Source organism: Oncorhynchus mykiss, chromosome 13, assembly GCF_057628025.1.
Source record: "Oncorhynchus mykiss isolate SJ-2025 chromosome 13, ASM5762802v1, whole genome shotgun sequence".
NCBI classification, from domain to species: Eukaryota; Metazoa; Chordata; class Actinopteri; order Salmoniformes; family Salmonidae; genus Oncorhynchus; species Oncorhynchus mykiss.
Genome location: NC_143034.1, coordinates 2,804,397 through 2,948,575, shown reverse-complemented (window position 1 = coordinate 2,948,575; position 144,179 = coordinate 2,804,397). Strand labels below are relative to the sequence as shown.

The following is a 144,179-nucleotide window of genomic DNA, read 5'->3' as shown; positions in this document are numbered from 1 at the left end:
GGATTCTCAGAAGCAAACCTTCGCCCTGTCCGTTACGTAGCCCTTCACCATCACACAATTTTCGGCGTAAGTCCAAATAACCGCATACCCAAGAATATTTAGATAGTTAAAAAACGAAAAGTGTGCACTCTGAACGACTTCGGAAGAGCCGATGAAACAGATGCTATTCTACGTTTTTGTACTGACGGCCTTACCCTAACTCCAAACACCAGGCAGCAGTCCCAGGACAGATAAAATGATAATCGGGGAATCCTTCCTTCCTCATGGCCTTACCCTAACTCCAAACACCAGGCAGCAGTCCCAGGACAGATAAAACGATAATCGGGGAATCCTTCCTTCCTCATGGCCTTACCCTAACTCCAAACACCAGGCAGCAGTCCCAGGACAGATAAAACGATAATCGGGGAATCCTTCCTTCCTCATGGCCTTACCCTAACTCCAAACACCAGGCAGCAGTCCCAGGACAGATAAAACGATAATCGGGGAATCCTTCCTTCCTCATGGCCTTACCCTAACTCCAAACACCAGGCAGCAGTCCCAGGACAGATAAAACGATAATCGGGGAATCCTTCCTTCCTCATGGCCTTACCCTAACTCCAAACACCAGGCAGCAGTCCCAGGACAGATAAAATGATAATCGGGGAATCCTTCCTTCCTCATGGAACTTTTTTGAAGGGGAGCTGAATATTCAAGGTGATGTGTGTGTATAGATATATATATTATTTAAAGAATGATAGGTATTAATTATAGGCATTTACATGTGTGTTTTTAAAAATGAAGACTATTTATACAATGAAACAATGTTTTTTATTCATACTGTCTGTAAACAATAGCTTCTGCCCTCTTAGGGTCAACTTGACCCACTTATTGATTAGAAAGTATGATTAGAAACCAAGGCCAACTATATTCAATCTGTGATTAGAAACGATAATTAGAAGCAAAACTATGATAATAAACTATAATAAACTATAAACAACTATGAAGACAGGGCTGTGTGTGCGTGAACGATGACCTATTATTTAAGTGTGGAATATATTCTCTCTCTCTCAGGCTATGAAAAAGACAAAAGATAGGCCATTGACTCCTGAGTGTTGATGCCCACTCTACAACAACCCAGGTTGTTATATGCCCCTGAGGGTCATCTACGAACGTTGGAACATCTACAACTATTGAAGATGCAAAAAGGGGTTTTCAGAAATACATTTGGTTTGCAGATATGTATTATTATAAAAATAATATAACATTATTATCATAATCTTTAGTATTATTATGTTACATTGTGAGACAAAACCAGAAATGTCAATGTAGACAACTTACAAGAACGTGTTTACCAGGCTGTGATGACTGTGAACACTTTAAAGGAGCTCTAATTCAAACATGCAAGGGTATATATTTGATACAATTACCCCCTTTAAAACTGTTGCTGCAATATCACTTCTCAATGTGTGTACATTTCAAGCTTTTCAACAACAATAAACCAACCATCTCAATAATGTTTCTCGGACTAACACACTGTTGAGTTTCCTATTTACTAAAGAAACAACCACTAAGACAAAACACAAAGAGTTGTAATATGATCTGTATACATGTCATTCTATTCGGAAAACAGGTACATTCTGAAAGATTATGATGTTGATGTGATTTTTAATTCATCTCTCAATTTAGGATAATACTGTTTATTTTATACTTTACTTCAATTGTATTAATTATCATGTCTCATACCCGGCTAATACACTACCAAGCCATGCAAACAGCTATGGAATTAACCCAGAACAGGTGTGTGTCTTTTTTGGATCAATAATTGATCAAGAATTCCCAATAGGCTTGTGTCACGTCTTGACCATAGTTTGCTTTGTATGTTTCTAGGTTTTGTTTGGTCAGGGTGTGATCTGAGTGGTCATTGCCAACAAAGGGTATATAACAAAGTATTGAGATAAACTTTTGTTATTGACCAAATACTTATTTTCCACCATAATTTGCAAATAAATTCATTAAAAATCCTACAATGTCTTTTTCTGGATTTTTCCCACTCATTTTGTCTGTCATAGTTGAAGTGTACCTATCATGAAAATTACAGGCCTCTCTCATCTTTTTAAGTGGGAGAACTTGCACAATTGGTGGCTGACTAAATACTTTTTTGCCCCACTGTATGTCACAACAATAGAACTCAGGTTCTTGTCAAGGTGTTCAAATTGCCATCAATAAAATGCAATTGTCTTTGTAGCTTATGCCTGCCCGTACCACAACCCCAAACGACACCATTGGACGTACTGCCAAATTCTCTAAAACTACGTTGGAGGTGGCTTATGGTAGAGAAATTAACATTCAATTTTCTGACAACAGCTCTGGTGGATATCCCATGCCAATTGTACACTCCCTCAAAATATGAGACATCTATGGCATTGTGTTGTGTGGCAAAACTGCACATTTTAGAGTGGCCTTATATTGTCCCCAGCACAAGGTACACCTGTGTAATGATAATGCTGTTTAATCAGATTCTTGAAATGCCACAACTGTCAGATGGATTGATTACCTTGGCAAATGAGAAATGCTCACTAACAGGGATGTAAAAAAATTTGAGGCCAAATTTTGAGAGAAATAAGCTCTTTCTACATATGGAACATTTCTGGGTCTTTTATATTTTGTTCAGTATAATATGACTAAATGTGTTCCTGTGTGTCAGGGGCAGTCAAGAAATAGAACAGCAAGGCCACAGAACGTAAGCAGAGCTGTGGGAGACCACCTCAAGCCCCTGGTAGAGCCGGGGGTGGTGTTCACCTCTCCACCACGTCTTCAGCAGGATGGAAAAGTGGGATTGATTTGTTTGTTTCAGTTTTCAGTAGTTGAATCCTTTGACGTAATATAGATTATTATTTTTTCAACAAGAAATGTACCGGATTGGTTGAAAATAGATAGTAAACATACATATCATGCACTATTTTACCAGTGACTGCATTTATACTGTTATTCACACTAAGATACTATTCATGGACCAAGATATTTTTTGTTGCCTTTGGACATGTTTATTCATTGGTTTTTGAGTCTGTTGATTGGTCGGTCATTGGGTTCATTAGTTTTGAGTCTGTTGATTGGTCGGTTCATTGGGTTCATTTGTTTTGCAAGAGTCTGTTGATTGGTCGGTTCATTTGGTTCATTGGTTTTGAGTCTGTTGATTGGTCGGTTCATTGGGTTCATTTGTTTTGCAAGAGTCTGTTGATTGGTCGGTTCATTGGGTTCATTTGTTTTGCAAGAGTCTGTTGATTGGTCGGTTCATTGTGTTCATTTGTTTTGCAAGAGTCTGCTGATTGGTCGGTTCATTGGGTTCATTGGTGTTGAGTCTGTTGATTGGTCGGTCATTGGGTTCATTGGTGTTGAGTCTGTTGATTGGTCAGTCATTGGGTTCATTTGTTGTACGATATGTTCAAACTGAGCATTATTTATGAAGCACATTTCAGACACGGATGCAACGCAGTGCGCTTCACAGGGAAAACTAATCAACTCTATGAAAATAAAAAAGGAAATAATTACACCACAACAAACATAAGAGGATAAAAAAACTAAAGAATAACAAAAACTGAAAGACTAATGATCATTCTAAGGAGATAACATTGATTAAAATAGTAAGGCCTGGGTGTAATATCCAATAGAACAAATATAAGCTTGTTTTACAACATCGTTCGTAAACAACATAATTGTACCAACATTTTTTCAGTCGGTAGCATAAATATTTATGATTACAACATTTTACATGAATTGTAAATATGCTGAAATATCAAAACAGAATGTACACTCCTTCGCTTTGCAATAATTAACTTACTGGTGAGGCATGGAATAATAAAACATGTATATTTTGTCAGGCTGAATGTTTGAAATATGAGGTGATTTGAGACATGCTTCTTCAGTAGCGGAATAAACACAATTAGCACTTGGATGTAGTCAAGAAATTCTGGAGTGATGTAGATTTGTTTATAAAATGTATTATAGACCAATTTATTATACTATCCCAAAACCGAAGGTAGATTGGACAAAACCAAATGTACATTGGACGTCGGCATAGTCTTGTTTTCAAAGTCATTTTGCTAGGTGGGATAGTCTTGTTTTCAAAGTCATTTTGCTAGATGGGATAGTCTTGTTTTCAAAGTCATTTTGCTAGATGGGATAGTCTTGTTTTCAAAGTCATTTTGCTAGATGGGATAGTCTTGTTTTCAAAGTCATTTTGCTAGATGGGATAGTCTTGTTTTCAAAGTCATTTTGCTAGATGGGATAGTCTTGTTTTCAAAGTCATTTTGCTAGATGGGATAGTCTTGTTTTCAAAGTCATTTTGCTAGATGGGATAGTCTTGTTTTCAAAGTCATTTTGCTAGATGGGATAGTCTTGTTTTCAAAGTCATTTTGCTAGATGGGATAGTCTTGTTTTCAAAGTCATTTTGCTAGGTGGGATAGTCTTGTTTTCAAAGTCATTTTGCTAGATGGGATAGTCTTGTTTTCAAAGTCATTTTGCTAGGTGAGATAGTCTTGTTTTCAAAGTCATTTTGCTAGGTGGGATAGCCCCAATGTCAAAACAGTTTTAACGTGTCCAAATCAATCACCAATATGCAGAAACGGTTTGTGATATATTGAAAACCTAAACATAAAATGTACACAAACATCTGCCACACACATTACTTGTATCTTTTTTAAACAAGCACCTTATAAACTGCACAAGCACCAGAAACAATGTTGTTTTGACAGGTAGTAATAAATCACTGATATCGATTAGGGGGGAAATCAGGATGTACATGATGTTGAAACGAACACAACTAAACAAAACACCTGGAAATGGGAGATATATTTCACCTCACTGGTTAGAGGACAACCTGCAGAAGACAGTCAGCTACATTTTGGAGGGATGCGTTTCAATTATATGTCTCCAAAATTAAACTAACAGCTCAAACACCACACGGAATCTGGGAATAATGTGTACATCACTGGTTAGAGGACAATTTGTAGAAAACAGCTAGCTACATTTTGAAGTAATGCATTTTAATTCAAGTGGGTCACCAACGAGGTAAGTGTAACACAACACTTTATTGGTTAAATAATATTCTTTCAATACAGAGCCTGGATTTTTCCCCTGATGAGGCTCATATCCACATGACACTTAAATTAACAGAACATCGTTAAAAATACTCCTACTACAAGGTTAAAACATTCTACATTGTGACATCATTAAAAAATTCCTACTACAATGTTAAAACATTCTACATTGTGACATCATTAAAATACTCCTACTACAATGTTAAAACATTCTACATTGTAACATTATTTCATTGATATCATGAAACAACTCCTTCATGTATTTTCTGGTGTTTAATCAGAGATCTTTTATCAGAGTATCTCTTGTCACATTGACTACAGCTATGAGGTTTCTCTCCTGTGTGTGTCCGCTGGTGTGTTTTCAGGCTGCTAGATGTTCCAAAACTCTTCCCACATTGATCACAGCTATAAGGCTTCTCTCCTGTGTGTGTTCTCTGGTGTGATTTTAAATGTTTTGATGAAACAAAACTCTTTCCACAGTCAAAGCAGTGGTAAGGTTTTTCTTCTGTATGGAATCTCTGATGTATTTTAAGATCTGCTAAAAAGATTAATCTCTTCCCACAGTCAGAGCAGCAATGGGGTTTCTCTCCAGTGTGTATTCTCAGGTGTGCTATCAGGTTGCCTGAGTGAGAAAAATTATTCCCACATTGATTACAGCTATAAGGCTTCTCTCCTGTGTGTGTTCTCTGGAGTGATGTTAAATTTCCTGAGATAACGAAACTCTTTCCACAGTCAGAGCAGTGGTAAGGTCTCTCTCCTGTGTGTGTTCTCTGGTGTATGGTCAGACAGCTAGATGTAACAAAACTCTTCCCACAGTATTCACAGCTGTAAGGTTTCTCTCCTGTGTGTGTTCTCTGGTGTGCTTTCAGGCTGCTTGTAACACTAAAACTCTTCCCACATTTATCACAGCTATTAGGTTTCTCTCCCGTGTGGATTCTCAGATGTCTTTTAAGGCCAGCTGAAGAGGGGAATCTCTTCCCACAGTCAGAGCAGCGGTGAGGTTTCTTCCCTGTGGGTTTCCGCTGGTGTTTGAGGTGTTCTGATGTGAAGAGACTCTTCTCTGTCTCTTCAGCATCACGAGGTTGTTGAGGCCCCCCAGAGGATCCACAATAGTCACGTCTCTCTCCTGTGTGAACAACAAAGTCAGACAGATGGTTAAAGGCCCACAACAGCAGAAATCCACTGTATCTTTCAGCTAAAAGGTGATGCCCAGGATGTTGTACAACAATTGATGTCTGTAATTAATGTTTAAATGCTTTTACAAATTTAATTGAGTACTGTCTTAAGACAGTCAAGTGATCAAAAATAGACATATTTGTCGCAGCTGGCTGTGACCGGGAGGTCCATGGGGCGATGCACAATTGGCCTAGCGTCGTCCGGGTTAGGGAGGGTTTGGCCGGTAGGGATATCCTTGTCTCATCGCGCACCAGCGACTCCTGTGGCGGGCCGGGCGCAGTGCATGCTAACCAAGGTTGCCAGGTGCACGGTGTTTCCCCCGACACATTGGTGCGGCTGGCTTCCGGGTTGGATGTGCGCTGTGTTAAGAAGCATTGCGGCTTGGTTGGGTTGTGTATCGGAGGACGCATGACTTTCAACCTTCGTCTCTCCCGAGCCCGTATGGGAGTTGTAGCGATGAGACAAGATAGTAGCTACTAACAATTGGATACAACGAAATTGAGGTAAAATTCACAAAAAAAAGTTGAACACAGGTTGAAAATATCCTGATGAAAATAAATATCCTATAAATCACATTGGCTGCACATGCTAATGAGGAAACCACTAGTTATGGATGTAGTATATCTGGTAATGAGGAAACCACTAGTTATGGATGTAGTATATCTGCTAATGAGGAAACCACTAGTTATGGATGTAGTATATCTGGTAATGAGGAAACCACTAGTTATGGATGTAGTATATCTGGTAATGAGGAAACCACTAGTTATGGATGTAGTATATCTGGTAATGAGGAAACCACTAGTTATGGATGTAGTATATCTGGTAATGAGGAAACCACTAGTTATGGACGTAGTATATCTGGTAATGAGGAAACCACTAGTTATGGATGTAGTATATCTGGTAATGAGGAAACCACTAGTTATGGATGTAGTATATCTGGTAATGAGGAAACCACTAGTTATGGATGTAGTATATCTGGTAATGAGGAAACCACTAGTTATGGATGTAGTATATCTGGTAATGAGGAAACCACTAGTTATGGATGTAGTATATCTGGTAATGAGGAAACCACTAGTTATGGATGTAGTATATCTGGTAATGAGGAAACCACTAGTTATGGATGTAGTATATCTGCTAATGAGGAAACCACTAGTTATGGATGTAGTATATCTGGTAATGAGGAAACCACTAGTTATGGATGTAGTATATCTGGTAATGAGGAAACCACTAGTTATGGATGTAGTATGTCTGGTAATGAGGAAACCACTAGTTATGGATGTAGTATATCTGCTAATGAGGAAACCACTAGTTATGGATGTAGTATATCTGGTAATGAGGAAACCACTAGTTATGGATGTAGTATATCTGGTAATGAGGAAACCGCTAGTTATGGATGTAGTATATCTGGTAATGAGGAAACCACTAGTTATGGATGTAGTATATCTGGTAATGAGGAAACCACTAGTTATGGATGTAGTATATCTGGTAATGAGGAAACCACTAGTTATGGATGTAGTATATCTGGTAATGAGGAAACCACTAGATATGGATGTAGTATATCTGGTAATGAGGAAACCACTAGTTATGGATGTAGTATATCTGGTAATGAGGAAACCACTAGTTATGGATGTAGTATATCTGGTAATGAGGAAACCACTAGTTATGGATGTAGTATATCTGGTAATGAGGAAACCACTAGTTATGGATGTAGTATATCTGGTAATGAGGAAACCACTAGTTATGGATGTAGTATATCTGGTAATGAGGAAACCACTAGTTATGGATGCAGTATATCTGCCTGGAGCAAAAATGGTGAGTGAAGATTTGAGTTTTTCACAATGTATTCTGAATGTTACTGCACATTATCAGCTCAAGATCGTAGGCTGCAACATTAGCCTCCGTTTCCAGGTTGTTTATGAGAGCATTTAACTCTGGGATTATAATGATAAGGCTCGTTATAATGTCCTGCAAAATATAATGTTTGTGTCATTGTCACAAATCAACCGCTTTGTCGGAACTAGAAGCACAAGCATTTCGCTACACTCGTATTAACATCTGCTAACCATGTGTATGTGACAAATAAAATTTGATTTATACTTTAAAAAAATACCTCAACCAGTAAAAATGCTATTTGGCTTTGCAACCAGCCTATCAATGAGTGTTAGCATTCAAGCTAATAAAAATAATTGTAAAAATAACTGCAGATTTCCCCTTTAACAACCACACATCAGTTCAACAACTGCAGATTTCCCTTTTAACAACCACACATCAGTTCAACAACTGCAGATTTCCCCTTTAACAACCACACATCAGTTCAACAACTGCAGATTTCCCCTTTAACAACCACACATCAGTTCAACAACTGCAGATTTCCCTTTTAACAACCACACATCAGTTCAACAACTGCAGATTTCCCCTTTAACAACCACACATCAGTTCAACAACTGAGTTTATGTTTTCAGAAAGTACTTACTGGTGTTAATCAGCATCAAGAATAAAGTATTTTGCAAATATCACAACCAAATATACAAGATATTACCTTAGCGACTGTTTCAAGTAATAATCAAAACAAAAACAACAGTTGCCTATGACAACCGCAAAAAAAAAAAAAAATATTCAGAACTAATAACCGCACTGTCAATCAAGTGAACACCGCTCGTCTCATTGGTGAGTAATTGACCTTCGTGGTATAATTGGTGAGTAATGGTGGTTGACCTTCGTGGTATAATTGACGTGTTGCGTATGTAATGTAGAATGATGAAACAAGTTTGGTTGTCTTCTAGAGTGTCTGGAGGATTTGCACAGAAACCAAACTTGACCCGGGTTAAACAACGTTTTGCCGATTTAGATTTCATAAATTGTTTTGTTGCAAGTTGAAAGAGTCTGGAATTAATGCAAAACACTGGATATAAAAACCAATTTTATCAAACAAAAGTACGCTACATTTTTATCTCTGGGACCCCCGGGATGACAAATCAGAGCAGCAACTGTCCAGACTTTGGGACAGAGTTTCCTGTAAAAGTTTAATAACGAAGATGTCACTCTGCCTGCAACTGTAGATTTCCCTTTTAAAACCACACATCAGTTCAACTGCAGAGTTTAAGCCTCTGTTTTTAAGACAGTACTTACTAGTGTTTTTCAGGCCCCGGTTTCCCAAAAGCATTTCACGGCTAACTTCATCTGTAGAACCATGCCTAGACGCCTTAAGATGACTTTGGGAAACGGGGCCCAGATATCCAGTTTCCTCCTCCTCCCTTTTCGATGTAACAGTCATCTCCCCCTCCTCCTCTTTTACTCCAAAAATGGCATCCTCCTCGTCTTTTACTGTAACATCCTCCTCCTCTTTCACTCTGAACGCGTCTTCTTCTTCTTTCACTGAAACGTCTTTCTCTTCTTTCACTATAACAGCTTCACCCTCTACTTCTCTTTTTACTGTAACAGCTTCTTCTTCCTCCTCCTCCTCCTCTCTGACGAGAGCTTCTTTCTCCGTCCAGCAGACCTCCTCTTCTTTAGCAGGAGGAGAGTAGCTTAGTGAACGCATGGTCGGAGATGTTAGCTAGCTAGGCTAATGCTAACTTAACCAGCCCGCCAGCTGACTAATAACAACACCGCAAATATTAAGTTAAATCTGATAACTAACTAGACGACAGAAGTGTGTTTAAAACACAGCTTTATTGGTTAATCTATGTTGTCTAGCAAGCTACCGAGGTGTCTCACTAACTGTTGCTGCTGTTGAAAGAAGCGTTCCGTCCACTAGATTATACGTCACACCAGCAGCATCGCCTTGAAGTCCCAATGCTTTTTTGCTGACTGGGGTAAAACGCAGTTTTTATTTTTTTTATATATATTTTTTTTATTAATAACAAATCAATGCATAAAGCACATGAGGGAACACAAGCATACATAGATTACAAACAATAGACAATCGAGCTAGGGGCGGGGCTGGGGGCGGGGCTAAGGGGGTACAATATCACATTACAATTACACAAGGACCTTAAGGGACATGCATTACTTACAATTCTAACAGCTTTTTTTGTTAGTAGAGCATTTAACCGTCTTAAAATACAGTTCAATTTATTTTTGTAGGGTAACGAAAATGTGGTTTTCTGTTAGCAAATTTACATTTGTGTATATGAAATTTGGCCAAAAGAATAATGAAATTAATTACATAAAAATGATTCCGCTTATTTCTATTGTATGTAAAGAATCCAAACAGTACATCTCTCCACAATAGTGTACAATCTTCATAAATGTGTTCAATTATAAACCTACTGATGTCTTGCCACAGTTTTCTTACATGCATACAATGCCAAAAAAGATGCAACACAGTTTCTGGATGGTCATTACAAAAGGAGCAATTTGAGTTGATGTTTTCCTTAAACTTCTTCATATAGTGGTTGGCAGGATAATATTTATGAATAATTTTAAAGGAAACTTCCTTAGTTTTGTTAACAAGTAGGTATGTGTGTGGCAACATCCAAACTTTTTTCCCAACAGATATTATCAATAAATCCATTCCAATAAGGCATGACATAAGGCATGACATAAGGCATGACATAAGGCATGACATAAGGCATGACATAAGGTATATACATACAACATCCTGCTGAAACAAGGTTCGTATCGCTCTGTTGTTGAATGGACCAAAAGAGAAACAAATCTTTCCTACTGATGAGTCAACAGGGTCAACAGAAGGTAGGCTGTGAGGGTCAGGTCTTGACACGTTCCTGAATAACAGAGCAACACCTGAGGGAATGGCATCTAAAACAATTGCAAAATCTTTAGGTGTTACAGGGACCTTGTAAAGTGATAAGAATTCTTTATAACTGAGTAAAAGACCCTCTGCATTTACAGTTAGTCAGACACCTCGGTAGCTTGCTAGACAAAATAGATTAACCAATAAAGCTGTGTTTTAAACACACTTCTGTTACCAATAGGATATTATTTCGGAAGGTAAAACGCAGTTGAGTAAAATATATATTATAGCGTGACGTGTAATCTAGTAGACAGGACGCTTCTTCAACAACAGCAGCTAGTCAGCCACCTCGGTAGCACGCAACTGACAGTATACGGTCAAGACTGGAGTTAAGTCCTGAATTAGGTCTTAATTGTTTAACATGTTTATTGTTTAACCCAGTACCCTGCCCTGAACTTAATCACTGTCACTAGCTGGCCTCCACCCAGTACTCAACACTGCTCGTTCAAGGCTGCTGCCCTATGTACATAGACATGGAATCACTGATCACTTAAATAATGAAACACTGGTCCCTTTAATAATGGAACACTGGTCACTTTAATAATGGAACACGGGTCACTTTAATAATGGAACACTGGTCACTTTAATAATGGAACACTGGTCACTTTAATAATGGAACACTGGTCACTTTAATAATGGAACACTGGTCACTTAAATAATGAAACACTGGTCCCTTTAATAATGGAACACTGGTCACTATAATAATGGAACACTGGTCACTTTAATAATGGAACACTGGTCACTATAATAATGGAACACTGGTCACTTTAATAATGGAACACTGGTCACTTTAATAATGGAACACTGGTCACTTTAATAATGGAACACTGGCCACTTTAATAATGGAACACTGGTCACTTTAATAATGGAACACTGGTCCCTTTAATAATGGAACACTGGTCACTTTAATAATGGAACACTGGTCACTTTAATAATGGAACACTGGTCACTTTAATAATGGAACACTGGTCACGTTAATAATGGAACACTGGTCACGTTAATAATGGAACACTGGTCACTTTAATAATGGAACACTGGTCCCTTTAATAATGGAACACTGATCACTATAATAATGGAACACTGGTCACTATAATAATGGAACACTGGTCACTATAATAATGGAACACTGGTCACTATAATAATGGAACACTGGTCACTTTAATAATGGAACACTGGTCACTATAATAATGGAACACTGGTCACTATAATAATGGAACACTGGTCACTATAATAATGGAACACTGGTCACTTTAATAATGGAACACTGGTCCCCTTAATAATGGAACACTGGTCCCTTTAATAATGTTTAAATACTGTTTTACACACTTCATATGTATTTTCATTTAGCTTTGATTTCCTCTAGCTATTCTCCAGTTTGCTCCCAGCCGCTTTCACAGAACTTAGATCACTGTTAAACCATGGTGCAGATTTGTTTGTTTGACTGAATTAATGTGACATTTCCTTAAATGCAGTCAGATACGTAGCAGATAGAAAGTATGTTTTAAATTAAATGAAATACACTTTTACTCTCAACGGCGTTTACCAACTCCAGTCAGCAGATGGCGATGAGCGTCTTTCAGGCGACGCTGCCAGTGTGACGTATAATCTAGTGGACGGGACGTTCTTTCAACAACAACAGCTAGTCAGACACCTCGGTAGCTTTCTGGCAAACATAGCTACAACATTCACGCTCTTTACACTGTTTTGGTGTTTTAAAGTTCTGTCGTTTAGCTAGTTACCTTATTTAATGTTATATGTACATTGTTACTCAGCTAGCTGGCTTAATAAGTTAGCTTAGAGCTAGGCTTGTCGCTAATGCTACCTAGCTAACATCTCCGACCATGAGTTCACTGAGCTACTCTCCTCCGGATAAAGAAGAGGAGGTCTGCTGGGCGGAGGAAGAGGGTCTGTGGCTGAACATTGTCGTGAAAGAGGAGAAAGAAGAGGAGGATGTCACCGTTAAAAAACAAGTAGAGGTTGAGTCTGTTCCGGTTAAAGACGAAGAGAAAGACGTTACTGTGAAAGAAGAGGAAGACTCGTTCAGAGTGAAAGAGGAGGAGAATGTTACATTAAAAGAAGAGGAGCAAGAGGAGGATGCAGGAGAGGAGGGGGAGATGACTGTCACATTGAAAGAAGACGACGAGGAGGAGACAGAAGATCTGATTAAGACCAGTAAGTACTTTCTTAATAACAGGATCACAACCTCTGTTAGCCCACTAATGGACGAAAGAAGTCTGACGTGACTCAGTATAGTCCAAGGACCAGACATGTTCTGCTTTGAGGCGAAGTGGCTCCAAAACAGACAAGTACTACATCTAAATGTGAATCCATTCTCAATTGTGGTACGGTTCCAGAAACATAAATCTCTCCACTTTCATATCACATCAAAAATAATTTCAAAAATATACTCTTACTGCAGCATACTGTTCTAACCGGTTTTAACACAGTTGCAGCCGACAGCGTTTTTCAGCGACAACACCTTTGTGGCGTCCGTTTTCCGTTTACACACAGGTGTTAGGAGTCGTTGATAGCTATTTAGGCCAGGTATGCCTCTGTCTATCATCTGTCTTCCATCTGTTTTCCTCCAACGCGCTGTAACATGGAAATATGGCCATATGGGAACAGTAACCCTATAAAGGTAGCAATTAAACCTTTTGGGTTTTTGGGGGGGGGGGGGGGGGGGGGTAAAATGATCCTGGAAGTGATACATGTTTGACGGAGGGACATGTCAAAATTCTGACTTTGGTCATTCTAGCAAGCTTTTATTCATATAAAAAATGTACTGAATTGGCCATGTGGTCTACATTAAAAGGGTAAATGACATGCCCTCCTCAGTGGGTAATGTCAGTCTTGTAGGTGAAATGAAGATTAAGATTGTAACAATGACAGTCCATTTTATATATATATATATATATCATTATTTATCATTATATATCATTTTATATACAGTGCCTTGCGAAAGTATTCGGCCCCCTTGAACTTTGCGACCTTTTGCCACATTTCAGGCTTCAAACATAAAGATATAAAACTGTATTTTTTTGTTAAGAATCAACAACAAGTGGGACACAATCATGAAGTGGAACGACATTTATTGGATATTTCAAACTTTTTTAACAAATCAAAAACTGAAAAATTGGGCATGCAAAATTATTCAGCCCCTTTACTTTCAGTGCAGCAAACTCTCTCCAGAAGTTCAGTGAGGATCTCTGACTGATCCAATGTTGACCTAAATTACTAATGATGATAAATACAATCCACCTGTGTGTAATCAAGTCTCCGTATAAATGCACCTGCACTGTGATCGTCTCAGAGGTCCGTTAAAAGCGCAGAGAGCATCATGAAGAACAAGGAACACACCAGGCAGGTCCGAGATACTGTTGTGAAGAAGTTTAAAGCCGGATTTGGATACAAAAAGATTTCCCAAGCTTTAAACATCCCAAGGAGCACAGTGCAAGCGATAATATTGAAATGGAAGGAATATCAGACCACTGCAAATCTACCAAGACCTGGCCGTCCCTCTAAACTTTCAGCTCATACAAGGAGAAGACTGATCAGAGATGCAGCCAAGAGGCCCATGATCACTCTGGATGAACTGCAGAGATCTACAGCTGAGGTGGGAGACTCTGTCCATAGGACAACAATCAGTCGTATATTGCACACATCTGGCCTTTGTGGAAGAGTGGTAAGAAGAAAGCCATTTCTTAAAGATATCCATAAAAAGTGTTGTTTAAAGTTTGCCACAAGCCACCTGGGAGACACACCAAACATGTGGAAGAAGGTGCTCTGGTCAGATGAAACCAAAATTGAACTTTATGGCAATAATGCAAAACGTTATGTTTGGCGTAAAAGCAACACAGCTGAACACACCATCCCCACTGTCAAACATGGTGGTGGCAGCATCATGGTTTGGGCCTGCTTTTCTTCAGCAGGGACAGGGAAGATGGTTAAAATTGATGGGAAGATGGATGGAGCCAAATACAGGACCATTCTGGAAGAAAACCTGATGGAGTCTGCAAAAGACCTGAGACTGGGACGGAGATTTGTCTTCCAACAAGACAATGATCCAAAACATAAAGCAAAATCTACAATGGAATGGTTCAAAAATAAACATATCCAGGTGTTAGAATGGCCAAGTCAAAGTCCAGACCTGAATCCAATCGAGAATCTGTGGAAAGAACTGAAAACTGCTGTTCACAAATGCTCTCCATCCAACCTCACTGAGCTCGAGCTGTTTTGCAAGGAGGAATGGGAAAACATTTCTGTCTCTCGATGTGCAAAACTGATAAAGACATACCCCAAGGGACTTACAGCTGTAATCGCAGCAAAAGGTGGCGCTACAAAGTATTAACTTAAGGGGGCTGAATAATTTTGCACGCCCAATTTTTCAGTTTTTGATTTGTTAAAAAAGTTTGAAATATCCAATAAATGTCATTCCACTTCATGATTGTGTCCCACTTGTTGTTCATTCTTCACAAAAAAATACAGTTTTATATCTTTGTTTTAAGCCTGAAATGTGGCAAAAGGTCGCAAAGTTCAAGGGGGCCGAATACTTTCGCAAGGCACTGTATATATGTATGTATCATTATTTATACTTATTGAGGGAAAATCAAGGACTGAAGGGGCGCATGAATAAAAAATGTCAGAGTAAAACTTTAAATTCATGAGGTGATTGGGGGACTAAACCTGATAGTATAACAATAGTAGTGATGGTCTACCACAGCTTCAGATGATAAGGTGTTAACTAGACTAAACCTGATAGTATAACAATAGTAGTGATGGTCTACCACAGCTTCAGATGATAAGGTGTTAACTAGACTAAACCTGATAGTATAACAATAGTAGTGATGGTCTACCACAGCTTCAGATGATAAGGTGTTAACTAGACTAAACCTGATAGTATAACAATAGTAGTGATGGTCTACCACAGCTTCAGATGATAAGGTGTTAACTAGACTAAACCTGATAGTATAACAATAGTAGTGATGGTCTACCACAGCTTCAGATGATACGGTGTTGTTCAGTCAGACAGTTCAGAAAGGCTGGGCAGTAGTTTAAAAGGAGGGGGCAGCGATGTCACAGAGGGGGCAGCGATGTCACAGAGGGGGCAGCGATGTCACAGAGGGGGCAGCGATGTCACAGAGGGGGCAGCGATGTCACAGAGGGAGCAGCGATGTCACAGAGGGAGCAGCGATGTCACAGAGGGGGCAGCGATGTCACAGAGGGAGCAGCGACGTCACAGAGGGAGCAGCGACGTCACAGAGGGGGCAGCGACGTCACAGAGGGGGCAGCGACGTCACAGAGGGGGCAGCGACGTCACAGAGGGGGCAGCGACGTCACAGAGGGGGCAGCTACGTCACAGAGGGAGCAGCGTCAGTCAGTTACTCAGACCGGAGCTCTTCACCAGGCTCCTCCTTGAACATGGAGCCAGTTTTATCATGTAGAAGTTTTATTCAGGTCTCTATTAAGTATTTAACTAAATAATCTGTTTGTCTTTGGCAGGAGAGAGACCAGACTCTCACTCTGATAGCGGAAAGAGTCCTTCGGGGGGACCAGACCCAGAGACGCCCAAACCAGCGAGACAACACCACTGCTCCCAATGTGAAAAGAGGTTTTCCAAATCAGGGGACCTAAAACGACATGAGAGGATACACACAGGGGAGAAGCCTTTCCAATGTTCCCAGTGTGGAAAGTGTTTTAACCGCTTAAGCAACCTGAAGGCGCATGAGAGGACACACACACATTATTTCCAATGTTCCCACTGTGGGAAGCGTTTTGCCTGCTTAAGCAGGCTGAAGAGGCATGAGAGGACACACACAGGGGAAAAGCCGTTCCAATGTTCCCAGTGTGGAAAGCGTTTTACCCGCTTAAAGTGCCTGACGACGCATGAGAGGACACACACAGGGGAAAAGCCTTTCCAATGTTCCCAGTGTGGAAAGCATTTTACCCGCTTAAGGAGCCTGGAGGAGCATGAGAGGATACACACAGGGGAAAATCCGTTCCAATGTTCCCAGTGTGGAAAGCATTTTACCCGCTTAAGGAGCCTGGAGGAGCATGAGAGGACACACACAGGGGAAAAGCCGTTCCAATGTTCCCAGTGTGGAAATAGTTTTACCCGCTTAAGTAGCCTGAAGAAGCATGAAAAGATACACACAGGGGAAAAGCCCTACCAGTGCTCTCATTGTGGAAAGACATTTTCCCAGGCAGAGGACCTGAAATCACATGAGAGAATAGAGAGGCTGTGTACTGACTTATGTTTTTGACCTGAGAATTTAGGTTTTTGTTTATGCCAAATGAAATCATATTGTTAACATGAAATCATTAACAAAATAGACCTACTCTTTTCAAGTTTTCACCTGGAGATGATAAATACTACCATTCATCCATTGCATACGAGTATAAACCCTCTAATATTGTTCATTATGTTTTGGGGATATTGCTAAATGTTCATTATTATATAGATGAATGGAGTTTTGGATTTCTTGATTCTAACCTTAAACCTCTTGGATTTGATGTGATCTGGCTTTTCTCTAAATGAATTTGATTGAATACACGATTTAGATATTGCACCATGTAAATTATTGAATAGATTAATAGAATGAGCATTTCTTGATTTTGAACATTGAAACCTCTTGAATTTAGTCGTTTTGTTTCATTTAGATACTTTGTTTACTAGTCGTCAAGCTAAAGGACGATGAAAATGTGATGGCGTTTTTATAACAACATTGATAAGTTGTTGACCTGAAAAACATGAATGTTCCCACCAATTCCACTATGTAGAAGCAGTATAGAGTTGTTTATTTTGATATTATCTGTTGACTGAATAAATCAGAATTTGCATTGAATACAGATGTGTAGTAGATGTGAAGTTTATTTTATATTCTCACCAATCGATCAACAAAAACGTGTCTTTGTCAGTCTCAATATAATATTAAACTTTTGAAAGAAATGAAAATTAAAAAGTAGAATAAGGCTCCATGTTAGCTAATGGAGGCATTATATTATAAGGCTCCATGGTAGCTAATACATTATAATATAATAAGGCTCCATGGTAGCTAATACATTAGAATATTATAAGGCTCCATGGTAGCTAATGCATTATTATATTATAAGGCTCCATGGTAGCTAATACATTAGAATATTATAAGGCTCCATGGTAGCTAATACATTATAATATAATAAGGCACCATGGTAGCTAATACATTATAATATAATAAGGCACCATGGTAGCTAATACATTATAATAGAATAAGGCACCATGGTAGCTAATACAGTAGAATAGAATAAGGCACCATGGTAGTGTCGCGATACGAAACCTTCAGCCCCGCCCCTTTGCCGGCAGCGGGGTGCTAGAGGTGGTTAGCGTCTCGTTCCCTGGATTGGACAGGGCACTATAGATACTTCAGGTTATCTCGGTATAACCAGGACCGCTCGCGTAGCCCTGCCTCTCTCTATATCGAAGCGTTGTCCGCGTAGAGAGGTATTTTGCCTTGTCACTCTCAACGGTCTAGCTCTAGCTGGGATGTGTGAACCCCACCTTTATCCTCTAGACTCTTTGCTTCACCACCTTGAGTTGGTCCTTGGTCCTTGAGTTATTATTAAGCACTAGTCCTACCAGTCTCTATATGATTTCCCTGTGTTTGAGTGTTAACTGTCTTTGAGAGAACCTTTTACTCGAGACAAAATAAGACTACCGTTTATTTTTGAAAACACTCTGTTTTTTGTCTTTTTACAATCAAACACACTTCAAAATACACAATTTGTTACTCGGTCACACACAGCGTTAATCAAAAACATGCAAATGCCTTAATGCTCTAAATGCCTGGTACAATGATAACACTTATCTCTAATAAAATATAATACTTAACTTAATTACCTTTAAAAGATGACAGGGAGACCCACGAGATCAGGAGCGGTGTTTCAATACGTCAGAGTTCTGAGAATTTAGTTTAGTGTAGCGACTCCCCTCTAACTGCCGAGAGGTTGAATTGGAGTCGTTATTTTAACTAAATTGGATTCAAGTTATATTGAATGAGGAAACTAGAGTCGTTCTTGGTCAACTGATCGTCTACTGATGTTTCACTATCCTCCAACGAAAACCCCCTGGGTTCAGTGTTTAAGTCCTGTCTCGGGATGCCAAACTATTTCCAGTAATGCCGGTGATTAGACCTTGGTCAGGCGATCACAAAGCAGGGACTGTCATATAGTGGACAAAGCCTCAAGAACCACACACTGCCAGTAGTAATGGTTTGGAATAGATAGGAACACGAGGAGTCTCAGCACAAGAATCTAGTCCAAATTCAATAGAGTTAGAATCTAGAGATGAGCCAGGCACCAATACATGGTTCAAATGGTTGTCTCTATGAATTTAGAATTCAAGAAGTAAGCGCCGAAGTATCGGCAGTTTCTCTATATATACCTTTTTTCACCGTCCAAAATCCCCTAGGTGTCCTCCACAGAATAATTCATCCTGTTATTACCTACTACTTCCTCCCAATATTATTTCCGGTGTGGTTGGCTAGTACATACATCTGTTCATACCCATATAAGGATGTACTTCCTACATCGCTTAAAGCGCTATCTTCCTCTTATAGAGTCCAGCCTATTCAAGCAATAAGGATTCTAATAGGTTTTCCCAGCCAGCAGATTCTCCTTCTACCGTGGGCGGAGCCAGTTGATACCAGTCAGGTTCTGCTGTTTGGAAGCTTGGTTCTTCAGGGGTAGACATAGTCCAGGCGGGTAGTTCATCCGGTACTGTCAAGGCGGGTCAGAGGGGAGATCCTTTTTGTGTTCCACTACAGTAGCTAATACATTATAATATAATAAGGCTCCATGGTAGCTAATACATTATAATATAATAAGGCTCCATGGTAGCTAATACATTATAATATAATAAGGCTCCATGGTAGCTAATACATTATAATATAATAAGGCTCCATGGTAGCTAATACATTATAATATAATAAGGCTCCATGGTAGCTAATACATTATAATATAATACGGCTCCATGGTAGCTAATACAGAATATAATAAGGCTCCATGGTAGCTAATACATTATAATATAATAAGGCTCCATGGTAGCTAATACATTAGAATAGAATAAGGCTCCATGGTAGCTAATACATTATAATATAATAAGGCTCCATGGTAGCTAATACATTATAATATAATAAGGCTCCATGGTAGCTAATACATTATAATATAATAAGGCTCCATGGTAGCTAATACATTAGAATAGAATAAGGCTCCATGGTAGCTAATACATTATAATATAATAAGGCTCCATGTTAGCTAACACATTATAATATAATAAGGCTCCATGGTAGCTAATACATTATAATATAATAAGGCTCCATGTTAGCTAATACATTATAATATAATAAGGCTCCATGGTAGCTAATACATTATAATATAATAAGGCTCCATGGTAGCTAATACATTATAATATAATAAGGCTCCATGGTAGCTAATACATTATAATATAATAAGGCTCCATGGTAGCTAATACATTAGAATAGAATAAGGCTCCATGGTAGCTAATACATTATAATATAATAAGGCTCCATGGTAGCTAATACATTAGAATAGAATAAGGCTCCATGGTAGCTAATACATTATAATATAATAAGGCTCCATGGTAGCTAATACATTATAATATAATAAGGCTCCATGGTAGCTAATACATTATAATATAATAAGGCTCCATGGTAGCTAATACATTAGAATAGAATAAGGCTCCATGGTAGCTAATACATTATAATATAATAAGGCTCCATGTTAGCTAATACATTATAATATAATAAGGCTCCATGGTAGCTAATACATTATAATAAAATAAGGCTCCATGGTAGCTAATACATTATAATATAATAAGGCTCCATGGTAGCTAATACATTATAATATAATAAGGCTCCATGGTAGCTAATACATTATAATATAATAAGGCTCCATGGTAGCTAATACATTATAATATAATAAGGCTCCATGGTAGCTAATACATTATAATATAATACGGCTCCATGGTAGCTAATACATTAGAATATAATAAGGCTCCATGGTAGCTAATACATTATAATATAATAAGGCTCCATGGTAGCTAATACATTAGAATAGAATAAGGCTCCATGGTAGCTAATACATTATAATATAATAAGGCTCCATGTTAGCTAATACATTATAATATAATAAGGCTCCATGGTAGCTAATACATTATAATATAATAAGGCTCCATGGTAGCTAATACATTATAATATAATAAGGCTCCATGGTAGCTAATACATTATAATATAATAAGGCACCATGGTAGCTAATACATTATAATATAATAAGGCACCATGGTAGCTAATACATTATAATAGAATAAGGCACCATGGTAGCTAATATAGTAGAATAGAATAAGGCACCATGGTAGCTAATACATTATAATATAATAAGGCTCCATGGTAGCTAATACATTAGAATATTATAAGGCTCCATGGTAGCTAATGGAGGCATTATATTATAAGGCTCCATGGTAGCTAATACATTATAATATAATAAGGCTCCATGGTAGCTAATATATTATAATATTATAAGGCTCCATGGTAGCTAATACATTATAATATAATAAGGCTCCATGGTAGCTAATACATTATAATATAATAAGGCTCCATGGTAGCTAATACATTATAATATAATAAGGCTCCATGGTAGCTAATACATTAGAATATTATAAGGCTCCATGGTAGCTAATACATTATAATATAATAAGGCTCCATGGTAGCTAATACATTATAATATAATAAGGCACCATGGTAGCTAATACATTATAATATAATAAGGCACCATGGTAGCTAATACATTATAATAGAATAAGGCACCATGGTAGCTAATACAGTAGAATAGAATAAGGCACCATGGTAGTGTCGCGATACGAAATCTTCAGCCCCGCCCCTTTGCCGGCAGCGGGGTGCTAGAGGTGGTTAGCGTCCCGTTCCCTGGATTGGACAGGGCACTATAGATACTTCAGGTTATCTCGGTATAACCAGGACCGCTCGCGTAGCCCTGCCTCTCTCTATATTGAAGCGTTGTCCGCGTAGAGAGGTATTTTGCCTTGTCACTCTCAACGGTCTAGCTCTAGCTGGGATGTGTGAACCCCACCTTTATCCTCTAGACTCTTTGCTTCACCACCTTGAGTTGGTCCTTGGTCCTTGAGTTATTATTAAGCACTAGTCCTACCAGTCTCTATATGATTTCCCTGTGTTTGAGTGTTAACTGTCTTTGAGAGAACCTTTTACTCGAGACAAAATAAGACTACCGTTTATTTTTGAAAACACTCTGTTTTTTGTCTTTTTACAATCAAACACACTTCAAAATACACAATTTGTTACTCGGTCACACACAGCGTTAATCAAAAACATGCAAATGCCTTAATGCTCTAAATGCCTGGTACAATGATAACACTTATCTCTAATAAAATATAATACTTAACTTAATTACCTTTAAAAGATGACAGGGAGACCCACGAGATCAGGAGCGGTGTTTCAATACGTCAGAGTTCTGAGAATTTAGTTTAGTGTAGCGACTCCCCTCTAACTGCCGAGAGGTTGAATTGGAGTCGTTATTTTAACTAAATTGGATTCAAGTTATATTGAATGAGGAAACTAGAGTCGTTCTTGGTCAACTGATCGTCTACTGATGTTTCACTATCCTCCAACGAAAACCCCCTGGGTTCAGTGTTTAAGTCCTGTCTCGGGATGCCAAACTATTTCCAGTAATGCCGGTGATTAGACCTTGGTCAGGCGATCACAAAGCAGGGACTGTCATATAGTGGACAAAGCCTCAAGAACCACACACTGCCAGTAGTAATGGTTTGGAATAGATAGGAACACGAGGAGTCTCAGCACAAGAATCTAGTCCAAATTCAATAGAGTTAGAATCTAGAGATGAGCCAGGCACCAATACATGGTTCAAATGGTTGTCTCTATGAATTTAGAATTCAAGAAGTAAGCGCCGAAGTATCGGCAGTTTCTCTATATATACCTTTTTTCACCGTCCAAAATCCCCTAGGTGTCCTCCACAGAATAATTCATCCTGTTATTACCTACTACTTCCTCCCAATATTATTTCCGGTGTGGTTGGCTAGTACATACATCTGTTCATACCCATATAAGGATGTACTTCCTACATCGCTTAAAGCGCTATCTTCCTCTTATAGAGTCCAGCCTATTCAAGCAATAAGGATTCTAATAGGTTTTCCCAGCCAGCAGATTCTCCTTCTACCGTGGGCGGAGCCAGTTGATACCAGTCAGGTTCTGCTGTTTGGAAGCTTGGTTCTTCAGGGGTAGACATAGTCCAGGCGGGTAGTTCATCCGGTACTGTCAAGGCGGGTCAGAGGGGAGATCCTTTTTGTGTTCCACTACAGTAGCTAATACATTATAATATAATAAGGCTCCATGGTAGCTAATACATTATAATATAATAAGGCTCCATGGTAGCTAATACATTATAATATAATAAGGCTCCATGGTAGCTAATACATTATAATATAATAAGGCTCCATGGTAGCTAATACATTATAATATAATAAGGCTCCATGGTAGCTAATACATTATAATATAATACGGCTCCATGGTAGCTAATACATTAGAATATAATAAGGCTCCATGGTAGCTAATACATTATAATATAATAAGGCTCCATGGTAGCTAATACATTAGAATAGAATAAGGCTCCATGGTAGCTAATACATTATAATATAATAAGGCTCCATGGTAGCTAATACATTATAATATAATAAGGCTCCATGGTAGCTAATACATTATAATATAATAAGGCTCCATGGTAGCTAATACATTAGAATAGAATAAGGCTCCATGGTAGCTAATACATTATAATATAATAAGGCTCCATGTTAGCTAACACATTATAATATAATAAGGCTCCATGGTAGCTAATACATTATAATATAATAAGGCTCCATGTTAGCTAATACATTATAATATAATAAGGCTCCATGGTAGCTAATACATTATAATATAATAAGGCTCCATGGTAGCTAATACATTATAATATAATAAGGCTCCATGGTAGCTAATACATTATAATATAATAAGGCTCCATGGTAGCTAATACATTAGAATAGAATAAGGCTCCATGGTAGCTAATACATTATAATATAATAAGGCTCCATGGTAGCTAATACATTAGAATAGAATAAGGCTCCATGGTAGCTAATACATTATAATATAATAAGGCTCCATGGTAGCTAATACATTATAATATAATAAGGCTCCATGGTAGCTAATACATTATAATATAATAAGGCTCCATGGTAGCTAATACATTAGAATAGAATAAGGCTCCATGGTAGCTAATACATTATAATATAATAAGGCTCCATGTTAGCTAATACATTATAATATAATAAGGCTCCATGGTAGCTAATACATTATAATAAAATAAGGCTCCATGGTAGCTAATACATTATAATATAATAAGGCTCCATGGTAGCTAATACATTATAATATAATAAGGCTCCATGGTAGCTAATACATTATAATATAATAAGGCTCCATGGTAGCTAATACATTATAATATAATAAGGCTCCATGGTAGCTAATACATTATAATATAATACGGCTCCATGGTAGCTAATACATTAGAATATAATAAGGCTCCATGGTAGCTAATACATTATAATATAATAAGGCTCCATGGTAGCTAATACATTAGAATAGAATAAGGCTCCATGGTAGCTAATACATTATAATATAATAAGGCTCCATGTTAGCTAATACATTATAATATAATAAGGCTCCATGGTAGCTAATACATTATAATATAATAAGGCTCCATGGTAGCTAATACATTATAATATAATAAGGCTCCATGGTAGCTAATACATTATAATATAATAAGGCACCATGGTAGCTAATACATTATAATATAATAAGGCACCATGGTAGCTAATACATTATAATAGAATAAGGCACCATGGTAGCTAATATAGTAGAATAGAATAAGGCACCATGGTAGCTAATACATTATAATATAATAAGGCTCCATGGTAGCTAATACATTAGAATATTATAAGGCTCCATGGTAGCTAATGGAGGCATTATATTATAAGGCTCCATGGTAGCTAATACATTATAATATAATAAGGCTCCATGGTAGCTAATATATTATAATATTATAAGGCTCCATGGTAGCTAATACATTATAATATAATAAGGCTCCATGGTAGCTAATACATTATAATATAATAAGGCTCCATGGTAGCTAATACATTATAATATAATAAGGCTCCATGGTAGCTAATACATTAGAATATTATAAGGCTCCATGGTAGCTAATACATTATAATATAATAAGGCTCCATGGTAGCTAATACATTATAATATAATAAGGCACCATGGTAGCTAATACATTATAATATAATAAGGCACCATGGTAGCTAATACATTATAATAGAATAAGGCACCATGGTAGCTAATACAGTAGAATAGAATAAGGCACCATGGTAGTGTCGCGATACGAAACCTTCAGCCCCGCCCCTTTGCCGGCAGCGGGGTGCTAGAGGTGGTTAGCGTCCCGTTCCCTGGATTGGACAGGGCACTATAGATACTTCAGGTTATCTCGGTATAACCAGGACCGCTCGCGTAGCCCTGCCTCTCTCTATATTGAAGCGTTGTCCGCGTAGAGAGGTATTTTGCCTTGTCACTCTCAACGGTCTAGCTCTAGCTGGGATGTGTGAACCCCACCTTTATCCTCTAGACTCTTTGCTTCACCACCTTGAGTTGGTCCTTGGTCCTTGAGTTATTATTAAGCACTAGTCCTACCAGTCTCTATATGATTTCCCTGTGTTTGAGTGTTAACTGTCTTTGAGAGAACCTTTTACTCGAGACAAAATAAGACTACCGTTTATTTTTGAAAACACTCTGTTTTTTGTCTTTTTACAATCAAACACACTTCAAAATACACAATTTGTTACTCGGTCACACACAGCGTTAATCAAAAACATGCAAATGCCTTAATGCTCTAAATGCCTGGTACAATGATAACACTTATCTCTAATAAAATATAATACTTAACTTAATTACCTTTAAAAGATGACAGGGAGACCCACGAGATCAGGAGCGGTGTTTCAATACGTCAGAGTTCTGAGAATTTAGTTTAGTGTAGCGACTCCCCTCTAACTGCCGAGAGGTTGAATTGGAGTCGTTATTTTAACTAAATTGGATTCAAGTTATATTGAATGAGGAAACTAGAGTCGTTCTTGGTCAACTGATCGTCTACTGATGTTTCACTATCCTCCAACGAAAACCCCCTGGGTTCAGTGTTTAAGTCCTGTCTCGGGATGCCAAACTATTTCCAGTAATGCCGGTGATTAGACCTTGGTCAGGCGATCACAAAGCAGGGACTGTCATATAGTGGACAAAGCCTCAAGAACCACACACTGCCAGTAGTAATGGTTTGGAATAGATAGGAACACGAGGAGTCTCAGCACAAGAATCTAGTCCAAATTCAATAGAGTTAGAATCTAGAGATGAGCCAGGCACCAATACATGGTTCAAATGGTTGTCTCTATGAATTTAGAATTCAAGAAGTAAGCGCCGAAGTATCGGCAGTTTCTCTATATATACCTTTTTTCACCGTCCAAAATCCCCTAGGTGTCCTCCACAGAACAATTCATCCTGTTATTACCTACTACTTCCTCCCAATATTATTTCCGGTGTGGTTGGCTAGTACATACATCTGTTCATACCCATATAAGGATGTACTTCCTACATCGCTTAAAGCGCTATCTTCCTCTTATAGAGTCCAGCCTATTCAAGCAATAAGGATTCTAATAGGTTTTCCCAGCCAGCAGATTCTCCTTCTACCGTGGGCGGAGCCAGTTGATACCAGTCAGGTTCTGCTGTTTGGAAGCTTGGTTCTTCAGGGGTAGACATAGTCCAGGCGGGTAGTTCATCCGGTACTGTCAAGGCGGGTCAGAGGGGAGATCCTTTTTGTGTTCCACTACAGTAGCTAATACATTATAATATAATAAGGCTCCATGGTAGCTAATACATTATAATATAATAAGGCTCCATGGTAGCTAATACATTATAATATAATAAGGCTCCATGGTAGCTAATACATTATAATATAATAAGGCTCCATGGTAGCTAATACATTAGAATATAATAAGGCTCCATGGTAGCTAATACATTATAATATAATAAGGCTCCATGGTAGCTAATACATTAGAATAGAATAAGGCTCCATGGTAGCTAATACATTATAATATAATAAGGCTCCATGGTAGCTAATACATTATAATATAATAAGGCTCCATGGTAGCTAATACATTATAATATAATAAGGCTCCATGGTAGCTAATACATTAGAATAGAATAAGGCTCCATGGTAGCTAATACATTATAATATAATAAGGCTCCATGTTAGCTAACACATTATAATATAATAAGGCTCCATGGTAGCTAATACATTATAATATAATAAGGCTCCATGTTAGCTAATACATTATAATATAATAAGGCTCCATGGTAGCTAATACATTATAATATAATAAGGCTCCATGGTAGCTAATACATTATAATATAATAAGGCTCCATGGTAGCTAATACATTATAATATAATAAGGCTCCATGGTAGCTAATTCATTAGAATAGAATAAGGCTCCATGGTAACTAATACATTATAATATAATAAGGCTCCATGGTAGCTAATACATTAGAATAGAATAAGGCTCCATGGTAGCTAATACATTATAATATAATAAGGCTCCATGGTAGCTAATACATTATAATATAATAAGGCTCCATGGTAGCTAATACATTATAATATAATAAGGCTCCATGGTAGCTAATACATTAGAATAGAATAAGGCTCCATGGTAGCTAATACATTATAATATAATAAGGCTCCATGTTAGCTAATACATTATAATATAATAAGGCTCCATGGTAGCTAATACATTATAATAAAATAAGGCTCCATGGTAGCTAATACATTATAATATAATAAGGCTCCATGGTAGCTAATACATTATAATATAATAAGGCTCCATGGTAGCTAATACATTATAATATAATAAGGCTCCATGGTAGCTAATACATTATAATATAATAAGGCTCCATGGTAGCTAATACATTATAATATAATACGGCTCCATGGTAGCTAATACATTAGAATATAATAAGGCTCCATGGTAGCTAATACATTATAATATAATAAGGCTCCATGGTAGCTAATACATTAGAATAGAATAAGGCTCCATGGTAGCTAATACATTATAATATAATAAGGCTCCATGTTAGCTAATACATTATAATATAATAAGGCTCCATGGTAGCTAATACATTATAATATAATAAGGCTCCATGGTAGCTAATACATTAGAATAGAATAAGGCTCCATGGTAGCTAATACATTATAATATAATAAGGCTCCATGTTAGCTAATACATTATAATATAATAAGGCTCCATGGTAGCTAATACATTATAATATAATAAGGCTCCATGTTAGCTAATACATTATAATATAATAAGGCTCCATGGTAGCTAATACATTATAATATAATAAGGCTCCATGGTAGCTAATACATTATAATATAATAAGGCTCCATGGTAGCTAATACATTATAATATAATAAGGCTCCATGGTAGCTAATACATTAGAATAGAATAAGGCTCCATGGTAGCTAATACATTATAATATAATAAGGCTCCATGGTAGCTAATACATTAGAATAGAATAAGGCTCCATGGTAGCTAATACATTATAATATAATAAGGCTCCATGGTAGCTAATACATTATAATATAATAAGGCTCCATGGTAGCTAATACATTATAATATAATAAGGCTCCATGGTAGCTAATACATTAGAATAGAATAAGGCTCCATGGTAGCTAATACATTATAATATAATAAGGCTCCATGTTAGCTAATACATTATAATATAATAAGGCTCCATGGTAGCTAATACATTATAATATAATACGGCTCCATGGTAGCTAATACATTATAATATAATAAGGCTCCATGGTAGCTAATACATTATAATATAATAAGGCTCCATGGTAGCTAATACATTAGAATATAATAAGGCTCCATGGTAGCTAATACATTATAATATAATAAGGCTCCATGGTAGCTAATACATTAGAATAGAATAAGGCTCCATGGTAGCCAGTACATTATAATATAATAAGGCTCCATGGTAGCTAATACATTATAATATAATAAGGCTCCATGGTAGCTAATACATTATAATATAATAAGGCTCCATGGTAGCTAATACATTATAATATAATAAGGCTCCATGGTAGCTAATACATTATAATATAATAAGGCTCCATGGTAGCTAATACATTATAATATAATAAGGCTCCATGGTAGCTAATACATTATAATATAATAAGGCTCCATGGTAGCTAGTACATTATAATATAATAAGGCACCATGGTAGCTAATACATTATAATATAATAAGGCTCCATGGTAGCTAGTACATTATAATATAAGAAGGCTCCATGGTAGCTAATACATTATAATATAATAAGGCTCCATGGTAGCTAATACATTATAATATAATAAGGCTCCATGGTAGCTAATACATTATAATAGAATAAGGCACCATGGTAGCTAATACATTATAATATAATAAGGCTCCATGGAAGCTAATACATTATAATATAATAAGGCTCCATGGTAGCTAATACATTATAATAGAATAAGGCACCATGGTAGCTAATACATTATAATAGAATAAGGCACCATGGTAGCTAATACATTATAATATAATAAGGCTCCATGGAAGCTAATACATTATAATATAATAAGGCTCCATGGTAGCTAATACATTATAATATAATAAGGCTCCATGGTAGCTAATACATTATAATAGAATAAGGCACCATGGTAGCTAATACATTATAATAGAATAAGGCTCCATGGTAGCTAATACATTATAATATAATAAGGCTCCATGGTAGCTAATACATTATAATATAATAAGGCTCCATGGTAGCTAATACATTATAATAGAATAAGGCACCATGGTAGCTAATACAGTAGAACAGAATAAGGCTCCATGGTAGCTAATACATTATAATATAATAAGGCTCCATGGTAGCTAATACATTATAATAGAATAAGGCACCATGGTAGCTAATACATTATAATATAATAAGGCACCATGGTAGCTAATATATCAAATCAAATCAATCAAATCAAATTTTATTTGTCACATACACATGGTTAGCAGATGTTAATGCGAGTGTAGCGAAATGCTTAGAATAGAAAAAGGCTCCATGCTAGCTGAGACATTATAATAGAATAAGGCTCCATGGTATCTAATACATTATAATATAATAAGGCTCCATGGTAGCTAATACATTATAATAGAATAAGGCTCCATGGTATCTAATACATTATAATAGAATAAGGCTCCATGGTATCTAATACATTATAATAGAATAAGGCTCCATGGTATCTAATACATTATAATATAATAAGGCACCATAAATGTAACCTATACTGACTAGTTTATTTATCCATTAGGTCTAATAAATGTATGCATGTTGTTTTTGTCCATCCACACCAGACGCGATCAGGACACGCAGGTTGAAATATCAAAATGAACTCTGAACTAAGTAAATTAATTTTTGGGACAGGTCGAAAAGCATTCATGGCAATATAGCTAGTTCGCTTGCTGTTGCTAGCTAATTTATCCTAGGATATAAACATTGGGTTGTTATAATATCTGAAATGCACAAGGTCCTCTTGTCCTACAATGAATCCATGATTGCATGGCCACGCCTCCAACTCAATCATCAAGTTTGTAGACGACACAACAGTGATAGGCCTGATTACCAACAATGACAAAACAGTCTACAGGGAAGAGGTGAGGGCCCTGGTGGAGTGGTGCCAAGAAAATAACCTCTGCCTCAACGTCAACAAAAACAAAGGATCTGATCGTGGACTTCAGGAGACCAGCCGCAGTGGAGAAGGTGAAAAGCTTCAGGTTCCTTAGCGTACACATCCCTGACAATCTGAAAATGGTCCATCCTCACAGACAGTGTGGTGAAGAAGGTGCAACAGTGTCTCTTCAACCTCAGGAGTCTGGTCACTATAATAATGGAACACTGGTCACTTTAATAATGGAACACTGGTCCCTAATAATGGAACACTGGTCACTTTAATAATGGAACACTGGTCACTATAATAATGGAACACTGGTCACTATAATAATGGAACACTGGTCACTATAATAATGGAACACTGGTCACTATAATAATGGAACACTGATCACTATAATAATGGAACACTGGTCACTTTAATAATAGAACACTGGTCACTTTAATAATGGAACACTGGTCACTTTAATAATGGAACACTGGTCACTATAATAATGGAACACTGGTCACTTTAATAATGGAACACTGGTCCCTTTAATAATGGAACACTGGTCACTATAATAATGGAACACTGGTCACTATAATAATGGAACACTGGTCACTATAATAATGGAACACTGGTCACTTTAATAATGGAACACTGGTCCCTTTAATAATGGAACACTGGTCCCTTTAATAATGGAACACTGATCACTATAATAATGGAACACTGGTCACTATAATAATGGAACACTGGTCCCTTTAATAATGGAACACTGATCACTATAATAATGGAACACTGGTCACTATAATAATGGAACACTGGTCACTATAATAATGGAACACTGGTCCCTTTAATAATGTTTAAATACTGTTTTACACACTTCATATGTATTTTCATTTAGCTTTGATTTCCTCTAGCTATTCTCCAGTTTGCTCCCAGCCGCTTTCACAGAACGTAGATCACTGTTAAACCATGGTGCAGATTTGTTTGTTTGACTGAATTAATATGACATTTCCTTAAATGCAGTCCGATACGTAGCAGATGGAAAGTATGTTTTAAATGAAATAAAATACACTTTTACTCTCAACGGCGTTTACCAACTCCAGTCAGCAGATGGCGATGAGCGTCTTTCAGGCGACGCTGCCAGTGTGACGTATAATCTAGTGGACGGGACGTTCCTTCCACGCCAACAGCTAGTCAGACACCTCGGTAGCTTTCTGGCAAACATAGCTACAACATTCACGCTCTTTACACTGTTTTGGTGTTGTAAAGTTCTGTCGTTTAGCTAGTTACCTTATTTAATGTTATATGTACATTGTTACTCAGCTACCTGGCTTAATAAGTTAGCTTAGAGCTAGGCTAGTCGCTAATGCTACCTAGCTAACATCTCCGACCATGAGTTCACTGAGCTACTCTCCTCCTGATAAAGAAGATGCGGTCTGCTGGACGGAGGAAGAGGGTCTGTGGCTGAACATTGTCGTGAAAGAGGAGAAAGAAGAGGAGGATGTCACCGTTAAAAAACAAGTAGAGGTTGAGTCTGTTCCGGTTAAAGACGAAGAGAAAGACGTTACTGTGAAAGAAGAGGAAGACTCGTTCAGAGTGAAAGAGGAGGAGGATGTTACAGTTAAAGAAGAGGAGGAAGAGCAAGAGGCGAATGCTGGAGAGGAGGGGGAGATGACTGTCACATTGAAAGAAGACGACGAGGAGGAGACAGAAGATCTGATTAAGACCAGTGAGTACTTTCTTAATAACAGGATCACAACCTCTGTTAGCCCAATAATGGACGAAAGAAGTCTGACGTGACTCTTTATAGTCCAAGGACCAGACATGTTCTGCTTTGATGCGAAGTGGCTCCAAAACAGACAAGTACTACATCTAAATGTGAATCCATTCTCAATTGTGGTACGGTTCCAGAAACATAAATCTCTCCACTTTCATATCACATCAAACATAAATTCAAAAATATACTCTTACTGCAGCATACTGTTCTAACCGGTTTTAACACAGTTGCAACCGACAGTGTTTTTCAGCGACAACACCTTTGTGGCGTCCGTATTCCGTTTACACACAGGTGTTAGGAGTCGCTGATAGCTAATTAGGCCAGGTATGCCTCTGTCTATCATCTGTTTTCCTCAAACGCGCTGTAACATGGAAATATGGCCATATGGGAACAGTAACCCTATAAAGGTAGCAATTAAACCTTTTGGGCTTTACAATTATGGTGAAATTTACAGCATTTTTTTTGGGGGGGGGGGGGGATTAAGTGGGTTAAATTATCCTGGAAGTGATCCATGTTTGACGGAGGGACATGTCAAAATGCTGACTTTGGTCATTCTAGCAAGCTTTTATTCATATATATATATATATATATATCATTATTTATCATTATGTATCATTATATATCATTTTTTATATATATATATATATATATATATATATTATGTATATATATATATATATATATACATATATATATATATATATATATATATATATATATATATGTATGTGTATCATTATTTTGACTTATTGATGGAAAATCAAGGACTGAAGGGGGTCATGAATAAAAAAAATTCAGAGTCTAATTTTAATTCATGAGGTGATTGGGGGACTAAACCTGATAGTATAACAATTGTAGTGATGGTCTACCACAGCTTCAGATGATAAGGTGTTGTTCAGTCAGGCAGTTCAGAAAGGCTGGGCAGTAGTTTAAAAGGAGGGGGCAGCGATGTCACAGAGGGGGCAGCGATGTCACAGAGGGGGCAGCGATGTCACAGAGGGAGCAGCGATGTCACAGAGGGGGCAGCGATGTCACAGAGGGAGCAGCGATGTCAGTTACTCAGACCGGAGCTCTTCACCAGGCTCCTCCTCTAACATGGAGCCAGTTTTATCATGTAGAAGTTTTATTCGGGTCTCTATTAAGTATTTAACTAAATAATCTGTTTGTCTTTGGCAGGGGAGGGACCAGACTCCCACTCTGACAGCGGAAAGAGTCCTTCAGGGGAATCAGACCCAGAGACGCCCAAACCAGGGAGACAACACCACTGCTCCCAATGTGAAAAGAGATTTTCCCAATCAGGGGACCTAAAACGGCATGAGAGGATACACACAGGGGAGAAGCCTTTCCAATGTTCCCAGTGTGGAAAGTGTTTTAACCGCTTAAGCAACCTGAAGGCGCATGAGAGGATACACACACATTATTTCCAATGTTCCCAGTGTGGGAAGCGTTTTGCCTGCTTAAGCAGGCTGAAGAGGCATGAGAGGACACACACAGGGGGAAATCCTTTCCAATGTTCCCAGTGTGGAAAGCGTTTTACCCACTTAAGGAGCCTGACGACGCATGAGAGGACACACACAAGGGAAAATCCTTTCCAATGTTCCCAGTGTGGAAAGCATTTTACCCGCTTAAAGTGCCTGACGACGCATGAGAGGACACACACAGGGGAAAAGCCTTTCCAATGTTCCCAATGTGGGAAGCGTTTTACCCGCTTAAGGAGCCTGGAGGAGCATGAGAGGATACACACAGGGGAAAATCCTTTCCAATGTTCCCAGTGTGGAAAGCATTTTACCCGCTTAAGGAGCCTGGAGGAGCATGAGAGGATACACACAGGGGAAAAGCCTTTCCAATGTTCCCAGTGTGGGAAGCGTTTTACCCGCTTAAGTAGCCTGAAGAAGCATGAAAAGATACACACAGGGGAAAAGCCCTACCAATGCTCCCTGTGTGGAAAGAGTTTTACCAACTTAAGACATCTGAATAAGCATGCATCTACCAGTGCTCTCATTTTCCCAGTCAGAGGACCTGAAAACACATGAGAGAATAGAGAGGCTGTGTTCTGACTTGTGTTATTGACCTGAGAATTTAGGTTTTTGTTTATGCCAAATGAAATCATATTGTTAACATGAAATCATTAACAAAATAGACCTACTCTTTTCAAGTTTTCATCTGGAGATGATAAATAAATAAATAGATAAATAAACCCTCTAATATTGTTCATTATGTTTTGGGGATATTGCTAAATGTTCATTATTATATAGATTAATGGAATTTAGGATTTCAATGTTTTTTTTCACCTTTATTTAACTAGGCAAGTTAAGAACAAATTGTTATTTACAATGACGGCCTAGGAACAGGGGGGTAACTGCCTGTTCAGGGGCAGAACTTGCAACCTTCCGGTTACTAGTCCAACGCTCTAACCACTAGGCTACCCTGCCGCCCCACATTGAAACCTCTTGAATTTAGTCGTTTTGTTTCATTTAGATAATATGTTTACTAGTCGTCAAGCTAAAGGACGATGAAAATGTGATGGCGTTTTTATAACAACATTGATAAGTTGTTGACCTGAAAAACATGAATGTTCCCATCAATTCCACTATGTAGAAGCAGTATAGAGTTGTTTATTTTGATATATCTGTTGACTGAATAAATCAGAATTTGCATTGAATACAGATGTGTAGTAGATGTGAAGTTTATTTTAAATTCTCACCAATCGATCAACAAAAACGTGTCTTTGTCAGTCTCAATATAATATTAAACTTTTGAAAGAAATGAAAAATAAAAAGTAAAATAAGGCACCATGGTAGCTAATACATTATAATATAATAAGGCTCCATGGTAGCTAATACAGTAGAGTAGAATAAGGCACCATGGTAGCTAATACAATATTATATGATAAGGCTCCATGGTAGCTAATACAGTAGAGTAGAATAAGGCTCCATGGTAGCTAATACAGTAGAGTAGAATAAGGCACCATGGTAGCTAATACAATATAATATGATAAGGCTCCATGGTAGCTAATACAGTAGAGTAGAATAAGGCTCCATGGTAGCTAATACATTAGAATAGAATGAGGCTCCATGGTAACTAATACATTATAATAAGTCTCCATGTTAGCTAATACATTATAATAGAATAAGGCTCCATGGTAGCTAATACATTATAATAAGGCACCATGTTAGCTAATACATTATAATACAATAAGGCTCCATGGTAGCTAATACATTATAATATAATAAGGCTCCATGGTAGCTAATACATTATAATAAGTCTCCATGTTAGCTAATACATTATAATAGAATAAGGCTCCATGGTAGCTAATACATTATACTAAGGCACCATGTTAGCTAATACATTATAATATAATAAGGCTCCATGGTATCTAATACATTATAAGGCACCATAAATGTAACCTATACTGACTAGTCTATTTATCCATTAGGTCTAATAAATTTATGCATGTTAATTTTGTCCATCCACACCAGACGCGATCAGGACACGCAGGTTGAAATATCAAAATGAACTCTGAACCAAGTAAATTAATTTTTGGGACAGGTCGAAAAGCATTCATGGCAATTTAGCTAGTTCGCTTGCTGTTGCTAGCTAATTTATCCTAGGATATAAACATTGGGTTGTTATAATATCTGAAATGCACAAGGTCCTCTGGTCCTACAATGAATCCATGATTGCATGGCCACGCCTCCAACTCAATCATCAAGTTTGTAGACGACACAACAGTGATAGGCCTGATTACCAACAATGACAAAACAGCCTACGGGGAGGAGGTGAGGGCCCTGGTGGAGTGGTGCCAAGAAAATAACCTCTCCCTCAACGTCAACAAAAACAAAGGATCTGATCGTGGACTTCAGGAGACCAGCCGCAGTGGAGAAGGTGAAAAGCTTCAGGTTCCTTAGCGTACACATCCCTGACAATCTGAAAATGGTCCATCCTCACAGACAGTGTGATGAAGAAGGAGCAACAGTGCCTCTTCAACCTCAGGAGGCTGAAGAAATTTGGCCTGTCACCTAAGACCCTAACAAACTTATACAGATATGCCACTGAGAGCATCCTGTTCATCTATTCTCCAGTTTGCTCCCAGCCGCTTTCATAGAACGTAGATCACTGTTAAACCATGGTGCAGATTTGTTTGTTTGACTGAATTAATATGACATTTCCTTAAATGCAGTCCGATACGTAGCAGATGGAAAGTATGTTTTAAATGAAATAAAATACACTTTTACTCTCAACGGCGTTTACCAACTCCAGTCAGCAGATGGCGATGAGCGTCTTTCAGGCGACGCTGCCAGTGTGACGTATAATCTAGTGGACGGGACGTTCCTTCCACAACAACAGCTAGTCAGACACCTCGGTAGCTTTCTGGCAAACATAGCTACAACATTCACGCTCTTTACACTGTTTTGGTGTTGTAAAGTTCTGTCGTTTAGCTAGTTACCTTATTTAATGTTATATGTACATTGTTACTCAGCTAACTGGCTTAATAAGTTAGCTTAGAGCTAGGCTTGTCGCTAATGCTACCTAGCTAACATCTCCGACCATGAGTTCACTGAGCTACTCTCCTCCTGATAAAGAAGAGGAGGTCTGCTGGGCGGAGGAAGAGGGTCTGTGGCTGAACATTGTCGTGAAAGAGGAGAAAGAAGAGGAGGATGTCACCGTTAAAAAACAAGTAGAGGTTGAGTCTGTTCCGGTTAAAGACGAAAAGAAAGACGTTTCAGTGAAAGAACAGGAAGACGCGTTCAGAGTGAAAGAGGAGGAGGATGTTACAGTAAAAGAAGAGGAGGATGCAGGGGAGGAGGGGGAGATTACTGTCACATTGAAAGAAGACGACGAGGAGGAGACAGAAGATCTGATTAAGACCAGTGAGTACTTTCTTAATAACAGGATCACAACCTCTGTTAGCCCACTAATGGACGAAAGAAGTCTGACGTGACTCAGTATAGTCCAAGGACCAGACATGTTCTGCTTTGATGCGAATTGGCTCCAAAACAGACAAGTACTACATCTAAATGTGAATCGATGGGGGAGGGGGTTAAGTGGGTTAAAATGATCCTGGAAGTGATCCATGTTTGACAGAGGGACATGTCAAAATGCTGATTTTGGTCATTCTAGCAAGCTTTTATTCATATAAAGAATGTATTGAATTGTCCATGTGGTCTACATGAAAATGGCACTTCATTTTAATAGAACAGGCTTTTCAGAATTCAATATTGGTGCACAATTTCTACTTAAAATATCAAAGGGACGGCCATATGCAGTCTTTTTGGTGGAAGGACCCTGTTAGAGTGCTTTACTCAGCCTAGAAACAGGCCGTTCCATGAGTGGAAGATTTGAAGCTCTACATTATCATTGTTATTAAAGCCACCAAGTAATTTTAACACCAGAACCACTGGGCCTCAAGGAGACCTCTCCTTCAAGTTAATGGAATGCCCTCCTCAAAGTGGGTAAATGATATGCCCTCCTCAAAGTGGGTAGATGACATGCCCTCCTCAAAGTGGGTAGATGACATGCCCTCCTCAAAGTGGGTAGATGACATGCCCTCCTCAAAGTGGGTAGATGACATGCCCTCCTCAAAGTGGGTAAATGACATGCCCTCCTCAAAGTGGGTAGATGACATGCCCTCCTCAAAGTGGGTAAATGACATGCCCTCCTCAAAGTGGGTAAATGATATGCCCTCCTCAAAGTGGGTAGATGACATGCCCTCCTCAAAGTGGGTAGATGACATGCCCTCCTCAAAGTGGGTAAATGACATGCCCTCCTCAAAGTGGGTAGATTACATGCCCTCCTCAAAGTGGGTAGATGACATGCCCTCCTCAAAGTGGGTAGATGACATGCCCTCCTCAAAGTGGGTAAATGACGTGCCCTCCTCAAAGTGGGTAGATGACATGCCCTCCTCAAAGTGGGTAAATGATATGCCCTCCTCAAAGTGGGTAGATGACATGCCCTCCTCAAAGTGGGTAAATGACATACCCTCCTCAAAGTGGGTAGATGACATGCCCTCCTCAAAGTGGGTATATGACATGCCCTCCTCAAAGTGGGTATATGACATGCCCTCCTCAAAGTGGGTAGATGACATGCCCTCCTCAAAGTGGGTATATGACATGCCCTCCTCAAAGTGGGTAAATGACATGCCCTCCGCAAAGTGGGTAGATGACATGCCCTCCTCAAAGTGGGTAGATGACATGCCCTCCTCAAAGTGGGTAGATGACATGCCCTCCTCAAAGTGGGTAAATGATATGCCCTCCTCAAAGTGGGTAAATGTAGATTGTAACAATGAAAATCCATTATGTATATTTATCATTATTTTTCATTATATATCATTATTTATCCTTATTTATCATTATATATCATTATATATCATTATCATTATATATATATATATATATATATATATCATTATTTATCATTATCATTATATATATATATATATATATATATCATTATATATTTATCATATTATTATTTATCATTATATATCATTATTTATCACTATATATATTTATCATCATATATCATTATATCATATCATTATATATATATATCATTATTTATCATTATATATCATTATATATCATTATTTATCACTATATATATTTATCATCATATATCATTATATCATATCATTATATATATATATCATTATTTATCATTATATATCATTATTTATCATATCATTATATATATATATCATTATTTATCATATCATTATTTATCATTATATATATTTATCACTATATATATTTATCATATCATTATTTATCATTATATATATTTATCACTATATATATTTATCATATCATTATTTAGCATTATATATATTTATCACTATATATATTTATCATATCATTATTTATCATTATATATATTTATCACTATATATATTTATCATATCATTATTTATCATTATGTATATTTATCACTATATATATTTATCATATCATTATTTAGCATTATATATATTTATCACTATGTATATTTATCATATCATTATTTATCATTATATATATTTATCACTATATATATTTATCATATCATTATTTATCATTATATATATTTATCACTATATATATTTATCATATCATTATTTAGCATTATATATATTTATCACTATATATATTTATCATATCATTATTTATCATTATATATATTTATCACTATATATATTTATCATATCATTATTTATCATTATGTATATTTATCACTATATATATTTATCATATCATTATTTAGCATTATATATATTTATCACTATGTATATTTATCATATCATTATTTATCATTATATATATTTATCACTATATATATTTATCATATCATTATTTATCACTATATATATTTATCACTATATATATTTATCATATCATTATTTATCATTATATATATTTATCATTATATCATTATTTATAATTTATCATTATATTTATTTATTATTATATATACAGTGGGGAGAACAAGTATTTGACACACTGCCGATTTTGCAGGTTTTCCTAGGTCTGTAATGTTTTATCAACGGTACACTTCAACCGTGAGAGACGGAAACTAAAACAAAAATCCAGAAAATCACATTGTATGATTTTTAAGTAATTAAATTGCATTTTATTGCGTGACATAAGTATTTGATCACCTACCAACCAGTAAAACATTTTTTTAAATTCATGAGGTGATTGGGGGACTAAACCTGATAGTATAACAATAGTAGTAATTATTGTTTTATATACAACACTTTTCATTACAAAGACAATCTCAGACTGTAAAAACTAACAAAACTAACAAAACACATGTAGAGATCTGGCAGGTCTTGGTGATGGTCTACCACAGATTCAGATGATGTGTTGTTCAGTCAGACAGTTCAGAAAGACTGGGCAGTAGTTTAAAAGGAGGGGGCAGAGATGTCACAGAGGGAGCAGCGATGTCACAGAGGGGGAAGCGATGTCACAGAGGGGGCAGCGATGTCACAGAGGGGGCAGCGATGTCACAGAGGGGGCAGCGATGTCACAGAGGGAGCAGAGATGTCACCGAGGGAGCAGAGATGTCACCGAGGGAGCAGCGATGTCACCGAGGGAGCAGCGATGTCACCGAGGGGGCAGCGATGTGACAGAGGTTAACAGGTTAACTGACATGATGAAAACGATGTGCATCCAAGGGGCAGAAGTCAGTGTGCTGTTGTGATTCTGGATGGACAGATAGCGATGAACAATGACAAGAAGCTGCAATGTGGGGAGTCGTAGGCGGCTCCTTTAAATTAGTTTCATCTTATTCTTGACACGTGTCTCGTTTTGAGGTGTTTTGACTGACGGCACATCTATGTTAAACTTCGCTAGCTGGTTAACCAACTGTAACAATGTATCTGAGACACAACAGGTGCTCATTGTGCCAATTTATTTATGTTTATCAATCAACAATTTGAGAAATATAGTGTACATGTTGGGAATAATCTAGACCAACCCCGTCTGTTTTGCCCCATATTTGAGCACGTGTCGGGTTTGTTGCTACAACCAACCCATCTATAAGGTGTGGTTAAGGTTAGGTGTTAAATCAGATTTTAATAATAACTTGTTTAGAAATAGGGAGGGTTTATCTATTTGTGGCTGTGGTAACTAGTGACGACCCAACAACAACAGCCAGTCGGTCACCTCCGTTGCCAAAAATAGCGGCAAAATCAAAGTTCTTCAGTGTTTCACTGCGGTCAAGTGAGCGGACACTCGCTAAACGCTGTCCAGCCATCCGCTCTCCAGTTTCCTCCTGAATTTGCGTGCGTGAATACAAATACATTTTTTTTTTTCTGGGAAACTGAGTCAGATGAGTCGTGCATTTTATTTCATTTTTTTTGTGCCTTTATCAAAAGTTACTTTGATATCACGGGTAGCGTGAGGCTGCACAGTTGCCACGGTGGTGCTGTTTTGGAAATGTTAAATCGTTAAAGCAAGATGTGTTTACACCCTTACAACAACAACAACAACAACAACAAATGCGATTTTGAAACTGCAGTAAAAGTGGGGTGACTGTGGTATTTCGGATAGAGAATAGCTGCAGTAAAAGTGGGGTGACTGTGGTATTTCGGATAGAGAATAACTGCAGTAAAAGTGGGGTGACTGTGGTATTTCCGATGCAGAATAACTGTAGTAAAAGTGGGGTGACTGTGGTATTTCGGGTGCAGAATAACTGCAGTAAAAGTGGGGTGACTGTGGTATTTCGGATAGAGAATAACTGCAGTAAAAGTGGGGTGACTGTGGTATTTCGGGTGCAGAATAACTGCAGTAAAAGTGGGGTGACTGTGGTATTTCGGGTGCAGAATAACTGCAGTAAAAGTGGGGTGACTGTGGTATTTCGGATGCAGAATAACTGCAGTAAAAGTGGGGTGACTGTGGTATTTCGAATGCATACAGGGCCTTCGGAAAGTATTCAGACCCCTTGACATTTTCCACATTTTGTTACGTTACAGCTTTATTCTAAAATGTATTAAAACATTTTTTTGTTACTCAATCTACACACAATACCCCACAATGACAAAGCAAAAACTGTTTTGTATAAATTTTTGCAAGGTTATTAAAATTAAAATTAAAAAAACACAAGTCAGAACACAGCCTCTCCATTCTCTCATGTGATTTCAGGTCCTCTGACTGGGAAAATGTCTTTCCACACTGAGAGCAGTGGTATGTCTTCTCCTCCTGTGTATGTACCCGTAGGATGCCATCACTCCCCATTGCTGACCAGAAATGAGCTACAACTGGGCTAATAACTAGCAAAGAAAATAAACAACTGTGTACACACGGCTACATGGTTTGATTTCAAAACAAGCACATCCACTCACTGCCCCACTTGACTTTTCAGTGCAATTAGAATCCTCCTCCGATGCACTCTACCTAAAAAATAAAATCAAAGACAGTCTTGCATAGTTCATTTGTTTTTTGAAAGGGGGCTGATATTAGGTTGATTCAACCACAATTCCCACAGTAATATAATAATAATAATAATAATAATAATTCCCCTTTTCAGTAGTGGGAAACGTTTATAGTGTTAACGGGGCAAAGTAAAAAGGGAAGTGAAGTTCAATCTCGTGCGTCTCTACAGGTATTTCTGGTGCACGGCCGTCCTGGGAAAGCTGCACAATATGATTTCATATAAACAAAACACATTTCAGAACACAGCCTCTATTCTGTCTTGTGATTTCAGGTCCTCTGACCGGGAAAATGTCTTTCCGTAATTAGAGCAGTAGTAATGGTTCTCTGCTGTATGTGTTTTTCCTGCTCTTTTAGGTTCCCTAACTGACCTAAACTCTTTCCACACTGGGAGCAGTGGACGGTCTTATCCTCACCTGAGTGTGTGTATTCTCTCCATGCTTTTTCAGGTTCCCTAATCGGGTAAATGTCTTTTGACACTGAGAGCAGTGGTAGGTCTTTTTTTCTGTGTGCGTCCTCTCGTGATATTTCAGGCCCCCTAACTGGGTAAAAGTCTTTCCACACAGGGAGCATTGGTAGGGCTTTTCTCCTGTGTGTTTCTTCTTATGCTCTTTTAGGTTCCCTAACTTGGTAAAATCCTTTCCGCACAAGGAGCAGTGGTAAGGTTTCTCCCCTGTGTGTGTCTTCTCATGCACCTTCAGGTCTCCTAACCATCTAAAATTATTTCCACAATGGGAACAGGGGTAAGGCTTCTCTCCAGAGTGTATTCTCTTATGTTTGTTCAGGTTCCCTAAGTGGGTAAAACTCTTTCCACACTGAGAGCAGTGGTAGGTCTTCTCCACTCCTGTGTGTATTCCTTCATGATTTTTCAGGCTCACTAAATGTGTAAAACTCAATCCACACTGGAAACATTGGAAAGGCTTTTCTCCTGTATGTATCCTCTCATGCTCTTTAAGGCTCCCTATCCGGGTAAAACTCTTCTCACAGTGGGGACAGTGGTAAGGCTTGTCTCCGGTGTGTATTTTCTCATGTTTTTTCAGATACCCTAACTGGGGGAAACTCTTTCCACACTGAGAGCAGTGGTAGGGTTTTTCTCCTGTGTGTATTGCTTCATGCCTATTCAGGCTTCCTAAATGTGTAAAACTTTTTCCACACTTCGAACATTGGAAAGGTTTTTCTCCTGTGTGTTTCATCTCATGCTCTTTTAAATTCCCTAATGTGGTAAAATCCTTTCCACAGTAAGAGCAATGGTAAGGCCTCTCCCCTGTGTGTGTCCTTTCATGCTGCTTCAGGTTCTCTAACCACCTAAAATTCTTTCCACACTGGGAACAGATGTAAGGCTTCACTCCAGAATGTACTCTCTCATGTATTTTTAGGTGCCCTACTCGGGTAAAACTCTTTCCACATTGGGAGCAATGGTAAGGCCTCTCTCCTGTGTGTATTATTTTGTGTTCTTTCAGGTTCCCTAACCGTGTAAAACCCTTTCCACACTGGGAGCATTGGAAAGGCTTCTCTCCTGTGTGTATCCTCTCATTCTCTTTCAGGTGCCTTAACCGTGTAAATTTCGTTCCACACTGGGAGCATTGGAAAGGCTTCTCTCCTGTGTGTATTCTCTCATGTTCTTTCAGATGTGATGACTGGTTAAATCTCTTTTCACAATGGGTGCATTGGAAGAGCTTTTCTCCTGTGTGTGTTCTCTCATGCTCTTTGAGCTTAGATAACCACTTAAAACTCTTTCCACACTGGGAGCAGTTGTGTCCTGTCGCTGGTTTGGGAATCTCTGGGTCTGGATTCTCTGAAGGACTCTTCCCGCTGTCAGAGTGAGAGTCTGGTTTCTCTCCTGGCAAAGATAAAACAGATTATTTGGTTAAACAGAGAGGCATGAATAAAACCTCCACATGATTGAACGGTCTTCCCATGAGGTTTAATCCAGACTAGATCCCTCATTATAAAATGGTAAATATGGATTCTGGATGCTGATTGGTTGATAGCCGTTAGATAATCCCAGGTAATACCTGTTCAAAGTTCCATTTGAATTATTATTCTTTACCACCAGTCACTACAACATCACTACAACACCACTACATCATCACTACGACCAGTCACTACAACATCACTACAACATCACTACACCCAGTCACTACAACATCACTACGACCAGTCACTACAACATCACTACACCCAGTCACTACGACCAGTCACTAGTGGTATTGTAGTGACTGGATGTAGTGATGTTGTAGTGACTGTTCGTAGTGATGTTGTAGTGATGTTGTAGTGATGTTGTAGTGACTGGATGTATTGACTGGTCGTATTGATGTTGTAGTGACTGGATGTAGTGATGTTGTAGTGACTGTTCGTAGTGATGTTGTAGTGATGTTGTAGTGACTGGATGTAGTGCTGTTGTATTGACTGGATGTAGTGATGTTGTAGTGACTGGATGTAGTGACTGGTCGTATTGATGTTGTAGTGATGTTGTAGTGACTGGTCGTATTGATGTTGTAGTGACTGGATGCAGTGATGTTGTATTGATAATGTAGTGACTGGATGTGGTGATGTTGTAGTGACTGGATGTAGTGATGTTGTAGTGATGTTGCATTGATGTTGTAGTGACTGGTCGTATTGATGTTGTAGTGATGTTGTAGTGACTGGTTGTAGTGACTGGATCTAGTGATGTTGCAGTGATGATGTAGTGATGTTGTAGTGACTGGATGTAGTGATGTTGCAGTGACTGGATGTAGTGATGTTGTAGTGACTGAATGTAGTGATGTTGTAGTGACTGGATGTAGTGATGTTGTAGTGACTGGATGTATTGATGTTGTAGTGACTGGATGTAGTGATGTTGTAGTGACTGAATGTATTGATGTTGTAGTGACTGGATGTAGTGATGATGTAGTTATGTTGTAGTGACTGAATGTAGTGATGTTGTAGTGACTGGATGTAGTGATGTTGTAGTGACTGGATGTAGTGATGTTGTAGTGATGATGTAGTGACTGGATGTGGTGGTGATGTTGTAGTGACTGGATGTAGTGATGTTGCAGTGACTGGATGTAGTGATGATGTAGTGACTGGATGTGGTGGTGATGTTGTAGTGACTGGATGTAGTGATGATGTAGTGATGTTGTAGTGACTGAATGTAGTGATGTTGTAGTGACTGGATGTAGTGATGTTGTAGTGACTGGATGTAGTGATGTTGCAGTGACTGGATGTAGTGATGTTGCAGTGACTGGATGTAGTGATGATGTAGTGATGTTGTAGTGACTGAATGTAGTGATGTTGTAGTGACTGGATGTAGTGATGTTGTAGTGACTGGATGTAGTGATGTTGCAGTGACTGGATGTAGTGATGTTGTAGTGACTGGATGTAGTGATGTTGTAGTGATGTTGTAGTGACTGGATGTAGTGATGTTGCAGTGACTGGATGTAGTGATGTTGTAGTGACTGGATGTAGTGACTGGATGTAGTGATGTTGCAGTGACTGGATGTAGTGATGTTGTAGTGACTGGATGTAGTGACTGGATGTGGTGGTGATGTTGTAGTGACTGAATGTATTGATGTTGTAGTGACTGGATGTATTGATGTGTAGTTTAGTAGGATGGAGGCTGTATGGGTCTGTTACTACTACAGTGTAGTTTAGTAGGATGGAGGCTCCGAAGCTGTGTGGATCTGTAACTACTAAAGTGTAGTTTAGAAGGATGGAGGCTCCATAGCTGTATGGGTCTGTAACTACTACAGTGTAGTTTAGTAGGATGGAGGCTGTATGGGTCTGTAACTGCTACAGTGTAGTTTAGTAGGATGGAGGCTGTATGGATCTGTAACTGCTACAGTGTAGTTTAGTAGGATGGAGGCTCCATAGCTGTATGGATCTGTAACTGCTACAGTGTAGTTTAGTAGGATGGAGGCTCCATAGCTGTATGGATCTGTAACTGCTACAGTGTAGTTTAGTAGGATGGAGGCTGTATGGATCTGTAACTACTACAGTGTAGTTTAGTAGGATGGAGGCGCCATAGCTGTATGGATCTGTAACTACTACAGTGTAGTTTAGTAGGATGGAGGCTCCATAGCTGTATGGATCTGTAACTGCTACAGTGTAGTTTAGCAGGATGGAGGCTCCATAGCTGTATGGGTCTGTAACTGCTACAGTGTAGTTTAGTAGGATGGAGGCTCCATAGCTGTATGGATCTGTAACTGCTACAGTGTAGTTTAGTAGGATGGAGGCTCCATAGCTGTATGGATCTGTAACTGCTACAGTGTAGTTTAGAAGGATGGAGGCTGTATGGGTCTGTAACTGCTACAGTGTAGTTTAGTAGGATGGAGGCTGTATGGATCTGTAACTACTACAGTGTAGTTTAGTAGGATGGAGGCTCCATAGCTGTATGGATCTGTAACTGCTACAGTGTAGTTTAGTAGGATGGAGGCTCCATAGCTGTATGGATCTGTAACTGCTACAGTGTAGTTTAGTAGGATGGAGGCTGTATGGGTCTGTAACTGCTACAGTGTAGTTTAGTAGGATGGAGGCTGTATGGATCTGTAACTGCTACAGTGTAGTTTAGAAGGATGGAGGCTGTATGGGTCTGTAACTGCTACAGTGTAGTTTAGTAGGATGGAGGCTGTATGGGTCTGTAACTGCTACAGTGTAGTTTAGTAGGATGGAGGCTGTATGGGTCTGTAACTGCTACAGTGTAGTTTAGTAGGATGGAGGTTCCATGGCTGTATGGATCTGTAACTGCTACAGTGTAGTTTAGTAGGATGGAGGCTCCATAGCTGTATGGATCTGTAACTGCTACAGTGTAGTTTAGTAGGATGGAGGCTCCATAGCTGTATGGATCTGTAACTGCTACAGTGTAGTTTAGTAGGATGGAGGCTCCATAGCTGTATGGATCTGTAACTGCTACAGTGTAGTTTAGTAGGATGGAGGCTCCATAGCTGTATGGATCTGTAACTGCTACAGTGTAGTTTAGTAGGATGGAGGCTCCGTAGCTGTATGGATCTGTAACTACTACAGTGTAGTTTAGTAGGATGGATGCTGTATGGATCTGTAACTGCTACAGTGTAATTTAGTAGGATGGAGGATCCATAGCTGTATGGATCTGTAACTGCTACAGTGTAGTTTAGTAGGATGGAGGCTCCGTAGCTGTATGGATCTGTAACTACTACAGTGTAGTTTAGTAGGATGGAAGCTGTATGGATCTGTAACTGCTACAGTGTAATTTAGTAGGATGGAGGCTGTATGGGTCTGTAACTGCTACAGTGTAGTTTAGTAGGATGGAGGCTGTATGGGTCTGTAACTGCTACAGTGTAGTTTAGTAGGATGGAGGCTGTATGGGTCTGTAACTGCTACAGTGTAGTTTAGTAGGATGGAGGCTGTATGGATCTGTAACTACTACAGTGTAGTTTAGTAGGATGGAGGCTCCATAGCTGTATGGATCTGTAACTGCTACAGTGTAGTTTAGTAGGATGGAGGCTCCATAGCTGTATGGATCTGTAACTGCTACAGTGTAGTTTAGTAGGATGGAGGCTCCGTAGCTGTATGGATCTGTAACTACTACAGTGTAGTTTAGTAGGATGGAGGCTGTATGGATCTGTAACTGCTACAGTGTAATTTAGTAGGATGGAGGATCCATAGCTGTATGGATCTGTAACTGCTACAGTGTAGTTTAGTAGGATGGAGGCTCCGTAGCTGTATGGATCTGTAACTACTACAGTGTAGTTTAGTAGGATGGAAGCTGTATGGATCTGTAACTGCTACAGTGTAATTTAGTAGGATGGAGGCTCCATAGCTGTATGGATCTGTAACTGCTACAGTGTAATTTAGTAGGATGGAGGCTCCATAGCTGTATGGATCTGTAACTGCTACAGTGTAATTTAGTAGGATGGAGGCTCCATAGCTGTATGGATCTGTAACTACTACAGTGTAGTTTAGTAGGATGGAGGCTCCATAGCTGTATGGATCTGTAACTGCTACAGTGTAGTTTAGTAGGATGGAGGCTCCATAGCTGTATGGATCTGTAACTGCTACAGTGTAGTTTAGTAGGATGGAGGCTCCATAGCTGTATGGATCTGTAACTGCTACAGTGTAGTTTAGTAGGATGGAGGCTGTATGGATCTGTAACTACTACAGTGTAGTTTAGTAGGATGGAGGCTCCATAGCTGTATGGATCTGTAACTACTACAGTGTAGTTTAGTAGGATGGAGGCTCCATAGCTGTATGGATCTGTAACTGCTACAGTGTAGTTTAGCAGGATGGAGGCTCCATAGCTGTATGGGTCTGTAACTGCTACAGTGTAGTTTAGTAGGATGGAGGCTCCATAGCTGTATGGATCTGTAACTGCTACAGTGTAGTTTAGAAGGATGGAGGCTGTATGGGTCTGTAACTGCTACAGTGTAGTTTAGTAGGATGGAGGCTGTATGGATCTGTAACTACTACAGTGTAGTTTAGTAGGATGGAGGCTCCATAGCTGTATGGATCTGTAACTGCTACAGTGTAGTTTAGTAGGATGGAGGCTCCATAGCTCTATGGATCTGTAACTGCTACAGTGTAGTTTAGTAGGATGGAGGCTGTATGGATCTGTAACTGCTACAGTGTAGTTTAGTAGGATGGAGGCTCCATAGCTGTATGGATCTGTTACTACTACAGTGTAGTTTAGTAGGATGGAGGCTCCATAGCTGTATGGATCTATAACTGCTACAGTGTAGTTTAGTAGGATGGAGGCTCCATAGCTGTATGGATCTGTAACTACTACAGTGTAGTTTAGTAGGATGGAGGCTCCATAGCTGTATGGATCTGTAACTACTACAGTGTAGTTTAGTAGGATGGAGGCTGTATGGATCTGTAACTACTACAGTGTAGTTTAGTAGGATGGAGGCTCCATAGCTGTATGGATCTGTAACTACTACAGTGTAGTTTAGTAGGATGGAGGCTCCATAGCTGTATGGATCTGTAACTACTACAGTGTAGTTTAGTAGGATGGAGGCTCCATAGCTGTATGGATCTGTTACTACTACAGTGTAGTTTAGTAGGATGGAGGCTCCATAGTTGTATGGATCTATAACTGCTACACAAAGTATATTTTTAAGTTGAAGGATTCTTTCACGCCGTTTCAAAAGCCGTGTCGCAAGTAATGATCAACTTTCTAAAACACACACGGCTTGTCTCAGACTAAACATAGTACATTTACATCCAGGACACTGAAATTAGTATGATGTTTGGTTACATAAGACAGATGGTTATTTAAGGCAAAAATGAAGGTATGGTGGTTGACTGGTGTGGGTGAGTGAGCGTATAACACGAACCTCTAGCAACCCAAAGGTTGCTAGTTAGAATCTCAACACGGATAACTTCAGCATTTTTAGCTAATTAGCTACTTTTGAACTACTTACTACTCTTTTTTTTAGCTAGTTTGCAACGACTTAGCATGTCAGCTAACCCTTCCCCTTCTGAGGCCAGGTTGTAACACACGCTTCTTGATTGTAGTTCACATAAGCCAGTCGCCGGCTGAAATCTGTCGGGAGAATATGCAGAACGCTGCCTGGAGTTCTAGCTGGTGTCTTCCCATCAAACTCCTTGAAATTTGCAGTTGTGTCTTTAAAAAAATCACACACTATGTTGTTCTTTAGTGTATTTATATATCGCTTTTCAACAGTAAAAGTTTTAAAAAATCACCTGAGGACGTCTTTAACAATTCCTACGATACAGAAAAACAAAACCGAGTGTAGTGTCCTTTTAAAAATCACACATTAGTTCAACAACTGCAGAGTTTGTGTCCCTGTTTAAGATAGTACTTACTGGAGTTAATCAGATCTCCAGTCTTCTCTTCTTCTGCTTCTTCCTCCTCCAATGTGACAGTAATATCCTTATCTTCCTCCTCCACTCCAAAATCGTAATCCTCTTCTTTCACTGTGACAGTAACCTCCTCGTTTTCCTCCTCTTTCACTTTGAACGCGCCTTCCTCTTCTTTCGCCGTAACAGCCTCGCCCTTAACTTCTTCTTTCACGGTAACAGCCTCACACTCTACTTGTTTTTGTATTGTAACAGCCTCCTCTTCCTCCTCCTCTTTCACGGGAGCATCTTTCTCCGTCCAGCAGACCTCTTCTTCAGCAGGAAGAGAGTATTTTAGTAAACTCATGGTCGGGGATGTTAGCTAAACTAGTGCTAACTAAACCAGCCGACTGACAACAACGTCAATGTGAAATTAAATGGGGTAGCTAGTTGTTTCCACAAAAGTACGTGTAAATCATAGTGTTAAATAAACCAGGAAATAGTCTAAAGAACTTGAACGTTCCGACTTTGTTGTCTAGCGAGCTACCGAGGTGGCTGCAGTTGTTGAAGAAGCGTTCCGTCCACTAGATTATACGTCACACTAGAAACATCGCCTGAAAGACACATATCGCCAGCTGCTGTCTGGAGGGAGGAAACGCAGTTGAGGGAATGTTTATTTTTTGTCTATTAAATAATATATTAACACTTTTACAAAGAAAATAATGTGTTGATTGATTAGTTATGAATTTTTAGTACGAATTTCAAACTAACTTTATATCAATCAAATTGATTTATAAAGCCCTTTTTAAATCAGCCGATGTCACAAAGTGACTCTATTATGACTATCAGAGCTCTATTTTGACCATCAGAGAGCTTCATATTCTATTATGACTACCAGAGAGCTCCATGTTCTATTATCAGAGAGCTCCATATTATATTATCAGAGAGCTCCATATTCTATTATGACTATCAGAGAGCTCCATATTCTATTATGACTACCAGAGCTCCATATTCTATTATGACCATCAGAGAGCTCCATATTCTATTATGACTATCAGAGAGCTCCATATTCTATTATCAGAGAGCTCCATATTCTATTATGACTATCAGAGAGCTCCATATTCTATTATGACTACCAGAGCTCCATATTCTATTATGACCATCAGAGAGCTCCATATTCTATTATGACTATCAGAGAGCTCCATATTCTATTATCAGAGAGCTCTATATTCTATTATCAGAGTGCTCCATATTCTATTATGACTATCAGAGAGCTCCATATTCTATTATCAGAGAGCTCCATATTATATTATGACTACCAGAGAGCTCCATATTCTATTATGACTACCAGAGAGCTCCATATTCTATTATGACTACCAGAGAGCTCCATATTCTATTATGACTACCAGAGAGCTCCATATTCTATTATGACTACCAGAGCTCCATATTATATAATGACTATTAGAGAGCTCCATATTCTATTATGACTACCAGAGACCTCCATATTATATAATGACTACCAGAGACCTCCATATTCTATTATGACTACCAGAGCTCCATATTCTATTATGACTACCAGAGAGCTCCATATTATATAATGACTATTAGAGAGCTCCATATTATATTATGACTACCAGAGACCTCCATATTCTATTATGACTACCAGAGCTCCATATTCTATTATGACTACCAGAGAGCTCCATATTATATAATGACTATTAGAGAGCTCCATATTATATTATGACTACCAGAGAGCTCCATATTATATTATGACTATCAGAGCTCCATATTCTATTATGACTACCAGAGAGCTCCATATTATATAATGACTATTAGAGAGCTCCATATTATATTATGACTACCAGAGAGCTCCATATTCTATTATGACTACCAGAGAGCTCCATATTATATAATGACTATTAGAGAGCTCCATATTATATTATGACTACCAGAGACCTCCATATTCTATTATGACTACCAGAGAGCTCCATATTCTATTATGACTACCAGAGAGCTCCATATTATATAATGACTATTAGAGAGCTCCATATTCTATTATGACTACCAGAGACCTCCATATTATATAATGACTACCAGAGACCTCCATATTCTATTATGACTACCAGAGCTCCATATTCTATTATGACTACCAGAGAGCTCCATATTATATAATGACTATTAGAGAGCTCCATATTATATTATGACTACCAGAGAGCTCCATATTATATAATGACTATTAGAGAGCTCCATATTCTATTATGACTATCAGAGAGCTCCATATTCTATTATCAGAGAGCTCCATATTATATTATGACTACCAGAGAGCTCCATATTCTATTATGACTATCAGAGCTCCATATTCTATTATCAGAGAGCTCCATATTCTATAATGACTACCAGAGCTCCATATTCTATTATGACTACCAGAGAGCTCCATATTCTATTATGACTACCAGAGAGCTCCATATTCTATTATGACCATCAGAACTCCATATTATATAATGACTATTAGAGAGCTCCATATTCTATTATGACTATCAGAGAGCTCCATATTCTATTATCAGAGAGCTCCATATTCTATTATGACTACCAGAGAGCTCCATATTCTATTATGACTACCAGAGAGCTCCATATTCGATTACCAGAGAGCTCCATATTCTATTATGACTACCAGAGAGCTCCATATTCTATTACCAGAGAGCTCCATATTCTATTATGACTACCAGAGAGCTCCATATTCTATTATGACTATCAGAACTCCATATTATATAATGACTATTAGAGAGCTCCATATTCTATTATGACTACCAGAGAGCTCCATATTCTATTATGACTATCAGAGCTCCATATTCTATTATCAGAGAGCTCCATATTCTATAATGACTACCAGAGCTCCATATTCTATTATGACTACCAGAGCTCCATATTCTATTATGACTATCAGAGCTCCATATTCTATTATGACTATCAGAGAGCTCCATATTCTATTATCAGAGAGCTCCATATTCTATAATGACTACCAGAGAGCTCCATATTCTATTATGACTACCAGAGAGCTCCATATTCTATTATGACTATCAGAGAGCTCCATATTCTATTATCAGAGAGCTCCATATTCTATTATGACTACCAGAGAGCTCCATATTCTATTATGACTATAAGAGAGCTCCATATTCTATTATGACTATCAGAGAGCTCCATATTCTATTATCAGAGAGCTCCATATCTATTATGACTATAAGAGAGCTCCATATTCTATTATGACTATCAGAGAGCTCCATATTCTATTATCAGAGCTCCATATTCTATTATGACTATCAGAGAGCTCCATATTCTATTATGACTATCAGAGAGCTCCATACTCTATTATGACTATCAGAGCTCCATATCTATTATGACTATCAGAGCTCCATATCTATTTTGACTATCAGAGCTCCATATCTATTATGACTATCAGAGCTCCATATCTATTATGACTTTCAGAGAGCTCCATATTAAATTATGAGTATCAGAGAGCTCCATATCTATTATGACTATCAGAGAGATCCATATTCTATTATGACTATTATAGAGCTCCATATTCTATTATCAGAGAGCTCCATATCTATTATGACTATCAGAGAGCTCCATATTCTATTATGACTACCAGAGAGCTCCATATTCTATTATGACTACCAGAGAGCTCCATATTCTATTACCAGAGAGCTCCATATTCTATTATGACTACCAGAGAGCTCCATATTCTATTATGACTACCAGAGAGCTCCATATTCTATAATGACTATCAGAGCTCCATATTCTATTATGACTATCAGAGAGCTCCATACTCTATTATGACTACCAGAGAGCTCCATACTCTATTATGACTACCAGAGAGCTCCATATTATATTATCAGAGAGCTCCATATTCTATTACCAGAGAGCTCCATATCTATTATGACTATCAGAGAGCTCCATATCTATTACCAGAGAGCTCCATATCTATTATGACTATCACAGAGCTCCATATTCTATTATGACTATTATAGAGCTCCATATTCTATTATGACTATTAGAGAGCTCCATATTCTATTATCAGAGAGCTCCAAATTCTATTATGACTATCAGAGAGCTCCATATTCTATTATGACTATTAGAGAGCTCCATATTCTATTATGACTATTAGAGAGCTCCATATTCTATTATCAGAGAGCTCCATGTTCTATTATGACCATCAGAGAGCTCCATATCTATTATGACTATTATAGAGCTCCATATTCTATTATCAGAGAGCTCCATATCTATTATGACTATCAGAGAGCTCCATATCTATTATGACTATCACAGAGCTCCATATTCTATTATGACTATCACAGAGCTCCATATTCTATTATGACTATTAGAGAGCTCCATATTCTATTATCAGAGAGCTCCATATTCTATTATGACTATCAGAGAGCTCCATATTCTATTATGACTACCAGAGAGCTCCATATTCTATTATGACTACCAGAGCTCCATATTCTATTATGACTATCAGAGAGCTCCATATTCTATTATGACTACCAGAGCTCCATATTCTATTATCAGAGAGCTCCATATCTATTATGACTATCAGAGAGCTCCATATCTATTATGACTATCACAGAGCTCCATATTCTATTATGACTATTATAGAGCTCCATATTCTATTATGACTATTAGAGAGCTCCATATTCTATTTTCAGAGAGCTCCATATTCTATTATGACTATTAGAGAGCTTCATATTCTATTATGACTACCAGAGAGCTCCATATTCTATTATCAGAGAGCTCTATATTCTATTATGACTATCAGAGAGCTCCATATCTATTATGACTATCACATAGCTCCATATTCTATTATGACTATTATAGAGCTCCATATTCTATTATGACTATTAGAGAGCTCCATATTCTATTATCAGAGAGCTCCATATTCTATTATGACTATTAGAGAGCTCCATATTCTATTATGACTATTAGAGAGCTCCATATTCTATTATGACTATTAGAGAGCTCCATATTCTATTATCAGAGAGCTCCATGTTCTATTATGACCATCAGAGAGCTCCATATCTATTATGACTATTATAGAGCTCCATATTCTATTATCAGAGAGCTCCATATCTATTATGACTATCAGAGAGCTCCATATCTATTATCACTATCACAGAGCTCCATATTCTATTATGACTATCACAGAGCTCCATATTCTATTATGACTATTAGAGAGCTCCATATTCTATTATCAGAGAGCTCCATATTCTATTATGACTATCAGAGAGCTCCATATTCTATTATGACTACCAGAGAGCTCCATATTCTATTATGACTACCAGAGCTCCATATTCTATTATGACTATCAGAGAGCTCCATATTCTATTATGACTATCACAGAGCTCCATATTCTATTATGACTATTAGAGAGCTCCATATTCTATTATCAGAGAGCTCCATATTCTATTATGACTATCAGAGAGCTCCATATTCTATTATGACTACCAGAGAGCTCCATGTTCTATTATGACTACCAGAGCTCCATATTCTATTATGACTATCAGAGAGCTCCATATTCTATTATGACTACCAGAGCTCCATATTCTATTATCAGAGAGCTCCATATCTATTATGACTATCAGAGAGCTCCATATCTATTATGACTATCACAGAGCTCCATATTCTATCATGACTATTATAGAGCTCCATATTCTATTATGACTATTAGAGAGCTCCATATTCTATTATCAGAGAGCTCCATATTCTATTATGACTATTAGAGAGCTTCATATTCTATTATGACTACCAGAGAGCTCCATATTCTATTATCAGAGAGCTCTATATTCTATTATGACTATCAGAGAGCTCCATATCTATTATGACTATCACAGAGCTCCATATTCTATTATGACTATTATAGAGCTCCATATTCTATTATGACTATTAGAGAGCTCCATATTCTATTATCAGAGAGCTCCATATTCTATTATGACTATTAGAGAGCTCCATATTCTATTATGACTACCAGAGAGCTCCATATTCTATTATCAGAGAGCTCCATATTCTATTACGACTACCAGAGCTCCATATCTATTATGAGTATCAGAGAGCTCCATATTCTATTATCAGAGAGCTCCATATCTATTATGACTACCAGAGAGCTCCATATTCTATTATCAGAGAGCTCCATATTCTATTATGACTATCAGAGAGCTCCATATTCTATAATGACTATCAGAGAGCTCCATATTCTATAATGACTATCAGAGAGCTCCATATCTATTATGACTATCAGAGAGCTCCATATTCTATTATGACTATCAGAGAGCTCCATATTCTATTATGACTATCAGAGAGCTCCATATTCTATAATGACTATCAGAGAGCTCCATATTCTATTATGACTAACCAGAGCACCATATTCTATAATGACTACCAGAGCTCCATATTCTATAATGACTACCAGAGAGCTCCATATTCTATTATGACTACCAGAGCTCCATATTCTATTATGACTATCAGAGAGCTCCATATTCTATAATGACTATCAGAGAGCTCCATATCATATTATGACTACCAGAGAGCTCCATATTCTATTATGACTATCAGAGAGCTCCATATTCTATTATCAGAGAGCTCCATATTCTATTATGACTATCAGAGAGCTCCATATTCTATAATGACTATCAGAGAGCTCCATATTCTATAATGACTATCAGAGAGCTCCATATTCTATTATCAGAGAGCTCCATATCTATTATGACTATCAGAGAGCTCCATATTCTATTATCAGAGAGCTCCATATCTATTATGACTATCAGAGCTCCATATTCTATTATGACTATCAGAGAGCTCCATATTCTATTATCAGAGAGCTCCATATTCTAATATGACCATCAGAGAGCTCCATATTCTATTATCAGAGAGCTCCATATTCTATAATGACTATCAGAGAGCTCCATATTCTATTATGACTACCAGAGAGCTCCATATCTATTATGACCACCAGAGCTCCATATCTATTATGACAATCAGAGCTCCATATTATATTATGACTACCAGAGCTCCATATTCTATTATGACTACCAGAGCTCCATATTCTATAATGACTACCAGAGCTCCATATTCTATTATGACTACCAGAGCTCCATATTCTATAATGACTACCAGAGCTCCATATTCTATTATGACTACCAGAGCTCCATATTCTATTATGACTACCAGAGCTCCATATTCTATTATGACTACCAGAGCTCCATATTCTATTATGACTATCAGAAAGCTCCATATTCTATTATCAGAGAGCTCCATATCTATTATGACTATCAGAGCTCCATATTCTATTATGACTATCAGAGAGCTCCATATTCTATTATCAGAGAGCTCCATATTCTATTATGACCATCAGAGAGCTCCATATTCTATTATCAGAGAGCTCCATATTCTATAATGACTATCAGAGAGCTCCATATTCTATTATGACTACCAGAGAGCTCCATATCTATTATGACCACCAGAGCTCCATATCTATTATGACAATCAGAGCTCCATATTATATTATGACTATCAGAGCTCCATGTTCTATTATCAGAGAGCTCCATATCTATTATGACTACCAGAGCTCAATATTCTATTATGACTATCAGAGAGCTCCATATTCTATTATGACTACCAGAGCTCAATATTCTATTATGACTACCAGAGCTCCATGTTCTATTATCATAGAGCTCCATATTCTATTATCAGAGAGCTCCATATTCTATTATCAGAGAGCTCCATATTCTATTATCAGAGAGCTCCATATTCTATTATGACTACCAGAGCTCCATGTTCTATTATCATAGAGCTCCATATTCTATTATCAGAGAGCTCCATATTCTATTATGACTACCAGAGCTCCATGTTCTATTATCATAGAGCTCCATATTCTATTATCAGAGATCTCCATATTCTATTATCAGAGATCTCCATATTCTATTATGACTACCAGAGCTCCATATTTTATTATCAGAGAGCTCCATATTATATTATCAGAGAACTCCATATTCTATAATAACTATCAGAGATCTCCATATTCTATAATGACTATCAGAGAGCTCCATATTCTATAATGACTATCAGAGAGCTCCATATTCTATAATGACTATCAGAGAGCTCCATATTCTATTATGACTACCAGAGAGCTCCATATTCTATTATGACTACCAGAGAGCTCCATATTCTATTATGACTACCAGAGCTCCATATTCTATTATGACTACCAGAGCTCCATATTCTATAATGACTACCAGAGCTCCATATTCTATTATGACTACCAGAGCTCCATATTCTATTATGACTACCAGAGCTCCATATTCTATTATGACTACCAGAGCTCCATATTCTATTATGACTACCAGAGAGCTCCATATCTCTTATGACTATCAGAGAGCTCCATATCTCTTATGACTGTCAGAGAGCTCCATATCTATTATGACTATCAGAGAGCTCCATATCTATTATGACTATCAGAGCTCCATATCTCTTATGACTATCAGAGAGCTCCATATCTATTATGACTACCAGAGAGCTCCATATTCTATTATGACTATCAGAGCTCCATATTCTATTATGACTACCAGAGCTCCATATTCTATTATGACTACCAGAGCTCCATATTCTATTATGACTACCAGAGCTCCATATTCTATAATGACTACCAGAGCTCCAAATTCTATTATGACTACCAGAGCTCCATATTCTATTATGACTACCAGAGCTCTATATTCTATTATGACTACCAGAGCTCCATATTCTATTATGACTACCAGAGAGCTCCATATCTCTTATGACTATCAGAGAGCTCCATATCTCTTATGACTGTCAGAGAGCTCCATATCTATTATGACTATCAGAGAGCTCCATATCTATTATGACTATCAGAGCTCCATATCTCTTATGACTATCAGAGAGCTCCATATCTATTATGACTATCAGAGAGCTCCATATCTATTATGACTATCAGAGAGCTCCATATTCTATTATGACTATCAGAGAGCTCCATATTCTATTATCAGAGAGCTTCATATTCTATTATCAGAGAGCTCCATATCTATTATGACTACCAGAGCTCCATATCTCTTATGACTATCAGAGAGCTCCATATCTCTTATGACTATCAGAGAGCTCCATATCTCTTATGACTATCAGAGAGCTCCATATCTATTATGACTATCAGAGAGCTCCATATCTATTATGACTATCAGAGAGCTCCATATTCTATTATGACTATCAGAGAGCTCCATATTCTATTATCAGAGAGCTTCATATTCTATTATCAGAGAGCTCCATATCTATTATGACCACCAGAGAGCTCCATATTATATAATGACTACCAGAGAGCTCCATATTCTATTATGACTACCAGAGCTCCATATTCTATTATGACTACCAGAGCTCCATATTCTATAATGACTACCAGAGCTCCATATTCTATAATGACTACCAGAGCTCCATATTCGATTATGACTACCAGAGAGCTCCATATTCTATTATGACTATCAGAGAGCTCCATATTCTATTATGACTACCAGAGCTCCATATTCTATTATGACTACCAGAGAGCTCCATATTCTATTATGACTGCCAGGGCTCCATATTCTATTATGACTACCAGAGAGCTCCATATTCTATTATGACTACCAGAGCTCCATATCATATTATGACTACCAGAGCTCCATATCTATTATGAGTATCAGAGAGCTCCATATTCTATTATGACTACCAGAGCTCCATATCATATTATGACTACCAGAGCTCCATATCTATTATGAGTATCAGAGAGCTCCATATTATATTATGACTACCAGAGCTCCATATCATATTATGACTACCAGAGCTCCATATCTATTATGAGTATCAGAGAGCTCCATATTCTATTATGAGTATCAGAGAGCTCCATATTCTATTATGACTACCAGAGAGCTCCATATTCTATTATGACTACCAGAGCTCCATATCATATTATGACTACCAGAGCTCCATATCTATTATGAGTATCAGAGAGCTCCATATTCTATTATGACTACCAGAGCTCCATATCATATTATGACTACCAGAGCTCCATATCTATTATGAGTATCAGAGAGCTCCATATTCTATTATGAGTATCAGAGAGCTCCATATTCTATTATGACTACCAGAGCTCCATATCATATTATGACTACCAGAGCTCCATATTCTATGACTACCAGAGAGCTCCATATTCTATTATGACTATCAGAGAGCTCCATATCATATTATGACTACCAGAGCTCCATATTCTATTATGGCGATCAGAGAGCTCCAGTGGTGTAAAGTACATAAGTATAAATACTTTAAAGTACTACTTAAGTAGTTTTTTGGCGTATCTGTACTTTACTATTTATATCTTTGACAACTTTTACTTTACTACATTCCAAAAGAACGAAAACAAGAACATTGTCCTGCCTGCTTTGCTTAATAGAAGGAATTTGAAATGATTTAAACTTTTACTTTTGATACTTAAGTATATTTAGAACCAAATACTGTTAGACTTTTACTCAAGTAGTTTTTCCACTGGCTGATTTTTACTTGAGTAACTTTCTATCAAAGGCATCTATACTTTTATTCAAGTATGACAATTCTACCTCAACAACAAATGTGTGAATAGCAATGAATTTAAAACCCACTATAGCAGGTTAGGACTAAGTAATGTTACATAACCTTGTCTACTCGCTATACTAATGCTCTGCTGTCCAGAAGGTAACAGGAAACAGAAACAATGTCTTTCTGCAGTAAAGTTAAGACACTGTTGACCCCAAGACAGGATGCTAATCAGTTTAACCTCCGAAACCTCTCAAAAAGGCCAGACCATAATAATACAGCTAGCGAGGGTAGCTACCAGCAGGAAGTAGGCTACCTATCCTGCACCCACAGACACAAACATTACCCAGAATTCCTAGCATCACCATCTATACAGTGCCTTCGGGATGAATTCAGACCCCTTCACTTTTCCCCCATATTTTATTACGTTACAGCCTTATTCTAAAATGGATTAAACACTTAAAAAAAAAAAAAGTTTACTACTCTACACACAAAACCTCCTAATGACAAAGACAAAACAGGTTTTTACATTTTTTTTGCAAATTTATTACAAATTCAAAATGGAAATACCTTCTTTACATTAGTATTCAGACCCTTTTGCTATGAGACTCCAAACTGAGCGGCGGTGTATCCTGTTTCCATTGATCATCGTTGAGATGTTTCTACAACTTGATTGGACTCCACCTGTGGTAAATTCAACTGAATGGACACGATTTGGAAAGAGACACACACCTGTTTATATAGAACCTTCCAGAAGGACAACCTATAAAAAGGTTTACAGTGCACGTAAGAGCAAAAAACCAAGCCATGAGGTCGAAAGAATTGTCCGAAGAGCTCCGAGACAGGAGCTGGAAGGCACAGATCTGACGAAGGGTACCAAAAAATGTCTGCAGCATTGAAGGTTCCCAAGAACACAGTGGCCTCAAGTGTCAGCTTCCTGGCAATGCCAGGTTTTTGGCTAAAATAAAATGTTGTGGTACTGGGTACAGTTCTGGGTACAGTTCTTTGGCACTTGGATTAAAATCGGTGGCATGGTCAGATGACACGGCCACACTCATGAAAGGTTAAAGTCATTAAGAGGTTAAGGAGCATTGGTAAGGCTTTTCTCCTGTGTGTTTCTTCTTATGCTCTTTCAGGTTCTGGGAGCAGTGGACGGTCTTATCACCTGAGTGTGTGTATTCTCTCATGCTTTTTCAGGTTCCCTAATCGGGTAAATGTCTTTTGACACTGAGTGCAGTGGTAGGTCTTTCTTTCTGTGTGTGTCCCCTCGTGATATTTCAGGCCCCCTAACTGGGTAAAAGTCTTTTCACACATGGAGCATTGGTAAGGCTTTTCTCCTGTGTGTTTCTTCTTATGCTCTTTTAGGTTCCCTAACTTGGTAAAATCCTTACCGCACAAAGAGCAATGGTAAGGTTTCTCCCCTGTGTGCGTCCTCTCATGCTCTTTCAGGTCCCCTAACCACCGAAAACTCTTTCCACAGTGGGAACAGGGGTAAGGCTTTTCTTCAGAGTGTATTTTCTCATGTTTTTTCAAATACCCTAACTGGGTAAAACACTTTCCACAATGAGAGCAGTGGTAGAGTTTTTCTCTCGTGTGTATTCCTTCATGCCTTTTCAGATTTCCTAAATGTGTAAATCTCTTTCCACACTGGGAACATTGTAAAGGTTTTTCTCCTGTGTGTTTCTTCTTATGCTCTTTTACGTTCCCTAATGTGGTAAAATCCTTTCCACACTGAGCGCAATGGTAAGGCTTCTCCCCCGTATGTGTCCTTTCATGCTGCTTCAGGTTCTCTAACCACCTAAAATTCTTTCCACACTGGGAACAGAGGTAAGCCTTCACTCCAGAGTGAATTCTCTCATGTATTTTTAGGTGTGCTAATCGGGTATAACGCTTTCCACACTGGGAGCAATGGAAAGGCTTCTCTCCTGTGTGTATCCTCTCATGCTCTTTCAGGTGCCTTAACCATGTAAAACCCTTTCCACACTGGGGACATTGGAAAGGCTTCTCTCCTGTGTGTATTCTCTCATGCTCTTTCAGAAGTGATGACTGGTTAAATCTCTTTTCACAATGGGAACATTGGAAGAGCTTTTTTCCTGTGTGTGTTCTCTCATGCTCTTTGAGCTTAGATAACCACTTAAAACTCTTTCCACAGTGGGAGCAGTTGTGTCCTGTCGCTGGTTTGGGAATCTCTGGGTCTGGATTCTCTGAATGACTCTTCCCGCTGTCAGAGTGAGAGTCTGGTTTCTCTCCTGGCAAAGATAAAACAGAGTATTTGGTTAAACAGAGAGGCATGAATAAAACCTCCACATGATTGAACTGTCTTCCCATGAGGTTTAATCCAGACAAGATCCTTCAAAATAAAATCATTATAAAATGCTGATTGGTTGATATTCGCGATAATCTCAGGTAATGCCTTTTAAAAGTTCCATCCATCCTATTTTTTTAGGGGAATATTTAGGCTTTCTGATAATGTATAAACAATAATAAAACAAACAAATGTAAACCCACCCACACTGTGCCATGAGGTCACTGTTCAATCTGCTTTCTGCTGTTAAGGGAGAGGCAAGATCTAAAAAAAAAAGTTTTTTAAAAAGCCCACTTTAAATCTGAGATTTTTTTAAACTATCTCATCCATATGTAAAAAAAACAAAAAAACATGAAGTCTTTGTCAATCCAAATGCCCAGATATTTATAGGAACCCGATCGATGGGAAAACCATCCAGTGAATAAATATATAGTCCATCTGAAACATCCTGGAGAGAACTACAGAACTACAGAACTACAGAACTACAGAACTACAGAACTACAGAACTACAGAACTACAGAACTACAGAACTACATGTATTTAGTCTTGTCCACATTACAGAACAAGTTTTAAACCAACCAGGGCGTTCTGTTAGGTAACAAGGTCAGATAGCAGCTCTAACATAGGCTGGCCAACAGTTGGGTCAATGGAGAGACCTCCAGTGCCTTCGGAAAATATTCAGACCCCTTGACTTTGTCCACATTTTGTTACGTTACAGCCTTATTCTAAACATGGATTAAATGTTTATCCTCATCAATCTACACACAATAACCCATAATGACATCACAATACCCCATAATGACATCACAGTACCCCATAATGACATCACAATACCCCATAATGACATCACAATACGCCATAATGACATCACAATACCCCATAATGACATCACAATACCCCATAATGACATCACAGTACCCCATAATGACATCACAATACCCCATAGTGACAAAGTGAAAACAGGTTTTTTTTTAAACCCCAGAAATACCTTATTTACATAGGTATTCAAACCCTTTGCTATAAGACTCGAAATTGAGTTCCGTTGCATCCCGTTTCCATTGATCATCCTAGAGATGTTTCTACAAGTTGATTGGACTCCACCTGCAGTAAATTCAATTGACTGGACATCATTTGGAAAGGCACACACCTGTCTATATAGAGCCTTCCCGAAGGACAACCATCTCCGCAGCACTCTACCAATCAGGCCTTTATGGTAGAGTGGCCAGACAGAAGCCACTCCTCGGTAAAAGGCACATGACAGCCCGCTTGGAGTTTGCCAAAGGGCACCTAAAGGACTGTCCGACCATGAGAAACAAGATTATCTGGTCTGATGAAACCAAAACTTAACTCTTTGGCCTGAATGTTAAATCTGGAGGAAATCTAGCACTAGCCCTACGGTGAAGCATGGTGGTGACATAATCATACTGTGGGAATGTCGTTCAGCGGCAGGGCCAGGGAGACTAGTCTGGATCGAGAGAAAGATGAATGGAGCAAAGTTCAGAGAGATCCTTGATGAAAACCTGATCCAGAGTGCTCAGGACCTCAGACTGAGGTCCTCATCTTTCCAACAAGACAACGACCCTAAGCACACAGCCAAGACAACGAAGGAGTGGCTTCGGAACAAGTCTCGGAATGTCCTTGAGTGGTCCAGCCAAAGCCCGGACTGGAACCTGATCGAACATCTCTGGAGAGACCTGAAAATAGCTGTGCAGCGACGCTCCCCATCAAACCTGACAGAGCTTGAGAGAATCTGCAGAGAATGGGAGAAACTCCCCAAATACAGGTGTGCCAAGCTTGTAGCGTCATACCCAAGAAAACTTGAGGCTGTAATCGCTGCTTCAACAAAGTACTGAATTCTTATGTAAATGTCATATTTCAGTTTTTATTTTTGTTATAATTAACAAAAAAATTATAAACAACCTGTTTTTGATTTGTTATTATGGGGCATTGTGTAGATTGATGAGAGGGAAAAAATTATTGAATCACTTTTAGAATAAGGCTGTAATGTAACAAAATGTGGAAATGCACACAGCAGAGACCATGGAGGAGAGACACAACAGAGAACATGGAGGAGAGACAACAGAGAACATGGAGGAGAGACAACAGAGAACATGGAGGAGAGACACAACAGAGAACATGGAAGAGAGACACACAACAGAGACCATGGAGGAGAGACAACAGAGAACATGGAGGAGAGACACACAACAGAGAACATGGAGGAGAGACACACAACAGAGAACATGGAGGAGAGACACACAACAGAGAACATGGAGGAGAGACACACAACAGAGAACATGGAGGAGAGACACAACAGAGAACATGGAGGAGAGACACAACAGAGAACATGGAGGAGAGACAACAGAGAACATGGAGGAGAGACACAACAGAGAACATGGAAGAGAGACACACAACAGAGACCATGGAGGAGAGACAACAGAGAACATGGAGGAGAGACACACAACAGAGAACATGGAGGAGAGACACACAACAGAGAACATGGAGGAGAGACACACAACAGAGAACATGGAGGAGAGACACACAACAGAGAACATAGAGGAGAGACACAACAGAGAACATAGAGGAGAGACACAACAGAGAACATGGAGGAGACACACAACAGAGAACATGGAGGAGAGACACAACAGAGAACATGGAGGAGAGACACAACAGAGAACATGGAGGAGAGACACACAACAGAGAACATGGAGGAGAGACACAACAGAGAACATGGAGGAGAGACACAACAGAGAACATGGATGAGAGACACAGCAGAGAACATGGAGGAGACACAACAGAGAACATGGAGGAGAGACACAACAGAGAACATGGAGGAGACACACAACAGAGAACATGGAGGAGAGACACACAACAGAGAACATGGAGGAGACACACAACAGAGAACATGGAGGAGAGACACACAACAGAGAACATGGAGGAGAGACACAACAGAGAACATGGAGGAGACACACAACAGAGAACATGGAGGAGAGACACACAACAGAGAACATGGAGGAGAGACACAACAGAGAACATGGAGGAGAGACACAACAGAGAACATGGAGGAGAGACACAACAGAGAACATGAAACAGCATTAATACCATTGTTGCTGAGTGGCTGGGGGACAGCATTAATACCATTGTTGCTGAGTGGCTGGGGGACAGCATGAATACCATTGTTGCTGAGTGGCTGGGGGACAGCATGAATACCAGGGACTGTGAAGAGACAAACACAAAGGTACAGACACATGCATTGTGATATTGCTGTATTGTGTTGTAGATATGTAGTGGTGTAATAATGTTATATGATGTACTGTTTTATATTTTGTTTTCTGTGTAATGTAAGTGCCTTAATGTGTTTGGACCCCAGGAAGAGTAGCTGCTGCCTTGGCAGGAACAAATGGGGATCCATAATAAACCCCAGGAAGAGTAGCTGCTGCCTTGGAGGAATGGGCCAAAATTCCAGCAACAGTGTGTGAAAACCTTGTAAAGACTAACAGAAAACTTTTGACCTCTGTCATTGCCAACAAAGGGTATATATCAAAGTATTGAGATAAACTTTTGGTATTGACCAAATACTTATTTTCCACCATAATTTGCAAATTAATTAATTAAAAATCCTACAATGTGATTTTCTGGATTTTTTTCTTCTCATTTTGTCTGTCATAGTTGAAGTGTACCTATGATGAAAATTACAGGCCTCTCATCTTTTTAAATGGGAGAACTTGCACAATTGGTGGCTGACTAAATACTTTTTTTGACCCACAGTATTACAATTCTATTAATACATCATAACATATTACAAACAAGCTTATCTTTTAGGTTCTGAGCTCAGTGGACATTTATAAGTTATATTCTCCAAGAATCAATGGCGATGCCCAGAGCCAGATATTAAAACGATACATTAATTCAACAAGGGCAGTTTGTGGCCCTGCTTTTAAGACGGTACTCACTGGTGATAATCAGATCTTCAGTCTCATCTTCCTCTCCTTTCACCTCCTCTTCATCTCCCAATACGTCTTCCTCCTCCTCTTTATGTGAGATAGCCTCCTCTTCCTCTCCAAAAGGTTCTTTCACTATAACATCCTCCTCTTCTTCTTTCAATGTTATGGCCTCCTCTTCCTCATTTTTCATTCTGAAAACGTCTATCTCCTCTTCTTTCACTGTGACAGCCTCTATCCCCTCTTCATCTTTCACTCTAAAAGGTTCTTCCTCTTCTTTCACTATAACATCCTCCTCTTCTTCTTTCAATGTTATGGCCTCCTCTTCCTCCTTTTTCATTCTGAAAACGTCTATCTCCTCTTCTTCCACTGTGACAGCCTCTATCCCCTCTTCCTCTTTCCATCTAAAAAATTCCTCTACCTCTTCCTCCTCTTTCATTCTGAAAGCTTCTTCCTCTCCTTTTACTGAAACATCATCCTCCTCTTCTTTTACGACAACGTTCAGCCCCAGAGCTTCTTTCTCCGTCCAGCAGACCTCCTCTTCTTTAGCAAGAGGGGAGTAGCTTAGTGAGCTCATGGTTGGTGATGCTAGTTAGCATTAACGAGTAGCCTGGTGCTAAGCTAACTTAGCTAGCTAGCTACCTGTCTAACAACGTAAATATGAACTTAAATGGGGAAACTAGCTACACGAAAGAAGTTTAAAACACAGAGGCAAATATACACCGAAAGCGTCTAAAGAGCTCCAATGTTTTGACTATGTTGGATAGCAAGCCACAGAGGTGACTGACTAGACTGTCGTGAAACAGGTAAGATGAACTAAGTACTTCCGGGTCGCAGATTTGTAGAATCCTTCAGAATAAGAGTCCTGCCCTGTATACTTTCTAAATTAATAATTAGTGAGAAAATGATGCAAAATGATGTGATTTATTTGTTATTGTTATGTATATATATTTTTTTTATCTAAATGGTCAACATTTATTTTGTGTGTACTCCTATCATGTATTGGGGCGGCAGGTAGCCTGGTGGTTAGAGTGTTGGACTAGTAACCAAAAGATTGGATCGAATCCCCGAGCTGACAAGGTAAACTCTGTCGTTCTGCCCCTGAACAGGCAATTAACCCACTGTTCCTAGGCCGTCATTGTAAATAAGAATTTGTTCTTAACTGACTTGCCTAGTTAAATAAAGGTAAAAAATATATATTGAAAAAATGACACCGTACATAATCACCTGTAAATTGTGTCAGTAAAAGGGCTCCATTCTCTTTTTCTTTTTCTTCATATCGGCCATAAAAGTCACAAAGTCAGAAGGCCCGCCTACTCGTGTGACGACACTAATACCGCTTTACTGCTCTCGGGAAATGACCAATCAGATGAGGGTGTGTGATGACGCGTATGCCGACAGGCTTGCAGGGGCAGACAAGAGACAAGCATTTATTTTATCTAGCGTTTCATCAATGACGTGTTTATTTATCAGCTATAATAAAACCAACCGTTATAAATGATCTATCAATGATGTGGTTATTTATCAGCTATAATAAAACCAACCGTTATAAATGATCCATCAATGATGTGGTTATTTATTATCTATAATAACACCAACCGTTATAAATACAAAATGGTAATTGGACGTCTTATTCAAACTCAGCTTGCAAACTCATCATGATGTTGGCTACTTACTTGTCCTAACCCAAATGATGTTGGCTCTTACTTGTCCTAACCTAAAATAGGTTTACTTCCGGCGCCGACAGAGATGGCCACCTCGCTTCGCGTTCCTAGGAAACTATGCAGTTTTTTGTTTTTTTACGTGTTATTTCTTACATTAGTACCCCAGGTCATCTTAGGTTTCATTACATACAGTCGAGAAGAACTACTGAATATAAGATCAGCGTCAACTCGACCAAGAATATGTTTTTCGCGACGCGGATCCTGTGTTCTGCCTTACAAACAGGACAACGGAGCGGATCCCATGCAGCGACCAAAAAAAACGACTCCGAAAAAGAGGGAAACGAGGCGGTCTTCTGGTCAGACTCCGGAGACGGGCACACCGTGCACCACTCCCTAGCATTCTTCTTGCCAATGTCCAGTCTCTTGACAACAAGGTTGATGAAATCCGAGCAAGGGTAGCATTCCAGAGGGACATCAGAGACTGTAACGTTCTTTGCTTCACGGAAACGTGGCTCACTGGAGAGACGCTATCCGAGGCGGTGCAGCCAACGGGTTTCTCCACGCATCGCGCAGACAGAAACAAACATCTTTCTGGTAAGAAGAGGGGCGGGGGGCGTATGCCTTATGGCTAACGTGACATGGTGTGATGAAAGAAACATACAGGAACTCAAATCCTTCGGTTCACCTGATTTAGAATTCCTCACAATCAAATGTAGACCGCATTATCTACCAAGAGAATTCTCTTCCACTGCCTGTTCACCCCGCTATCATCCAGAAGGCGAGGTCAGTACAGGTGCATCAAAGCTGGGACCGAGAGACTGAAAAACAGCTTCTATCTCAAGGCCATCAGACTGTTAAACAGCCACCACTAACATTGAGTGGCTGCTGCCAACACACTGACACTGACTCAACTCCAGCCACTTTAATAATGGGAATTGATGGGAAATGATGTAAATATATCACTAGCCACTTTAAACAATGCTACCTTACATAATGTTACTTACCCTACATTATTCATCTCATATGCATACGTATATACTGTACTCTATATCATCGACTGTATTCTTATGTAATACATGTATCACATGCCACTTTGTTTACATACTCATCTCATATGTATATACTGTACTCGATACCATCTACTGTATCTTGCCTATGCTGCTCTGTACCATCACTCATTCATATATCCTTATGTACATACTCTTTATCCCCTCACACTGTGTACAAGAGAGTATAGTTTTGGAATTGTTAGTTAGATTACTTGTTATTACTGCATTGTCGGAACTAGAAGCACAAGCATTTCGCTACACTCGCATTAACATCTGCTAACCATGTGTATGTGACAAATAACATTTGATTTGATTTGATTTGATATCCGCATTGTTTTTTTAATAATATATTTTTATTTAAAATGTGCACAACAATTAAAATGTTTTAAATAGACAGATTTGTTTTTGTCTGATATTAAGATGAAAACCTTTTAACTTTTATGTGCCACTCTGGCACCTTCTTATAGTCATTTATTTATTTAACATCTTGAGATTTTTACTTACTTAGTAAACAGTAAGTTGATGTACTTCCTCATAAAGCAGATAACTTTGGGCGCTGTTTAATATTGCCTTGCAGTTCACCTTTTAAGTATTATGTATTAATTTCTGTCTCTGTACAAAGGAATGATCTTCAAGCTGTGGAAGATGGCAAAACATTTCATAATAATAATAATTGATTGGAATTACATCGCACTTTTCTAGACGCCCAAAAGCTCTTTACAGTGTACAGGGAAACTCAGCTCCCTAACCACACTTACATATTGTTTCAATAAGTGCCATGGGACCACAGCCACAAAGTCAGAAGGCCCGCCTCCTCGACCAATCAGATGAGAGAGTGTGTGTGTGCCTACCGGCTTCATCAGTGCCATTGGATATTTAGCAACTACAACCACAAAGTCAGAAGGCCCGCCTCCTCGACCAATCAGATGACCAGCTTCATCAGTGCCATGGGATCTTTAGTGACCACAGAGTTGGGACACCCTGTTATAAAGTCCCATCTTCTTCCATTTTGAGGAACATTCCATTGCTAGTTTAGTAATTCGACATGATTCTAATAAAGTGTATGTTGTACAAGTGTAACAGTATAACTTTAGACCGTCCCCTCGCCCATACCCGGGGGCGAACCAGGGACCCTCTGCACACATCAACAACAGTCACCCACGAAGCATCGTTATACCCATCGCTCCACAAAAGCCGCGGCCCTTGCAGAGCAAGGGGAACTACTACTTCAAGGTCTCAGATGCAAGTGACGTCACCGATCAAACCGCTATTTAGCGCGCACCGCTAACTAAGCTAGCCGTTTCACATCCGTTACACACGTTCTAAGGTTCAGTGATCTGTCTTTGAACTTACTGCTTTCTTGTTACATTTCAGCAGCACGTTTCTCTTTGGCTTTTTTTGATTGTCTGTCTTTCCTCGTGTGGAGTAAAAATCTCTGTTGTTCCTTTTCAAGACGTGGAAACACGTATGAATGCCACCAGGGGAAATGTATGTAAGACGTGGACACTAACACGTGTGAATGCCACCAGGGGAAATGTATGTAAGACGTGGACACTAACACGTGTGAATGCCACCAGGGGAAATGTATGTAAGTTATGGACACTAACACGTATGAATGCCACCAGGGGAAATGTATGTAATGGACACTAACACGTATGAATGCCACCAGGGGAAATGTATGTAACTTATGGACACTAACACGTATGAATGCCACCAGGGGAAATGTATGTAAGTTATGGACACTAACACGTGTGAATGCCACCAGGGGAAATGTATGTAATGGACACTAACACGTATGAATGCCACCAGGGGAAATGTATGTAATGGACACTAGCACGTATGAATGCCACCAGGGGAAATGTATGTAATGGACACTAGCACGTATGAATGCCACCAGGGGAAATGTATGTAATGGACACTAGCACGTATGAATGCCACCAGGGGAAATGTATGTAATGGACACTAGCACGTATGAATGCCACCAGGGGAAATGTATGTAATGGACACTAGCACGTATGAATGCCACCAGGGGAAATGTATGTAATGGACACTAACACATATGAATGCCACCAGGGGAAATGTATGTAATGGACACTAACACATATGAATGCCACCAGGGGAAATGTATGTAATGGACACTAACACGTGTGAATGCCACCAGGGGAAATGTATGTAATGGACACTAGCACGTATGAATGCCACCAGGGGAAATGTATGTAATGGACACTAACACGTATGAATGCCACCAGGGGAAATGTATGTAATGGACACTAACACGTATGAATGCCACCAGGGGAAATGTATGTAATGGACACTAACACGTATGAATGCCACCAGGGGAAATGTATGTAATGGACACTAGCACGTATGAATGCCACCAGGGGAAATGTATGTAATGGACACTAGCACGTATGAATGCCACCAGGGGAAATGTATGTAATGGACACTAACACGTGTGAATGCCACCAGGGGAAATGTATGTAATGGACACTAGCACGTATGAATGCCACCAGGGGAAATGTATGTAATGGACACTAACACGTATGAATGCCACCAGGGGAAATGTATGTAAGTTATGGACACTAACACGTATGAATGCCACCAGGGGAAATGTATGTAATGGACACTAACACGTATGAATGCCACCAGGGGAAATGTATGTAAGTTATGGACACTAACACATATGAATGCCACCAGGGGAAATGTATGTAATGGACACTAACACGTATGAATGCCACCAGGGGAAATGTATGTAAGTTATGGACACTAACACATATGAATGCCACCAGGGGAAATGTATGTAATGGACACTAACACGGATGAATGCCACCAGGGGAAATGTATGTAATGGACACTAACACGTATGAATGCCACCAGGGGAAATGTATGTAAGTTATGGACACTAACACGTATGAATGCCACCAGGGGAAATGTATGTAATGGACACTAACACATATGAATGCCACCAGGGGAAATGTATGTAATGGAAACTAACACGGATGAATGCCACCAGGGGAAATGTATGTAATGGACACTAACACATATGAATGCCACCAGGGGAAATGTATGTAATGGACACTAACACGGATGAATGCCACCAGGGGAAATGTATGTAATGGACACTAACACGTATGAATGCCACCAGGGGAAATGTATGTAATGGACACTAACACGGATGAATGCCACCAGGGGAAATGTATGTAATGGACACTAACACATATGAATGCCACCAGGGGAAATGTATGTAATGGACACTAACACGTGTGAATGCCACCAGGGGAAATGTATGTAATGGACACTAGCACGTATGAATGCCACCAGGGGAAATGTATGTAATGGACACTAACACGTATGAATGCCACCAGGGGAAATGTATGTAATGGACACTAACACGTATGAATGCCACCAGGGGAAATGTATGTAATGGACACTAACACGTATGAATGCCACCAGGGGAAATGTATGTAATGGACACTAACAGGTATGAATGCCACCAGGGGAAATGTATGTAATGGACACTAACACGTATGAATGCCACCAGGGGAAATGTATGTAATGGACACTAACACGTATGAATGCCACCAGGGGAAATGTATGTAATGGACACTAACAGGTATGAATGCCACCAGGGGAAATGTATGTAATGGACACTAACACGTATGAATGCCACCAGGGGAAATGTATGTAATGGACACTAACACGTATGAATGCCACCAGGGGAAATGTATGTAATGGACACTAACACGTATGAATGCCACCAGGGGAAATGTATGTAATGGACACTAACACGTATGAATGCCACCAGGGGAAATGTATGTAATGGACACTAGCACGTATGAATGCCACCAGGGGAAATGTATGTAATGGACACTAACACGTATGAATGCCACCAGGGGAAATGTATGTAAGTTATGGACACTAACACGTATGAATGCCACCAGGGGAAATGTATGTAATGGACACTAACAGGTATGAATGCCACCAGGGGAAATGTATGTAATGGACACTAACACGTATGAATGCCACCAGGGGAAATGTATGTAATGGACACTAACAGGTATGAATGCCACCAGGGGAAATGTATGTAATGGACACTAACACGTATGAATGCCACCAGGGGAAATGTATGTAATGGACACTAACAGGTATGAATGCCACCAGGGGAAATGTATGTAATGGACACTAACACGGATGAATGCCACCAGGGGAAATGTATGTAATGGACACTAACACATATGAATGCCACCAGGGGAAATGTATGTAATGGACACTAACACGGATGAATGCCACCAGGGGAAATGTATGTAATGGACACTAACACGTATGAATGCCACCAGGGGAAATGTATGTAATGGACACTAACACGGATGAATGCCACCAGGGGAAATGTATGTAATGGACACTAACACATATGAATGCCACCAGGGGAAATGTATGTAATGGACACTAACACGTGTGAATGCCACCAGGGGAAATGTATGTAATGGACACTAGCACGTATGAATGCCACCAGGGGAAATGTATGTAATGGACACTAACACGTATGAATGCCACCAGGGGAAATGTATGTAATGGACACTAACACGTATGAATGCCACCAGGGGAAATGTATGTAATGGACACTAACACGTATGAATGCCACCAGGGGAAATGTATGTAATGGACACTAACAGGTATGAATGCCACCAGGGGAAATGTATGTAATGGACACTAACACGTATGAATGCCACCAGGGGAAATGTATGTAATGGACACTAACACGTATGAATGCCACCAGGGGAAATGTATGTAATGGACACTAACAGGTATGAATGCCACCAGGGGAAATGTATGTAATGGACACTAACACGTATGAATGCCACCAGGGGAAATGTATGTAATGGACACTAACACGTATGAATGCCACCAGGGGAAATGTATGTAATGGACACTAACACGTATGAATGCCACCAGGGGAAATGTATGTAATGGACACTAACACGTATGAATGCCACCAGGGGAAATGTATGTAATGGACACTAGCACGTATGAATGCCACCAGGGGAAATGTATGTAATGGACACTAACACGTATGAATGCCACCAGGGGAAATGTATGTAAGTTATGGACACTAACACGTATGAATGCCACCAGGGGAAATGTATGTAATGGACACTAACAGGTATGAATGCCACCAGGGGAAATGTATGTAATGGACACTAACACGTATGAATGCCACCAGGGGAAATGTATGTAATGGACACTAACACGTATTAATGCCACCAGGGGAAATGTATGTAATGGACACTAACACGTATGAATGCCACCAGGGGAAATGTATGTAATGGACACTAACACGTGTGAATGCCACCAGGGGAAATGTATGTAATGGACACTAACACGTATGAATGCCACCAGGGGAAATGTATGTAATGGACACTAGCACGTATGAATGCCACCAGGGGAAATGTATGTAATGGACACTAACACGTGTGAATGCCACCAGGGGAAATGTATGTAATGGACACTAACACGTGTGAATGCCACCAGGGGAAATGTATGTAATGGACACTAACACGTATGAATGCCACCAGGGGAAATGTATGTAATGGACACTAACACGTGTGAATGCCACCAGGGGAAATGTATGTAATGGACACTAACACGTATGAATGCCACCAGGGGAAATGTATGTAATGGACACTAACAGTGTGAATGCCACCAGGGGAAATGTATGTAATGGACACTAACACGTATGAATGCCACCAGGGGAAATGTATGTAATGGACACTAACACGTATGAATGCCACCAGGGGAAATGTATGTAAGTTATGGACACTAACACGTATGAATGCCACCAGGGGAAATGTATGTAATGGACACTAACACGTGTGAATGCCACCAGGGGAAATGTATGTAATGGACACTAACAGGTATGAATGCCACCAGGGGAAATGTATGTAATGGACACTAACAGGTATGAATGCCACCAGGGGAAATGTATGTAATGGACACTAACACGTATGAATGCCACCAGGGGAAATGTATGTAATGGACACTAACACGTATGAATGCCACCAGGGGAAATGTATGTAATGGACACTAACAGTATGAATATAGTGACCGTATGTGCATACGTATATATTTGAGACTGTTGGACAACATAAATCTTGGTCGAACAGCCGCCTTTCGACCAGAACAATCAACTAAATGGGCTCAGCCATAATAGCGATTGATTCTTGAAGAATACAACTTAAAATAGCCTCAAATGTTTAACTGTATTTCCCCATCAGAAACCAAAACATAATCTGGCATATCGCCACTGTTGGTAAACTAACACTGTATAGCCTCGAAATCTAGTTAAACCTATAATTTTGACCTTATGGATGGTCATATCATTATGACATCATGGATGAATTCTAGAATATACTATATATCCTAGAAACCTGATTAAACTATCATTATGACATCATGGATGAATTCTAGAATATACTATATATCCTAGAAACCTGGTTAAACTAACATTATGACATCATGGATGAATTCTAGAATATACTATACAGCCTAGAAACCCGGTTAAACTAACATTATGACATCATGGATGAATTCTAGAATATACTATATATCCTAGAAACCTGGTTAAACTAACATTATGACATCATGGATGAATTCTAGAATATACTATACAGCCTAGAAACCCGGTTAAACTAACATTATGACATCATGGATGAATTCTAGAATATACTATATATCCTAGAAACCTGGTTAAACTAACATTATGACATCATGGATGAATTCTAGAATATACTATACAGCCTAGAAACCTGGTTAAACTAACATTATGACATCATGGATGAATTCTAGAATATACTATACAGCCTAGAAACCTGGTTAAACTAACATTATGACATCATGGATGAATTCTAGAATATACTATATATCCTAGAAACCTGGTTAAACTAACATTATGACATCATGGATGAATTCTAGAATATACTATACAGCCTAGAAACCCGGTTAAACAACCATTATGACATCATGGATGGCCAGTCCTTGTATTCATAGTGTAGTGAATTCAGAGCAAGGCCCTGAGCTGAACTCAAACCTGGGTCCAGCGACTGTCAACACCAAAATGTCTGAACTAGGTTTAGGTTTACTAGGTCGCTAGGTTTAGGGTTACGGTTGATATAATAGCTTTCTCTATGAATTTCAGATTGGTTACATTTCTCCAGCCCCCAGCTGTTTATGTAGGAGAAAATAACAATATTTGATTTAACCTTTAAGAATAAATTCTTATTTACAATGACGGCCTATCCCGGCCAAACCCTGCGAACCCTGGGCCAATTGTGCGCCGCCCTATAGGACCAATCACGTCCGGATGTGAGGCAGCCTGGATTCAAACCAGGGACTGCAGTAACGCCTCTCGCACCGAGAAGCAAGATGCCGTAGACAGCTGTGATACAGCCCGGATTCGAACCAGGGTCTGTAGTACCTAAGACCGCTGCGCCACTCGGGAGCCAATAGATCTAAAATCAGATAAAACAAACAGAAAAACATTTGTTTCCTATTTTTATTTGATAATTGTTGAAATGCAAAATAAAGGCCTTACATTGAGACAGGAAGCTGATAGGATCATTTTGCTGTTGTCCACAACATGGCAGCAGTGTGTGTGCACAGTGTCAGACTGATACATTGAAGAATGAGAGCGCTACATCATATTTTAGTATGACGTTCTCCCAGGTGTCCTTCATGAGTGTCAGACTGATACATTGAAGAATGAGAGCGCTACATCATATTTTAGTATGACGTTCTCCCAGGTGTCCTTCATGAGTGTCAGACTGATACATTGAAGAATGAGAGCGCTACATCATATTTTAGTATGACGTTCTCCCAGGTGTCCTTCATGAGTGTCAGACTGATACATTGAAGAATGAGAGCGCTACATCATATTTTAGTATGACGTTCTCCCAGGTGTCCTTCATGAGTGTCAGACTGATACATTGAAGAATGAGAGCGCTACATCATATTTTAGTATGACGTTCTCCCAGGTGTCCTTCATGAGTTTGCCCAAAAGTGAATGACTATAGAGAACATACTAAAATGCTATGGCAATAAAAAATAAAAATTACGTTGACACACACCCAGGAATGTCATACATGATGGATCATTAGCTTCCCTACGTAAAAGGTACTAACATGAGACGAGAACGCTGATCCAACGCCTCCCAACACAGAAGTGTGAACTATTTAAGATAAGGGCCAAGTTAGCAGCCAACACTGACCCAATGTCATAAACGCACCACAAGTGAGGGCCAACAAGGGCCAACAAGTGAGAAGGAAAAAAACAATTTACAATTAGATTTTTAAACCCACAGTCGTCTACACAAGATTGTGCTGCTGATGCCAAGTCCCATAGCAGTCTCTTTCTGCTGTGAAGCAGAGGGTAACAGCACAAACAGTGCAGGTGACGGGAGATTTCTTGTGGCACAGAACACAACGACGCCTGCCTGCTTTACTCTTTTGGCCCTGAGGCACATTCAGGTCTGCAGTGATGCATTTTGGCAGGTGAACACCACTGGTGACAGGAGTAGAGGGGACAGGAGTAGAGCGGACAGGAGTAGAGCGGACAGAAGGTTCTGCAGTGGACTTTGTGCCGCAGTCAGCAAGCTCCTGGATGAGCAGCTCTCTGAAGGCTAGCGGTGTCATGGGGGTCTGTCCACAGCTCTGAGCCATTTCCTCACGAAGGATGAATGCATTCACCACAGCAATGTCGATGAAATGATAGAACAATGTCCTGTACCATTTCATTGTCTTGTGGAGAACATTGTTGTAGCCCAGCAGAGCGCCTGACAGGTCCACAACTCCCCCCATGCTCTTGTTGTAATCCTTCACAGCAGCAGGAATGGGGACATGTTTAGTGGTCCGTGCATCATTAGCGTCCTTCACACGCCTGTTGACGTGATCGCCACTGAAGGATTTGTGGATACTGGAGCACATGACCACCTCTCTGGTGTCCATCCACTTCACAAAGAGCAGGTCGTCTTTACGAATCCATCGCATGGTCCCCCTTTCTGCCCTCTTAGGCATGTCGTTCTCCTTGGTTTTGGGAAAACCTACACTGTTGGGACAAATGGTGCCACAAGCCCACACATCCAGCTTCCTCAGGTTTGTGAACAGGGTAGGGCTTGTGTAAAAGTTGTCCACAAACAGTTTGAAGCCCGTCCCAAGCAGTGGAAAATCCAATAATTCCACAACGGAATCACAACTAACTCCCTTACCGGTGGCTGAGATGGATTTCCCCTCGTAAACAAAAAAATTCCAAGTGTAGGCACACGCAGAATCGGCCAAAACAAACAGTTTGTAAGCCCATTTTGTTTGCTTGTTAGGCATATGTTGTTTGAGGCCATTTCTAGCCTTTGAGGCTACTATCCTCTCATCTATGGACAGGTTCTGGTTGGGCTGAAAATGGGTCTTGCAGGCCTCAACCATGCTGGAGTAGAGAGGTTTGATTTTGCAGAGCCTATCAAAGCTTGCTGTGCCTCTCTTCTTGTCATTGACCTCATCAACTTGTGGGTCACTGATATGAAGCGCCCGCGAGATAGTCAGAAACCTGTTAGAAGACATGACAGTGGTGGGGAAAGGCAGTTGGTAGAGTGTTGACGTTCTCCAGTAGTCCTTCAGGGTTTTCAACTTCACCAACCCCATGTAAATTACCAGTGAGATGTAACAGTACAGGTCTTGGATGGAAATGGGCTTCCATGTCTCTTTCTTGCCTGCTTGTTTCTTAGCCCCATACTTGTTGGTGTTAGAAACCAGCGAATCAAGAACGGACAAGGAGAAAAACATCTGGAAAAGATGAAGGGGGCTGTACTCTGCAGTCATGTCCAGCTGAGGTCCTGGCTGCCTTTTCGGTCTAAATGTTGGTGGAAGTGGCTCCACGTCATCTTCTAGCACAGTGTGCCAACGGTCCTCTGCCTCGGTGGTAGTTGTCGCTGGTTCACTGGCCCTCCTCCGCTTCTGGGCTGACTTCTTCACACCTCTAGATGGCCGGGCCAGGGTGGGTGTGGAGCCAGAGACAGCAGGGGTCATACTGGAGGAACCAGTTCCTACGTTGGAATGAGTAGGGGATGGAGGACTGTGGTCTCTTTGGAGTGGCACCCAGAGGTCATCAGAGTCAGAGTCTCTACCACTATTGAGGATAAAAAAAAACATTAAGTTAGCTCTCAAGTTTACTGTTATTTTATTTAACCTTTAGTTTAGTAGAGGTGAGCCCTGCATCAATACATTACAGGTGAGAGCCCTGCATCAATACATTACAGGTGAGAGCCCTGCATCAATACATTACAGGTGAGAGCCCTGCATCAATACATTACAGGTGAGAGCCCTGCATCAATACATTACAGGTGAGAGCCCTGCATCAATACATTACCGGTGAGAGCCCTGCATCAATACATTACGGGTGAGAGCCCTGCATCAATACATTACCGGTGAGAGCCCTGCATCAATACATTACAGGTGAGAGCCCTGCACCAATACATTACAGGTGAGAGCCCTGCATCAATACATTACAGGTGAGAGCCCTGCATCAATACATTACAGGTGAGAGCCCTGCACCAATACATTACAGGTGAGCCCTGCATCAATGTGTTATTTCCTAGTTTGGGTGTCTTCACTATTATTCTACAATGTAGAAAATAGTAAAAATTAAGAAAAACCCTGGAATGAGTAGGTGTGTCCAAACGTTTGACCGGTATTGTGTGTGTGTGTGTGTGTATGTACACACACACACACACACACACACATATATAAATGTCTCAAATGAATAGACAACCATTTAAACAACTGCATAAGCACAAGAAGCAAAAACCTATTTCACTTACTGATCTAAAAGTGGATCTTTTCCTTCCAAAAACATTTCTTCCTCGCTGGAATCATAACTGTGGTCACTCACAGAGTCCTCGTCCATTCCTTCTGTGTCACTCTCAATTTCTGCAATAATATCATCAACATGTTTATACTTGGACTTTGACTTAGCTTTTCACTTTTAGTAGTCATGTCTTCACTTTTTCAGTTTTGAGAAAAGTTTGTAGAAGAGAACGAACCAATGTAAACTACCGTGTGTCCTGTTTCCGTTCACATACTGCTGGAAAGCCCAGCTCATTGGCTATCTAGCTAGCTATGTTTCAAAATGATAGGTGGTCATTGGACCAAGACACTGTCAATCAAGTGAACACAGCTCTTCTCATTGGTGCTTAATGGTGGCTGACCTTCATGGTATAATTGACGTGTTGCGTAGCCAATATGTAATGTAGAATGATGAAACAAGTTTGGTTGTCTTCTAGAGTGTCTGGGGGATTTGCACAGGAACCAAACTTGACCCGGGTTAAACAACGTTTTGCCGATTTAGATTTCATAAATTGTTTTGTTGCAAGTTGAAAGAGTCGGAATTCATGCAAAACGCTGTATACAACATGGATCAGGATATAAACATGGATTTTATCAAACAAAACTACTGGGACCTTCGGGATGACAAATCAGAGCAAGATTACTGAATGTAAGTACATTATTTACCATCAGAGCAGCAACTGTCCAGATTTGGAGATCCTGTAGAAGTATATAAAAAAAAGCCACAACAATCAATCTGCAGTTCAACCAATAACAAAGCTGTAATTACACCACTATTTTGGTAATAAGATGAAGGATGGGGCTGGAGAAATGTAACTACTCTCAAATTCATAGACAGACCTATGGATGCAAGGACTGACCATCTATGATATCAACATTATAGTTTTAATCATATTGAGGCTATACAGTGTTGATTTACATTGTTTATAAACATTGGAGTAAAAAAAAAGCTTATTTTGGATTCTGACAGTAAAAACTAAGCTAATGTTATAGGCATGTGTTATATTTAAGCAATAAGGCACGAGGGGGTGTGGTATATGGCCAATATACCACGGCTAAGGGCTGTTCTTAAGCACGACGCACCGCGGACACAGCCCTTAGCCGTGGTATATTGGCCATTTACTACAAACCCTCGAGGTGCCTTATTGCTTTTATAAACTGGTCTCCAACGTAGTTAGAGCAGTAAAAAATAATGTTTTATCATACCCGTGGCCTCCGCATCTACTTGTTTTTCTATGGTGACATGGTCCTCTTCCTTCTCCTCTTTTACGACAACATTCAGCCACAGACCTTCTTTCTCCGTCCAGCAGACCTCCTCTTCTTTGTCAGGAGGAGAGTAGCTTAGTGAACACATGGTCGGAGATGTTAGCTAGGTAGGCTAATGCTAACTTAACCAGCGAGCTAGATGACCAATAATAACAACACCGTAAATATTAAATTAAATCTGATAACTAACTAGACGACAGAAGTGTGTTTAAAACACAGCGGCTAATATACACTAAAGCGTCTAAAGAGCTTTATTGTTTCGTCTATTTTGTCTAGCACGCTACCGAGGTGTCTGACTAACTGTTGCTGCTGTTGAAAGAAGCGTTCCGTCCACTACATTATACGTCACATCAGCAGCATCGCCTTAAAGTCTCAGACTGCCATCTGCTGACTGGAGGGGGTAACGCAGTTGTGAGAAATGTATATTTTAATGATCAGACAAGTTGTCGTTAAGGAAGCATGACATTTTACCCACCAATGTAACAACAGTGTAGTTAAAGACTTAGTAACGTAGTTTCTGTCACGATCTGGTTACCTATATGTACAAAAGTACTAAATGTTTTTGCGTTATTACATATTTATTAACCTATTTCCGGCTATCTTCTAAATTACCCACAATGCAATATTTTTGCAACGCTATATTGATCTACTCTGTACTACCGAGTTGGTTTGGTCATGTTGGTTCGCAGTTATAATATTGAGAAAGTTCCAGTGAAACTCTGCTTTTCATCGACAGCTTTACTTAAGCATAATTTTTCTCCACACAGATATTATATATGAAATAATCGGGACATATTGTATAAAAATACTTCTTTGTTTTTAGAATATTGTTTCCTAAATAATATGCTATTGGTGCAACTGGTAAATGCAGAGGGTCTTTTACTTAGTTATAAGGAATTCTGATCACTTTACAAGGTCCCTGTAACACCTAAACATGTTGCCATTGTTTTAGATGTCATTCCCTCAGGTATTGCTTTATTATTCAGGAATATGTCAAGACCAGTCAGAACATACCTACAATTAACCCTGTTGACTCATCAGTAGGAAATATGTGTTTTTAGAATATTACCTACAATTAAACCTGTTGACTCATCAGTAGGAAAGATGTGTTTTTATTTTAGTCCATTCAACAACAATAGAACTATATTTTCAAAATTATTTTGTATCTGTATCTTACGTCATGCCTTATTGGAATGGTTTTATTGATAATATCTGTTGGGAAAAAGGTTGAATGTTGCCACACACAAACCAACTTATTAAGAAAATTGAGGAAGTTTATTTTAAAATTATTCAGAAATATTCAACCACTATATGAAGTAAAGAGGAAAAACATAAATTCAAATTGTACATTTTGTAATGACCACCCAGAAACAGTGTTGTATGTTTTGTAATGACCACCCAGAAACAGTGTTGTATATTTTGTAATGACCACCCAGAAACAGTGTTGTATATTTTGTAATGACCACCCAGAAACAGTGTTGTATATTTTGTAATGACCACCCAGAAACAGTGTTGTATATTTTGTAATGACCACCCAGAAACAGTGTTGTACATTTTGTAATGACCACCCAGAAACAGTGTTGTATATTTTGTAATGACCACCCAGAAACAGTGTTGTACATTTTGTAATGACCACCCAGAAACCGTGTTGTATCTTTTGTGGCATTGTATTCGTGTAGGGAATCTGTGGCAAAGACACCAGTAGATTCATCATTGACAGTGGTGGAAAAAGTACTCAGTAGTCATACTTGAGTAAAAGTAAAGATACCTTATTAATAGAAAAAGTGAAAGTCACCCAGTAAAATTCTATTTGAGTAAAAGTCTAAAAGTATTTGGTTTTAAATATACTTAAGTAAATTGAATTGCTAAAGTATACTTAAGTATCTAAAGTAAAAGTTTAAACCATTTCAAATTCCTTATATTAAGCAAACCAGACTGCACGATTATGTAAAATGTTTTTATTTACGGATAGCCAGGGGCACACTCCCACACTCAGAAATAACCTTCAAATGAAGCATCTCTGTTTAGTGAGTCCGCCAGAGGCAGTAGGGACGACCAGGTATGTTCTCTGTTTAGTGAGTCCTCCAGATCAGAGGCATTAACGACGACCAGGGATGTTCTCTGTTTAGTGAGTCCTCCAGATTAGAGGCAGTAGGGATGTTCTCTGTTTAGTGAGCCCGCTAGATCAGAGGCAGTAGGCATGACCAGGGATGTTCTCTGTTTAGTGAGTCCTCCAGATTAGAGGCAGTAGGGACGACCAGGGATGCTCTCTTGATAAGTGTGTGAATTGGACCATTTTCCTGTCAAAATGTATGGAGTAAAAAGTACATCATTTTCTTTAGGAATGAAGTGAAGTAAAAGTTAGCTAAAATAGAAATATAAATAGTAAAAGTACAGATACCCCCAAAAACAACTTAAGTAGTACTTTACACCATTTATAATTTAACACATTTATGAAGATTTTACACTATCATGGAGAGATGTACTGCTTGGATTCTTCACTTACGAAATAAGATGATTACAATTTGATGTAATTAAATTAAATTATTTTGACCAAATTTCTAATTCACAAATGTACAAACAAAACACCACATTTTATTACCTTACAAATATATAATACTATTATAACTGTATGTTCCTTTAAAGGTCCTTGTGCAATGTGATATTGCCCCGCCCGCCCCCCCCCCCCCCCGCCCCGCCCCCCCCGCCCCTACCCTAATTGTCCTTCATATACACTTATAGAAACCATGTACTTTTCCTATTAATTTGTGGTTAATAAAACATTCAAATAAAGTTTGTATGCTAGCTCGGTATCTAGCTCAAGTTGGCTAATGTCAGCCACACCTCATGCCCTTCACAGACCGCGTGGCCAAATATTTGTATAATTTACCCAAGATGGACCAGAGCCTGTCGTTTCCAATGGGAGCAAATTAATCATAGTGGACAGAACAAGCAAGGAGGTGGGCAGAGCCAAGCAGGAGCTAGCGAGATCCTATTGGCGCGTTCTGGTATTATTTGCATATGTCCGTTAGGGAACGCCTACTGTGTGAAGTGCGCGTGTGCAACAACTCAATACGTCCTCGCACTCCTTCTAAACAACGCAATGTCTTTGAAACTTTGGCAAAAGGGTAAAGTCTACAACGTAGTACACTCTGTTTGTTACAGATTCTAGTTATGGAAACAGAAAACTGTATTGAGATCAAACGTTTCATCAATGAGAAAATAGCAGAATGTCGGCCAAAATCAATCTCGCCATCTTGTACCACTGGGCTTCCTCTCATCACCATATTTGGTAGTGGGGGTGCAATAAAAGCCATCCTTCTCCTCTACCTAACAGTCCCTTCAATCCCGTTAGTTTGGCTGCTCAGCCTACCTAAATTATCCTTCACCCATCATTGCCCTGCCATTCCCAACCAATCAGAGCGCTTCAAAATGTGCTTCTGGACACTGCCCCTGAACTGTCTTGTTCAACACCATACTTTTACCTTGCCAGCTCGGGATTCGATCCAGCAACCCCTTATCCACATCGACGGGACAGTAGTGGAGAAGGTGGAAAGTTTTAAGTTCCTCGGCGTACATATCACGGACAAACTGAAATAGTCCACCCACACAGACAGCGTGGTGAAGAAGGCGCAATAGTGCCTCTTCAACCTCAGGAGGCTGAAGAAATTTGACTTGTCACCAAAAACACTCACAAATTTGTACAGATGCACAATCGAGAGCATCCTGTCGGGCTGTATCACCGCCAGGTACGGCAACTGCTCCGCCCACAACCGTAAGGCTCTCCAGAGGGTACTGAGGTCTGCACAACACATCACCGAGGGCAAATTACATGCTCTCCAGGACACCAACACCACCCGATGTCACAGGAAGGCCAAATAGATCATCAAGGACAACAACCACCCGAGCCACTGCCTGTTCACCCCACTATCATCCAGAAGGCGAGGTCAGTAAAGGTGCATCAAAGCTGGGACCAAGAGACTGAAAAACTTATTCTATCTCAAGGCCATCAGACTGTTAAACAGCCATCACTAGCATTGAGTGGCTGCTGCCAACATACTGACTAAAATCTCTAGCCACTTTAAAATAATTACAAATTGGATGTAATAAATGTATCACTAGTCACTTTAAACAATGCCACTTTATATAATGTTTACATACCCTACAATACTCATATCATATGTATATACTGTACTCTATACCATATACTGCAAGTTCCTCATCTACTGAGGAACTTAAAACTTACTACCCTCTACTGTCCCTTCGATGTGGATGTGGGGGTGCTCCCTCTGCTGTTTCCTGAAGTCCACGATCATCTCCTTTGTTTTGTTGACGTTGAGTGTGAGGTTATTTTCCTGACACCACACTCCGAGGGCCCTCACCTCCTCCCTGTAGGCCGTCTCGTCGTTGTTGGTAATCAAACCTACCACTGTAGTGTCATCCGCAAACTTGATGATTGAGTTGGAGGCGTGCGTGGCCACGCAGTCGTAGGTGAACAGGGAGTACAGGAGAGAGCTCAGAAAGCACCCTTGTGTGGCCCCAGTGTTGAGGATCAGCGGGGTGGAGATGTTGTTACCTACCCTCACCACCTGGGGGCGGCCCGTCAGGAAGTCCAGTACCCAGTTGCACAGGGCGGGGTCGAGACCCAGGGTCTCGAGCTTGATGACGAGTTTGGAGGGTACTCTGGTGTTAAATGCTGAGTTGTAGTCGATGAACAGCATTCTCACATAGATATTCCTCTTGTCCAGATGGGTTAGGGCAGTGTGCAGTGTGGTTGAGATTGCGTCGTCTGTGGACCTGTTGGGGCGGTAAGCAAATTGGAGTGGGTCTAGGCTGGAAGCAACTAAATGGAGTCGTGGTTTACCACTCCACCAGGCTGGAAAAGTGGAATTGATCGGTTTGATCCATTTGTTTGTTTTCATTTTTTCAACATAAATGCACTGGATTCGTTAAGGTCGGTCGTTGGGTTAATTTGCTTTTCGATATGTTCAAATCAAATCAAGCTTTATTTATACAGCACATTTCAGACATGGACAAATAAAAACAATGGAAATAAAAACTGAAATATTTACTTCACAACAAAACATAAGACGATAAAAAAACTAAAATAGTGCAACACCACTTTATTTTTTGTTAATCAAATAAATAGTACTCTTTCATTTCAGAACCTGGATTTTTCCCCTTACGAGGCTAATATCCATATCATGCTGAAATCAATAGAACAGGGGACAAACGTTTAGGGTTCTACATTGTGACATCATTAGAACACTCCTACTACAATGTTAAAGCATTCTACATTGTGACATCATTAAAATACTCCTACTACAATGTTAAAACATTGTACATTGTGACATCATTAGAATACTCCTACTACAATGTTAAAACATTCTACATTGTGACATCATTAAAATACTCCCACTACAATGTTAAAAGCATTCAACTCCTTCATGTATGATGTGTAATCAGATATTTTATCAGAGTATCTTTTGTCATGTTGTTTTCGGCTATGAGACTTCTCTCCTGTGTGTCTTGTCTGGTGTGATTATAAAAGTCCTGACAAAACAAAACTCTTTCCACAGTCACAACAATGGTGATATTTCCTCCCCTGTGTGTTTTCTCTGGTGCTTAGTCAGCTGAGTAGATTCAGTAAAACTCTTCCCACATTGATCACAGCTATAAGGCTTCTCTCCTGTGTGTGTTCTCTGGTGTACAATCAGGCTGCTTGAGTGACTAAAATTCTTGTCACATTGATCACAGCTATAAGGTTTCTCTCCTGTGTGTATTCTCTGGTGTGATTTTAAATATCCTGATATAACAAAACTCTTTCCACAGTCAGAGCAGTTGTAAGGTTTCTCTCCTGTGTGATTGCTCTGGTGTATAGTCAGCTGGCTCAATGTAGTAAAACTCTTCCCACAATGATCACAGCTATAAGGTTTCTCTCCAGTGTGAATTCTCTGGTGTGCTTTTAGTGAATCTGATCTTGAGTAACTCTTCCCACAGTCTGAGCAGTGAAAAGACTTTTCTCCCGTGTGTTTTCTCTGGTGTATAGTCAGCTTGCTCGATGTAGCAAAACTCTTCCCACATTGATCACAGGTATAAGATTTGTCTCCAGTGTGAATTCTCTGGTGTGCTTTCAGTGAATCTGATCTTGAGTAACTCTTCCCACAGACAGAGCAGTGGTTAGATTTATCCCCTGTGGGTGTCTGCTGGTGTTTCTTGAGATGTTCTGATGTGGAGAGACTCTGCTGTGCATCATGTTGTTGTTGAGGCTCCCCAGAGGATCCACGATAGTCAAGTCTCTCTCCTGTGTGAACAACAAAGTCAGACAGATGGTTAAAGGAGACAAAAGCAGAAATCCACTGTTTATTTCAGCTAAAAGCCCATGATGATGTGCAATAATTTGTTCTTAATGTTTAAATGCTTTGATAAACGTATTTGACAATTGTCTTAGACAGTCAAGTGAGCAACAATAGTCATATTCTGTCTTATTTCTTTCCTATTAGTAGTAAAGTGGATGATTGTAGGCTAGAAACTCTAAGCAGACCGTGTCACCAATACAGGCCCCTCCGATACAGGCCCCACCAATACAGGCCCCTCCGATACCGGCCCCTCCAATACCGGCCCCTCCGACACAGGCCCCTCCGACACAGGCCCCTCCGACACAGGCCCCTCCGACACAGGCCCCTCCGACACAGGCCCCTCCGACACAGGCCCCTCCGATACAGGCCCCTCCGATACAGGCCCCTCCGATAGAGGCCCCTCCGATACAAATTTCTGCAGCTTTGAAGTTCCCCAAGAACATAGTGGCCATCAATCTTAAATGGAACCACCAAGATTCTTCCTAGAGCTCGCCGCACGGCCAAACTGACCAATCAGGGGAGAAGAGCCTTGGGCACCTAAAGACTCTCAGACCATGAGAAACAAGATTCTATGGACTAATGAAACCAAGATTGAACTCATGGGCTTGAACGCCAAGCGTCACATCTGGAGGAAACTTGGCACCATCCCTGCAGTGAAGCATGGTGGTGGCAGCATCATGCTGTGGGGAATGTTTTTCAGCGGCAGGGACTGGGAATAGCTGCGCAGCAACACTCCCCATCCAACCAGACAGAGCTTGAGAGGATCTGCTGAGAAGAATATGAGGAACTACCCAAATACACGTTGGCCAAGATTGTAACGTCATACCCAAGAAAACTCTACGCCGTAATCGCTGCCAAAGGTGCTTCAACAAAGTGCTGAGGAAAGGGTCTGAATACTGATGATAATGTGATATTTCAGTTTTTTTTAATTTTATTATATTATATTTATTATACAAACGTTTCTTTAAGAAACTGTTTTTGCTTTGTCATTGTGGGGTTAGGGTTAGGGCTAGGGTTAGGGGGGGGGGTTAGGGTTAGGGTTAGGGGGGGGGGGGTTAGGGTTAGGGTTAGGGGTTAGGGGTTATTGTGTGTAGAGGGGGGGGGGGGAAACATTGAATGCATTTTTAGAATAAGGCTGTGAAAGTGGAAAAATAAAAAAGTCAAAGGAAATACAGCCATTTAAAATGGTAAAAAGTCAATAACTAATTAATTATCACAGAAACATCAAACTAGATATGATTTATCCTATAAATGTCTAGCATACTTTTACAACCCTTGTTTTGTTTCCTCTGGGGGAAAGTTAGCTAGTTGGTGGGGGCATCTATAAAATGCTTCATTTCAATTCAAAGATTCATGCTACTGAAAATAAAATAAGTGATTAATAACTAGTTTGTTTTAGTTTATCCAACACATTGGTTTCATTCACAGCATTTAAAAACAAAATGTTTTTACCTCCTCCTCCCTCTCCACCTGGCCTCTCCCTCTCCTCCTCCTCCACCTGGCCTCTCCCTCCCTCTCCACCTGGCCTCTCTCTCTCTCCCTCTCTACCTGGCCTCTCTCTCTCCTCCTCCACCTGGCCTCTCTCTCTCCTCCTCCACCTGGCCTCTCCCTCCCTCTCCTCCTCCTCACTCTCATCCTCCTCCACCTGGCCTCTCCCTCCCTCTCCACCTGGCTTCTCCCTCTCCTCCTGGCCTCTCCCTCTCCACCTGGCCTCTCCCTCTCCACCTGGCCTCTCCCTCTCCATCTGGCCTCTCCCTCTCCACCTGGCCTCTCCCTCTCCTCCTCCTCCACCTGGCCTCCACCTCTCCACCTCTGACAACGCTGTTGACTAGTTCAGACTAAATATGCACCAACATGTTTAACCCTTCGCCTAATTAAAGGAGAGGTGACTCACCATGTGGCATATTATAATGCCAAGGCTTCAGTCGTATCAATGTTAAGCCACTTTGGGTTGGCGGTGGTGCTCCCTTGGCCTTCCTCCTCTCCTTTTACCTACTCCTCTGTTCCACTCTCCTCTGTTCCACTCTCCTCTGTTCCACTCTCCTCTGTTCCACTCTCCTCTGTTCCACTCTCCTCTGTTCCACTCTCCTCTGTTCCACTCTCCTCTGTTCCACTCTCCTCTGTTCCTCTCTCCTCTGTTCCTCTCTCCTCTGTTCCACTCTCCTCTCTTCCACTCTCCTCTCTGTCCTTCGTGCATCCCTACCTCACTCCCGGGATTCTACCTCTTCTCTGTCTAGTAAAGTAAGCGATACACTTGTTATAAAAACGATTGCTTAAGCTTTTAAAAGAGTTAACTAAAGAAAGTTTAATTTAATTCAGGCTGATTTGAGGTTAGCTAGCTAAGTTAAGGTTACCTGACACTCTTGTCCAAGCTCCCCCATTTCTCTTTTGCTGCTGTGGCTGGAAAAATGCAATAAACTCATCTGACAAAATAATTTACAAATAAATAAATGGAAGACAGATAAATGTAGCTATCTTGCTAGCACTTGATACAGTTCCAAACCAACTAGCTAGCTAACTTGCTAGACTAGTAACGTTAGTTAACCCTGTGTCTATCATCGACATACTGGTGGATATTAGCTAGTTACAATTTTCATAGATCTGAATTATGTTTGTAGGTTATAGCTAGCTGATGTAGTTAACTAGTTGGCTAGCTAACGTTAGTCAAACAAAACAAGCTAGCGTACCTTTATTGGAGCTCTGAGGTTGATTCAAGTGAATTGTGTTTCGCGCCGCAGAGCTTCTGTACTACGAACTGGTCACTGGTGAGTTTTTTTACTCTTGAGGCCGCAGCTCACAGAGCTAAATAACCTTCAGAACTGTGTTGAACCCAACAAAGATTATCTATTTACCAAGAAAAAGCTAACGTGAATTTACAGAACTTAATTGTAAACTATCTCTGTTAGAAATCGGATGTTTATTTTGGTGTGGCGGCAATAATTCTGACGTGGCGCAGAGACACACTTAAATGAACGCAGAGTAAACACTGACTGTATATTTGGGACTGTTCGACTAACAGCCTGTCGACCAAACAATCGACCAGTCGACTGAATGGAGTCAGCCCTTACAGCATCATACATCATTATGACATCATAATAGCCATTGGTTCCTGAAGAATAGAACTTAGAAATGCCTCAAATGATTCAACTCTATTTCGCCATCAGAAACCAAAACATGAGCTCCTATAACACCACTGTTGGTAAACTAACACTGTATAGCCTCAATCTGGTTAAAACTATCATTATGACCTCATGGGACGGCCATTCCTTGTATTCATAGTGTAGTGAATTCAGGGTGAGGCCCTGAGCTGAACTCAAACCTGGGTCCAGCGACTGTCAACACCTTATAACTGTTACGCCAAGATGTCTGAACTTCTTGACGAGGTTGCTACAATAACTTTCTCTATGAATTTGAGAGAGGGGTCCATTTCTCCAACCCCCATCCGTTTACCAAACCAAGTCCCTGGGCAGCCATTTTGTTGCTGTTTAAATCCTAGATTGCCCCATTAAAAAAGCCATAATCAAATCAACCAATCTGCAGCTCAAACAATAAAGCGTCACTCTGCCACTTCATAAACGTTTATGATGTAACAATGATGTGATGATGTAATTACACATTCCACCACTGTTTAGGTAATAAGATGATGATGGATGTGGCTGGAGAAATGTAACTACTCTCAAATTCATAGACAGACCTATGGATGCAAGGACTGACCATCCATTATATCAACATTATAGGTTCAACCATGTTGAGGTGATACAGTGTTGGTTTACATTGTTTCTAAACATTGGAGTAAAAAAAGCTTATTTTGGATTCTGACAGTTTAACTAAGCTGATGTTATAGGCATGTGTTATATTTAAGCAATAAGGCACGAGGTGGTGTGGTATATGGCCAATATACCACGGCTAAGGGCTGTTCTTAAGCACGATGCACCGTGGACACAGCCCTTAGCCGTGGTATATTGGCCATATACCACACCCCCTCGTGCCTTATTGCTTAAATATTCTGTTGCTGTTTAAATACTAGGTTCCCTTTAAAAAGCCACATCATTCAATCAACCAATCTGCAGTTTAAACAATAACAAAGCTGTAATTCCACCACTATTTTGGTAATAAGATGATGGATGGGGCTGGAGAAATGTAACTACTCTCAAATTCATAGACGGACCTATGGATGCAAGGACTGACCATCCATGATATCAACATTATAGTTTTAACCATGTTGAGGCGATACAGTGTTGGTTTACATTGTTTCTAAACATTGGATTAAAAAAAGCTTATTTGGGTTCTGATGGGGTACAACAGTTGAACTCAGCTCATGAGGCATGTGTTATATTCTTCAAGAATCAATGGCTATAAATAAATAATTTAAAAGTCCAAATATGGATGTTGTAATTACAGATTTCCCCTTTAACACCACACATCAGTTCAACAACTACAGATTTCCACCTTAACACCAAACATCAGTTCAACTGCAGAGTTTGTGCCTCTGTTTTTAAGACGGTACTTACTAGTGTTAATCAGGGAACGGTTTCTCAAAACCATCTTACGGTTGAGTTCATCGTTAGAACCATTGGATGCCTTAAGTTGCATTTGGGAAACCGGGCCCAGATATCCAGGTTCCTCCTCCTTTTTCGATGTGACAGTAATCTCCCCCTCCTCCCCTACATCCTCCTCTTTCTCTTCCTCCTCTTCTTTTACTGTAACATCCTCCTCCTCTTTCACTCTGAATGCGTCTTCCTCTTCTTTCACGGTAACGTCTTTCTCTTCTTCTTTCACGGTAACAGCCTCCTCTTCCTCCTCCTCTTTGACGAGAGCATCTTTCTCCGTCCAGCAGACCGCCTCTTCTTCAGCAGGAAGAGAGTAGTTTAGTGAACTCATGGTCGGGGACGTTAGCTAGGCTAATGCTAACTTAACCAGCCCGCTAGCTAGGCTAATAACAACAACACCTTACATATGAAATTAAATCGGATAGACGACAGAAGTGGGTTTAAAACACAGCGGCTAATATACACTAACCCGTCTAAAGAGCTTTACTGGTTCGTCTATTTTGTCTAGCAAGCTACCGAGGTGTCTGACTAACTGTTTCTGCTGCTGTTGAAAGAAGCGTTCCGTCCACTAGATTATACGTCACACTAACAGCATCGCCTTAAAGTCGCAGACCGTCATCTGCTGACTGGAGTGGGAGAAATAGTAACTTAGTTGTAGTCACGATCTGGTTACCTACTTACTATTAAGTACAAACAGTTAAGTTTTTGCGTTATTACATATTTATTAACTTATTTCCGGATATCTTCTAAACTACCCACAATGTACGATGTTGCAATGTCGAATTGATATACTCTGTGCTATGCAGGTCTTATGCTATCTCGTCAGTCAGCAGCACATCATGCTCTTCACGGACTGTGTGGCCAAAGATTAAACTTTATAACTAACCCAAGATGGACCAGAACCTGTCGTTTCCAATGGGAGCAAATGAATCATCGAGGGCAGAACAAGAGAGGTGGGCAGAGCCAAGCACAAGAAAGAAAGATCCTATTGGCGCGTTTGAGTATTTATTTGCATATTTCCATTAGGGAACGCTGTGAAGTTAACCGGTGTGAAATAACTCAATACGTCCTCGCACTCCTTCAAAACAACGCAATTAAAAAAGCTTTGGCAAAGGGTAAAGTCTACTAAATGTATTCCACTATGTTTGTTACAGATTCTAGTTAGGGAAACAGAAAACTTTATTGAGATCAAATGTTTAATTGATGAGAAAATCAGCAGAATGTCGGCCAAAATCCATCCGTCTTCTCCCACTGTCGGCCACTAGGCTTCCTCTCATCACCATATTTGGTAGTGAGTGAAAAAGTAAACCGGATGTTTCACATTTATTCCTCAGGTGAAACATCTGGCTCATTGTTCTATCTGTAGAGGTTGTGTTATTAGGTGGTGGGCTGAAGCTGAAAAGAGTGAAATTAATCGAGGGAGGATTTTTTAAAGATTTTTTTGTATTTTTTTTATTTTTTTTCAAGGTCCTGGAGTGGCCTAGCCAGTCTCCAGATCTCAACCCCATAGAAAATCTTTGGAGGGAGTTGAAAGTCCGTGTTGCCCAGCAACATCCCCAAAACATCACTGCTCTAGAGGAGATCTGCATGGAGGAATGGGCCAAAATACCAGCAACAGTGTGTGAAAACCTTGTGAAGACTTACAGAAAATGTTTGACCTCTGTCATTGCCAACAAAGGGTATATAACAAAGTATTGAGATAAACTTTTGTTATTGAGCAAATACTCATTTTCCACCATAATTTGCAAATAAATTCTTTAAAAATCCTACAATGTGATTTTCTGGATTTTTTTTCTCATTTTGTCTGTCATAGTTGAAGTGTACCTATGATAAAAATTACAGGCCTCTCTCATCTTTTTAAGTAGGAGAACTTGCACAATTGGTAGCTGACTAAATCCTTTTTTGCCCCACTGTACATATTGCTTATCTTATGTTACCATATGTTACACAATCTACTGCAAGCCCAATGGTTTCTCCCCTCCCTGGTTGTGGACCAGACATCTTTCCTGTTGTTAGTTTCACTGTGGTCACGAGTTGTCTGTTGACCCTTCCTCTTGGCCTATGTACCAACATATTCTTCAACAGACAGCATATAACTCACTTAGTTATAACTCTATGCCAAATGTATACATTATTTAGTCATTATTGATCAAAATCCTTCAGCATATCCACCCTTTGACTAAATATTATACATCCAATCATACATCTACGGGTCCCAGACCTGCTGTTTTCAACTCTCTAGAGACAGCAGGAGCGGTAGAGATACTCTGAATGTGGTGCTACAGGTCCCAGACTTGCTGTTTTCAACTCTCTAGAGACAGCAGGAGCGGTAGAGATACTCTGAATGTGGTGCTACAGGTCCCAGACCTGCTGTTTTCAACTCTCTAGAGACAGCAGGAGCGGTAGAGATACTCTTAATGATCGGCTATATTAAAGCCAACTGACATTTACTCCTGAGGTGTTGATCTGTTGCACCCTCGACAACTACTGTGATTATTATTTTTCGACCATGCTGGTCATTTATGAACATTTTAACATCTTGGCCATGTTCTGTTATAATCTCCACCTGGCACAGCCAGAAGAGGACTGGTCACCCCTCATAGCCTAGTTCCTCTCTAGGTTTCTTCCTAGGTTTTGGCCTTTCTAGGGAGTTTTTCCTAGCCACCGTGCTTCTACACCTGCATTGCTTGATGTTTGGGGTTTTAGGCTGAGTTTCTGTACAGCACTATGAGATATCAGCTGAAGTAAGAAGGGCTATATAAAAACATTTGATTTGAAAAGTGATAAAATGTACATAGTATGCACTGTTTAGACATAGTGGAAAATATACTGAATATATACTTTTTTAATTTTTTACATTTCATTTTTTTCAATTGAACCTTTATTTAACTGGGAAAGTCAGTTAAAAACATATTCTTATTTACAATGAAGGTGGGGAACAGTGGGTTAACTGCCTTGTTCAGAACGACAGATTTTTAACTTGTCAGCTCAGGGATTTGATCTAGAAACCTTCCGGTTACTGGCCCAACGCTGTAACCACTAGGCTACCTGCAGCCCGATACTGAATTTATAGTTTATCATACTAAGATCGACCAAGATGTGTGTTGCTTTTGCACATATTTGTTCATTGGTTCAGCAAGAGTCTGTTGATTGGTCAGTCATTGGGTTCATTTGTTTTGATTGGTCAGTCATTGGGTTCATTTGTTTTGATTGGTCAGTCATTGGGTTCATTTGTTTTGATTGGTCGGTCATTGGGTTCATTTGTTTTGCAATATGTTCAAATCAAATCAAGCTTTATTTATACAGCACATTTCAGACACGGATGCAACACAATGCGCTTCACAGGAATTTTATATATCTATTATTAATTAAAAATAAAAACTGAAATATTTACTACACAACAATCATAAGGATAACAAACTAAAGAATAACAATAAAAAACTGAAAGACTAATGATCATTCTAAGGAAAATAAATTAAAATAGTAAGAATAGGATGTAATATCCAACCAGAAATATAAGCTTGTTTTACTACATTGTTTTATAAACATTTATACAAACTGTAAGTTGGTTGCAAACGTTACATGAATTGAAAATGTTATGAAATATTCAATATCAAAACCAAATGTTCACCCCTTTGTTAATATGTAGTGGCAATACTTCACTTAATGGTGAGGAATGGAATAATAAAACATGTATATTTTGTCAGGCTGAATGTTTGAAATATGAGGTGATTTGAGTCATGCTTCTTCAGTAGTGGAATAACAACAATTAGCAGAAGACAGTCATCTACATTTTTGGAGTGATGCATTTAAATGTAGGGGTCCCCAAAACGAAGAGAAATGCAACACTTATTTGTCATCACTCATATCGATATCACTTGGAAATACATTTTGCGAGGGGGGGGTGAGGTTGCACATCCTGTTAAAACTAACAGCTCAAAAACCACACAGAATCTGGGAATAATGTGCACATTTGTGGTTAGAGGACAATTTGTAGACAACAGCTCGCTACATTTTGAAGTGTTGCATTTTGATTCAAGTGGGCCACCAACGAGGTAAATGTAACACAACACTTTGTATGTTTAACTCTTTCAATTCAGAACCTGGATTTTTCGACTACAATGTTAAGACATTCTACATTGTGACATCATTAAAATACTCCTACTACAATGTTAAGACATTCTACATTGTGACATCATTAAAATACTCCTACTACAATGTTAAGACATTCTACATTGTGACATCATTAAAATACTCCTACTACAATGTTAAAACAATCTACATTGTGACATTTCATTGATATCATGGAACAACTCCTTCATGTATTTTCTGATGTTTAATCAGAGATCTTTTATCAGAGTATCTCTTGTCACATTGTTCACAGCTATGAGATTTCTTGCTAAGAGAGTTCTCACATGTGTGTGTTCGCTGGTGTCTTCTTAGTGAATCTGATCTGTGGAAACTCTTCCCGCAGTCAGAGCAGTGGTAAGGCTTCTCTCCTGTGTGCGTTCTCTGGTGTGATATCAGGTTCTTTGACTGAGTAAACCTCTTCCCACATTGATCACAGCTATAAGGTTTCTCTCCTGTGTGGATTCTCTGATGTCTTTTGAGGTCTGATAAAGTGGTGCATCTCTTCCCACAGTCAGAGCAGCGGTGATATTTCTCTCCAGTGTGTATTCTCTGGTGTGATATCAGGTTGCACGACTGAGTAAAACTCTTCCCACATTGATCACAGCTATAAGGTTTCTCTCCTGTATGTATTCTCTGGTGCGCTTTTAAATGTCCTGACAAAAGAAACCTCTTCCCACAGTCAGAGCAGCTATAAGGTTTCTCTCCTGTATGGCTTCTCTGGTGTACTTTTAGGTTCTCTGCTCTTGAGAACCTCTTTCCGCAGTCAGAGCAGTGGTAAGGCTTCTCTCCTGTGTGTGTTCTCTGGTGTGATATCAGGTTGCTTGGCTTAGTAAAACTCTTCCCACATTCATCACAGCTAAAAGATTTCTCTCCTGTGTGTATTCTCTGGTGTAATTGTGATTTTCTCTCTGCCACATCAGCTTCATCATGTTGTTGAGGCTCCCCAGAGGATCCACAATAGTCACATCCTTCTCCTGTGTGAACAACAAAGTCAGACAGATGGTTTAAAGGCCCACAAGAGCAGAAATCCACTGTTTATTTGAGCTAAAAGGTGATCCCCATGATGTTGTACAACAATTTACATCCTTAATGAATGTTTAAATGCTTTTACAAACTTATTTGGCAATTATCTTAAAAAGACAGTCAAGTGAGCAACAATAGACTTATTTTGTATTATTGTTTCCACAGGATGATTCTAGGCTATAAATACATTATTACAGTTGCTGAAACCCGAAGCAGTGTGTCAGATATCTTTTTTTCTGTTGTACAGCTACAGTGCTGCTCTTTGTTCACAAAACATTAATCCATGGGAAACATATTATTTAGAAAATGAATACTTTCACCAAATTGCCTAAATGGATTCTCTGAACATTATATCACCAGGATCCCCCATTAGGCAAACCATTAACAGTATTTATCTCACCAGGATCCCCCCATTAGGCAAACCATTAACAGTATTTATCTCACCAGGATCCCCCATTAGGCAAACCATTAACAGTATTTATCTCACCAGGATCCCCCATTAGGCAAACCATTAACAGTATTTATCTCACCAGGATCCCCCATTAGGCAAACCATTAACAGTATTTATATCACCAGGATCCCCCATTAGGCAAACCATTAACAGTATTTATCTCACCAGGATCCCCCCATTAGGCAAACCATTAACAGTATTTATCTCACCAGGATCCCCCATTAGGCAAACCATTAACAGTATTTATCTCACCAGGTTCCCCCCCCATTAGGCAAACCATTGACAGTATTTATCTCACCAGGTTCCCCCCCCATTAGGCAAACCATTAACAGTATTTATCTCACCAGGTTTCCCCATTAGGCAAACCATGAACAGTATTACATTGTCTATTGCTGTATATTTTTTATTTATTTATTTATTTTATCTTTATTTAACTAGGCAAGTCAGTTAAGAACAAATTCTTATTTACAATGACGCCTAGGACATCTTTCACTCCCTCTAGAGCCTTAGACCCGCCCATCTCTCGAAGAATTCACATTGGAACATGAGAATGTGGCCATAACTGCATGTTCAGGGGCAGAACGACAGATTTGTACCTTGTCAGCTCAGGGGTTTCAACTTGCAACCTTCCGGTTACTAGTCCAATGCTCTAACCACTAGGCTACCCTGCCGCCCCTTCAGTGCTGCTCTTTGTTCACGCCCATTTATCATCTTTCACTCCCTCTAGAGCCTTAGACCCGCCCATCTCTCAAAGAATTCACATTGGAACATGAGAATGTGGCCATGTGATGAAGCAGTGAGGCCTAAAAAAACTGAAAATATCTCAACAATAAAATACTTTATTAAAACCTCTTAAGTCGACCCCCTACTTTTTCGAACATTCTGTTAAAAATCGCGCAACATTTCAGCGTCCTGCTACTCATGCCAGGAATATAGTATATGCATATGATTAGTATGTGTGGATAGAAAACACTCTGACGTTTCTAAAACTGGTTAAATCACGGCTGTGACTATAACAGAGCGTGTGTTTCATCAAAAAGCGTAAGAAAAACTGGTCGCTGAAAACTGGAAAATAATATTCATGCGCCACTTGCATGTATTGTTTAAAGGACACCAAATTAAATAGGACTAAGGATGCAATTCCTACAGCTTCCACACGATGTCGCCATTGTCGTCATTTTCCTGAGAATTATTTCTTGGTAAAACAAAGGAAAGGGATTCCATTTCTTCCGGTCTCCGACAGGATGTTTTGGAGGAGAGATTTCCGACCATGATTTCAAGACGTGGAGCTATTGAATACACATCGCCCCGTGATCAATTTGATAGATTATTAATGTTTACTAATACCTAAAGTTGGATTACAAAAGTATTTCGAAGTGTTTTGTGAAAGTTTATCGTCTAATTTTTTTATTTTAAAAAATGACGCAGCGTTTTGAAACAATGTTTTTTCTGAATTACACAGTTTCCATAGATGGCTATTTTGGGTATATATGGACCGATTTAATCGAAAAAAAGACCCAATAGTGATGTTTATGGGGCATATAGGAGTGCCAAGAAAGAAGCTCGTCAAAGGTAATGAATGTTTTATATTGTATTTCTGCTATTTGTGTAGCGCCGGCTACGCTAATTCATTTGTTTACGTAATTCAGGCATTTTGGGGTGTTGCATGCTATCAGATAATAGCTTCTCATGCTTTCGCCGAAAAGCATTTTAAAAATCTGACTTGTTGGCTAGATTCACAACGAGTGTAGCTTTAATTCAATACCCTGTATGTGTGTTTTAATGAACGTTTGAGTTTTAACGAGTACATTTAGCATTTAGCGTAGCGCATTTGCATTTCCAGGTGCCTACTTGAGACGTCTGCGTCTCAAGTAGGATCAACAGGTTAAAATCAAGTACTAAAGGTAGTAGATTACAAGTGGCCCAGAAGCCAGGGTTTGCATATAATTGGTAGCATTGAATAGAAAACACTTTGCCGTTTGTCTGATGTCTGAGACTATAACACAATTGATATGGCAGGCAAAAATCCAAAGAAAAACCAACCAGATTTTTTGTTGTTGTGAGGTCCCAGGCTCTTATAATAGAAAGGTTAGGGTTAGGGTTAGGGTTAGGGTTAGGGTCCTATGTAATTCCGGCTCCCAGATTGCAATTCCTATGGCTTCCACTAGATGTCAACGGTCTTTGGTCATTGTTTCAGGCTTGTTTCTTCAAAAACGAGTAAGAATTTGAGTTTTTGTACAAAGAGTCCGAGTACAATATCAGTCTGTCGTCGCGCGATGAAGAGGACGCGTTTTACTTTTCAATTGAACATACTGCTTTACTGCTTTCCGCTTTCCATTTTAGGGTACCTGAGGATTAAATAGAAATGTAGTTGCGAAATATTATATTATCATAATATAAATAACAAAGTTTAGCGGTAGCTTTTTGGATTCCTTTGTTTGCATGTTGAACGAGTGGATTACTGAAATCGATGGTGCCAACTGAACTGACTTTTTGGGATATAAAGAAGGATTTTATCTAACAAAATGACCATTCATGTTGTAGCTGGGACCCTTTGGATTGCAAACAGAGGAGGATTTTCAAAAGTAAGTGATTTATTTAAAATCGCTATTTGTGATTTTGCGAGGGGCGCCGTCCTCAGACAATCGCATGGTATGCTTTACGCTGTAAAGCCTATTGTAAATTGGACAACGCAGTTAGATTAACAATAATTTAGGTTTTTAAATGATATAAGATGTTCATGAATGTTTAATATTACAATTATTTATTTGAATTGCGCGCCCTCCAATTTCACCGGATGTTGTCGACTGGTGTCCCACTAGCGGGACGGCTAGCCTTAAGATAGTTGTTTGAGAGTGTTGTTAGGAAATGCATTGGAAAGCGGCCATCTTATGGGATCCTAACCAACTGTTCCCTTTGGCGTGTTTTCTTCTTCTTCACTGATCATAACTTTGTAGATAAATACGTAAATCACGTCACCAAATCATTTATTAAAAGACTGTGTTTCAATGAAGGTCTACAGTAGCCACAACAGCACTCTGTTGGGTTGCACCAGTGTTGGAAAAAAAGGACCCAAATTGACATACTGGAGTAAAAGTAAAGATACTTTAATAGAAAATGACTCTAGTCACCCAGTAAAATTCGACTTGAGTAAAAGTCTAAAAGTATTTGGTTTAAAATATACTTAAGTATCAAAAGTAAGAATAAATATTTTCTAATTTTTATATTAAGCAAACCAGATGGCAACATTTTCTTGTTTTTAAAATGTATTTACGGAAAGCCAGGGGCACACTCCAACCTAATTTACAAACAAAGCATTAGTGTTTAGTGAGTCCGCCAGATCAGAGGCAGTAGAGACGACCGGGTATGTTCGGTTGTTAAGTGCGTGAATTTGACTAGTTTCCTGTCCTGCTAAGCATTCAAAATTTGGGTGTAAAGGAAAATGTATGGAGTAAATAGTAAAAAACATTTTCTGAGGGTAATGTAGTGAAGTAAAAGTAGTTAAAAATATAAATAGTAAAGTACAGATACCCCAAAAATGACTTAAGTAGTACTTTAAAGTATTTTTACTTAAATACTTTACACCACTGGGTAGCACCATGGTGTAGCCAGAGAACTGATAGCTTCCGTCCTCCTCTGGGTACATTGGCTTCAATACAAAACCTGGAGGCGGCTCATGGTTCTCACCCCCTTCCATAGACTTACACAGTAATTATGACAACTTCCAGAGATTGTCCTCCAACCTATCAGAGCTCTTACAGCATGAACTGACATGTTGTCCACCCAAACAAAGGATCAGAGAATGAATCTAGTACTGAAAACAGAAGCTACAGCTAGCTAGCACTGCAGTGCATAACATGATGAATCTAGTACTGAAAACATAACCTACAGCTAGCTAGCACTGCAGTGCATAACATGATGAATCTAGTACTGAAAACATAACCTACAGCTAGCTAGCACTGCAGTGCATAACATGATGAATCTAGTACTGAAAACAGAAGCTACAGCTAGCTAGCACTGCAGTGCATAACATGATGAATCTAGTATTGAAAACATAACCTACAGCTAGCTAGCACTGCAGTGCATAACATGATGAATCTAGTACTGAAAACATAACCTACAGCTAGCTAGCACTGCAGTGCATAACATGATACGTTCTGCCCCTGAACAGGCAGTTAACCCACTGTTCCTAGGCCGTCATTGAAAATAAGAATTTGTTCTTAACTGACTTGCCTGGTTAAATAAAGGTAAAAAAAATTTTAAAAAAAAAGATGAATCTAGTACTGAAAACAGAAGCTACAGCTAGCTAGCACTGCAGTGTAGAACATGTGGTGAGATAGACAATAGTTCAACAGTTTAAAACAAATTAATTTCTTAAATTAAGGAAAAGCAATAGAGTGTCATTTTTTTTTAGTTTGACTTACTTAGCTAGCAAATGCAGCTATCTAGTTTAGCCTACTGAAACACCCTGCTCAAACAGAGGGATGCTATGTTAGCTAGCTGGCTATAACAGAGGGATGCTATGTTAGCTAGCTGGCTATAACAGAGGGATGCTATGTTAGCTAGCTGGCTATGACAGAGGGATGCTATGTTAGCTAGCTGGCTATGACAGAGGGATGCTATGTTAGCTAGCTGGCTATAACAGAGGGATGCTATGTTAGCTAGCTGGCTATGACAGAGGGATGCTATGTTAGCTAGCTGGCTATGACAGAGTGATGTTATGTTAGCTAGCTGGCTATGACAGAGGGATGCTATGTTAGCTAGCTGGCTATAACAGAGTGATGCTATGTTAGCTAGCTGGCTATGACAGAGGGATGCTATGTTAGCTAGCTGGCTATGACTATCCAACACAACATTGAACTCTTCCAAATCAAAGGTAAGCTTTTAACTTTGCAAAGGAAAACCAACGTGGCATGCCGGTGTAACTGCTAAACTGCTTACTGACTGTACACTGTAAAGTTACTGCATGATTGTAGCAGGTTTACTAACAAGTTAGTCCTATTAGCTGTGTTGACTATGATGTTACTTTAGCTAATATGGTGACAACAATGTAAGCTGTGTGTTTCAGTTATGAAATGGTTTGGCTTGGAAAGGTTTTTTCTCCTGGTGACATACAAATAATGTGTTATGCCTTGAAGTCCACAAACGAAAATGTGAGAGCGCGTAGATGCGAGAAGGAATAACTCAAATGTTTCTCTCAACCTGTGCACCCTACGTTGTTGTAAACATTAATTTGTGATGGGTAGCAAGCTCATGATGGGTACAGTGAAAATGTGAGTATCATCTACCGGGTGAATGAAATATGACAGTCATCCAATATGCTCTTGGTTTCACGGTGAGATCCACACAGACAGGAAGTAATCTGATCTATATGTCTCCAATGAATCACAGGACGACTTGTATATTTTTTGCAGCGTGGTTATCTGAAAGGGAACCACCTAAATCTGCCACGTCGAGGAACTATTGTCATTCTCAATGGATGTAAAAACACACTTTGTTTACTTGCTGTTTGAGGTGAAGAAAAAATAATAATTTTTGATTGACAGGAGCACTACAAACAAAAGACAATTAAAATAAATTGACAAAACTAATAAATGGAATGAAATAAACCAACATGTTTCTCACCAGTGTAGCATAGGTTATAAGCTCTGTAAACATAGGTTATAAGCTCTGTAAACATAGGTTATAAGCTCTGTAAACATAGGTTATAAGCTCTGTAAACATAGGTTATAAGCTCTGTAAACATAGGTTATAAGCTCTGTAAACATAGGTTATAAGCTCTGTAAACAGCGTGTCCACTCTCACCATGGTAAGACTGTAATAATATTACATGGGGTGCATTAACAGAAGTTACCGTCTCCAAACACACACTGTAGATGAGAAATGATGGTAATGAATGGTACATCTCTCCTCCTGAGTAGTAGTACTAGTATTAGTAGTAGTAATTGTAGTAGTAGTAGTATTAGTGGTAGTAGTATTAGTACTAGTTGTAGTATCAGTAGTATTAGTAGTACTAGTAGTAGTCATCTCTCCCACTGGAGTAGTAGTATTAGTAGTAGTACAAGTAGTACTTGTAGTAGTAGTATTAGTAGTAGTATTAGTAGAACTAGTAGTAATAGTACTAGTAGTAGTCATCTCTCCTACTGGAGTAGTAGTATTAGTAGTATTAGTAGTATAAGTATTAGTAGTAGTAGTAGTGTATTAGTAGTAGTAGTATTAGTACTAGTTGTAGTAGTAGTATCAGTAGTATTAGTAGTAGTAATAGTACTAGTAGTAGTCATCTTTCCTACTGGAGTAGTAGTATTAGTAGTAGTAGTAGTAGAAGCATTAGTAGTAGTATTAGTAGTATTAGTAGTAGTAGTAGTATAAGCATTAGTAGTAGTATTAGTAGTAGTAGTGTATTAGTAGTAGTAGTATTAGTACTAGTTGTAGTAGTAGTATCAGTAGTAGTAGTATTAGTAGTAGTAATAGTACTAGTAGTAGTCTATACAATGTTATCATCTCCATGGCTTCTTCTCTTGCGAGCTCTCATTGGCTCTTTCTGATCACCATTCTCAAAACGTGTCGTTCCACATCTCACCACTACAAAAGCATTGTAGATTAGGGCCGAAAAAAATCAAACATGTTTTGAAATGATTGGGACATCTGGGACTGTTCAAAGACATGATTGTCTCTCTGACCAGCCGGCATTAAATGAGTGTTGGTGACGGCCGCACACCCCGAGCAGGCAACGACATGGGGACTTTGTCCCGATCACAAAAACTTGTCTGACAGCTAAATCAGGGACAGAAATCGTGTCGTCTACACCTGACATGTAGTATACACACCACTTCTTGTATTGTGCCACCCCCACAGCCCCCACAATGGATTAGTCCACTGAGACAGGAGCGGATCAGACAAATGGATTAGTCCACTGAGACAGGAGCGAATCAGACAAGTGGATTAGTCCACGGAGACAGGAGCGAATCAGACAAGTGGATTAGTCCACGGAGACAGGAGCGAATCAGACAGATGGATTAGTCCACTGAGACAGGAGCAAATCAGACAAATGGATTAGTCCACTGAGACAGGAGGGAATCAGACATTTGGATTAGTCCACTGAGACAGGAGCGAATCAGACAAGTGGATTAGTCTTGTGCCATAAAAAAATATCTATATTTGCGACTGCTCAACAAAAAGATGTTGGTCGACCAACAGCCGATCGATCAAACAATCGACTAAATGGGGTCAGACATTATATCATTATGACATCATAATAGCCATTGATTCCTGAAGAATAGAACTTATAAACACCTCAAATGATTCAACTGTATTTCCCCCATCAGAAACCAAAACATAAGCTCGTTAAACACCATTGTTCATAAACAAACACTGTATAGCCTCAAAATCTGGTTAAAACTATAATTTTGACCTTCTGGATGTCCAGTCCTTGTATACATAGTGACTGTCAAGCCTTATAATCGTTATGCCAAGATGTCTGAACTTTTTGGCGAGGTCGCTAGGTTTTGGGTTAAGGTTTCTACAATAACTTTCTCTGTGAATTTGAGAGTGGTTACATTTCTCCAGACCCCATCCCTCAGCTGTTTACCAAACCAAGACTCAGGGCAGGCATTTTGTTACTGTTTAAATCCTAGGTTGCCCCTTTAAAAAACCACATCAATCAATCAATCTGCAGTTGAAATAATAACAAATCTGTAATTCCACCACTGTTTTGGTAATAAGATGATGGATGAGACTGGAGAAATGTAACTACTCTCAAATTCATAGACAGATCTATGGATGCAAGGACTGACCATCCATGATATCAACATTATAGTTTTAACCATGTTGAGGCTATAGTGTTGATTTACATTGTTTCTAAACATTGGAGTAAAAAAAGCTTATTTGGGTTCTGATGGGGTACAACAGTTGAACTAAGATCATGAGGCATATGTTATATTCTTCAAGAATCAATGGCTATAAATTAATCATTTAAAATTGCAGATTTCCCCTTTAACACCAAACATCAGTTCAACAATTGCAGAGTTTGTGCCTCTGTATCTAAGACAGTACTTACTAGTGTTTATCAGGGAACGGTTTCTCAAAACCATCTTACAGCTAAGTTCATCATTAGATGCCTTAAGGTGCTTTGGGGAAACCGGGCCCAGATATCCAGTTTCTTCCTCTTCTTCCTCCTCCTCCTTTTTCACTCCAAAAACTGCATCCTCTTCCTCATTCACTCTGAACGCGTCTTCCTCTTCTTTCAATGAAACGTCTTCCTCTTCTTCCTTCACGGTGATAGCCTCATCCTCTACTTGTGTTTGTATTGTAACAGCATCCTCTTCCTCCTCCTCTTTGACGAGACCTTCTTTCTCCGTCCAGCAGACATCCTCTTCTTCAGCAGGAGGAGAGTAGCTTAGTGAACTCATGGTCGGGGATGTTAGCTAACTAGGCTAATGCTAACTTAACCAGACCGCTAGCTGACTAATAACTACAACAACGTAAATAAGAAATGAAATCGGATAACTAACTAGATGACAGGAGTGGGATAAAACACATTGGCTAATATACACTAAAAAGCTTTATTGGTTCGTCTATTTTGTCTAGCAAGCTACCGAAGTGTCTGACGAACTGTTGCTGCCGTTGAAAGAAGCGTTCCGTCCACTAGATTATACGTCACACCAGCAGCATCGGCTTAAATTCCCAGACCGCCATCTGCTGACTGGAGTGGGTAACGCAGATGAGTAAAACGTAGAGTTTATATTTAATTTTCAGACAAGTTTAAAAGCCTGCTTTTATCTACGATGTAACTACAGCCTCTTGTGAAAACGTGAGCCGCTGTCTGATGAAGAGAAACAGACGTATCTAGCTCCCAAAGGCTGGAATTAGATAATAATATGTTTTAGAGTGCACTTAAAAATAATCAGTATGCAATAAGAATTATCTTGATAGTATGAAGAGGTAACTCCATGGACCATTTATTCCAATGTATTGTAAAGCTAGCCAATGTTACAGTTTGAATAGCCTAGCCAGCTACTGTAAATGTCCATTGGTGTTTCATTAGCTACCTAATCATGTCAGTTAATAGTATTTTTTAATCATGTCATGATTATATGTCTCATTTCCAGTAACTAGCTGCTGGCTTAACAAAACATTCCAATCATATACAGTACCAGTCAAACGTTTGGACACACAAGGGGTTTTCTTTATTTTTACTCTTTTCTACATTGTAGAATAATAGTGAAACAATACAAAATATATTTTATATTTCAGATTCTTCGAAGTAGCCAAACTTGACTGAAAAATACCCCCACAGCATGATGCTGCCATCACCATGCTTCACCGTAGGGATGGTGCCAGATTTCCTCCAGACGTGATGCTGCCATCACCATGCTTCACCGTAGGGATGGTGCCAGATTTCCTCCAGACGTGATGCTGCCACCACCATGCTTCACCGTAGGGATGGTGCCAGATTTCCTCCAGATGTGATGCTGCCATCACCATGCTTCACCGTAGGGATGGTGCCAGATTTCCTCCAGACGTGATGCTGCCACCACCATGCTTCACCGTAGGGATGGTGCCAGATTTCCTCCAGACGTGATGCTGCCATCACCATGCTTCACCGTAGGGATGGTGCCAGATTTCCTCCAGACGTGACGCAATCGGGGGAGAAGGGCCTTGGTCAGGGAGGTGACCAAGAACCCGAGGGTCACTCTGACAGAGCTCCAGAGTTCCTCTGTGGAGATGGGAGAACCATCCAGAAGGACAACCATCTCTGCAGCACTCCACCAATCAGAAATGTATGGTAGAGTGGCCAGACGGAAGCCACTCCTCAGTAAAAGGCACATGACAGTCCGCTTGGAGTTTGCAGACTCTCATGAAAAACAAGATTCTCGGCTTGAATGCCAAGCGTCACGTCTGAAGGAAACCTGGCACCATCCCTACGGTGAAGCATGGTGGTAGCAGCATCATGCTGTGGGGGTGTTTTTCAACGGCAGGCACTGGGAGACTAGTCAGGATCGAGGCAAAGATGAACAGAGCAAAGTACAGAGAGATCCTTGATGAAAACCTGCTCTAGAGCACTCAGGACCTCAGACTGGGGACGAACGTTCACCTTCCAACAGGACAACGACCCTAAGTACACAGCCAAGACAACGCAGGCTTCGGGACAAGTCTCTGAATTTCCTTGAGTGGCCCAGCCAGAGCCCGGACTTGAACCCGATCGAAGACCTGCAAATAGATGTGCAGCGACACTCCCCTTCCAACCTGACAGAGCGTGAGAGGATCTGCAGAGAATGGGAGAAACTCTCCTAATACAGGTGTGCCTAGCTTGTAGCGTCATACCCAAGAAGACTCGAGGCTGTAATTGCTACAGGTGCTTCAACAAAGTACTGAATAAAGAGTCTGAATACTTATGTAAGTGTGATATTTCCATTTTGGAAAGTATTCAGACCCGATTGACTTTTTCCACATGTTCTTAGATTGCAGCCTTTACTCTAAAATATATAATATAGATGTTTTCCTCTCATCAATCTACACACAATACCCCATAAAAAAAAAGCAAAAACAGGTTTTTAGAAATGTTAGAATATTTATAAAAATTTAAAAAACAGAAATATCAGACCCTTTGTATTCCATAGTATTCAGACCCATTTTCTATGAGACTCAAAATTGAGCTCAGGTGCATCCTGTTTCCATTGATCATCCTTGAGATGTTTCTACAACTTGATTTCCTTCCAGCTGTGGTAAATCCAATTAATTGGACATGATTTGGAAAGATACACTCCTGTCCATATAAGGTCCCACAGTTGACAGTGCATGTCAGAGCAAAAACCAAGCCATGAGGCCAAAATAATTGTCCGTAGAGCTCCAAGACAGGATTGTGTCGAGGCACAGATCTGGGGAAGGGTACCAACAAATGTCTACAGCATTGAAGGTCCTCAAGAACACCATCTCTGCAGCACTCCACCAATCAGAAATGTATGGTAGAGTGGCCAGACGGAAGCCACTCCTCAGTAAAAGGCACATGACAGTTTAAGTTTGGCCTCCATCATTCTGAAATGGAAGAAGTTTGGAACCACCAAGACTCTTCCTAGAGCTGGCCGCCAGCCAAACTGAGCAATCAGGGGCAAAGTGCCTTGGTCAGGGAGGTGACCAAGAACCTGAGGGTCACTCTGACAGAGCTCCAGAGTTCCTGTGTGGAGATAGGATAAACTTCCAGAAGGACAACCATCTCTGCAGCACTCCACCAATCAGGCCTGTATGGTAGAGTGGCCAGACAGAAGCCACTCCTCAGTAAATGGCACATGACAGCTCTCTTGGAGTTTCCCAAAAGGCATCTAAAGGACTGTCATGGAAATTCAACAAAGGGACACTCAAAGTCAATAGTTAATTCATCATTCTTTATTGTCAGATTGCTGGAGAGGTTCCAACCAACTCAATGCACCATAGTACACGTCTGTCAGGAGCTGTACAGGGGCAGTCCCGTTAGTTCTCTTATGTACTGCAGACAAGTTATATTTGTATGATTTAGCTTATTAATTATGCTTGCACTCCTTTTAACGCCATTTTAACGCAAAACATAGTACACTCTGTTTGTTACAGATTTTAGTTATGGAAACAGAAAACTGTATTGAGATCAAACGTTTCATCGATGAGAAAATGTGCAGAACGTTGGACAAAATCCATTTCACTCTATCATCTCCCACTCATCTTTCACTGGGCTTCCTCTCATCGCCATATTTGGTAGTGAGTAAAAAGTACATCCTGCTCCTCTCCTCTCTACCTAACGTCCCCTCACAGTCCCTTCAGTTTCCATTTAGTCCCGTTAGATTGGCTGCTCAGCCTACCTAAATTATCCCTCACCCATCATAGCCCTGCAAATTCCCAACCAATCAGAGCGCTTCGAAATGCGCATCTGGACACTACACCCGCCCACTCAGGTCAGAGTGTTGTCGTTGTCCGAAGGGAGAAGACGCCTGTTTCTGAGGACTTTTTATTGACGACAGTAACACAAATGTCTGAATGTTGTGAGTGCATCGAAATATAAACATTTTACTGTTGTATTCGGCGCATGTGACAAATAAACATAATACAATTTGATTTGATATCTTTCAGATATACAGCACCAGTCAAAAGTTGGACACACTCACTACTCATTCAAGGGTTTTTCTTAATTTTAACTATTTTCTACATTGTAGAATAATAATTAAGACATCACAACTATGAAATAACGCATGTGGAATGTAGTAACCAACAAAGTGTGAAACAAATCTCTTTTTTTTAAACGAGCTCCTTATAAGCACCAAAAACGCTGTTTTGACAACTGGCAATAAATCTATTGGGGGGAAATCAGGTTGAAACTGCTGTTGAAACTAACAACTAAAATACCACATGGAAATGGGAGATATCTTTTGGAATTTTAAAATCTTTTATCTCACTGGTTAGATAATCTGCAGAAGAGAGTCAGCTACATTTCGGAGTGATGCATTTAAATGTAGAGGTCCCCAGAACGAAGAGAAATGCAACACTTATTTGTCATCACTCATATCGAAATCACGTTGAAATCAATTGCGCGAGAGAGGGGGGTATGAGGTTGCACATCCTGATTAAACGAACAGCTCTAAAACCACATGGAATCTGGGTTTAATGTGTACATCACTGGTTAGAGGACAACTTGCGGTAAACAGCTCGCTACATTTTGAAGAGTTGCATTTTGATTCAAGTGGATCACCGACGAGATAAGTATAACGCAACACTTTTTGTTAATCACATAAATAGTACTCTTTCATTTCAGAACCTGGACTTTTCACCTGATGAGGCTAATATCCACATCATGATGAAATCAATAGATCAGGGGACAAACGTTTAGGGTTCTACATTATGACATTTTATTGATATCATGGAACAACTCCTTCATGTATTTTCTGATGTCTAATCAGAGATCTTTTACCAGAGTATCTCTTCCCACATTGATCACAGCTATACGATTTCTCTCCTGTGTGTGTTTTCTGGTGTGCAGTCAGCTTGCTAGATGAAACAAAACTCTTCCCACATTGATCACAGCTATAACATTTCTCTCCTGTGTGTGGTCTCTGGTGTACAGTCAGTTGGCTAGATGAAACAAAACTCTTCCCACATTGATCACAGCTATAAGGTTTCTCTCCCGTGTGAATTCTTTGGTGTGTTTTCAGGCTGCTTGGAACATTAAAACTCTTCCCACAGTCAGTGCAGCTATAAGGTTTCTCTCCCGTGTGAATTCTTTGGTGTGTTTTCAGGCTGCTTGGAACATTAAAACTCTTCCCACAGTCAGTGCAGCTATAAGGTTTCTCTCCAGTGTGAATTCTCTGGTGTCTTTTCAGGCTGCTTAGATCAGTAAATCTCTTCCCACATTGATCACAGCTATAAGGTTTCTCTCCTGTATGGATTCTCTGATGTCTTTTGAGGTCTGCTGAAGATGTGAATCTCTTCCCACAGTCAGAGCAGCGGTGAGGTTTCTTCCCTGTGCGTTTCCGCTTCTGTTTATTGAGATGTTCTGATGCGGAAAAACTCTCCTCTGCCTCTTCAGCTTCATGATGTTGTTGAGGCTCCCCAGAGGATCCACGATCGTCACGTCTCTCTCCTGTGTGAACAACAAAAACAAAGTCAGACAGAAGGTTAAAAGGCCCACAACAGAAATCCACCGTTTATTTTAGCTGAAAGGCCTCATGCCCATGATGTTGTGTACAAACGTGTTTGACAATTGTCTTAAAAAGACCAGTCAAGCAACAATAGCCATATTTAGTCTTATTTTCTTCACCTTAGTAGTAAAGTGGATGATTTTAGGCTAGAAATACGTTTTTAAAGTTGCTGAAATCCTAAGCAGTGTGCCAGACGACTTTTTGATCACCAATATAGGCCCCATTCTGTGTTTGCTAAAATTGCCCCACAAGGGCCGATGCACACACAATTTGGTAGCAGAAACTCCTCCCTGCTAATGAGGAAACCGCTAGTTATGGATGTAGTATATCTGGTAATGAGGAAACCACTAGTTATGGATGTAGTATATCTGGTCATCAGGAAACCACTAGTTATGGATGTAGTATATCTGCTAATGAGGAAACCACTAGTTATGGATGTAGTATATCTGCTAATGAGGAAACCACTAGTTATGGATGTAGTATATCTGGTAATGAGGAAACCACTAGTTATGGATGTAGTATATCTGCTAATGAGGAAACCACTAGTTATGGATGTAGTACTGTATATCTGCATATATCTGTATATCTGAAACTCACATTAAGCTCTGTGTCATTCATAGGCTGACAGCAAAAATAGCCTCCATTTACAGGTTGCTTATGAGTGCATTTCACACTACTTTTGGATTATAATTGTAATATAATGTGTTATTGTCACAAATCAACTGCTTCATACTTAAAAAAACACTTCAACTTCAACCAGTAAAATGCTCATTGGCTAGCTTTGCTACCAGCCTTTGTCAATGAGCGTATAGCATTCAAGCTAACAGCTTTGCTACCAGCCTTTGTCAATGAGCGTATAGCATTCAAGCTAACAGCTTTGCTACCAGCCTTTGTCAATGAGCGTTTAGCATTCAAGCTAACAGCTTTGCTACCAGCCTTTGTCAATGAGCGTTTAGCATTCAAGCTAACAACTTCTGCATCCAAAATAGGTATTTTACAACTTTCACAACCAAATATGTGACCCGCCGTCTCTATTCAGTCTTATTTAGCAACCTTTTAACTGGTGTTTATTTCATACATTGGATAAAAGTACAGACTGAGCTTCTACATGGTATCATACACTGTGATTGGAGGAAAACATGAGGAAGTAATGACTCAGAGCTTCTACATGGTATCATACACTGTGATTGGAGGAAAACATGAGGAAGTAATGACTCAGAGCTTCTACATGGTGTATCATACACTGTGATTGGAGGAAAACATGAGGAAGTAATGACTCAGAGCTTCTACATGGTGTATCATACACTGTGATTGGAGGAAAACATGAGGAAGTAATGACTCAGAGCTTCTACATGGTATCATACACTGTGATTGGAGGAAAACATGAGGAAGTAATGACTCAGAGCTTCTACATGGTATCATACACTGTGATTGGAGGAAAACATGAGGAAGTAATGACTCAGAGCTTCTACATGGTATCATACACTGTGATTGGAGGAAAACATGAGGAAGTAATGTAGATAAAAAAAATTACATTTAGAATCCCATTCAGGACAAAGAGGCATTCGAAAGGTTTCTGTGGTTTTCACACTTGCTCTACATTAATCATTGGGAAACATATTATTTAGAAAAGGAATACTTTCACCAAATTGACAGTATTTATCTCACCAGGTTCCCCCATTAGGAAAACCATTTACAGTATTTATCTCACCAGGTTCCCCCCATTAGGCAAACCATTAACAGTATTTATCTCACCAGGTTTCCCCATTAGGCAAACCATTAACAGTATTTATCTCACCAGGTTTCCCCATTAGGCAAACCATGAACAGTATTTATCTCACCAGGTTCCCCCATTAGGCAAACCATTAACAGTATTTATCTCACCAGGTTCCCCCATTAGGCAAACCATTAACAGTATTTATCTCACCAAGTTCCCCCAAACCATTAACAGTATTTATCTCACCAGGTTCCCCCATTAGGCAAACCATTATCATTATTACATTGTCTATTGTTGTATATCTTCAGTGCTGCTCTTTGTTCACGCCCATTTATCATCTTTCACTCCCTCTAGAGGCTTAGACCCTGTCGTACTGGTGTTTTGTTAGCGGTACACTACGACCCTGTGTGTAGTTTGTCATACTGGTGTTTTGTTAGCGTTACACTACGACTGTGTGTGGTTTGTCGTACTGGTGTTTTGTTAGCGGTACACTACGACCCTGTGTGTAGTTTGTCATACTGGTGTTTTGTTAGCGTTACACTACGACCCTGTGTGTGGTTTGTCATACTGGTGTTTTATTAGCGTTACAGTACGACTGTGTGTGGTTTGTCGTACTGGTGTTTTGTTAGCGTTACACTACGACTGTGTGTGGTTTGTCGTACTGGTGTTTTGTTAGCGGTACACTACGACCCTGTGTGTAGTTTGTCATACTGGTGTTTTGTTAGCGTTACACTACGACCCTGTGTGTGGTTTGTCATACTGGTGTTTTGTTAGCGTTACACTACGACTGTGTGTGGTTTGTCGTACTGGTGTTTTATTAGCGTTACAGTACGACTGTGTGTTGTTTGTCGTACTGGTGTTTTATTAGCGTTACACTACGACTGTGTGTGGTTTGTCGTACTGGTGTTTTGTTAGCGGTACACTACGACCCTGTGTGTAGTTTGTCATACTGGTGTTTTGTTAGCGTTACACTACGACCCTGTGTGTGGTTTGTCATACTGGTGTTTTGTTAGCGTTACACTACGACTGTGTGTGGTTTGTCGTACTGGTGTTTTATTAGCGTTACAGTACGACTGTGTGTGGTTTGTCGTACTGGTGTTTTGTTAGCGTTACACTACGACTGTGTGTGGTTTGTCGTACTGGTGTTTTATTATTTTATTAGCGTTACAGTACGACTGTGTGTTGTTTGTCGTACTGGTGTTTTGTTAGCGTTACACTACGACTGTGTGTTGTTTGTCGTACTGGTGTTTTGTTAGCGTTACACTACGACTGTGTGTGGTTTGTCGTACTGGTGTTTTGTTAGCGTTACACTACGACTGTGTGTGGTTTGTCGTACTGGTGTTTTATTATTTTATTAGCGTTACAGTACGACTGTGTGTTGTTTGTCGTACTGGTGTTTTGTTAGCGTTACACTACGACTGTGTGTTGTTTGTCGTACTGGTGTTTTGTTAGCGTTACAGTACGACTGTGTGTTGTTTGTCGTACTGGTGTTTTGTTAGCGTTACACTACGACTGTGTGTGGTTTGTCGTACTGGTGTTTTATTATTTTATTAGCGTTACAGTACGACTGTGTGTGGTTTGTCGTACTGGTGTTTTGTTAGCGTTACACTACGACTGTGTGTTGTTTGTCGTACTGGTGTTTTGTTAGCGTTACACTACGACCCGTGTGGTTTGTCGTACTGGTGTTTTGTTAGCGTTACACTACGACTGCGTGTGGTTTGTCGTACTGGTGTTTTGTTAGCGGTACACTACGATTCCGTGTGTATCCATTAGTATGGTGGCTCTTGCTAACACAAACTGTATTTGACCTTGTACACAACTTGACGACTGGCTTGTTCTATGTGTGTGTTGTGAACATGTTGCTCCGGGTTCTGCTCCGCCGTAGCGTGGGTTCTCTGCTAATGACAAATTACTGAACGACGGTGGGGTCCCTCTCCTGCCCCATCGTCTTGTGCTGGGGGACGACAGAGGGGGGCCTTCCCAGGCCTTGGCCACTTCTCCCAGTCTCAAAGGGCAAATTATGAGGAGGGTGTGGAGTTCCCCTAGGGTATTGTCCACAATGCTCGAGGGGTACCAACTCCAATTCCGGTGCTGGCCCCCCGTCCTTCACCTCGGTGGTCGACCCCCTGAAGAAAACCCTGCGGCTGGAGATCTCCTGCCGGCCCCAGATGGTGAACAGTTTATTTAGAAGTAATAACCTGGTAAATCTAGACTGTTGAATGGTCCCAGATGGTGAACAGTTTATTTAGAAGTAATAACCTGGTAAATCTAGACTGTTGAATGGTCCCAGATGGTGAACAGTTTATTTAGTAATAACCTGGTAAATTTAGACTGTTGAATGGTCCCAGATGGTGAACAGTTTATTTAGCAGTAATAACCTGGTAACCAACCGGTGACCGTTGTACTTGTTTATGACGTGACTCTGAGTCATCAGGTTGCCATGGGCTACATGGGGTGTTTTGGTTTCACTCTGTGTTGAGCAGACAAACAGAGGAGACAAAGTCTCTCCTATTTCAGTGGCTGATAATACAGGGGGCGATCCAGGATTGGTCCATTTTAGTTTTAAACTAATACTATACTGTATATGAGTTTCTGTTAATAAAGAGGATAATGTGGGACATTTCTAAATGACTGGAAACAAAACAAAAACAAATAGTTTTTTTTATCTTCCTGGGGGGGAGGGGGGGGGTTGTGAGAGGGGTCTCGAATGGTTGAGGGACAGATATTGGGGAACTGTGGAGGGATCTTGGAGGGTTCGGGTTCCTGTTTTTTGGCCTGGTGGTAGATCAGTCAACGTGCCCTTGAGCAGGGCATTGACCCTGGATGCTTCTCTCTGTGTCTCTCTGAATGGGAGTCTGTTGGATGACTGGTATGGTGTCGTTATTGAGCGGCTTCACTGCAAGTATATTGTATGTTTTGAATATTCAATAAAAAAATAAACAAACATTTAATGCAGTTCCACATGTGAACTTACAGGGACAGAAGACTTTATACGCCGAATGATATGATCCCTTGTTAAATCCCGTCCAATCAGTGGTGATGAAGTGGAAGACACAATTAGCATAATACAAAACCCCCCCATAAAAAAATGTGTCTAACCTTCTCATGAAAACATCTGCTCAGTGTGTGGAAAGGGAGTGAAGACAACTAACAATCAAATGGCAAACAATTCACACTATGAAGTTAGGAAACAATGAAGGTGCAAGAAGAAGTAGGTGGGAGAGAGAGAGAAGGCCTTCTGGAGAGAGAGGAGGCCTTCTGGAGAGAGAGGATGCCTTCTGGAGAGAGAGGATGCCTTCTGGAGAGAGAGGAGGCCTTCTGGAGAGAGAGGAGGCCTTCTGGAGAGAGAGGAGGCCTTCTGGAGAGAGAGGAGGCCTTCTGGAGAGAGAGGAGGCCTTCTGGAGAGAGAGGAGGACTTCTGGAAAGAGAGAAGGCCTTCTGGAGAGAGAGGAGGCCTTCTGGAGAGAGAGGAGGCCTTCTGGAGAGAGAGGAGGCCTTCTGGAGAGAGAGGAGGCCTTCTGGAGAGAGAGAAGGCCTTCTGGAGAGAGAGGAGGCCTTCTGGAGAGAGAGAAGGCCTTCTGGAGAGAGAGGAGGCCTTCTGGAGAGAGAGAAGGCCTTCTGGAGAGAGAGGAGGCCTTCTGGAGAGAGAGAAGGCCTTCTGGAGAGAGAGAAGGCCTTCTGGAGAGAGAGAGAAGGCCTTCTGGAGAGAGAGGAGGCCTTCTGGAGAGAGAGAAGGCCTTCTGGAGAGAGAGGAGGCCTTCTGGAGAGAGAGGAGGCCTTCTGGAGAGAGAGGAGGCCTTCTGGAGAGAGAGGAGGCCTTCTGGAGAGAGAGAAGGCCTTCTGGAGAGAGAGGAGGCCTTCTGGAGAGAGAGGAGGCCTTCTGGAGAGAGAGGAGGCCTTCTGGAGAGAGAGACATGCCTTAAGCATCTTATGCCAGGTGGACCACTAAACGACTGTCAAAATCCACCGCTGAGCATATTTTGTGCAGATAAAAATCAAACCTGTTTGAAAACATCAGGACGTCTGGGACTGCTCAAAGACGTGATCAGTAGCCCTCAGATTGTGTCTCTGACCAGCTAACATTAAACGAGTGTCGGTGACGGCCGCACACCCCGAGTAGGCAACGACACAGTGACTTTGTCTCCGATCACAAAAACTTGTCAAAGACAGCTAGATCGGGGCCAAAATCATGTAGGGTACACGCCCCTTCTTGGACTGCGCCATCCCCACAGCCTCATCAATGGATTAGTCCACCGAGACAGGCGTGAATCAGACAAGGTGTCTCTTGTGCGATAAAACATGTATATAATTTGCGACTGCTTGACAAGAAAGATCTTGCTCGACCAACAGCCTGTCGACCAAAACAATCGACCAGCTGACTGAACGGGGTCAGACATTATATCATTATGACATCATAATAGCCATTGGTTCTTGAAGAATAGAACTTATAAACGCCTCAAATGTTTCAACTCTATTTCGCCATCAGAAACCAAAACATAATCTTGCATATCGCCACTGTTGGTAAATTAACACTATATAGCCTCGAAATCTGGTTAAAACTATCATTATGACATCATGGATGAATTCTAGAATATACTGTATAGCCTCGGAATCTGGTTAAAACTATCATTATGACACAATGGATGAATTCTAGAATATACTATATAGCCTAGAAACCTGGTTAAAACTATCATTATGACACCACGGATGAATTCTAGAATATACTATATAGCCTAGAAATCTGGTTAAACTATAATTATGACATCATGGATGAATTCTAGAATATACTGTATAGCCTCGGAATCTGGTTAAAACTATCATTATGACCTCATGGACGGCCAGCCCTAAATAATTGATAGGTCCAAATATGGATGAAGCAACAGCAGATTTCCCCTTTAACACCACACATCAGTTCAACAACTGCAGAGTTTGTGCCTCTGTTTTTAAGACAGTACTTACTAGTGTTAATCAGGGAATGGTTTCTCAAAACCATCTTACGGCTAAGTTCATCATTTGAACCATTGGAGGCCTTAAGATGCCTTTGGGAATCCGGGCCCAGATATCCAGTTTCCTTCTCTTCTTCCTCCTCCTTTTTCGACGTGACAGTCATCTCCTCCTCTTTCTCTTCCTCCTCTTCTTTTACAGTAACATCCTCCTCCTCTTTCACTCTGAACGCGTCTTCCTCGTCTTTCACTGAAACGTCTTTCTCTTCTTCTTTCACTGTAACAGCCTCACCCTCTACTTGTTTTTGTATTGTAACAGCCTCCTCTTCCTCCTCCTCTTTGACGACAATGTTCAGCCCCAGATCTTCTTTCTCCGTCCAGCAGACCTCCTCTTCTTTATCAGGAGGAGAGTAGTTTAGTGAACTCATGGTCGGGATGTTAGCTAGCTATGCTAATGCTAACTTAACAAGCCCGCTAGCTGACTAACAACAACACCGTAAATATGAAATTAAATGGGATAACGAACTAAACGACAAAAGTTGATTTAAAACACAGTGGCAAATATACACGAAAGCATCTAAAGAGCTTTAGTGGTTCGTCTGTTTTGTCTATCAAGCTACCGAGGTGTCTGACTAACTGTTGTTGCTGTTGAAATTAGAGTTCCGTCCACTACATTATACGTCACACTAACAGCATCGCCTTAAATTCCACATCACCGTATGCTGACTGGAGTGGGAAAAATATCACAGTAAAATATTGTTATGACTATAACATTTGTTGTCACCTTCAATTATTGCACATTTTCTTATAAAAAAATATATTTTAACACTGTCTGCTCAGGCAAATTTGCCGAACTCCTAAACTTGGAACAGCCTTTTGTGAAAAACGTGAGCTGCTGTCTAATGATAAATATATGTTTCAGAGTGCATTTGAAATATTCAGCTTGCAATAAGAACTATATTGATTGTAAGATATAAAAAAAAACATGAACTTTCCTACTAAAAGAAGAAGGGAAGTAAAGACATGACCTTGTTATTTCTAGCAGCTTGAAGGCTGGAGGAAGAGAGAAGAGCGAGGGACAGGGACAGAGGGTATAAGGCTGTTGGGAGAGAGAGGAGCGAGGGACAGAGGGTATAAGGCTGGTGGGAGAGAGAGGAGCGAGGGACAGAGGGTATAAGGCTGCTGGGAGAGAGAGGAGCGAGGGACAGAGGGTATAAGGCTGGTGGGAGAGAGAGGAGCGAGGGACAGAGGGTATAAGGCTGGTGGGAGAGAGAGGAGCAAGGGACAGGGACAGAGGGTATAAGGCTGGTGGGAGAGAGAGGAGCGAGGGACAGAGGCTATAAGGCAGGTGGGAGAGAGAGGATCGAGGGACAGGGACAGAGGGTATAAGGCTGGTGGGAGAGAGAGGAGCGATTGACAGGGACAGAGGGTATAAGGCTGGTGGGAGAGAGAGGAGCGAGGGACAGGGACAGACGGTATAATGGTGCACTTAGAAATAGAACTTGAGGTTTGCTCACAGTGTTTGATGACTCACCAGGTTCATGGTTTCTCTAGGCTGTGACTCACTCTGTCTCATTCCCAACCTATGCGACTGCAGACGGGAAGAGGCTGCTTCTAACTGTCAGATGGAAGCCACTCCTCACTAAAAGGCACATGAAAGCCTCACTTGGAGTTTGCCAAACGGCACCGAAAAGACTCTGATGAGTCATGATAAAAAAAGATTCTCTGGGCTGATGAAACCAAGATTGAACTCTTTGCCCTGAACACAGCCAAGACAACACAGGAGTGGCATCGGGACAAGTCTCTGAATGTCCTTGAGTAGCCCAGCCAGAGCCCGGACTTGAACAGAAAATAGCTGTGCAGTGACACTCCCCATCCAACCTGACAGAGGTTGAGAGGATCTGCAGAGTAGAATGGGAGAAACTCCCCAAATACAGATGTGCCAAACTTGTAGTGTCATACCAAAGAAGACTCGAGGCTATAATCTCTGCCAAAGGTGCTTCAACAAAGTAAAGAGTAAAGGGTCTGAATACTTATGTAAATGTCATATTTCATTTTTTATTTTTTTATATTTTTTATAAATGAGCCAAAAAATATACAAAAAATCAGTGTTTGCTTTGTCATTATGGGGTATTGTGATGTCATTATGGGGTATTGTGATGTCATTATGGTGTATTGTGATGTCATTATGGGGTATTGTGATGTCATTATGGTGTATTTTGTGTAGATTGATGAGGATTATTAATATATTTTTTATCCATTTTAGAATAATTAGTTGATTAATAAGAATAATAACATCATATTTATTTATTTATTTTTTATTTAACCTTTATTTAACCAGGTATGCTAGTTGAGAACAAGTTCTCATTTACAACTGCGACCTGGCCAAGATAAAGCATAGCAGTGTGAACAGACAATAACACAGAGTTACACATGGAATAAACAATAAACAAGTCAATAACACAGTAGAAAAAAAGAAAAGAAAAGAAGAAAAAATAATAATAATAATAATGTCATTATGGTGTATTGTGATGTCATTACGGGGTATTGTGATGTCATTACGGGGTATTTTGTGTAGATTGATGAGGATTATGAATATTTTTTAATCCATTTTAGAATAATTAGTTGATTAATAAGACCCATTTAGAATAATAACATAATAATATGTGAAAAAAGTATATTTATGTATATATATATATATTTATTATATTTATGATATTTCAAGGTCTGAATACTTTCCAAACGCACTGGACATAGCATAAATGCTCAGTCTCTAACGGTGCATCTCTGAGCTAAGGTTAACTCAATCATTTAATGCTAAGACATCAATATTAGCTCCTTGTTCCTCAGCCTTAATAATAGTTGCATAATGGTAAACCTGGACACTTGAATCTTATTATAGTATTCTGAGTGGTGACGATAGACTCACAACCTTGGCTACACCCACTGGATTCTATTACGGGCCCTATAGCATTCACATGGTAATGGAGTCAGATTGATGATTGTAGTTTATTATTATTCAACATCATTATTACACTGCAAAATGGAGACCCCTCAAAAACTAATATGAGGATAGAAAAACTAAAGAATAACAATAAAAACTGAAAGACTAATGATCATTCTGAGGAAAATACATTAAAATAGTAAGAATAGGATGTAACATCCAACCAGAAATATAAGCTTGTTTTACTACATTGTTTTATAAACATTTATACAAACTGTAAGTTGGTTGCAAACGTTACATGAATTGAAAATGTTATGAAATATTCAATATCAAAAACAACTGTACACCCCTTTGTTAATATGTAGTGGCAATACTTCACTTAATGGTGAGGCATGGAATAATAAAACATGTATATTTTGTCAGGCTGAATGTTTGAAATATGAGGTGATTTGAGACATGCTTCTTCAGTAGTGGAATAAAGACAATTAGCAGAAGACAGTCAACCTACATTTTTGGAGTGATGCATTTAAATGTCGGATGCCCCAAAACGAAGAGAAATGCAACACTTATTTGTCATCACTCATATCGATATCACTTGGAAATAAATTGCGCGAAGGGGGGGGGGGGGGGGGGGGGGGTGACGTCCTGTTAAAACTAACAGATCAAAAACCACAAGGAATCTGGGAACAATATGTACATCACCGGTTAAACAACAATGAGTAGCAAACAGCTACATGTTGATGTGTTGCATTTTAATTCAAGTGGGTCACCAACGCGGTAAGTGTGAACGCAACACCTTTTGTTGTTAAATAGTCATCTTTCAATTCAGAACCTGGATTTTTCCCCTGATGAGGCTATCAGGCTATTTAATATCCATGTTACACTGAAATCAATAGAACATCATTCAAATACTCATTATTATTTCATTGATATCATGTATGTCATATCTACATTATGACATCATTAGAATACTCCTACTACAATGTTAAAACATTCTACATTGTGACATCATTAGAATACTCCCACTACAATGTTAAAACATTCTACATTGTGACATCATTAGAATACTCCTACTACAATGTTAAAACATTCTATATTGTGACATCATTTCATTGATATCATGGAACAACTCCTTCATGTATGAATTTTCTGATGTTTAATCAGTGATCTTTTATCAGAGTATCTCTTCCCACATTGATCACAGCTATGAGATTTCTCTCCTGTGTGTGTTCTCTGGTGTCTTTTTAGAGAATCTGATCTGGGAAAACTCTTCCCGCAGTCAGAACAGTGGTAAGGCTTCTCCCCTGTATGCGTTCTCTGGTGTGATATCAGGTTGTTTGACTGAGTAAAACTCTTCCCACATTGGTCACAGCTATAACATTTTGCTCCTGTATGGATTCTCTCATGTATTTTAAGTGTTACTAAAGAGGTACATCTCTTCCCACAATCAGAGCAGCTGTGATATTTCTCTCTTGTGTGTGTTTTCCGGTGTGCTATCAGGTTGCTTGACTGAGTAAAAGTCTTCCCACATTGATCACAGCTATAAGGCTTCTCTCCGGTGTGTCTTCTCTGGTGTGATTTTAAATGTCCTGACCAAAAAAATCTCCTCCCACAGTCAGAGCAGCAATAACGTTTCTCTCCTGTATGGATTCTCTGGTGTACTTTTAGTGTATCTGTTCTTGAGAAACTCTTCCCGCAGTCAGAGCAGTGGTAAGGCTTCTCACCTGTGTGTGTTCTCTGGTGTGATATCAGGTTGTTTGACTGAGTAAAACTCTTCCCACATTGGTCACAGCTATAAGGTTTCTCTCCCGTGTGTATTCTCTGGTGTGATTTTAAATGTCCTGACCAAAAAAACCTCTTCCCGCAGTCAGAGCAGCTATAAGGTTTCTCTCCTGTATGGATTCTTTGATGTATTTTAAGTGTTACTAAAGAGGTGCACCTCTTCCCACAATCAGAGCAGCTGTGACATTTCTCCCCAGTGTGTATTCTCAGGTGTAATACCAGTGTTTTTAAGTGAGCAAACCTCTTTCCACATTGATTACAGCGATATGTTCTGTCTCCTGTGTGAATTCTCTGGTGTACTTTTAGTGAATATGATCTTGAGTAACTCTTTCTAAAGTCAGAGCAGTGGTGATGTTTCTTCCCTGTGGGTCTCTGCTGGTGTTTCTTCAGGTGTTCTGATGTGGAGAGACTCTTCTCTGCCTCGTCAGCTTCATGATGTTGTTGAGGCTCCCCAGAGGATCCACAAGAGTCACGTCTCTCTCCTGTATGAACAACAAAGTCAGACAGATGGTTAAAGAAAGGCCCACAACAGCAGAAGTCTTTTAGCTAAAAGATGACGCCCATGTCGTCTGTAATGAATGCTTTTAGAAACTTACTTGATAATTATCTTAAAAAGAAGAAGTCAAGTGAGCAACAACATACATGTTTTGTATAGTGGATAATTCTAGGCTATTCATAAATGATTGACGTTATTTATTTACCAAGAGAATGTATCTGTATTTGTAATTGTAAGCCTATGAGAGCCTCAAAAGTGTTTTTATTTAGAAGTAATAACCTGGTAAATCTAGACTGTTGAATGGTCCCAGATGGTGAACAGTTTATTTAGAAGTAATAACCTGGTAAATCTAGACTGTTGAATGGTCCCAGATGGTGAACAGTTTATTTAGCAGTAATAACCTGGTAACCGGTGACCGTTGTACTTGTTTATGACGTGACTCTGAGTCATTAGGTTGCCATGGGCTACATGGGGTGTTTTGGTCTCTCCTATTTCAGTGGCTGATAATACAGGGGGCGATCCAGGATTGGTCCATTTTAGTTTTAAACTAATACTATACTGTATATGAGTTTCTGTTAATAAAGAGGATAATGTGGGACATTTCTAAATGACTGGAAACTAAAACCCATTTCATGCAGTTCCACATGTGAACTTACAGGGACAGAAGACTTTATACACTGAATGAACAAAACATTAAGAACACCTGCTCCTTCCATGACAGACTAACCAGGTGAATCCAGGTTAAAGACATGATCCTTATCGATGTCACTCGTTAAAACCACTCCAATCAGTGTAGATGAGGGGGGAGACAGGTTAAAGACATGATCCTTATTGATGTTATTTGTTAAATCCACTCCAATCAGTGTAGATGAGGGGGAGACAGGTTAACCCCCTAGAGTTGATGTCTGCACCCCCCCTGAAAACGAATTAGCATAATACCCCCCCCCCCCCCCCGAAAACGAATTAGCATAATACACCCCCCCCCCCCAAGAGGAAGGTTCCCCCACCGAAAATTTTAACTCTAACCCGGAAGCTTATAAGAAAACCTGCTATGCCCTCAGATGAACCATCAAAACAGACAAAGTGCCAATACAGTACTAAGATTGAATCGTACTGCACCGTGGCAGGGCCTGCAAACTATTACAGACTATAAAGGGAAACACAGCTGCGAGCTGCCCAGTGACATGGGCCTACCAGATGACCTACATCACTTTTATGCTCGCTTCGAGGCAAGCAACACTGAGACATACATGAGAGCATCAGCTGTTCCGGACGACTGTGTCTTCACGCTCTCCGCAGCCGATGTGAGTAAGACCTTTAAACAGGTCGACATTCACAAAGCCGTTGGGCTAGACGGATTACCAGGATGTGTGCTCTGGGCATGTGCTGATCAACTGGCAAGTGTCTTCACTGACATTTTCAATTTCCCTGTCTGAGTCTGTAATACCAACATGTTTCAAGCAGACCTCCACAGTCCCTGTGCCCAAGAACACAAAGGCAACCTGCTTAAATGACTACAGACCCGTAGCACTCAAGTCCGTAGCCATGAAGTGCTTTGAAAGGCTGGTAATGGCTCACATCAACATCATTATCCCAGAAACCCTAGACCCACTCCAATTTGCATACCGCCCAAACAGATCCACAGATGATGCAATCTCTATTGCACTCCACACTGCCCTTTCCCACCTGGACAAAAGGAACACCTATGTGAGAATGCTATTCATTGACTACAGCTCAGCGTTCAACACCATTGTGCCCTTAAAGCTCATCACTAAGCTTAGGATCCTGGGACTAAACACCTCCCTCTGCAACTGGATCCTGGACTTCCTGACGGGCCGCCCCCAGGTGGTGAGGGTAGGTAGCAACACATCTGCCACGTTGATCCTCAACACTGGAGTCCCTCAGGGGTGCGTACTCAGTCCTCTCCTGTACTCCCTACTCACCCAATACTGCATGGCCAGGCACGACTCTAACACAATCATTAAGTTTGTGCCAGAATAACAACCTATCCCTCAACGTAATCAAGACAAGGGAGATTGTGGACTACAGGAAAAGGAATACCGAGGACGCCCCCATTCTCATCGACGGGGCAGGTTGAGAGCTTCAAGTTCCTTGGTGTCCACATCACCAACAAACTAGAATGGTCAAAACACATCAAGACAACAAATCCTAATCCCCCTCAGGAGACTGATAATATTTGGCATGGGTCCCCAGATCCTCAAAAGGTTCTACAGCTGCACCATCGAGAGCATCCTGGCTGGTTGCATCACTGCCTGGTACGGCAACTGCTCGGCCTCCGACTGCAAGGCACTGCAGAGGGTAGTGCGTACGGCCCAGTACATCACTGGGGCTAAGCTGCCTGCCATCCACGACCTCTACACCAGGCGGTTTCAGAGGAAGACCCTAAAAACGGTCAAAGACCCCAGCCACCCCAGTCATAGACTGTTCTCTCTACCACCGCATGGTAAGCGGTATTGGAGCGCCAAGTCTAGGACCAAGAGGCTTCTCAACAGATTTTACCCCCAAGCCATAAGACTCCTGAACAGGTAATCAAATGGCTACCCGGACTATTTGCATTGTGACCCACCACCCCCTCCCCCAACCCCTCTTTTACGGCGCTGCTACTCTCTGTTTATCGTCTATGCATAGTCACTTTAACTATACATTCATGTACATATTACCTCAATTAGCACGACTAGCCGGTGCCCCCGCACATTGACTCTGTACCAGTACCACCCTCGCTACTGTTATTTTCACTGTCATTTAACTGTTTTTTAAATTGATTTCTTTACTTGTCTATTTTTTTTTACTTAAGAATTGGTAAATATTTCTTCTTGAACTGCACTGTTGGTTAGAGCCTGTAAGTAAGCATTTCACTGTAAGTTGAACATGACAAATAAACTTTGATTTGATTTACAACCTCTCTAAAACAATGACGTGATGATGTAATTACACAATGATGTGATGATAATGATGTGATGATGTAATTACACAATAACGTGATGATGTAATTACACAATGACGTGATGATGTAATTACACAATGACGTGATGATGTAATTACACAAAGACGTGATGATGTAATTACACAATGACGTGATGATGTAATTACACAATGACGTGATGATGTAATTACACAATGACGTGATGATGTAATTACACAATGATGTGATTATGTAATTAGATTGTTAACGGAGCTAGAACAAGCTGTGTCTGAAAGCAGAAGCATAAACCTTTTCAGTCAGATATTCACCCTCACACTACAGAGTTGACATATCCACCAAACACTTTGAATTGAATAACATTGTAGATTATGTTGCTCGTGAACATCAAAGCTGTAACGATTTCACACTGGCTTTGGTTAAAAGGCAAATACAAACACATATTAGTAGTCATCTCTCCTACTAGGGGGGTCTACACAATGTTATCATCTCCATGGCTTCTTCTCTGGTGAGCTCTCATTGGCTCTTTCTGATCACCGTTCTCAAAACATGTCATTGCACATCTCACCACTAAAAATACATTGTAGATTATATGTTCCGTTAAAATCAAACATGTTTTAAAATATTGGGACGTCTGGGACTGCTCAAAGACGTGATCAGTAGCCCTCAGATTGTGTCTCTGACCAGCTCACATTAAACGAGTGTTGGTGACGGCCGCACACCCTGAGTAGGCAACAACATGGGGATTTTGTCTCCGATCACACAAACTTGTCAAAGACAGTTTCGGGGCCAAAATCATGTAGTGTACACGCCCCTTCTTGGACTGTGCCATCCCCACAGCCTCCGCAATGGATTAGTCCACTGAAACGGCGCAGGACATGTGTCTTGTGCCATAAAAAAACATGTATAATTTGCTCGACTAAAAATATGTTGGTCGACCAACAGCCTATCGACCAGTCGACTAAATGGGGTCAGACATTATATCATTATGACATCATAATAGCTATTGATTCCTGAAGAATAGAACTTATAAATGCCTCAAATGATTCAACTGTATTTCCCCCATCAGAAACCAAAACATAAGCTCGTTAAACGCCATTGTTCATAAACAAACACTGTATAGCCTCAAAATCTGCTTAAAACTATAATGTTGACCTTATGGATGGCCAGTCCTTGTATTCATAGTGTAGTGAATTCAGGGGGAGCCCTGAGCTGAACTCAAACCTGGGTCCAGCGACTGTCAAGTCAACACCTTATAACTGTTACGCCAAGATGTCTGAACTTCTTGATGAGGTCACTAGGTTTTGGGTTAAGGTTCCTACAATAGCTTTTTCTATGAATTTGAGAGTGGTTACATTTCTCCATCCTTCAGCTGTTTACCAAACCAAATCTCTGGGCAGCCATTTTGTTGCTGTTTAAATCCTAGTTTGCCCCTTTTTAAAAAGCCACACATCAATCAACCTATATGCCGTTTAACCAATAACAAATCTGTGATTCCACCACTGTTTTGGTAATAAGGTGGGGGATGGGGCTGGGGAAATGTAACTACTCTCAAATTCAAAGACAGACCTATGGGTGCAAGTGTAACGGATGTGAAACGGCTAGCTTAGTTAGCGGTGTTCGCGCTAAATAGCGTTTCAATTGGTGACGTCACTTGCATCTGAGACCTTGAAGTAGTGGTTTCCCTTTGCTCTGCAAGGGCCGCGGCTTTTGTGGAGCGATGGGTATAACGATGCTTCGTGGGTGACTGTTGTTGATGTGTGCAGAGGGTCCCTGGTTCACGCCCGGCGAGGGGACGGTCTAAAGTTATACTGTTACACAAAGAATATGATATCCATGATATCCATGATATCAACATTATAGTTTTAACCATGTTGAGGCTATACACTGTTGGTTTACATTGTTTCTAAACATTGGAGTAAAAAAAGCTTATTTGGGGTTCTGATGGGGTATAACAGTTGAACTAAACTCATGAGGCATGTGTTATATTCTTCATGAATCAATGACTATAAATAAATCATTTAAACGTCCAAACATGGATGTAACTGCAGACTTCCCCTTTAACACCACACATCAGTTCAACAACTACAGATTTCCCCTTTAACACCACACATCAGTTCAACAACTACAGATTTCCCCTTTAACACCACACATCAGTTCAACAACTACAGATTTCCCCTTTAACACCACACATCAGTTCAACAATTGCAGAGTTTGTGCCTCTGTTTTTAAGACGGTACTTCAAAACCATCTTATGGCTAAATTCACCGTTAGAATCATTGGATGCCTTAAGATGCGTTTGGGAAACCGGGCCCAGATATCCAGTTTCCTCCTCCTTTTTCGATGTGACAGTCATCTCCCCCTCCTCCTCTTTCACTCCAAAAACTGCATCCTCCTCTTTCTCCTCTTCTTTTACTGCAACATCCTCCTCCTCTTTCACTCTGAACGCGTCTTCCTCTTCTTTCACTGAAACGTCTTTCTCTTCTTCTTTCACTGTAACAGCCTCACCCTCTACTTGTTTTTCTATTGTAACATCCTCCTCTTCCTTCTCTTCTTTCACAACAATGTTCAGCCCCAGACCTTCTTTCTCCGTCCAGCAGACCTCCTCTTCTTTAGCAGGAGGAGAATAGCTTAGTGAACTCATGGTCGCGGATGATAGCTAGGCTAATGCTAACTTAACCAGCCAGCTAGCTGACTAATAACAACACCGTAAATATGAAATTAAATGGGATAACTAACTAGACGACAGTAATAATATAATATAAAATAAAATACACTGGCTCTACGAACCCGTCTAAAGATCTTTATTGGTGCGTCTCTGTTGTATAGCAAGCTACCGAGGTGTCTGACTAACTGTTGCTGCTGTTGAAAGAAGAGTTCCGTCCACTACATTATACGTCACACCAGCAGCATCGCCTTAAAGTCGCAGACCTTCATTTGCTGACGAGTGGGCAAGATATCACAGTACAACATGTCTATAACTTTTGTCGTCACCTTAAATTCTTGCACATTTTCGCATGAAAAGTATATTTTAACACTCTGTCTGTCTGCTCAGGCAAATTTGCCAAACTCCTAAACTTGGAACCAATCAGAAGTCCAGTACAGACCTCTTGTGATCGAGGCAGCCAATGACCTGCTTTTATCTAGGATGTAACAACAGCCTCGAAACACAAATGGACATTTACAGTAGCTGGCTAGGCTATTCAAACTGTAACATTGGCTAGCTTTACAAACTATCAAGATAATTATTATTGCAGCTGAATATTTTCAGTGCACTCTAACAAAAATATATGTATCTTATTTCAGTATTTGGAGGCTAGATATATCTGTTTCTCTTCATCAGACAGCAGCTCACATTTTCACAAGAGGCTGAAGTTATATTTTACTCAACTGGCTGAAGTTACATTTTACTCAACTGCGTTACCCACTCCAGTCAGCAGGTGGCGATGTGCGACTTTAAAGCGATGCTGCTGGTGTGACGTATAATCTAGTGGACGGAACGCTTCTTTCAACAGCAGCAACAGTTAGTCAGACTCCTCGGTAGCTTGCTAGACAAAATAGACGAACCAATAAAGCTCTTTAGACGGGTTAGTGTATATTAGCCACTGTGTTTTAAACCCGATTCTGTCGTCTAGTTAGTTATCCGATTTAATTTCATATTTATGCTGTTGTTATTATTCATTTGGTTAAGTTAGCATTAGCCTAGCTTGCTAACATCCCCGACCATGAGTTCACTAAACTACTCGCCTCCTGAGCAGTCGAGCAGTTGCAAATTATATACATTTTTTTTATATATATTTTAAGTGGACAAATCCATTGCTGATGCTGTGGGGATGGCACAGTACAGGAAGGGGCCTGTACACTACATGATTTTGGCCCCGATTTAGCTGTCTTTGACAAGTTTTTGTGATTGGGACAAAGTCACTGTGTCGTTGCCTACTCGGGGTGTGCGGCCGTCACCGACACTCATTTAATGTGAGCTGGTCAGAGACACAATCTGAGGGCTACTGATCACGTCTTTGAGCAGTCCCAGACGTCCTGATATTTTCAAACAGGTTTGAGAGCTGTCATCCTCGATGTAGCTGTCATCCTCAATGTAGCTGTCATCCTCCATGAAGCTGTCATCCTCCATGTAGCTGTCATCCTGCATGTAGCTGTCATCCTGCATGTAGCTGTCAACCTCCATGTAGCTGTCATCCTCCATGTAGCTGTCATCCTCTATGTAGCTGTCATCCTGCATGTAGCTGTCATCCTGCATGTAGCTGTCATCCTGCGTGTAGCTGTCATCCTGCATGTAGGTGTCATCCTCCATGTAGCTGTCATCCTTTATGTAGCTGTCATCCATGTATGTAGCTGTCATCCTCCATGTAGCTTTCATCCATGTATGTAGCTATTATCCTGCATGTAGCTGTCATCCTGCATGTAGCTGTCATCCATGTGTGTAGCTGTCATCCATGTATGTAGCTGTCATCCTGCATGTAGCTGTCATCCTCCATGTAGCTGTCATCCTCTATGTAGCTGTCATCCTGCATGTAGCTGTCATCCTGCATGTAGCTGTCATCCTGCATGTAGCTGTCATCCTGCATGTAGGTGTCATCCTCCATGTAGCTGTCATCCATGTATGTAGCTGTCATCCTCCATGTAGCTTTCATCCATGTATGTAGCTATTATCCTGCATGTAGCTGTCATCCTGCATGTAGCTGTCACCCATGTGTGTAGCTGTCATCCATGTATGTAGCTGTCATCCTGCATGTAGCTGTCATCCTGCATGTAGCTGTCATCTTGCATGTAGCTGTCATCCTCCATATAGCTGTCATCCTCCATGTAGCTGTCATCCTCCATGCAGCTGTCATCCTGCATGTAGCTGTCATCCATGTATGTAGCTGTCATCCTCCATGTAGCTGTCATCCTCCATGTAGCTGTCATCCTCCATATAGCTTTCATCCTCCATATAGCTGTCATCCTCCATGTAGCTGTCATCCTGCATGTAGCTGTCATCCTGCATGTAGCTGTCATCCTGCATGCAGCTGTCATCCTGCATGTAGCTGTCATCCTGTATGTAGCTGTCATCCTGTATGTAGCTGTCATCCTTTATATAGCTGTCATCCTGCATGTAGCTGTCATCCTCCATGTAGCTTTCATCCAGTATGTAGCTGTCATCCATGTATGTAGCTGTCATCCTGCATGCAGCTGTCATCCTGCATGTAGCTGTCATCCTCCATGTAGCTGTCATCCTCCATGTAGATTTCAACCTCCATGTAGCTGTCATCCTGTATGTAGCTGTCATCCTGCGTGTAGCTGTCATCCTGCATGTAGGTGTCATCCAGTATGTAGCTGTCATCCATGTATGTAACTGTCATCCATGTATGTAGCTGTCATCCAGTATGTAGCTGTCATCCAGTATGTAGCTGTCATCCTGTATGTAGCTGTCATCCTGTATGTAGCTGTCATCCTTTATATAGCTGTCATCCTCCATGTAGCTGTCATCCTCCATGTAGCTGTCATCCAGTATGTAGCTGTCATCCATGTATGTAGCTGTCATCCTGCATGCAGCTGTCATCCTGCATGTAGCTGTCATCCTCCATGTAGCTGTCATCCTCCATGTAGCTGTCATCCTGTATGTAGCTGTCATCCAGTATGTAGCTGTCATCCTGTATGTAGCTGTCATCCTCCATGTAGCTGTCATCCTCCATGTAGCTGTCATCCTGTATGTAGCTGTCATCCTCCATGTAGCTGTCATCCTGCATGTAGCTGTCATCCATGTATGTAGCTGTCATCCTGCATGTAGCTGTCATCCTCCATGTAGCTGTCATCCTCCATGTAGCTGTCATCCTCCATGTAGCTGTCATCCTGTATGTAGCTGTCATCCAGTATGTAGCTGTCATCCTGTATGTAGCTGTCATCCTGTATGTAGCTGTCATCCTTTATATAGCTGTCATCCTCCATGTAGCTGTCATCCTCCATGTAGCTGTCATCCAGTATGTAGCTGTCATCCATGTATGTAGCTGTCATCCAGTATGTAGCTGTCATCCATGTATGTAGCTGTCATCCAGTATGTAGCTGTCATCCAGTATGTAGCTGTCATCCAGTATGTAGCTGTCATCCAGTATGTCCAGTTTCCTCCTCCTTTTTCGATGTGACAGTCATCTCCCCCTCCTCCTCTTTCACTCCAAAAACTGCATCCTCCTCTTTCTCCTCTTCTTTTACTGTAACATCCTCCTCCTCTTTCACTCTGAACGCGTCTTCCTCGTCTTTCACTGAAACGCCTTTCTCTTCTTGTTTCACGGTAAAAGCCTCACCCTCTACTTGTTTTTGTATTGTAACATCCTCCTCTTCCTTCTCCTCTTTCACGACAATGTTCAGCCCCAGAGTAGCTTAGTGAACTCATGGTCGCGGATGATAGCTAGGCTAATGCTAACTTAACCACTCAGCTAGCTGACTAATAACAACACCGTAAATATGAAATTAAATGGGATAACTAACTAGACGACAGTAATAATATAATATAAAATAAAATACACTGGCTCTACGAACCCGTCTAAAGATCTTTATTGGTGCGTCTCTGTTGTCTAGCAAGGATATCTATGTAGCTGTCATCCAGTATGTAGCTGTCATCCAGTATGTAGCTGTCATCCATGTATGTAACTGTCATCCAGTATGTAGCTGTCATCCAGTATGTAGCTGTCATCCTGTATGTAGCTGTCATCCTGTATGTAGCTGTCATCCAGTATGTAGCTGTCATCCAGTATGTAGCTGTCATCCAGTATGTAGCTGTCATCCAGTATGTAGCTGTCATCCATGTATGTAGCTGTCATCCAGTATGTAGCTGTCATCCAGTATGTAGCTGTCATCCTCCATGTAGCTGTCATCCAGTATGTAGCTGTCATCCAGTATGTAGCTGTCATCCAGTATGTAACTGTCATCCATGTATGTAGCTGTCATCCAGTATGTAGCTGTCATCCATGTATGTAGCGTAATCATGAGTTTCTCTTTTCCATTTTCATCACTAATTTCATTTGTTTTACTCTAAAACTTGACCAACGCTCATTTCATTATTTTGTCACATCGTATCAATGATTGATATTGATGTGGGCATGTTGGAATGTGCATGTTGGCCGATCTACAATCATCCGCCCGCATCCCCCGAGCCCTTCTTCGCATGTCAGCTGTTCCTTTGGATGCCCGTACGTATATGGGCATACAGGCTGGCATGCCCCCAGTCTGGGTGCAGAGGCACACTCTGTGAGGCTGGGCTCTACAAGACCATCCGGAGGGTCTTGGACATCGACCGCTGGTATCTCATGGCCACTGAGTACCTGGAATGCGGTCGGTGTAAGAAGAAGGTCGCGGCGTGGTCACGGGACCTTGTCAGTCAGCTGGACGCTAGGCATCGCTGCCAGTTTCCAGCAATATTGACATACAAGTAAGTTCACACAAATTTTGTTAGTTAGTAATGAAGTCAAATTAATTGCATGTCATTCATATGATTTCTCTCTCTCTTTCTCTCTCCTCTTAGGCTGTCCTGTGACCTGCGGGTTGTGAGGATGCTGAGGTCGCGCCCTTTGGGGAACAGTGCGTCACAGACCTACAGAAAGCTGTGTGAAAGTCACAGCGAGTCCTGGATGCGGAGTTGTATACGGTACCTCGGGGAGTGCGAGCAGTTTCTGGCCTTGGGCACTGGGCGGCAGTTCACCGATCCGCCGGAGATGCCCCCGGTGCCCTCACCCGTCTTGCTGCTGACGGTCTACAGCCGTGACGTGCTGTCGCGGCTGGACGAGGTGAAGGCCAGGGTCACCTCCATCCAAAGATGTAGCTCATTGATACGATGTGACAGCCGTGACGTGCTGTCGCGGCTGGACGAGGTGAAGGCCAGGGTCACCTCCATCCAAAGATGGAGGTGACCCTGGCCTTCACCTCGTCCAGCCGCGACAGCACGTCACGGCTGTAGACCGTCAGCAGCAAGACGGGTGAGGGCACCGGGGGCATCTCCGGCGGATCGGTGAACTGCCGCCCAGTGCCCAAGGCCAGAAACTGCTCGCACTCCCCGAGGTACCGTATACAACTCCGCATCCAGGACTCGCTGTGACTTTCACACAGCTTTCTGTAGGTCTGTGACGCACTGTTCCCCAAAGGGCGCGACCTCAGCATCCTCACAACCCGCAGGTCACAGGACAGCATGCCCCCAGCATGCCCCCATCTTAAAGATGGACTCTACCAAGAAGGTGAGTTTTCACTTAAAAATGTAGAGATAAGTCATGTCTGGTTTTGTATATCTATATTTACATTTAATTTTTTTATTTTACCTTTATTTAACTAGGCAAGTCAGTTAAGAACAAATTCTTATTTTCAATGACAGCCTAGGAACAGTGGGTTAACTGCCTGTTCAGGGGCAGAACGACAGATTTGTACCTTGTCAGCTCGGGGGTTTGAACTTGCAACCTTCCGGTTACTAGTCCAACGCTCTGACCACTAGGCTACCCTGCCGCCGCAACAATGTCTTTACCTTTCTGTCTTTGTGTGTCTGTCTCCAGGTGACTAAAAAACTTGCGGGTACCGCTGCAGACACAGCCGCCTGGGTTACCAACGTCGGTAACGAGCATGGGCAGGTCCTCGTCAGTGTCCTCACTGCCGGTGAGGGCCTGCTCCCCATGGCGGCTGGTCTCATGGAGCGGTACCGGCTCGCTGGGATGGCGCCCCCCCAGCTCATGTACGTGGACCGAGACTGCTGCTCCAGCTTCGGCGGATCAAAGACAGCTGCCATGTACAATGAGTGGGACCAGCTGGTGGTTCGGCTGGACGTCTGGCACCTGATGCGGCGGTTCGCGTCAGGTGTCACCACTGAGAGCCTTCCGGAAGAGGCAGTCGCCGTCGAGCAGCTCGACGAGGAGGACGAGGGCTTTCAGGAGGAGGATGTGGACCCGACAGTCCACATCCCTCATGTCCCTCCTATGAGCGGCCCGTCCTCCAGCTCAGCGGCACCTCTGTCAGGGGAACCCGCTGACGCACCCAGGTCTGGGCCAACCAGTCCCACCGCCCCTGAAGACGGAACCTCTCCTGAGGCCCCTGAAGACGGAACCTCTCCTGAGGCCCCTGGTCGACACGGTTCTCCTCACCCTGACCACTCCTCTGATTCAGAGGTAATTATAATTGACCTTTTTGTGTTGTTAAAAAGAAAAATGTTATTGCAACCTCTGAAATAAGGAATTGAGACAAACTCAAGACACGTTTTGGGTGTTTAATACGGCAGGAAGGAGATGGCGCTTCACTGTCGGCGTCGTACAGTGTTTAATAACACCACGGATCAGCCAATCAGCTTAATACCACGGATCAGCCAATCAGCTTAATACCACGGATCAGCCAATCAGCTTAATACCACGGATCAGCCAATCAGCTTAATACCACGGATCAGCCAATCAGCTTAACACCACGGATCAGCCAATCAGCTTAATACCACGGATCAGCCAATCAGCTTAATACCACGGATCAGCCAATCAGCTTAATACCACGGATCAGCCAGTCAGCTTAATACCACGGATCAGCCAATCAGCTTAATACCACGGATCAGCCAATCAGCTTAATACCACGGATCAGCCAATCAGCTTAACACCACGGATCAGCCAATCAGCTTAACACCACGGATCAGCCAATCAGCTTAATACCACGGATCAGCCAATCAGCTTAATACCACGGATCAGCCAATCAGCTTAATACCACGGATCAGCCAATCAGCTTAATACCACGGATCAGCCAATCAGCTTAATACCACGGATCAGCCAATCAGCTTAATACCACGGATCAGCCAATCGGCTTAATACCACGGATCAGCCAATCGGCTGAGTGCATCCACTTAGAAAGCTCACAGTCTTATACTCTTCCCTTGTAGACGTCACCTCCTCAGCTTTACATTCTATGACCCCAACGTCTTTCCCCCGGTGGAATGTCCTTGGTCCTCTCTTTGTTTAGCGAACCATCTTCTGGGCCCTGGTCTCTGATCCTAGGCAATTTCCTCTTATCTGATTGGGTCATGGTTTCTAAATGAGCATACACACCGTTTTCATGGCCTAAACTCCATTAAAACTACTCACAGTGATCATTCACTAAACAGGAAAACAAAACAAACTACAGTTTAACTTGACACACGGTACATTTAAACAGATTCCATCAGTTACACGATATAAAATAACATCTCCTCTTTCCTTTTGTAGAAGAATCTTATGTGTTACCCCTAAATGTGTGTGACATCGTCCTCATCGATTCTTCCATGTCTCTTTATCTTCAGGGGGAGACGAAAGGGCCCTGATAGACTGCCGGGCTACCAGCACGTCTGTCGGCTTGCCATGGCCTTGGTGGGGGTGAGGAACCGTCAGGGGCTGTCGGACCGCAGGGTAGACGGTCTGGTGGCGCTGTGGCTGGCGCTGCCGGACTTAGACAAGCAGCGCTTGATCTACCCTGCCCGGCACCAGGAGAGGATCGTTCAGGGGCGGTTCAAGGCAACGAAGGGGAAGTCGTCCATTGTCCTAGGAAAAGACTCTCCAATGGTATGTTGTTAGTGTTCATGTCCTTCACCTTACTATTATATTGCCTGACTCTACATTAAATTCATATGAAGGTCAGGCGATGGCTATCATTATTTTTCTTATGTTCTCTAATTATTTATCTCCTCTGTTTCTGTTTTGCCTTCTCGGACTCAACTCGGGCCCTGCAAATTGGCCGGGCCCCTCCCTCCACTACCAGCGGGAGGGAATCCAGGCACTCTTCCCTTTCCCTACGCCGCCCCCCCCCCCCCCAGTCCCACGCCAGACCACCCAGCAAGGAGGGCCCGCCCACGCGCCCATTCTGCCAGCCCACCTGGAGCAACAATCCCCCGCACTTCCCGGCCCCTCCCAAACCCTGCAAGCCCAAGGACCACAGACGGGCTCTTCTTTACCTCCTCCGGTGCCAAGGACAACGGCTTGGAGGAGGAAGAGGATGGCGGAGGACAAAGAGGAGGGGACATCTGGGAAGAGAAGGCAACGCGAGCAGTACGTCTGCTCCAAATGTGGGTTGCCGAAGCGACGGGAGACGGGGCACAGCCGCTTCGGCGGCGTGGGGTTCTGCTCTGTTGCTGCGGGGGGTAAGACCGTGGCCCAGTGGCTGGAGGAAATGAAGGACGCTAAGGGGAGAGGTAAAGGACACTAGGGGGAGAGGTAAAGGACACTAGGGGGAGAGGTGAAGGACACTAAGGGGAGAGGTGAAGGACACTAAGGGGAGAGGTGAAGGACACTAAGGGGAGAGGTGAAGGACACTAAGGGGAGAGGTGAAGGACACTAGGGGGAGAGGTGAAGGACACTAGGGGGAGAGGTGAAGGACACTAGGGGGAGAGGTGAAGGACACTAGGGGGAGAGGTGAAGGACACTAGGGGGAGAGGTGAAGGACACTAGGGGGAGAGGTGAAGGACGCTAAGGGGAGAGGTGAAGGACACTAGGGGGAGAGGTGAAGGACACTAGGGGGAGAGGTGAAGGACGCTAAGGGGAGAGGTGAAGGACACTAGGGGGAGAGGTGAAGGACACTAGGGGGAGAGGTGAAGGACACTAGGGGGAGAGGTGAAGGACACTAGGGGGAGAGGTGAAGGACACTAAGGGGAGAGGTGAAGGACACTAGGGGAGAGGTGAAGGACACTAAGGGGAGAGGTGAAGGACACTAAGGGGAGAGGTGAAGGACACTAAGGGGAGAGGTGAAGGACACTAAGGGGAGAGGTGAAGGACACTAAGGGGAGAAGTGAAGGACACTAAGGGGAGAGGTGAAGGACACTAAGGGGAGAGGTGAAGGACACTAAGGGGAAAGGTGAAGGACACTGAGCCACTGGTTGTGATGGTCGGATGTTTCTATTGTAAATAGTTCAGTTCCCCTCTACCTGGACCGAGACCTTGAACGCGGTGTAGAGGCTTGTGTGTGTTGAGGACCCTCAGAGCTATATTGTCTGTAGTTTATAAGACCTACTGGTAGGGTAACCCATGGTAGGCGGGTCTGAGGCGAGACACCAGACTAACGTCGGTCCGTTCCCAAGCAACATGCGCATTTTATGAGTACTCTGTCGGAACCGGCCGCGACCGGGAGGTCCGTGGGGCGACGCACAATTGGCCTAGCGTCGTCCAGGTTAGGGAGGGTTTGGCCGGTAGGATTGTCTGGGCCGGGCGCAGTGCGCGCTAGCCAAGGTTGCCAGGTGCACGGTGTTTCCCCCGACACATTGGTGCGGCTGTCTTCCGGGTTGGATGTGCGCTGTGTTAAAGAAGCAGTGCGGCTTTGGTTGGGTTGTGTATCGGAGGACGCATGACTTTCAACCTTCGTCTCTCCCGAGCCCGTACGGGAGTTGTAGCGATGAGACAAGATAGTAGCTACTAAACAATTGGATACCATGAAAAAGGAGTCAAATTTAATAAATAAATAAATAAATAAATAATAATAATATATAAATAACTTACTTTAAAAAATATATATATATTTTTGAACATGTCCACAGGTCAGTGGCCCACAGGTCAGTGGCCCAGATGCACTTTCTTCAAACTGCTCTTGATGGTGTAACGCCAATCGATCAATGCTCCAGGCGCCCTATCACCGCACATGTTATACATCCACCTGACGGTTAGAAGAAATAGAGCCTGTGTGCATGCTAATGTACCGTGTACTAAGGCCGTACACACACACACACACACAATACATTAGAGCAACGTTGTGAGGTGTGTTATTTTGTGTATAGAGATGGCTGACATTATTATTGAATGTTTATTGGATTTACATTGCTATAATTACCTTCCATTTCCATCCTGTTTCCCTATGTATACTCTGGTTCATCATTAAAACTCCTAGACTGGGCTTCTGTTGTCATCATCACTGTTTTTGACCCGATGCTCAAAGCACATGGCTACTGAATATGCATTGTTGACATGTCCCCAGCCAACGACTCCTCTCACCCAGCAAAACCCGCCCACATTTTCCCCTCTTCCTGACTTAGAAGAACGGGCAATTTCTTTGTGTGATCCTTTCACACATTCCTCTCTATTCCAATTGTCCAAATTGTTCCATTACTCCTCTCCTCCAATCAGATGCTTCAGCTTGTTCCAATTCAGAGAAAGAGAGCAAAAAAAAAAAAACGCCAATGAAGAGCCTAGCTCGTTCCAATTGGTTTTAAGCCAATCATGTACCTGCCGAAATTTTCGTAACGTCACTTCATCACAAAATATATTATATTTTTTTGGAGTGGGGGCAGCCATTGATAATACCCGGTAAGTGTATGAGGGGAAATGTGCTTCATTTGCAAAGAATGTAACATCGACGACTAAATGTGATGAAATATGACAATAACAAAACGACATAACAAAAAGCCCAACCAACCGAAACCGACACACTATAAACATGCTCTGCGGCTGCATTCACAACTACGTCCTTAAGCAAAGGCTTAAGCAGAGAACGCTGGGTAGCCTACGTAATAAAACATACTGTAACGTTGTGATTTAAAAACATCTTGAATCCTATGTGAAAATGTATAATTTGTTTTAATGTTAGGGAAGTAGAACAGCTGTGAAAAGCAGGTTATTTGTGACATTTAAACTGTATGTGTAGAACTGACCTGGACAGGACATATATCATATCCCATATCACCTCTGATTCAATATTCTACCCTATCACTGACCTGGACAGGACATATATCATATCCCATATCACCTCTGATTCAATATTCTACCCTATCACCGACCTAGACAGGACATATATCATATCCCATATCACCTCTGATTCAATATTCTACCCTATCACCGACCAAGACAGGACATATATCATATCCCATATCACCTCTGATTCAATATTCTACCCTATCACTGACCTAGACAGGACATATATTATATCACCTCTGATTCAATATTCTACCCTATCACCGACCTAGACAGGACATATATCATATCCCATATCACCTCTGATTCAATATTCTACCCTATCACCGACCAAGACAGGACATATATCATATCCCATATCACCTCTGATTCAATATTCTACCCTATCACTGACCTAGACAGGACATATATTATATCACCTCTGATTCAATATTCTACCCTATCACCGACCTGGACAGGACATATATCATATCCCATATCACCTCTGATTCAATATTCTACCTTTTAACCGAACTAGACAGGACATATATCATATCCCCTCTGATTCAATATTCTACCCTATCACCGACCTAGACAGGACATATATCATATCCCATATCACCTCTGATTCAATATTCTACCCTATCATCGACCTAGACAGGACATATATCATATCCCATATCACCCCTGATTCAATATTCTACCCTATCACCGACCTGGACAGGACATATATCATATCCCATATCACCTCTGATTCAATATTCTACCCTATCATCGACCTAGACAGGACATATATCATATCCCATATCACCCCTGATTCAATATTCTACCCTATCACCGACCTGGACAGGACATATATATCACCTCTGATTCAACATTCTACCTTTTAACCGAACTAGACAGGACATATATCATATCCCCTCTGATTCAATATTCTACCCTATCACCGACCTGGACAGGACATATATCATATCCCCTCTGATTCAATATTCTACCCTATCACTGACCTAGACAGGACATATATCATATCCCCTCTGATTCAATATTCTACCCTATCACCGAACTAGACAGGACATATATCATATCCCCTCTGATTCAATATTCTACCCTATCACTGACCTAGACAGGACATATATCATATCCCCTCTGATTCAATATTCTACCCTATCACCGACCTGGACAGGACATATATCATATCCCCTCTGATTCAATATTCTACCCTATCACCGACCTAGACAGGACATATATCATATCCCCTCTGATTCAATATTCTACCCTATCACCGAACTAGACAGGACATATATCATATCCCCTCTGATTCAATATTCTACCCTATCACCGAACTAGACAGGACATATATCATATCCCATATCACTTCTGATTCAATATTCTACCCTATCACCGACCTGGACAGGACATATATCATATCCCCTCTGATTCAATATTCTACCCTATCACCGAACTAGACAGGACATATATCATATCCCATATCACTTCTGATTCAATATTCTACCCTATCACCGACCTAGACAGGACATATATCATATCCCATACCACCTCTGATTCAATATTCTACCCTATCACCGACCTGGACAGGACATATATCATATCCCATACCACCTCTGATTCAATATTCTACCCTATCACCGACCTAGACAGGACATATATCATATCCCCTCTGATTCAATATTCTACCCTATCACCGACCTAGACAGGACATATATCATATCCCATATCACCTCTGATTCAATATTCTACCCTATCACCGAACTAGACAGGACATATATCATATCCCCTCTGATTCAATATTCTACCCTATCACCGAACTAGACAGGACATATATCATATCCCATATCCCCTCTGATTCAATATTCTACCCTATCACTGACCTGGACAGGACATATATCATATCCCCTCTGATTCAATATTCTACCCTATCACCGACCTAGACAGGACATATATCATATCCCATATCCCCTCTGATTCAATATTCTACCCTATCACCGATCTAGACAGGACATATATCATATCCCATATCACCTCTGATTCAATATTCTACCCTATCACCGATCTAGACAGGACATATATCATATCCCATATCACCTCTGATTCAATATTCTACCCTATCACCGATCTAGACAGGACATATATCATATCCCATATCACCCCTGATTCAATATTCTACCCTATCACCGACCTGGACAGGACATATATCATATCCCATATCACCTCTGATTCAATATTCTACCCTATCACCGACCTGGACAGGACATATATCATATCCCATACCACCTCTGATTCAATATTCTACCCTATCACTGACCTGGACAGGACATATATCATATCCCATATCACCTCTGATTCAATATTCTACCCTATCACTGACCTGGACAGGACATATATCATATCCCATATCACCTCTGATTCAATATTCTACCCTATCACTGACCTGGACAGGACATATATCATATCCCATATCACCTCTGATTCAATATTCTACCCTATCACTGACCTGGACAGGACATATATCATATCCCATATCACCTCTGATTCAATATTCTACCCTATCACCGACCTGGACAGGACATATATCATATCCCATACCACCTCTGATTCAATATTCTACCCTATCACTGATCTGGACAGGACATATATCATATCCCATATCACCTCTGATTCAATATTCTACCCTATCACCGATCTAGACAGGACATATATCATATCCCCTCTGATTCAATATTCTACCCTATCACTGACCTGGACAGGACATATATCATATCCCATATCACCTCTGATTCAATATTCTACCCTATCACTGACCTAGACAGGACATATATCATATCCCATATCACCTCTGATTCAATATTCTACCCTATCACTGACCTAGACAGGACATATCCCATATCACCTCTGATTCAATATTCTACCCTATCACCGACCTAGACAGGACATATATTATATCCCATATCACTAGTAACTAACAGATTACATTTAGAAAGTAACCTACCCAACCCTGGATACAGTATAAAGGTCTCTCCATAGGTGGGAGATGATCAACACTCTCTTTATATTACTGACTTGTTGAATGATTGATCCATCCCTCCTCAGCCTTCCTCTCCTCTGAAGACCCAGTGAGGATGGAGCTCAGTCAGAGAGCTGTTGAGGGACTGGTTAGGAAGGACACTTCTACACCCAGAGAGGTGAGAGGTCACACAATTCTCCTGTCTTATCTGGTGTCCTGTGTGAACATAAGTATGCTCCCTTTAATTCTTCCATCTCTCTCTCGGAGGACCTGAGCCCTAGGGCCATATGTTGGGACTATCTGGCCTGATGACTCCTGGCTGTCCCCAGTCCACCTTGATGTGCTGCTGATCCAGTTTCAACTGTTCTTCCTGCGGCTATGGAACCCTGACCTGTTCACAGGACATGCTACCTTGTCCAGGACCTGCTGTTTGATCAATTTGTTTGTTTCAGTTTTCAGCAGTAGAATCCTTTGACGTTTTGTACAAAATGTA

General features: G+C 40.5%; 11 protein-coding genes across 12 annotated transcripts; 4 read left to right on the top strand and 7 right to left on the bottom strand.

Moving 5' to 3' along the window:
• Positions 1-3,000: 3,000 nt before the first annotated feature.
• LOC149978484 (uncharacterized) lies at positions 3,001-10,009 on the bottom strand. The gene is made up of 2 exons (XM_090194693.1): positions 9,381-10,009; positions 3,001-6,201 (listed from the first exon to the last, which is right to left on the bottom strand). Exons 1-2 carry the CDS (start codon positions 9,790-9,792, stop codon positions 5,315-5,317), a joined length of 1,299 nt encoding a protein of 432 aa, XP_090050819.1. The 5' UTR covers positions 9,793-10,009; the 3' UTR covers positions 3,001-5,314.
• A 2,552-nt stretch (positions 10,010-12,561) lies between these two features.
• Positions 12,562-17,853, top strand: LOC110487183 (uncharacterized). Its single transcript, XM_036948652.2, has 2 exons — positions 12,562-13,179; positions 16,507-17,853. The coding sequence occupies exons 1-2, from the start codon at positions 12,849-12,851 to the stop codon at positions 17,265-17,267; spliced, it is 1,092 nt and encodes a 363-aa protein (XP_036804547.2). The 5' UTR covers positions 12,562-12,848; the 3' UTR covers positions 17,268-17,853.
• Positions 17,854-32,045: 14,192 nt separating this feature from the next.
• On the top strand, positions 32,046-35,343 carry LOC110487328 (uncharacterized). The gene is made up of 2 exons (XM_090194696.1): positions 32,046-32,629; positions 33,854-35,343. Exons 1-2 carry the CDS (start codon positions 32,293-32,295, stop codon positions 34,708-34,710), a joined length of 1,194 nt encoding a protein of 397 aa, XP_090050822.1. The 5' UTR covers positions 32,046-32,292; the 3' UTR covers positions 34,711-35,343.
• Positions 35,344-40,259: 4,916 nt separating this feature from the next.
• On the bottom strand, positions 40,260-51,094 carry LOC110487186 (uncharacterized). Its single transcript, XM_036948644.2, has 2 exons — positions 50,368-51,094; positions 40,260-44,425 (listed from the first exon to the last, which is right to left on the bottom strand). Exons 1-2 carry the CDS (start codon positions 50,705-50,707, stop codon positions 42,957-42,959), a joined length of 1,809 nt encoding a protein of 602 aa, XP_036804539.2. The 5' UTR covers positions 50,708-51,094; the 3' UTR covers positions 40,260-42,956.
• Positions 51,095-61,461: 10,367 nt separating this feature from the next.
• Positions 61,462-68,817, bottom strand: LOC118940207 (uncharacterized). Of its 2 annotated transcripts, XM_090194675.1 has the most exons (3): positions 67,195-68,817; positions 66,344-66,457; positions 61,462-63,188 (listed from the first exon to the last, which is right to left on the bottom strand). In XM_090194675.1, the coding sequence occupies exons 1-3, from the start codon at positions 67,757-67,759 to the stop codon at positions 62,101-62,103; spliced, it is 1,767 nt and encodes a 588-aa protein (XP_090050801.1). In that variant the 5' UTR covers positions 67,760-68,817; the 3' UTR covers positions 61,462-62,100. The 2 variants fall into 2 exon arrangements, with proteins under 2 accessions (XP_090050801.1, XP_090050802.1); XM_090194676.1 differs by lacking the exon at positions 66,344-66,457 and having other exon boundaries at positions 67,195-68,805.
• An 8,613-nt stretch (positions 68,818-77,430) lies between these two features.
• On the bottom strand, positions 77,431-82,390 carry LOC110506843 (piggyBac transposable element-derived protein 4). The gene is made up of 4 exons (XM_090194664.1): positions 81,985-82,390; positions 81,445-81,477; positions 80,754-80,862; positions 77,431-80,062 (listed from the first exon to the last, which is right to left on the bottom strand). Exons 1-4 carry the CDS (start codon positions 82,130-82,132, stop codon positions 78,253-78,255), a joined length of 2,100 nt encoding a protein of 699 aa, XP_090050790.1. The 5' UTR covers positions 82,133-82,390; the 3' UTR covers positions 77,431-78,252.
• A 4,630-nt stretch (positions 82,391-87,020) lies between these two features.
• Positions 87,021-93,551, bottom strand: LOC149978483 (uncharacterized). The gene is made up of 2 exons (XM_090194699.1): positions 92,915-93,551; positions 87,021-88,348 (listed from the first exon to the last, which is right to left on the bottom strand). The coding sequence occupies exons 1-2, from the start codon at positions 93,282-93,284 to the stop codon at positions 87,624-87,626; spliced, it is 1,095 nt and encodes a 364-aa protein (XP_090050825.1). The 5' UTR covers positions 93,285-93,551; the 3' UTR covers positions 87,021-87,623.
• A 2,773-nt stretch (positions 93,552-96,324) lies between these two features.
• Positions 96,325-119,662, bottom strand: LOC110506155 (uncharacterized). The gene is made up of 4 exons (XM_090194562.1): positions 118,893-119,662; positions 111,446-112,158; positions 106,615-106,981; positions 96,325-98,058 (listed from the first exon to the last, which is right to left on the bottom strand). The coding sequence occupies exons 1-4, from the start codon at positions 119,302-119,304 to the stop codon at positions 97,256-97,258; spliced, it is 2,295 nt and encodes a 764-aa protein (XP_090050688.1). The 5' UTR covers positions 119,305-119,662; the 3' UTR covers positions 96,325-97,255.
• Positions 119,663-121,871: 2,209 nt separating this feature from the next.
• LOC118938504 (uncharacterized) lies at positions 121,872-129,996 on the bottom strand. Its single transcript, XM_090194709.1, has 3 exons — positions 129,275-129,996; positions 127,739-127,762; positions 121,872-124,084 (listed from the first exon to the last, which is right to left on the bottom strand). Exons 1-3 carry the CDS (start codon positions 129,681-129,683, stop codon positions 122,955-122,957), a joined length of 1,563 nt encoding a protein of 520 aa, XP_090050835.1. The 5' UTR covers positions 129,684-129,996; the 3' UTR covers positions 121,872-122,954.
• A 4,116-nt stretch (positions 129,997-134,112) lies between these two features.
• Positions 134,113-134,940, top strand: LOC149978482 (uncharacterized). The gene is made up of 2 exons (XM_090194561.1): positions 134,113-134,462; positions 134,556-134,940. The coding sequence occupies exons 1-2, from the start codon at positions 134,113-134,115 to the stop codon at positions 134,938-134,940; spliced, it is 735 nt and encodes a 244-aa protein (XP_090050687.1).
• A 303-nt stretch (positions 134,941-135,243) lies between these two features.
• LOC149978481 (uncharacterized) lies at positions 135,244-137,702 on the top strand. The gene is made up of 3 exons (XM_090194560.1): positions 135,244-135,261; positions 135,571-136,176; positions 137,275-137,702. The coding sequence occupies exons 1-3, from the start codon at positions 135,244-135,246 to the stop codon at positions 137,587-137,589; spliced, it is 939 nt and encodes a 312-aa protein (XP_090050686.1). The 3' UTR covers positions 137,590-137,702.
• The last annotated feature ends 6,477 nt before the right edge of the window (positions 137,703-144,179 follow it).

Excerpts from the sequence above, each read along its gene's own strand:
- LOC118938504 (XM_090194709.1), bottom strand. The coding sequence starts at position 129,683 with ATGAGTTCACTAAGCTATTCTCCTCCTGCTAAAGAAGAGGAGGTCTGC. Across the intron at positions 127,763-129,274 it reads TAAGATGGTTTTGAAGTACC|GGTGTGCGGCCGTCACCAAC; the intron begins GTCTTAAAAACA and ends TTGCCTACTCAG. Across the intron at positions 124,085-127,738 it reads TGCGGCCGTCACCAACACTC|GAGAGAGACGTGACTCTTGT; the intron begins GTTTAATGTGAG and ends TTGTTCATACAG.
- LOC149978483 (XM_090194699.1), bottom strand. The coding sequence starts at position 93,284 with ATGAGTTCACTAAACTACTCTCTTCCTGCTGAAGAAGAGGCGGTCTGC. Across the intron at positions 88,349-92,914 it reads CCGTTCCCTGATTAACACTA|GAGAGAGACTTGACTATCGT; the intron begins GTAAGTACCGTC and ends TTGTTCACACAG.
- LOC118940207 (XM_090194675.1), bottom strand. The coding sequence starts at position 67,759 with ATGAGCTCACTAAGCTACTCCCCTCTTGCTAAAGAAGAGGAGGTCTGC. Across the intron at positions 66,458-67,194 it reads TGAAGATCTGATTATCACCA|TCCCTGGTATTCATGCTGTC; the intron begins GTGAGTACCGTC and ends GTCTCTTCACAG. Across the intron at positions 63,189-66,343 it reads CCAGCCACTCAGCAACAATG|GAGAGAAACCAGACTCTCAC; the intron begins GTATTAATGCTG and ends TATCTTTGCCAG.
- LOC149978482 (XM_090194561.1), top strand. The coding sequence starts at position 134,113 with ATGATTGATATTGATGTGGGCATGTTGGAATGTGCATGTTGGCCGATC. Across the intron at positions 134,463-134,555 it reads CCAGCAATATTGACATACAA|GCTGTCCTGTGACCTGCGGG; the intron begins GTAAGTTCACAC and ends CTCTCCTCTTAG.
- LOC110487328 (XM_090194696.1), top strand. The coding sequence starts at position 32,293 with ATGAGTTCACTGAGCTACTCTCCTCCTGATAAAGAAGATGCGGTCTGC. Across the intron at positions 32,630-33,853 it reads AGAAGATCTGATTAAGACCA|GGGAGGGACCAGACTCCCAC; the intron begins GTGAGTACTTTC and ends TGTCTTTGGCAG.
- LOC149978484 (XM_090194693.1), bottom strand. The coding sequence starts at position 9,792 with ATGCGTTCACTAAGCTACTCTCCTCCTGCTAAAGAAGAGGAGGTCTGC. Across the intron at positions 6,202-9,380 it reads CCGGGGCCTGAAAAACACTA|GAGAGAGACGTGACTATTGT; the intron begins GTAAGTACTGTC and ends TTGTTCACACAG.
- LOC110487183 (XM_036948652.2), top strand. The coding sequence starts at position 12,849 with ATGAGTTCACTGAGCTACTCTCCTCCGGATAAAGAAGAGGAGGTCTGC. Across the intron at positions 13,180-16,506 it reads AGAAGATCTGATTAAGACCA|GAGAGAGACCAGACTCTCAC; the intron begins GTAAGTACTTTC and ends TGTCTTTGGCAG.
- LOC149978481 (XM_090194560.1), top strand. Across the intron at positions 136,177-137,274 it reads ACCACTCCTCTGATTCAGAG|GTGACATCGTCCTCATCGAT; the intron begins GTAATTATAATT and ends CCCTAAATGTGT.
- LOC110506843 (XM_090194664.1), bottom strand. The coding sequence starts at position 82,132 with ATGTGTTCACTAAGCTACTCTCCTCCTGACAAAGAAGAGGAGGTCTGC. Across the intron at positions 80,863-81,444 it reads GGACAGTTGCTGCTCTGATG|AAATTGAGAGTGACACAGAA; the intron begins GTAAATAATGTA and ends ATATTATTGCAG. Across the intron at positions 80,063-80,753 it reads AAAGATCCACTTTTAGATCA|TGGTAGAGACTCTGACTCTG; the intron begins GTAAGTGAAATA and ends TATCCTCAATAG.
- LOC110487186 (XM_036948644.2), bottom strand. The coding sequence starts at position 50,707 with ATGAGTTTACTAAAATACTCTCTTCCTGCTGAAGAAGAGGTCTGCTGG. Across the intron at positions 44,426-50,367 it reads TGGAGATCTGATTAACTCCA|GAGAGAAACCAGACTCTCAC; the intron begins GTAAGTACTATC and ends TATCTTTGCCAG.
- LOC110506155 (XM_090194562.1), bottom strand. The coding sequence starts at position 119,304 with ATGAGTTCACTAAACTACTCTCCTCCTGATAAAGAAGAGGAGGTCTGC. Across the intron at positions 112,159-118,892 it reads CCATTCCCTGATTAACACTA|GAGAGAGACGTGACGATCGT; the intron begins GTAAGTACTGTC and ends TTGTTCACACAG. Across the intron at positions 106,982-111,445 it reads AGAAAATACATGAAGGAGTT|CTAACATCCCCGACCATGAG; the intron begins GTTCCATGATAT and ends TAGCCTAGTTAG.